The sequence below is a fragment of the Lynx rufus genome, unplaced genomic scaffold (genome assembly GCF_022079265.1).
Source record: "Lynx rufus isolate CCGP_SWC_20201006 ecotype Redwood Valley unplaced genomic scaffold, mLynRuf1.p SCAF_8, whole genome shotgun sequence".
NCBI classification, from domain to species: Eukaryota; Metazoa; Chordata; class Mammalia; order Carnivora; family Felidae; genus Lynx; species Lynx rufus.
The window spans coordinates 88,265,486-88,408,172 of NW_025814896.1; the positions used below are offsets into that span (position 1 = coordinate 88,265,486).

Genomic DNA, 142,687 nt, shown 5'->3' on the forward strand with positions numbered 1-142,687 from the left:
ATGACAACATGGGGGGTTGCCAGGGACAGGGGGTGGCAACTCTCCACTCTTCACCTTTCTCCTTACTCCCTTTGATCCTTCTCTGGGGTCAGATAGAATTATGTTTCTGAATACACTCTTCAGTGGTTTCCCAGTGTGGTCCCTGTTTCAGCGGTTCCCAGCATTGCCTGGGAACTTGCTGCAAATGCAAATTTTGGGGCCCCCTCCCAGACCTACACAATGAGAAACTTGGGGAGTATGATGGGCAGCAACCTGTGTTTTAACATAGCCTTCGGGTGATTCAGGTGCATGCTAAAGTTTGAGAGCCACTGCTTTAATAACTTCAAGTATGTCTATGTTGGATTTAGATGTGGAAATGTATAAAAGTTTTCAAACTCTTGTAGTCTCTTCCTGCTTTCTTTTCATTGCTTAGGGAGTCTGGATAAAGTACATACTGTGGGGAACTGCAGGGCTTTATCCCAGCTTTGTGGTCTCTGTGGTAGCTACAGTCAGCTGCCTGCCTTGAATGACAACTACTGATTGTAGAGGAGATGGGCGAGACAGATACTTTAGGCGATTCGAGAAGAGTCAGAGTGCGCATCGGAGGGAAAGCTAGTTTTGAGACGTAGTCAAGCAATTATTTTCATCTGGTTACTTAATGTAAGTAATCCACTAGAGTAAAAAAAAATCTGAGTATGTGACTTTGTATGTGAAATTGTGTGTTCAATTTTTTTTTTAGTAGAATGTACATAATGTGAAATTTACCATTTTAAACATTTTTAAATGTACAGTTCAGTGGCGTTAAGCACATTCACATTATTGTGCAACCATCACCTCCATCCATCCCCAGAACTTTTCCATCATCTCCAACTGAAATTCAGTACTCATTAAGCAATAACTACCCATTCCTCACTCCCCATATTTAGCCCCAGATAACCACTCTCTGACTTTCTTTCTCTATGAATTGACTATTCTAGGTTCCTCTTATAAGTGAAATCATACAATTTTTGTCCTTTTGTGTCTGGCTTATTTCACTTGGCATAATGTCTTCAAGAATCATCCATGTTGTAGCATATATCAATTTCATACTTTTGGGGGCACCTGGATGGCTCAGTCAGTTGAGCCTCCAACTTCAGCTCAGGTCATGAACTCACAGTTCATGAGTTGAAGCGCTGCATTGGACTCTTTGCTGTCAGCGCAGAGCCCGCTTCAGATCCTCTGTCCCCCTCTCTGCCCCTCCCCCACTTTCTATCAAAAAGAAATAAACATTGAAAAAAGTATTTCATACTCTTTAATATATATGTATATTTATTTATTTATTTTAGAGACAGAGCGAGAGTGGGGGTGAAAGACAGAGAGAGAGAGACAGAGAGTGAGAAAGAATCTTTAGCAGGCTCCACATTTAGCGTGGAAACTGAGGCGGGGCTTCATCAGACATCATTGGGAGCAGAACCTGAGCCCAAATCAAGAGCCGGACACTCAACAGACTGAACCACCCAGGTGCCCCAGGATTTCATAGTTTTAAAGGCTGAATAAAATTCCATTGTATGTATATCCCACATTTTGTTTATCCCTTCACCTGAGGGTAAGTGGGTTGTTTTTACCTTTTGGCTATTGTGAACACTGCTGCTATGGTTACAAATACCTGTTCAAGTCTCTGCTTTCAGTACTTTTGGGAAGTACAAGTGGGTTTGCTAGATAATATGGTAGTTCTGTTTACTTTCTTGAGGAATTGCCATATGATTTTCCAGTGACTGCATCACTCGCACTAGCAACGAACACAGGTTTTAATTTTTCCACATCCTCACCAACACCTGTTATTTTCAGGTTTTGTTTTTTTTTTTAAATAATGGCCATCCAAATGCATATGAAGTGTATCTTATTTGGTTTGTGTTTCCCTAATTATGAGTGATACTGAACATCTTTTCATGTGTTTATTGCTCATCTGTATTCCTCTTTGAAGAAATGTCTATTTAAGTCTTTTACCCATTACTTTAATTGGGTGTTTTGTTTCGGTTTTGAGTTGTAGGAGCTCTTTATGTATTCTGGATATTATTACCTTATCAGATACACGATTTGCAAATATTTTCTCCCATTCTGTGGGTTGCCTTTTTACTGTGTTGATACTGTCCTTTTGATGCACAAAAGTTTTTAATTTTGACAAAGTTCAATCTATATGTTTTCCTCTTGTTGTTTGTGTACTGAATGGGTAGATCACTTTGGGTATTACTGCCATTTTAACAATTTTAATTCTTCCAATCCATTTATTTGTTGAGTGTTTTTATCAGGAAAGGATGTTGAATTTTGTCAAGCACTTTTTCTCAATTGAGATCAACACGTATTTTATTTCCCCTCCAATTCATTTTATGAAGCTAATATTGCTCTGATACTGAAACTGGACAAATACCAAAAAAGTACAGACCAATATCTCTCGTAAATATAGATACAAAATCCTTAACAACATATTAGAAAATAGAATTAAGCAAGATATAAAAAGAATTAAATACCATAATCAAATAGGGTTTATCCTAAGGATGTAAGGCTGGTTTAACTGCAAGTTAATCAGCCTAATTCATCATATTAACAAGGTAAAGAAGAAAAATTACATGGTCTTGTTAATCAATGTAGAAAAAGCATTTGACAAAATTTAACATCCATTCATGATAAAAACTCAAAAATTAGAGCATCATCTACAAAGGCCTACAGATAAAATCATACTTAATGGTGAAAGATTGAATGCTTTCTCTTTGAGATTGGGAACAAGAACAGTGCTGGACATTATAGTAGAAAATAAAAGGCATACAAATCAGCAAAGAAGAAGAAATAAAACAGTCCCTGTTTGCATATGACATATTTGTCTTCATAGAAAATCTCAAGGAATCAACAGAATTAATACATGAGTTTGGCAAGGTTGCAGAATACAAGAAAAACATACACAAATTAATTGTATTTCTTTTTTTTTTTTTTTAATTTTTTTTTCAACGTTTATTTATTTTTGGGACAGAGAGAGACAGAGCATGAACGGGGGAGGGTCAGAGAGAGAGGGAGACACAGAATTGGAAACAGGCTCCAGGCTCTGAGCCATCAGCCCAGAGCCTGACGCGGGGCTCGAACTCACGGACCGCGAGATCGTGACCTGGCTGAAGTTGGACGCCCAACCGACTGCGCCACCCAGGCGCCCCAGATTAATTGTATTTCTAAATGCTATTAGCGAACACCAAAATTTAAAACATTACCATTTAAAGCTGCTCCAAAAATATCGAACCTTAGGTGTAATTATAACCAAAAAAAAGTACAGGACTTGTATGCTAAAAACTATACAACACTGATGAAAAAAATCAAGGATGGTCTAAATACTTCCTTGTAGAGGGGTGGCTGGGTGGCTCAATTGGTTGAGCCAACTACTTCAGCTTGGGTCATGATCTCACAGCTCATGAGTTGGAGTTGGAGCCCTGCATTGGCTCTTTGCTGTCAGTGCAGAGCCCAATCGCGATCCGCTGTCCCCATCTCTCTCTGCCCCTCCCCTGCTCGCGCTCTCTGTCTCAAAAATAAACGAAACATTAAATAAATAAATAAATACTTCTTTGTAGAGAGATAGTGTGGATTAGAAGACTCTACATAGTGAAGATATGGATTCCCCCCAAATTGAGATATAGTTTTAACGCAATTCCTACCAAAATCTTAGTAATTTTTTGTAGATATAGACAACATTACTCTAAAGTTTATATGAAAAAACAAAGTAACTAGAAGAACCTCAACAATTTTGATGAAGAATAAAATGGGAGAAGTCAGGCCATCTAATTTTAAGACTTACTATATATGGCTATAGTAATCCAGACTGTTGGTTTAGTAGAAGGATAGGGACATAGATTTTTTTTTTTTTAATTTTAGTGTTTATTTATTTTTGAGAGAGGGGAGGAGCAGAGGGAGAGGGAGACACAGAATCTGAAACAGGCTCCAGGCTCTGAGCTGTCAGCCCCCGAAGTGGGGCTCGAACCCACCAACCGTGAGATCAATGACCAAGCCCAAGTCGGACGCTCAACCGACTGAGCCACCCAAAGCACTCCTAGACACATAGATTAATAACACAGAATAGACAACCCAGATAGAGACCTACACAAATATGCCCAACTGATGTTTTTACAAAGATGCAAAAGCAATTCAATGGAAAAAAGATGCCTATTTCAACAAATGGTCCTAGAGCAATTGTATACCCACTGGCAAAAGTATGAGTTAAACAACAGTTAACAAATAGTTGATAGTTGAATAAAAACCAATCAAATTAGGAAATGGGCAAAGAGGCATTTCAACAAAGAGGATAGTACAGATGGCAAGTAAGTACATGAAAAAAATGTTCAACATCATTAGCCATTAAGGAAGTGCAAATTAAAACCACAGTGAGTTATCAATATATAATTATTAGAATGGCTAAAATTCTTTTTTTTTTAATTTTTTTTAACGTTTATTTATTTTTGAGACAGACAGACAGAGCATGAACGGGGGAGGGTCAGAGAGAGGGAGACACAGGATCTGAAACAGGCTCCAGGCTCTGAGCTGTCAGCACAGAACCCGACCGGGGCTCAAACTCACGGACTGCGAAATCACGACCTGACAGAAGTCGGCCACTTAACCAACTGAGCCACCCAGGCGCCCTGTAGAATGGCTAAAATTCTAATAATGAAAACCCCACATACTGACAAGGATGCTGAGTCACTCATACTTTGCTGGTCACTCATACTTTGCTGGTAGGAATGTAAAATGGCATAGTCATTCTGGAAAACAATTTGGCAGTTCCTTATAAAATTAACCATGCAATTACCATACAATCCAACAGCACTCTGGCAGTTATTTATCCTAGAGAATTGAAAGCTTTCGTTCGCACAAAAACCTGTATACCAATGTTCCAAAAAGCTGTATTTGTAATAACCAAAGACTGGAATTGGCCTACATGTCCTTCAAAGGGTGAATGTTTAAAGTATAGTATGTAATACTACAGGGGTGCCTGACTGGCTCAGTTGGTAGAGCACGTGACTCTTGATCTCAGGGTTGTGAGTTCAAGCCCCATGTTGGATGTAGAGATTACTTTTTAAAAACGTTAAACTGTGAACACTATTTAGCAATAAAAAGGACTGGATTATTGGTACATGTAACAATCTAGGTGGATGTCCAGACATTTATGCTAAATGAAAAAAGCCAATCCCAAAAGGTAACATACCATATGATTCCATTTATATAACATTCTTGGACTGACAAAATATAGAAATGTTGAACAAATTAGTGATTGTCCCAGGTTACGGAAGGAGGTGAGTGCAAGACAGAAATGGATGTGGGTATAAAAGTATAATAAGAGGGATCCTTGTTGTGGTGAAAATGATCTGTATCTATATTATATCAATGTCAATATCCTGGTTGGGTTATTGTACTATAGTTTCTGTAAGATGTTACCATTAGGAAAAACTATCTAAGGGACACAGAGGACCTCTCGGTACTATTTCTTACAACTACATATGAATCTACAATTATGAAAAGTCAAATTTGAAATTTTTCTGTACAAAAATACACAGAGTCAACACACAAAAATCAACCACATTTCTATATATAAACAACAAATGATCTGAAAAGGAAATTATAAAAACAATTCTATTTACAATAGCATCAAAAACAATAAAATACTTAGGAATTAACTTAACCGAAGAAATGAAAGACTTGTATAATGAAAACTACAAAATAGTACTGAAAGAAATTAAAGAAGACACAAATAAATAAATACATTTTTCATGTTCATGGATTGGAAGACTTATTATTTAAAAAATGTCATATTATCCAAAATGATCTATATATTAATGTGATCCCTATCAAAATGTCAATTATGTTTTTTGCAGAAATAGAAAAACCCATCCTCAAATTTATATGAAATCTCAAGGGACCCCAGAGCCAAAATCATCCTTAAAAAGAATAAGAAGCTGGAGGCTTCACACTTCCTGATTTCAAAATTTACTGCAAAGCTACAGTGATCAAAATGGTGCGAAATTGGCATAAACACAAACATGCAGACCAATGGAATATAATAGAGGGCCCAGAAGTAAACGCTCATATATATGGTCAAATGATATTTGACAAGTTTGCCAAGATCATTCAATGGGGCAAGGACAGACAATCTCTTCAACAAATGGTTCTGGGAAAACTGGATACCCACAATGAATGAAGTTCATTCAACAACCCAAGAATGAAGTTGGGCCCTTACTTAACACCATATACAAAAATTAACTCAAAATGGATCAAGGACCTAAATGTAAGACCTAGAGCAATAAAACTTCTAGAAGAAAACAGATGGCAAAGCTTTAAGACATTGGATTTAGCAATGATTTCCTGGATATGACACCAAAAGCACAGGTAACGAGAGGAAAATAGACAAATTGGATTTCATAAAAATTAAAAAATTTTGTGCATCCAAAGACACTATCAACAGAGTAAAAAGGCAACCTACAGAATGGGAGAAAATATATGCAAATCTTATGTCTGATAAGGAATTAATATCCAGCATATATACAAACTAAAACTCAATACTGAAAATCAAACAACCCAATTCAAAAATGGGCAAAGGACTTAGATACTTTTTCAAAGAATATATATGAGCTACCAATAAGCACATGAAAAGATGCTCAGTGTCACTAATCATTAGGGACATATAAGTCAAAACTGCATGGAGATTCTACTTCACGCCCATTAGGATGCCTATGATAAAAAAAAACAACAACAACAACAGATAACAACAAATAGTGATGAGAATATGGAGAAATTGGAACCCTTGTGCACAGTTGGTAGGAATGTAAAATGGTATGACTGCTGTGGAAAACAATATGAGAGTTAAAAAAATTTTTTTTTAATGTTTATTTATTTTTGAGACAGAGCAAGTGGGAGAGGGGTGGAGAGAAAGGGACAGAGGATTCGAAGTGGGCTCTGAGATGACAGCAGTGAGCTTGATATGGGGCTCGAAGACACAAATCCTGAGATCATGACCTGAGCCAAAGTCAGACGCTTAATTGACTGAGCCACCCAGGTGTCCCACAAAAAAATATTTTTAATTACCATATGACTGACTAATTCTACTTCTGGGTATATACCTAAATGAATTGAGAGCAAGATCTTGAAGAAATATTTGTAAACCCATGTTCATAGCAGCATTATTCATAGTAGCTAAACCGTGGAAACAACCCAAGTGTCCATTGACAGATGAAGGGATAAGCAAAATGTGATATATACATACAATGGAATATAACTCAGCCTGAAAAAGGAAAGAAATTCTGCATATGCAGTAACATGGATAAACCTTGAGGATTTTATACTGAGTGAAATAGGCCAATTACAAAGTGACAAATACTGTTTGATTCCACTTCTATGAGGTACTTAGAGTAGTCAGAATCACAAAAACAGAAAGTATAATGGGTGGTTGCCAAAGGCTAGGGGGAGGGGAGGAGGGGAATTATTATTTAATAGGTAAAGAGTTTCAGTTCTACAAGATGAAAAGAGTTACAGAGATGAATGGTGGTGATGGTTGCACACAATGTGAATGCATTGAGTACCACTGAACTGTACTCTTAAAAATGGTTACTATGGTAAAGTTTATGTTATGTGTATTTTACCACAATTAAAAAATTTTTTTTTAAATTCTGTAAAGGGGCTTTATGCCCAGATGGCTTCACTAAGGTATTCTTCCAAGCATTTAAGGAAAGAATAATACCAGTATTTTACAAACCTTCCCCCCAAATAGAAAAAAACAGGAATATATTCCAACTAATATTATGAGGCCAGCATGACCTTGATACCAAAACTTGTCAAAATATTCTGAGACGGGAAAATTACATACATGCAAAACATAGGAACAAGATGGAAACATTGGAATATGGCTGTATAATACCAAATAAAATATTAGCAAACCAGATCTGGGAATATGTAAAATATGTAAAACAAATCACAAATTGGCATTCCAGTTAACATGAAGGAACATTAAGTTGATTTAACATTCATAAATCAATTAGTGATTTATTACATGAGCAAAGTAAATGAGAACAATCATCTGACCATGTTGATAGAAAGTGTATTTGATGACACTGAAAATTTGCTGATGCAAAAATTCTTAGTTACTAAGAAATAGTACTTTTTTGATCCCAGTAAAAGAAATATACAAAAACAAACAAACCCCTGCAACAAACATTGTACTTAACATTGAAAGATGAAAGATTTCCTTTTGAGATTGGGAATAAAACAATAGTGTCCACTATCACCCATGTGTTCAGCATTGTACTTGTGATCCCAGCTTGTACAGTAAATAAGAAAAAAAAAAACAGTGAACTATACAAAGGATGGGGAAGGAAGAAATAAAACTATCATCAATCAAATGATTGTGTATGTAGAAAATATGAAAGCATCTAGGGAATTACTAAAGTTTAGCAAGGCCAGTATACAAAAATCAATTGCTTTTATATATTGCAGCAACAAACAAATTTTGAAAAAATATAGTATTTTTAAAAGCATCAGGAATAGTAAATGCATGTAACATAGTGTATATATACTATAGGAATGCAAAAAGCCATAAAATATTATTGTGAGGAAATAAAGAACTACTTTAAAAAATTTTTTTAAGTAAGCTCCACATCCAATGTGGGGCATGAACTCACAACCCTGAGATTAAGAGTTGCATCCACTACCTACTGAGCCATCCAGGTACCCTAAAATTAAAGAACTTCTGAGTAAATTGAGGGATATACCATGTTTATAAATTGGAAGTCTCAATATTGTAAAGATTTCATTTTCTTATCAAACTGATTTATTGAGGCAATGCAATCCCAACCCCCCCATTTTTTTTTTTTTTTTTGAGAACTTGACAAACTGATTCCAAGCTGGGTGGTTCAGTTGGTTGAGTATCAGGCTCTTGATTTCATCTCAGGGCATGATCTTGAGGTTATGAGATCGAGCCCCCAGTCAGGCTCCACACCAGGTGTGGAGCCTGCTTAAGATTCTCTCTCCCTCTCTCTCTCTCTGCCCCTCCCCACCTGTGAGCACATGCTGTCTCTCAAAAAATTAAAAAAAAATTTAAGTAATTAATTAATTTAAAAATAAAATGTGCCTGGAAATGCAAAGGGCCAAAAGTAACCCAAACAATCTTCAATAGAGGGAGGACTAGCCGTGTTGGCTGTCAAGACTTATATAAAACTGCAGTTATTATGAAAGTGTAATATTAATGGAAAGATAGAAAAATTAATCAATAGAATTGAATAGAGAGCCCAGAAACAGATTCCCATATATCTGGACACTCGATACACGAGAAAGTTGACTCTAAAGAAAAGGGAAAAAGGACTAATTTTTTCAGCAAATGGTGCTGAAACAATCAGATATTTTTTTTAAAGAAAGAAATAAAGATGCAAATTAAAAACCAAACCAAAACTTGACCCAAGCTCACACTATTAAAAAAAAATGTTCCAGGTGGGTTGTAGTTTTAAATGTCAAAACAAAACAATAAAGTTCCTGGATGATAATATAGGGATATCTTCATAACCTTTGTACAGTAAAAGACTTTTTTTTTTAATAGGATGCAAATAACACTAATTGTAAAGAGAAAGATAAATTGGACTATGTTAAAGTCAAAGTATTCTATTGGTCAAAAGACACCATTAAAGACAATATAAAAAGACAAGCTGCAGTGAGAAAGATATTAATATTTAGAAAAATCTAATGAATAATACTAAACAATTAACATACAGAATAGAGAAAGAATGCTTACAAGTCAAAAAAAGGTAAACAACCCAAAAGAAAAATGGATAAGAGGCACCTAGGTCTCTCAGTCCTGTTAAGCGTTTGACTTGGGCTCAGGTCATGATCTCAGGGTTCTCTAGTTCAAGCCCCGCGTTGGGCTCTCTGCCGTCAGCAAAGAGCCTGTTTAGGATCCTCTGTCTCCCTCTCTGTGCTCCTCCCCCGTTCACACTTTCTCTCTCCCTCTCCCTCTCAAAAATAAATAAACAGTAAAAAAAGAAAGAAAGAAAGAACAGTGGACAAGAGACAAACAGAACTTCATAAAAGCAGCTACCCAAATAGACAGTAAACATACAAAAAGGTGCTTTACCTGTTTAGTGAGTAGGGAAATGCAAAGTAAACCTAGCTTCCTTATTTCCTTTCTTCCTTCTTTCCCTCCCTCCCTCCCTCCCTCCTTCCTTTTTGCTTCCTTCCTCCCTCTCTCCCTCCATTCCTCCTTTCTTCCTTCCTTCCTTCCTTCCTTCCTTCCTTCCTTCCTTCCTTCCTTCCTTCTTCATTTTTTCCTTCCTTCCTTCCCAGATTTAGCTCTGCTGGGGAATTATTAGAGAGCAACAATAACAAGAAATTACTCCTCGCTAGAAATACTGTGGTAGTTAGTATCCTCTCGCTGGTATCCTCACATAAACTATTGCAAAACTTCAAGCCCTTCTCCCCAGTGAATACCTGGCAATTATCAGCCAGAATGACCTTTCCAAAAACATACATTTCATTATGATATTCTTTGGCTTAAGTCTTTGCACAAAGACTGGTTAAGTAAATTCTAGGATATCTCCATGAAATGAAGGATTGTGCAGTCATTAAAAAGAATGAGGTAGAGCTCTTTGTACTAATATAAAATAATCTCAAAGAATTATTATTAAGTCAAAAACAAGGTACAGAACAGCATGTTTAAAAATGGGTAGAGGAATACATACAGTGGAATTTCATCATATACTCACTTAAGTGACTCAAAATCAACTAATTCATACAGGTAAAAAGCAGAAAAATATATATTATTGAACAGGGGCAGGGGACTGCCATTGCCACTTTTCCCACTTTGTGAGTATGCATTCCGTCCTGTAACAGTCTATGGAAATAGTGTCCAAATAATTGTAAGGGTTGTATTGACCATTTATAAAGAATTGTGCATAATGCAGGAGGCCAGAAAAGTGAACAGTAGTGGTTTTCTTTATTGTTGTGCAGGACTATTTGTTTTAAGAGGATGTCACACACATTGCAGGATTTTTAATATATCTGGTCCTCAACCATGAAATGTCAGTAGTTCCTGAGTTGTTGAGTCAAGCAAAGAACCACCCCTATAGACTTTCAGACAGAAGTGGGTGGGGCAGGGGTTGGGAGTAACATAAGACAGAAAAAAGAAGAAATGATATAAGGTCCTAACAAAGCTGAGTGAAGAATTAGAGGGCTTTAGGATTGGTTACACAGAAGTGTGTATACTGTATTTGCTTAAAGACTTTAAGGACTTTTCAAAGATTAGTTTGACCATAAGTAAGGCCGGAAAGCAGGTAAGATCGGGGCACTCAAGTTTTCTGGCGTTTAAGTTGGGCTCTCAGTTGCCAATAGCAGGGAGCTGCCAGGAAATGGTCATGTGCCTACAGGGCTCCTCAATCTTCCTCTGTGAGCCTCACCCAGAAGCATTCCCCTGGCACCTGTACTTGCCTTATTTCCCCAGGGCCAGCCTGTCCCTCCTCCCTCCCAGAAAAGGGAAAGAAGAAGTATTTTTGAGGGGGGAGACCAGCCCTGAGGTGAAGAAATAGGATAGTGACTAATTTAAGAATTCTGATTTGATGCAATGTGTTACTTGATTAGACTAAGGAAAACCAGAATGAATTCAGCATGAAGAACTGTCTTGAGACTTTTCAACTGTGAAAAATCACACAGACTTCCCCCCCAGCAGGGGCTCAGTAGGACAGCTTTCCTTAGAAAGGTTTGAAGCACAGCCAGTCTTGGTCTAATACTTCACAAATAGACTGGATTGTGCCAAATTTTGGTTGCCACACTTTTTAAAAGATGTAGATGGGGTGCCTGGCTGGCTCAGTTGAAGAGCATGTGACTCAATCTGTGGATTGTGAGTTCGAGCCCCATTTGGATACAAATAAAATATTTTTTGCTTACAAATAAAATATTTTTGAAAATGTAGATAAATTTAGGAGCCCATAGAAGGTGGTCAAAATGATCCAAAGCAGGCAGAATATCAGCCCCAAGATTGGCACTGACTTTTTTTTTTTTTTTTTTTTGGAGCCCAACCTAGAGAAATTTGAAGTTTTCAATAGCAATACTGCAAAAGACCACAAGATGGCAAAACAGCTCTAAAATGTTGCCACTACCACCCCTCTCCACCCCTTTTTAAAGGTAGATTTGGAAGAGGCAATTTCAGATCAGATGTTCCTTGATAAAAACAAGGGAAAAAAGTTTTAAGAATGTCTATATTTCAAAGCTAATAGAATGAACAAAATACTTGTTTTGGCAAGTTTTTGCAACACTTGCTTATAAGATGAATAAGGTCTGAGGATCTAATGTAAAACATGGTGACTATAGTTGATAACACTGTATTGTATAATTGAAATTTGCTAAGAGAGTAGAACCTAAATGCTTTCATCAAAAAATGTATGTATATGTGTGTATCTAGTGTGTGTGTTTGTGTCCATGCATCACAGGTATATATAAAGCCACATGTTGAGATGTCAGTATTATAAGAATATGGACTCTCAGCCAGGGATACTGTGTAACTATTTGGGACAGAACCCCTTTACTAAGCTGCACTGAACATGCAGCACGAGCCAAAAATAAACCTTTGTTGTGTTAATCTAAAAAAAATACATGTAGGGATCCCAGGGTGTCTCAGTCAGTTAAACTTCCCACTCTTGATTTTGGCTCAGGTCATGATCTCATGATTTGTGAGATCAAGCCCCGCAAAGAGCTATGTGATAATAGTACAGAGTCTGCTTGGGATTCATTCTCTCTCTCCCTCTGTCTCTGCCCCTTCCCCACTTGTGAGTGCAAACGCTTTCTCTTTCAAAATAAACATTTAAAAATAAATGCATAAAAATAAAAAATAAAAATACACACACACACAGTGACAGATAACCAGATGGAAGAAATCCTTTCACAATTTATATGAATATCACATCATCACTATGTATACTTTAAATATCTTACAATTTTATTCATAATAGAAAAAAAGCTAAAAAAGAAGAAAAAGCAATATTGGTAAATGAGTTAGATATTTCTCAGACAGATAGGTCAGATATTTAACAAACATCAATATTTCTTTCTTAGCTTTCTGCCTTCTTTTTTTTTTTCTTTTTTCTGACCTCTGTCCTTCTGTCTCCTTCCACCAACGCATGGTATAATAAGGAAAGCAATATAATGTAGTGATTAAGGGAATGGGTTATGGAGCCCTACTGCTTGAGTTCACATAGAAGCCACTAGTTATTAACTATGGGACATTCAGCAAATTATTTAACTCTGGGCCTTTGTTCCTTTTTCTGTGAAATGGAGACAATAACATTGTCCACTTTGTTGAATTATACTCAGGACTAAATGAATTGATATGTATAAAAGCTCTTAGAACCATGTTTGGCATATAAAAATGTTAAATTTGGGGGCGCCTGGGTGGCTCAGTTGGTTGAACGTCTGACTTCGGCTCAGGTCATGATCTCGCAGTCTGTGAGTTTGAGCCCCGCGTCAGGCTCTGTGCTGACAGCTCAGATCCTGGAGCCTGCTTCGGATTCTGTTTCTCCTCTCTCTACCCCTCTCCCGCTCATGCTCTGTCTCTCTCTGTCAAAAATAAATAAACATTTAAAAATTTAAAAAAAAACAAATTTTTATGGAATTCAAGTTTCAGGTTTTTTTCTATTAATTTATAGAACTACCTTGTTTTAATTTGTTAAGCAGATGAGTGAACTGTTTGAGGATTTTTCTTGTTAAACTCCCAAATCAAATTAGTTGCTTTTGGTGGAGATGATATTTAATAAACTTTTATTTTTCTATCAATCATGTTTTCCTATTTCCCACCCTTAGATTAGTCACTGAGGAGAAGATGACAGGGATTTTGTTTATTTATATATTGGATTTTTATTAAAGGATATAGTGTCGTTATATTCCCAGAAAGCAAAACAAGAAAAAGGACAGATTCAGGCAGGATAGATTTTTATGTTTTAATTAAAAAACATATTTTTTAAGTTTATTTATTTTGAGTGAGAGAGAGTGTGAACAGACGAGGGGCAGAGAGAGAGAGAGAGAGAGAGAGAGAGAGAGAGAATCCCAAGCAGGCTCCATGCTGTCCTCACAGAGCCCAATGCAGGGCTCTAACCCCACAAACCTTGAGATCATGACCTGAGCCAAAACCAAGAGTCGGACACTTAACCGACTGAGCCACCCGGGCACCCCCTAGATTCTTATGTTTTAGATATTTGCTATCTGAATAGAAGAAAGACCTTTTCAATAATCCAGAAGCTTTTTTTTTTTTTTTAAAGGATACTGTGCTTTACTTATTTAACCATTTCAGGATCATATTAAACCTATCTGCCAAGGAAATTGACACATGTACATTCACTCTTTAGAAAACAAAACTTTTTAAGTAAAATACTTCAAGCATCCAAAAGGTATTGTATGTATTTGTATGATAAACACATATTTGTATATTTATATGATAAAATCATAAATATAAAATTAATGCCGTGTACTTACAACCCAGTCTAAGAAATAGAAATTAGAGACACCTGGGTGGCTCAGTCGGTTAAGCGTATGACTTCAGCTCAGGTCATGACCTTACATTTGTGAGTTTGAGCCCCGCGTTGGGCTCTGTGCTGACAGGTCAGAACGTGGAGCCTGCTTCGGATTCTGTGGCTTCCTCTCTCTCTGCTCCTCTCCCACTCATGCTCTGTCTCTCAAAAAAAAAATGTTAGAAATAGAAATTAATAATACTTTTGAAGCCCCACATACCCTTAGTAATCCCATGCCACTCCCTGAACTCCCCCCTTATGACTTCTTGATTTCTTAATCTCTTACATTAAAAAATATTTTCCCATTTGCAGATGTATTCATAAACAATGTATTGCCTAGATTTGCATGTTTGAAAACTTTACAGGAACAGAGTCATATTATGGGTATTCTGCACCTTGCTTGTTTTAGTCAACATTATATTCCTGACATTCATCTGTGTAGATATGTTTAGCTGGAGTTCACTCATTTTAACTGCCATATGTTATATGTGACATATTATGTGAATATACCATTTATTTTGCCTTTCTTCCGTCGATGAAAAATGGTATTAAAATCAAGAAGACGTTTGATTTTGCTTTTAAAAAATCAGTGCTTCTATGAACCTTTTGTGCTTATTTCCTGGTACACATGTTCCAGAGCTTTCTAGGCTGCATACTTGGGAGGAGGGTAGTGCTGGAAAGCTATATACAGTTTTCCAAGATGATTATTATCCATGTGCCTTCCCATTAGAGGTATCCAAGAGTTAATGTTATTCCATATTCCCACCAACATTTGACTCTTGAGGTTTTGCCTGGTGTGTACAAACTGGTCTCTGCTCCAGTCACTCTGGCCTCCTTAGGGTTTTTCAGGACCTTGCACTAACTTGTTAGTCTGCTGGGAACGTTCTTCCTCCTGATACCTGCATGGTGGTGCTTTCACCTCCTTCAGGCCTTTACTGAATTGTAAGGCTTTCCTCGTATATCCCTTTTACTTATTTTAATTTTTTTTTTCAACGTTTATTTATTTTTGGGACAGAGAGAGACAGAGCATGAATGGGGGAGGGGCAGAGAGAGAGGGAGACAGAATCGGAAACAGGCTCCAGGCTCTGAGCCATCAGCCCAGAGCCTGACGCGGGGCTCGAACTCACGGACCGCGAGATCGTGACCTGGCTGAAGTCGGACGCCCAACCGACTGCGCCACCCAGGCGCCCCTCCCTTTTACTTATTTATATTTATTTATTTTTATTTCATTTTTAAGTAATCTCTACATCCATCGTGGGGCTTGAACTTGCAACCCTGAGATCAAGAGTCACCTGCTCTACTAACTGAACCAGCCAGACGCCCCAGTCCAGCTGTTGTAAAATATGACATGCCTCTCTCCCACTCCCTACCCTGCTTCACTGCTTTGTTTTTTTCTCCAGAGCACTTATTACCACTGCCTTTCCCCACCGGAAAGGATAGGGACTTCGTATATCTTGTTCATGGTTGCATCCCTAGTCCTTAGAGTGGTAACTTGTGCACACTAGACTTTAATATGTATTTGTTGACTGAAAGGAATGAATCTCCTTGAGGTTTCATTATTATTTCCTTGATTATTAATGAGATTGAGCAGATTTCTATTGGCTATTTGTACTTCTCCATCTGTGAATATCTTTTGCTCATTTTTCTATTGTGTCATTTAACACTTCATTATAAACACTTCATTCTTTGCTAATTTCTTGCATGATATTCTTCTACTTTGTGACTTAATTTATAACTTTTAAAAAAATATTGATATCTTGGGGCGCCTAGGTGGCTCAGTCGGTTAAGCGTCCAACTTTGGCTCAGGTCATAATCTCATGGTCCGTGAGTTCGAGCCCCACGTCGGGCTCTGTGCTGACAACTCAGAGTCTGGAGCCTGCTTTGGATTCTGTCACCCTTTCTCTCTGACCCTCCCCCGTTCATGCTCTGTCTCTCTCTGTCCCAAAAATAAATAAACGTTGAAAAAATTTAAAAAAAATATTGATATCTTTTGGTAAACAGTTTTAATTCTAAATAGTGGAGTTCATTAATATTTCCCTGTATGGTTTGTGTTTGACTGTTGTGTAAGGAATTCTTTTCTAGCCTGAGGGCATACAAGTATTTACCTATGTTTTTTGTAAAAGTTTAAAAACTTTGCTTTTCACTTTCAAGTTTCTTTTTTTTTTTTTAACGTTTATTTATTTTTGAGACAGAGAGAGACAGAGCATGAACGGGGGAGGGTCAGAGAGAGGGAGACACAGAATCTGAAACAGGCTCCAGGCTCTGAGCTGTCAGCACAGTCTGACGCGGGACTCGAACTCACGGACCGCGAGATCATGACCTGAGCCAAAGTCGGTCGCTTAACCGACTGAGCCACCCAGGCGCCCCTCACTTTCAAGTTTCTAATGTACCTGGAATGGATTTGGGAGTATGTTGAGAAGTTGGAATCCACTTTTTTTTTCCATGTGCTGATCTCATGCCACTTCCGTTTTATATAAATATATATACATGCATATATATAATTTCTATCTCTATATTTCTATGCTTTCTATAAGCGCTTTGATCTTTCTTTTTTGAGCTCTTTTTTTTTGTTCTTTTAGTTTTTTGTTTATTCTGCATAATGCCACACTTCTTTTTACATATTACAACTTTTAATGCTTCCTGATCTTGGTGGGGCAAGTCTCCCCTTCTTATTCTTCTTCCATAGGAGAGTCTTAACTATTCTCAGCTCCTCATTCTTCCATATAGACTTCAGAGTTGGCTTACTAGATTGCAAAAAAATGTGCAGTTCAGGTTTTGACTGAAATTCCCTTGACTTTATACATGTCTTTAGGGGAGAATTGCTATACATATGGTATCGAATGTAACTATCTATAAACATATATAGCTCATGTTTATTTGGATGTTCTTTAATATCTCTCCATAATGTTTTAAAATTTTCTCCACATGGAATCTTGCATAGCATTTTAAAATTTTACTTAGTACCTTAATTTTTAGCACTACTATGGTTATTATTTATATATTTATTTATTTAAAAATTTTATAAGGTGCTTATTTATTTTAAGAGAGAGAGAGAGAGAGAGAGAGAGAGAGAGGCAGAGAGAGAGGGAGAGAGAGAATCCCAAGCAGGTTCCATGCTTAGCTTAGAGCGTGATGTGGGACTCAATCTCATGACTGTAAGATCATGACCTGAGCTGATGTCAACAGTCAGACGCTTAACTGACTGAGCCATTCAGGTGCCCCAATAGTTATTTTTTAAATTACATTTTTTGACTTTTTTTGTTGATGTATAGACACGCATTTGATTTTGTAATTTGATCTTATACTGTTACTCTGTTAAATCATCCTATTAATTCTAGTTATTTATCTGCAGGTTCCTTGGAGTTTTCTGTGTACATAGTCATATCATCTTCAAAGAGTGATAATTCTATTTCTTTTTAATCTTTATGCCATTTTTGGGGTCTTAACTCATTAGGTAGGAACTCCAATGTAATGCCAAGAAAAAGTTCGGAGCCTGAGCTTGCTCAGATTCTGTGTCTCCCTCTCTCTCTCTGTTCCTCCCCCACTTGTGTTCTTTTTCTCTCTCTCAAAAAAAGTAAATAAATAAACATTACAAAAAAAGAAAGTATTTTAAAATTCCTTAATAATGTTTTTGACACTTTCTGACTTTGTGATTTTTTTTTTTTTTGTAAATTGTTTCATTTCTTGGTGCTAGTATATAGTTGTGATAGGTGCCGGGGGGGGGGGGGGTGCCAGCCCAGAAAAAAATACAAATTCAGTATGCCCAAGGATTGTATTTTCAGAGAATCCTTATGTGACTTTGGCAATCTTTAGTGAAAACTTGAGGGGTCTTGATATAATCTTTGTGTAGCCCTGACTTAATAAGAAACATTTTTTTACCTTTTTTTCCCTAAGAGATGTCAATATCTTTTTTTGTAAGTGTGTGTGTGTGTGTGTGTGTGTGTGTGTGTGTGTGTGTTTGTGCAGGGGGGATAACCACTTTGCAGAATGATCTGTGGCTTTACAAAATAAAGGTATTTCTAAGCAAAAGAAAAAAAATCAATATACATTCTATGTTTCAGTCAAAGTTTTAAATCTGAAAACTGTACCCTCATGTGCACATAAATTATTAAAAATTTGCTTTGGCACAAGGAAAAAACTGTGGTCATTATAAAAAAAAAGTAGAAATGAAAATGAGCAGGAAAAAAACTCTCAATATATCCCGCTATTAACACGAGGCTTTTAATGACATCTACTTTTGGATATATGATTGCATATATTTATATTTTTCTTTTTAAAAATGGGAACATACAATAGATACTTTAAACTTTTTTAGTTAATACTACAATCTAAAAAATTAAATTGTCGAGCAATATTTCATTATGTGGATATAAAGCAATTGTGTGGTTTGTCCTCAGTGATTTCTTCTTTTTTTATATATTTTTTTAACGTTTATTTATTATTGAGAGGCAAAGAGACACAGAGTGTGAGCAGGAGAGGGCGCAGAGAGAAGGGGAGACACAGAATCCGAAGCAGGCTCCAGGCTCTGAGCTGTCAGCACAGAGCCCGACATGGGGCTTGAACTCACAAACTATGAGATCATGACCTGAGCTGGTTGATCGCCTAACCAACCGAGCCACCCAGGTGCCCCAAAGTCTTCAGTTATTTCTGCAAGCTCATCCTTTTCTTCAGAGTCATTAAATATTGCCTGTTCTCAACACTTGGCCTAGACCATCTTCTCAGTATTATCTCCCCAGGTAATCTCATCAATGGCTCACAGCTTCAATTATTAGAAACATGCCAGTGACTTCTAAATTTACATCTCATAAGCCTCTTTTGAGACCTAGCCTAGGTATATCTCATTGCCTATTTAGCATTTCTGCTTTGTCAAAGACACTCCAAACTCTACAAATCCAAGCTATGCAGAACTAATGAATCTCCTGTCCCCCAAACCTGGCAGTCTTCCAGTGAAAGGCAAGATTATCTGTCCCACTGAATAAGCCATCAACTTAGGAATCACTGTTGACACATCCTTCACTTCTTCCTCGTATCTACATATTACCAAATTGTACCAATTTTGCCTCCTAAATATGTTAAGTTTTTTCCATTTCCATTGCCAGCACCTTAGTCTGTACTGTAATTTTTGGCCAAATGAACTGGTTTCCTATACCCAATTAGGCCTCTATCTTATAAATTCTCTATACCAAGGCTTCTCAAAGTATCTGTGGTGAAGGACCAATTTTTAAAATTTCCAATCTGGGGGCACTTTGGTGGATTAGTTGGTTGAGCATCCAACTCTTGATTTTGGCTCAGGTCATGATCTCACAGAGCCCACTTAAGATTCTCTTTCTCTCTTTGCCCCTCCCCTGTTTATGCTCTCTCTCTCAAAAATTAATTAATTAAATAATTAACTAATGCCCAATCTGTCACAGAACAATATTTTTGTTAAATACAATAAAAATAAGTTACTGGAAAAAATAAAATAAAAACGCAAAGAGATACAAAATATAAGCCATGCATTTTTATTAGCTTTAAGACCTAAAAGTGCTGTGTTAAGTTGATATAAAAGTTTCTGAACATTCACTTTTGGCCCTTAATTTGACATGTACTGTTTTATCTCCATTGTGTAGCAAAATGGCTGGAGTATAGAAGACACTTAAATGAAAGACATAACTTTGGCAATTGGACATTCAAATTGTTTTCAGTGGTGGCCATTTGAATCTATCTGTAGTTAAGTCTTCATTTCTTTAGAATCGATTCCTAGATATAGAATTGTTAGATCCAGAGTATAGACTTTTTTTTTTTTAAGCTAGGCTTCTTGTCTAGCACAGAGCCCAATGTAGGGCTTGAACTCAAGACCAGAGGTGAGATCAAAGGTCGCACACTTAACTGACTGAGCCAGCCAGACACCCCCAGAGTAGAAACATTTTTTAAAAGGTTTCTGGTAAGTTAAATTGCCTTCCAGAAAGACTGTGTTCACATCAATATTGAATGTAGATGCTCATTTCTGTTCCTTAGGAATAGGTCTCTCTTTTTTTTTTAAGTTTATTTATTTATTTTGAGAGAGAGAAAGAGCACGCGCACGCGCGTGTGTGTATGTGTGTGTGTATGTGTGTGTGTGCATGTGCATGCAAGGGAAGGACAGAGAGAGAGGGAGAGAGAGAATCCCAAGCAGGCTCCACACTCAGTGCAGAGCCTGATGCGGGGCTTGATCTTAGGACCTCGAGATCATGACCTGAGCTGATATCAAGAGTCTAACACTTAAATGACTGAGCCCCCAGGTGCCCCAGGAATAGGTCTCTTTGTCTGTTAAGCTCCTTCACTCAAATTTAACTGCTTCAATCATGGCCTCTGTCTTGGGGCATTTTCAAGATGGGGAGGCACAACTTTTCTTCCCCTTGTCCCCAGTGTGCATTTCAGACTGGCTCATTATTATATGGTATTCACCTTTGTCCCACCTAGAGTGGGTTGCTGTGAGGCAAAAGGAAGCAAGAAGACATTGGTCCTTCGGGCTGTCCCAATTCTTTGGATCTTCCAGGACCCTGATGAGCTCTCCCATTGTGACTCCTTTACATTAGCTTGAGGCAGAACTTTTGGTTTTTGTAACCTAGTAAGGTTAGTGATTGTTTGACCTACACCCATTTTGGGATTACTGTCTCTGGGCAATACAGATATCTCCTTGCAAGGCTCTAGAGTGTTTCTTATTTGTTTTCAGATGGGCCATTTTGACTGAAGCTTATTCTTTCTTGCAAGAATTCAATGTCAGAAGTAGCCAATTATATGACTTAGCTTACATGACTGAGGATAGTTTTTGACTTTGATACAAAAACACTGGCTTGGGTGTATCTGGGTGGCTCAGTTGGTTAAGCATCTGATTCTTGGTTTTGGCTGAGGTCATGATTTTGCAGTTCTGGAATTCAAGCCCTGCAATAGGCTCTGCATTGACAGTGTGGAGCCTGCTTGGGATTCTCTTTCTCTCCCTCTGCCCACCCCCCCCCCCCCGCCCCACTGTCTCTTTCTCTCTCAAAATAAATAGAGTTTTAAAAAATTAAAAATAAAAAAAACACTAGACCAAGCAAATAAATTTATTGTCTTATATAACCCAAAGTGCAGTGATAGGTGGTAACTGATAAATGTCAGCAGTGGCTCACTTATGTCAGTATAGACCCAGGTTTATTCTTCTCTTCATCCTGCCATTCTCAACAGAGGCTCTATCCTAAGACTGGCTTCCTGTGGTGGCAAGGGAGCTGCCAGTAACTACAGAGGATAGAGACTTTCTTGGTGATGTCTTGGAATGGAGGCAAGGAGAGGCTGTCCACTAAAATGAAATGTCTTTTCCCTTTAGTCTGATTTGCCCAATTTAGGTCTTGTGTTCATATATAAGATACTGTATTTCTAAAAGCCTCTCAAGCGTTAGGTTTGATAGGCACAGATACAATGTTCCAAGTTATAGTAGTTTAACTGAGCATGGCTAGATATAAGGGTTCAGGTGATGTCATCCACATCTTCCTTCTCTCTTTAACAGCTTTTCTCCATTTGGTAGTTACGAAGGCCACCAGAAACCTGAGACTTACATCTTATCAGGTTAGCAACCTTAGCAGAAAGAGAGCATCTTCTCTGATAACTCTGCAGAAAAACCCCAGAGAAGATCCTGCTTGGCCATATTCTCATTCCTGAATCAATTACTGTGACCACAGGAATAGAATACTTTGGTCAGGTCTGGGTCCTGTGTCTAAGGGGGAAGCAAGCACCCCTAAGCTACTTAGAAATAGTTCTCTAGAAAAGGGCTTGGTTACTGAAAAAAGCCAGAACAGGTACTGGGAAGGCAAAAATAATAGCTGTTCACTATAATGGTATTTTAGCAATTCAAAAGAGGCCAATTTGGCAGAGTAGTAGCTCTCAAATTGTGGTCCCCACAATTTCTGACCTATTGAATCAGAAACTGTAGGGGGTGGAGCCAGAAATCTGTGTTTTAAACACCTACCTACCATGTGATTCTGATGCAGGATGAAGTTTGAGAATCAGTGATAATGAGGTTTCCCTCTGGAGCTATGGAAGTGCAATAGGTCAAGCAATTAATTCTGGGGATAGGGGAGGTTTCTTAGGGGAGGTGGAATCTAATTTGAGCTCCAAAAGATTAGGTGGACCTCACCGTGTGAAAACATTTCCATTTCTTTCTCTCCACCTTCCTACTCTTCTCTTGCATTGAAGCCTGGCTGATGCCAATTTAACATATTCATTCTGCCTCTTGAGTCACTGTGTCTCGGCTTTTCTTTCTCCTAGAATATCCTTTTTTTTTTTTTTTTCCTCTTTGCTGATTCAAATCCTAGCCATCCTTGAAGGGTCAGCTCAAACCTTCATTTCTTCCAGGAAATCTTTTTTTTTTTTTCCAATTTATTTTTATTGTTTGTTTATTTATTTATTTATTTTGAGATAGAGCGTGAACAGGGGAAGGGCAGAGAAAGAGGGAGAGAGAATCCCAAATGGGGTCTGCACAGTGTACAGAGCCCAACACAGGGTTCGAACTCACAAAGCCATGAAATCATGACCTGAGCCAAAGTCAGACGCTTAACCAACTGAGTCTGTCAGGTGCCCCCATTTCTTCCAGGAAATCTTACCTGATAATCTCAATTTTCACATGGTAATTGATTTTCTATATACCAGGTACTATGATAAGTACTGGAATTATATAAATATACTATCTGGTTTAAAGGATATATGCATTTTTTTAAGATGCCATCAGAATGCCCTCTAAAAAAGGCTCTACCAGTTTACATATTCACTAACATATGAGTCTACTAAATTCCCCACATATTCACCCCCACTAGATACTATCAGTCTTTCATTTTTGCCAATCTGGTAAGTGAACAATATCTTCTTACTGTTTTAATTTGTATTCCTTTGATTACTAATAAATTTGACTATTTGCATTTTCTCTTCTATAACTTGCTTGTTAATATCTGTCTGCTATTTTATGAGAATATCATAGAATGAGTGGCTTATAAACAACAAACACTTATGTTTCATAGTTCTGGAGCCTGGAAATCCAAGATCAGGGTGCCAGCATGATCAGGTCTGGTGAGAACCCTCTTCCCGAGTTGCAGACAGCTGTCTTCTTGTGTCCTCACATGACAGAAAGAGAGCGAGAGAGCTCTCTGGGGTCTCCTTTATAAGAGCACTAAATCCCAATTCACAAGGCCTCCATCCTCATGACCTAATCACCCCCAGAGGCCACACCTCCTAACACCACCACATTAGGGGTTAGGGTTTCAACTTATGAATGGGGGTTGAGGCGGGGGACACAAACATTCATTCCATAAGAATATTCTAAGTTCGTTAGTTTTTATTTTTAAGCTTATCGTACAGAAACTTTAATTTTTTTCTTTTGGTGTACAGTTCTTTGTATTTTAACTTACATATAGATGTGTATAACTACCACCATAATCAGAAAAAGAACAGTTTTATCATTCCAAAATGCTCCCTGGTGCTAGCCTTTTACAGTCACACTTCCACTCCAACTGTAACTCCTGGCAACTACTGATCTGCTCTCCATCACTGCTGTCTTATGGTTTTGAGAATGTTATATAAATGGAATCACATAGAAGGTAACTTCTTGAGGTTAGATTCTTTCACCCAGCATGTTTTAAGATTTATCCAAGTTGTTGTATGTATCAGTAATGTGTTCCTTTTTATTGCTGAGTAATGTTCATTGTATGGATGTACCAAAATTTGTTTATCCATTTATCCTTTGAAGGACATTTGGTTGTTTCCTGTTTGGGGCTATTATAAATAAACCTGCTATGGACATCTGTGTATAGGTTTTCGTGTTGATATAAGCTTTTATCACTTTAGGGTAGATTCTCAGGAGTGGGATTCTAGGGTTATATAGAAAATGCTTGTTTAACTTTATAAGAAAGGGCCAAGCCATTTTCTAGAATGGCTGTACTATTTTGGATTCACACTAGCAATGTATCATATTACCTACTGCCTCTTCCAGAGCTAATTAAATTAGGGATAAGTGCCTTAGCCAAAATGTATGTTCTATTAGTCAGACCAGTGACTTATGAATGGACTAGTATGAGAACGCTGCAAAAAGGGGACAAAGGGACCCAAACAAATCTGAATCTGAGATTTACAGAAAGAAGAGAAGCAGAAGCTAAGGTCAGAGGGGAAGCAGAAACCTAGAAATACTGAGTCATGTGTATGGTAGACTTATTTAAGTAGGGAACAACAGTTGCCTGTGTCAGAGGGCATGAGGAGATGACAAAGTCAGCAGAGCTGCTGTTACTGGGTCATGAATGATGAGAAGTTCATATTCTATTGCTCTTTGAGACCTGGATTTCCAGTAGCAGAGCTGGAGGCTCTGTCCTTTTGTTTGTTTGTTTGTTTTCTGTGCAGCTTTAAAATAAACTCTCATAAGTTATAGAAGGAACCTTTAATGTAAAAGCTTTACTGAGACATGATTCACATATGAATTCAATGGATATCATCCATTGAAAGTGACCATTTGGTGGTTCTTAGTATATTCATAGAGTTCTACACAGCTATCACCACAATCAACATTAGAAAGACTTCCATCACTCTAGAAAGAAATTTCAGGGGCACCTAGGTGGCTCAGTCAGTTAAGCAAACGACTCTTGATTTCAGCTCAGGTCATGATCTCACAGTTCATGCGTTCCAGCCCCATATCAGGCTCTGTGCTGATAGTGTAGAGCCTGCTTGGGATTCTCTCTCTCCCTCTCTCTCTGCTCCTCCCTCACCCACGTTTCTCTCTCTCAATCTCTCTCTCTCTCTCTCTCTCTCAAAATAAATAAACCAAAAGAAAAAAAAACTAAAGGAATTAAAAACAAAACAAAACAAAACAAAACAAATAAAATAAAATAAAAAGAAACTCCATATCCCCAGCCAAACAAACTTTTTTATCATGGGGACCATGTGCAGTTCCTGATTGTTCCTGAGTAACAGGTTTCCATTCCCTGCAAGTCCATGAAAATCTTCAAATAAGACAATCACAGCTTACTGCAGGAGCCAAGTATCAACCCACTCTATTGAAATGACAAAGCCTACCTCCGACATGTGATTGTTCATTCTGTTTCTGAGTATGACTCTCACAGGGCTCTGTGTGATGTGTGATGTTCTCTTCCCCCAGGTGGTAAGTATATGTGACAACAAATTGCTAGCAATCTCATTTTCTCAGTGTTGGGTGTCATGTGTTCAGCCATGTCAATAATCCTAGGTTGGGAATCCCACCCTTGCTAATGGGGTGACTAGGAAGAAAATAAAACAAGGTATTCGTAACATATTTGAGCAGGCAGAAGAAAGAATCAACACCCTTGAAAATATTTAATTGAGATTATCCAGTCAGAGGAGCACAAAGGAAAAAGAATGAAGAAAAATGAACAGAGCCTAAGAGATATGTGGGACACCATCACACATACCAGAGTATGTGTAATAGGAGTCCCAGAGAGAGAGAGAGAGAGAGAGAGAGAGAGAAAGGAGAGAGAAAAACAGGGAAGAAAGACTTTCTGAGGAAATAATATACAAAGACTTTCCAAATTTGGTGAAAGATGTGAAACTACACATCCAAAAAGTTCAATGAACTAAAAGTTCAATTTATCCTAGCAGGATAAATTCAAAGAGATCCACATACAGATATAGTATAGTCAACCTGTTGGAAGACAAAGAATCTTGAAAACAAGAGAGAGTGGACTTATCTTGTACAAGAGAGCCCCAGTAACAATGACAACCAATTTCTCTTTGCAAATCGTGTTGGCCAGAAGGCAATAGAATGACATATTTAAAGTGCTAAAACATGTGGTACCTGGCTGGCTCAGTCAGTAGAACATGTGATTCTTGATCTTGGGGTTGTGCGTTCAAGCCCCATGTTGGGTATAGAGATTACTTAAAAATAAAAAAACTAAAAAAGCCTTTTTAAAAAACATTTCTTATTTATTTTTGAGAGAAAGAGAGAGAGAGAGAGAGAGAGAGAGAGCAGGAGAGGGGCAGACAAAGAGGAGAGAGAATCCAGGGCAGGCTCTGCACTGTGAGCATAGAGCTCAACATGGGGCTCAGACTCTTGAACTGTGAGATCATGGCCTGAGCCAAAATTCAAGAGTCGGCCACTTAACCGACTGACTCACCCAGGTACCCCTAAAAATAAAAAATAAAAAATTAAAAAACTTTTAAAGAATACAAAGTGCTAAAGGAAAAAAGTATCAACCAAGAATTCTGTATCTGGTCAAACTATCCTTCAAAAATGAAAGAGAACCACACTCCTTTTTTTTTTTAATTTTTTTTTAACGTTTTTATTTATTTTTGAGACAGGGAGAGACAGAGCATGAACAGGGGAGGGTCAGAGAGAGGGAGACACAGAATCTGAAACAGGCTCCAGGCTCTGAGCTGTCAGCACAGAGCCCGACGCAGGGCTCGAACTCACGGACCGAGAGATCATGACCTGAGCTGAAGTCGGCCGCTTAACCGACTGAGCCACCCAGGCACCCGGAACCGCACTCCTTTGACCTCTGAAATAGCCACTGCCACCGCCTTCCAGGAAGAGAACAAGTGGGAGAGGAACTTAAGTTGCCTGTCACCCAAGTCTTCTAGTTGTGCTGCCTGCAAAGAGTATAGTATGTTCATCTGTGCCAAGCTTGCCTGCACCTCTCCTCTAATCCAAGCTGGATCCAGAATTGCATCCAGACCAATTTCTGCATCAGTGTTATCTTGAGAGAAGAGGGCTTTACAGTATTTAATGGCAGCACAGAATGGTGTTTTAGCTAATCCAGTGGGAGTTTCACACCAGTGCAATCAGAGAGACATTGATACTATTAGCAAATTTATTGGTGCAGGTGGTGCAACAATAGGAGTAGCAGTTTCTGGTGCTGGTGTTGGAATATATTTGGCAGCCTTCTCATTGGTTATGCCAGAACCCCTCACTTGAATCAGCATCTGTTCTCATATGCTCTCCTCGGACTTGCCTTGTCTGAAGCTTTTGTTTGATGGTCCTTTCTTAATTTTATTTTCCATGTATGAGAAATTACTGCTTGAAATGTTGTCCCTCATATTAATTATGGATGTAATTCTGTGTATCTTACAGTGACTCCAAAACCTATAGTGCTGGTGCCACGGAAACGTCCATTACAAGTTTCCCCCACTGTCTGAAAGTAGAGCATTCCTATGAAATATTTCTTAAGCCAAAATGGTATAAAGTGAAGAGTGTCCCCCGCTTTCTGAAAATTGTGTTACACTGCTGTTTTTTATGAAAGATCTACATTGGTACCTGTTTTAGCTGTTTCTTCTGCCAGTTCAGATCTATTCTTGAACCCTTCTAGTGAACTTGTTATTTTAGTTATTGTACTTTTTACCTCCATAATGTCCATGTGGTTCTTTGAAAAAGTTATTCCTCTATCTTTATTGACATTCTCTATTTGCTGCAACATGTCATACATTTTATTTACTTCTTTTAGCATGGCTCCCTCTAGTTCTTCTATTTCTTTTTTTTTTTCAGATTTTATTTTTTATTGCTTTTTAAAATGTTGATTTATCTTTGAGAAAGAGAGAGAGAGAGAGAGAGCAAGGGAGGGGCAGAGAGAGGGGGACACAGAATCTGAAGCAGGCTCCAGGGTCTGAGCTGTCAGCAGAGCCCAACGCAGGGCTCGAAACCACAAACCATGAGATCAAGACTTGAGCAGAAGTTGGACACTTAACTGAGCCTCCCATGCGCATCTCTACCAATACATTTCTAATAATTATTATTAAGTCTTTGTATGTTAAATCCTATATCTGAACCTTGTCACAGGCAGTTTCTGTTGTCCTATCTTATTGTGTAGGAGTCACACATTCTTGTTTCTTTGTATGTCTTGTAAATTTTTGTTGTTGAAAACTGGACATTTTAGGTACCATGTAGCAAATCTAGATCCTGATTATCTCTCTCCTGGGACTTATTTTTCTTGTTGTTTGGTTGGTTGTTTGTCTAATAACTTAAACTATTTTAGTGAAGCCTATTGCCCCTTCAATGCGCAACCTCTGTTCTTGTTCCTCAGAGAATACAGCCGTGGATAGGCACAAGTTACTCTGGGATGACAGTGTTTTAGCGGAGCTCTCTTTGATGGTCTCTTTTCCTGATCTCTCTGTTAAGCTAAGCTGTCTGCTTCTGTTAGTATTTAAAATCCCTTCCCTTTTGGGCGTCTCAGCAGGCTGTTTGCATGTTCTTATGACATGGAACCTGGCTTTTCCTGCTGTAAGTAATCCAAAAGAGAGAAGGGAAAGTCGGGTGGAAGGTATCCTCTTTATGGCTTACCCTTAGAAGTCACATAGCATCCTTTCCACCACATTTTATTTATTAGAAACAATATGATAAGTCTGACCTGGGCATTCAGTGAGTGCGGAATTAGGCTCTACCTTGTGAAGTGAATCATATCAAAGAACCGGTGGATATATTTAGGAATCACTTTTTTTTTAAGTTTATTTATTTTTGAGAGATAGAGAGCAGGGGATGGACAGAGAGAGAGGGAGAGAGAATCTGAAGTGCTGTCAGTGCAGAGCCTAACACGGGGCTCAAACTCACAAACTGCAAGATCATGACCTGAGCCAAAGTTGGACGTTCAACTGACTGAACCACCCAGGAACCCTTAGAAAGCACCTTAATAAGAAGAGGCAAACTGGGACACCTGGGTGGCTTAGTCGGTTGAGTGTCCAAGTTCGGCTCAGGTCATGTGGTTCATGGGTTTGAGCCCCACATGGGGCTTGCTGCTGTTGGTGAAGAGCACGCTTTGGATCCTCTGTCCCTGTCTCTCTGCCCCTCCCCTGCTCATGCTGTCTCTGTCTCTCAAAAGTAAACATTTAAAACACACCTTATAGTCTGGCAAAACGAGGCAAAATTCAAATATCAGTAAGACCCAACTTTTGTTGATGTTTATGTTCTTTAGCAGGGCATGATATGGCTCTGGGGTTTCTCAGACTTTCATCATGGTTCTGTGTCTATCTCAATCATTAGATTTTGATTCTAAAGATATATGGAGCGTAGAGGTGCCCTGGGTGGCTCAGTTGGTTGAGTGTCCAACTCTTGATTTTGGCTGAGGTCATGATCCCAGGGTCATCGGATTAAGCCCCATGTTGGGCTCTGTGCTGAGTATGGAGACTGCTTAAGATTCACTCTCTGTCTCTGTCTCTCTCTCTCCATCTGTACCTCTCCTCAACTCATGTGTTCTCTCTCTCTTTCTAAAATAAATATAAATAAATAAATAAATACATACATACATACATAAAGTAAAGACATATAGAGGGCAATTATTGCCCCCAAATCCCACTTTTTACAACACTTGCACTTGAGATGAGATGGTGATGAGATTCTTTATGTCATTTAGACAAAGTCCCATGCATGTTAACAAATCACAGGAAAAAGCTTGGGATGACTATTCTTTTTTCTAATCCTTTCAGTCATTGAGCTGTGACTGTGCTGAGCAGGCGGAAGGCGCACAGTGGCTAGAGCTGCTCGGTACTTGTATGGCCAATCAGAAAGCAGTGTGGGTAACAAAAGGGGTGGAGGATTGTGGACAAGAGCGATGGTCAGAAGAGGATGTGGAGTAAAACGACTTTTTTTCTGTCAGGAATGCTGACATTTTTAGATGGGAATGTGAATTTCTGCAAGTGGTCCAAGGTAGCTAAAAGGCATAAAAGCATGGAGTAGTTTGGATATAGTAGATTCTAAAATTAAAAAAAAATTTTTTTTCTTAGGAATGCCAAAAATATTCATGACCATCTTTTAGTTTACAGGAGATTTCCAGATTCACATCTTATGGGCAAGCTAATCTAGTCCCTTCCCTTACCCCTTTTTATGGTAAGGAAACCAAAATCCAGTGAGGTTAGTATCAGAGCAGGGCTAGAAAGGAAACTTTTGTGATTCCTAATCCAATAAGTATTCAGTGTTCTGTATAGCCATAAGTGGGTTATCAAGATTTGCATGATCTGATCCCTTATACTTCTCTATCCTTATCTTGTCCTTCCTCTGTATCGTTCCACCTCAGCTGTGCTGGCCTTCTAGTTATTCCTCAAACATACCCAATGTGCTCCTGTCACAGGGCCTTTGCACTTGATGTGTCCTGTTGGAAACCTCTTCTTCCAGATATCTGAATGACTTTCCCTCACTCTTCCCTTATATCTCTGCTGTCACTTTACCAGAGAGGACTTCCCTGGTGACCATATCTAAAGCATTATCCAGCCACTGCTTTATCATTTTTCCCTTACTTGCTTTATTTCCCTTACTTTATGTTATCACATTATATATTCTTTGTTTATTATTTCTTTCCACTAAAACGCTGTGAAAGCAGGTACCTGATTTTTCTTGACTACTGTATCCTCCAGTATTTAGAGTAGTGGCACAGAGTAAGTATTCAATGTAATGAAAGTCAGTTTGTCATGCCTTTGTTCAAAAGCTTCCCATCTCTTCACAGTAAAAACCAAAGGCCTTGAGATGGTCTTTGTCATGGACTGAATTGTGTCCTCCCAAATTCATATGTTGAAGTCTTAACCCCAGTATGCCTCAGAGAATATGACAGTAGTTGGAGATAGGACCTTAAAGGGTAATTACAGTTAAATGAAGTCATGTGAGTGGGCCCTAATCCAATATTACTGGTGTCCTTATAAGAGGTTAGAGACACTAGAGATGTATATGCATAGAAGAAGCCCATGTGAAGACACAGAAAGAAATTGGCCAACTGCAAACCAAGGAACGAAGCCTAAGGAGAAACCAAACTTGTCTATACCCTGATCTTAGACTTCTAGCCATCAAATATGTGAGAAAATAAATCTGTTGTTTAAGCCACCCAGCCAGTGATATTTTGGTAATGGCAACCACAGCAGACTAAAATAGCCTGGTTCCCCTCCACCTCATCTCCTGTGTCCCCTCTTACTCATGCTATTGCAACTTCCTTGGCTTTCTTGCAGTTTCTCAAGTATGCCAAGATGGCCTTCACCACAAGAATTTTTGTATTTTATGTTCACCTTTCCTAGGCTGCTCTTCCTCCCAGATTTCTCTAGTGCTTATTTATACACTTCAGTCAGTTTTCTGCTCACATGCTGCCTTCTTAGTCATGCCTTTTTTTTTTTAAGTGTATTTATTTATTTTGACAGAGAGGGAGAGAGAGAGAGAGAGCGCGTGCTTGTGCACAAGTGGAGGAGGGGCAGAGAGAGAATCCCAAGCAGGCTCCATGCTGACAGCATGGAGCCAACATGGAGCTTGAACTCACAAGCCATGAGATCATGATGACCTGAGCCAAAATCAAGAATTGGGTGCTTAACTGACTGAGCCACCCAGTGGCCCCATGCTTTTTTTTTTTTTTTAAAGAAGTTTGTTTGCTTATTTATTTTAGAAGTAATCTCTATACCTACCCAACGTGGGGCTCGAACTCATGAACCTGAGATCAATGTTGAATGTTTTATTGACTGAGCTAGCCAGCCACCCCTGGGTCATGCTTTCTTGACCATCCTATTTAAATCACAGCTTCTGTTACTTCCTTATTCCCCCTGTCCTGATCTTCCTTGGTTTTCTCCAAAGCAAGTACCAATCTGACATACCATATATATTCTTGTTTATTGTCTGTCTCCCCCATCTAGGCTGTATATGCCATGAAGGCATGAGTTAGTGTTGCCTTCTGGTTTGTCACTGACTCTTTGGTGCCAGAAGAGTTCCTGGAACAGAGGAGGACCTCAAATAATAACCTCAGTTGATGAATGTTAAAAATGGTCCTGGAATATAGGTAGACAGATAAGTAAGACAGACTAGAAGGTCCATGAATCCATTTTATATACGGGAACTTACTCCTTTGTTGTTTGTTTTTTAAAGGGAAGAGCCATTTCAGTGAAGGGGGAAGAAAGTATCATTTTTTAAAATATCTGGAAACTTCATGATTTAATATATTTGGAAGAAAATAAAGTTAGATCTTTACTTCATATCAGAAAAAGAATAAATGTTAGATAAAATATATCTAACTGCAAAAAATAAAATTATGAAATTGTAAACAAAAATTTAGCAAGTTTAGGAGAATTTTTCTATAATTCCTGGGTGTGTATGCTTCTGGGGAGTAGAGTGAGGTTTCTTAGACAGAAAGAATACTCAGAAGTCATAAGAGAAAAGATAGATTTGATTACATTTAAAATTTACAATGGCAAAAGATACTCAGAAAATATATACCTATTTGACAAAGGGTTAATGTTCCTTCTATACTAAGAATTACCTCCTAATACAAAAGAGACAATCAGCTCATTAGAAATATAAGCAAAGAATATTAGAAGGATTTTTTTTTAAGTTTATTTATTTTTGAGAGAGAGAGAGAGAGAAACAGAGCATGAACAGGGGAGGGGCAGAGAGAGAAGGAGACACAGAATCTGAAGCAGGCTCCAGGCTCTGAGCTGTCAGCACAGAGCCCAACATGGGGCTCCAGTTCACAGACCACAAGATCATGACCTGAGCTGAAGTAGGACACTTAACTGACTGAGGCACGCAGGCGCCCCCGAAGGATTTTTTTTAAAGGAGGAAACTCACATGGCCGGTAGATATGAAAGGAGGTCAATAACTTCATACACACATGAACACACACACACATACACACACATTTTTACTCATTCATTTTGTAATAAAAGTATACACTAATTTTTCTACTGTGTGTCAAGTATTATTATAGGCATTGGAGATAAAGCAGTGAAGAAAACAGGCAAAATATCGAACATCATGGAGCTTATGTTCTAGTGGACAGAGATAAAAAGCAATAAGAAATAAATTATATGGTATGTTAGGTGTAAGTGCTGTAGAAATAAGTAAAAAATGTAAGGGGACAACATAAAAGAAAAAGGAATTTACAAGATTATTTTGCCCAATTCTAGGGAAATGAATTTGGAAACCCAGATAAAATGGATGTTTTTCTAGGAGAATTAAATTGCCAAAATGATTGTGGGGGGGGAGAAATTATAATCAAATTATATATCATAAAACATCTAGATATAGATATATATAAATCTTTAATGTAGCAGTGTAACTATTGGGATTCTAGCCTATAAAAATAAAAATATCAGTGGGTAAGGCTGTTTATATACAGCAATGTTTATAGTATCCAAAAGATTGAAAACAACTTCAGTGTCAACAACACGTTGAATTATTGATAATGGAGCCATACTGTGAATATTATCTATTTAAGAAAGAGGACCTATATTGTTTATTTGGAGAAATGTCAGTAATCAGAAAAGGAAATAGCAGGCTAATGTGTAAGTTTTTGGCAAAAAAGAAAAAGAACATTTCCCGTTACATGCAAATAATATGTTTGTGTATGTTTGTATGAATATACAGAAATGTATGGAAGGAAACACTTCAAGACTCAATATTAGTTATTTGGAGTTGGCGTGTTGGCTTTTTTTTTTTTTTTTGGTTTGTTTCCTCTACCAGGATATTTAGTTTGAAATAAAAATGTGGTTAAATATAGTTTGTAAAAAAGACTTTTCTTTCATCTTTTTCTGTGCTTATTTTATTTTTATTTATTAAAAAATTTTTAATGCTTATTTTTGAGAGAGAGAGAGAGAGAGAGAGAGAGAGAGAGAGAACGCGAGCGCGCGCGAGAGCATGGTCGCGGAGGGGCAGAGAGTGAGGGAGACCCAGAATCTAAAGCAGTCTCCAAGCTCTGAGCTGTCAGCTCAGAGCCCCACGTGGGGCTGGAACGCAGCAACCACAAGATTGTGAGCCAAAGTCGGACACTTAACCGAATGAGCCGCTTAGGCCCCTCTCTATGCTTATTTTAATGTTAATAAAAGAAACGCATCTGCTGGCTGCTAGGTAAAACTGACGCATGAGACGTGGGGCAGGTGGTGTGATTTGTGTGGTATCCTAGGTGAGACTTCTGAGTTTTACCAGATTTTGCCCAACCATTGAGCTTTTATGTTGGTGTAGTAGAGTAAATTAAGTTACTCAAGTTCTCTCAACCCCAAGTTTTTTCATCAGTTAAACGAAGGTTAAAAATATCTAACACACAGGTAGGTTATTTTTATTGTGGAATGACCCATGAAAGGATTTTTCGAGCGTTAAGCTTTCAGCTTAATAAGCTTCAAATCAGTTCTAATTTCCTGATATTTTCAGTGGCTGTGATACCCATCACATCATTGCTAGGGATGCAAAAATAGATTTAAGGCAGGAACATAAAGGCAGGAAAATCTTAACCATACAAAGCACTATGATATCCAGTGCGAAATGAATATTACTGAAGCCAAAAATGGCCAGGGAAGACTTCACGGAGGCGAGACAACACAGATCTTAAAGGTTGCGCAAGATTTGGATGGGACAAGCACAGAGCGGTCAGAGGCAACGATACACTGGGTGCTTGAGAACACGGTGGACTCCTGGAACGCCACACGCGAGAGCGCCCCCTTCCGGAACCAAGCTCCGCTGGCTCCTTTCTTTTGCCTCCGGGCGAGCGCGGTGCCGGCGGTACGCAGGCGCCGGGAGCAGATGAGGGCTCGCAAAGGCTCGATAGACGCGCATGCGTGCAGCTCTCTGGAGGCGGTAGCTTCTTCGGCGTCGAGACTGGAGGCTGAGTGCTAAACTGTGTGGGGCGCAAATGGGATCCGGCTGTTAGTCGGGTAGGCATAGGTAGGACCGCTGCCTTGTGGGGAATAGGGGGCTGGAAGGCGGGAACCCATAGCGTGGGGGTCCTGAGCCTTTCCTGTGAGATCCGGGCCGACTATTGTATCTGTGTCGCAGCGGCTGCGCACAAAATGGCGGCGGGCCGGCGGCGGGGGCGGGAGGAGGTTGGGGGACCCCCGGGATGAGAAGGAAAGCTTGGCTGCCCCGCTACCGCGTCCGTTCACCTTGCTGCCCCGGAGGGCCGGGTCGGGCACCCGTGCTAGGACATTGCTTCTGGAAGAGCCGCCCGACGCCGTTGCATTGGGCCGAGGAACAAGAACAGCCCTTTGGCAGCGCTGTGGCGGCCCCTTCCCCATCGGCGCAGGGCCTGCCGAGGCCGCGCCGGGCCTGACAGCCAGAGGAAGCGGTGGTGCGGGAGCACCGACGAGGGAGTAACCTTTCCCGTCGGGCCTTGAAGAGAGGCGGTGGAGCTTGAGCTGAGCCCTGTGGCGAGCGACGTTATGCAAGGAGCGTGGAGAGAACATGTTTGTGTTTGGGGCTGGGGAAGGGGGAGTTGGGATGAAGGGAGAATGTTAGATCCAGCGGCTTTTGCTGGTTGCTGTTTCCGCCTTTCGCGGGTATGAAAGCAAAGAAAATGTCACCTCTGTGCGGGATACGGGGAACCATAAATGATTCTGATACTTATTTACAAATTTCTCAAAGGAATCGCGAATACGGATCTTTAGTGGTTTACTTGTGTGTGATTCCTAGGCTCAGTCCCCTTCTGTTAAAGGTGGGGGGAGAATGTATACCACACAGTTGGATCCTTGAGGACGTTTTGAACAGATCTTTTGTTGTTTGAGATAATTGCGAACGAGGGAGACTTGTTAGTACAAAATCTTTAATTGAACTAGACAGTGACGGCTGCCTCAAGCTAATTTTTCTTAATCTTAAACATTTACTCTAGGGTGAAGTTGGGGGCGGGGAGGGTAAAACCCTATTTTAATCTGAAGGATTTCTGAAGCAAAACTTGTTACCAGGATCTGGCAACTTAAGTTCATTCAAATTCTTTTTCTAACCGGCTTTAGAATCGTGCACGAAAAAATTGATTCGTTTCTATCCTTCATCTGTTGTAAAGGGTTGACTTACATGTCAGGGATATTTGCTGACTCAAATTTGCAGTTAGAATTGAAAAATTGGAAAAATTAATTTGTAAAAAAAGGTTAATGAAACTTATACAGAAAAATAAATGCATACTTTACATTATTCCAGCATAGCTTTAATTTTATTAGGCATTCTAGACTTTTTTAATGTTGCATTCTTTTCTTTCAATATGACAACATTTCATATACATTTTATTTTGTATCCCCATACTCTGTAATATGCACTTTTAAGTGATGTGGACTCCAACATGTTAATACGGTAAAAATATGCTGGGCCGTTCCCTGCTTGGTTATTGGAATCTAGTTCAGAAAAAGGTAAAACATTTGGAAGAAAATCACAAAATCTCATTGGTTCCTATTAACTAGTTTCAGAATGTTTTTATTAGTGTTACATATATGTTACCTTGAATATTGGTTATATTTTAGTCTTGTAATCTCTTCTTTTTGTGTCTTGGAGAGTGTGTATAGCGGATACTCTTGTTTAAAAAAAAAGCTTATTATAGTCAGTGATCAGTTTGTGTTTCAGGGCTGTCCTAAAGATTTTCTCTTGGGAGCTTTTCAGAGGTGATCTCTGGAAATTTTCTTTTTATGTAGTGAAAGAAAATAAGAGAGATAATTTAGTGAAAAGAGAATAGGCTTTGGAATCAGATCTGGATTCAAATCCCTGTTTTTTTCTTACTGTATGTGTAAGATTTTGGATAAGTTATTTTAGTCTTATTTAACTTTTGTTTTCTTATCTGTAAAATGGTGATAATACTACTTCCTGCTTGGGATTGTTGTGAGAATTGAGTGAGATCGTTAGCTGTTACTTTTATTACAAGTTTTTCAGTCTTAAGGAAGCATCTTTTGTTTGAAGATTGTTTCCTGGGGATATTCCCTTTTAGTTAAAAAGAGGCTTAAAAGAATTCAGATTAAATTGATAGAATTTTGGAGCTGAAAAATCAGCTAATCTTTCATTAAAATATTTGGTGTATCTATAAATTTTATATATGCCTTTCTTGTAACCACTTATATTGTTGATTGTTTATCTTTGTATCTGTCCCAGTGACTGGTATGTATTCAGTACTCATGTGTTGAGTGAATGAACTCAGCTGGTACTTGCTAGAGCCTGGGTAAGATCCTGAGCCTTTGGAGTCCAAATTGTGTTCTTTCTAACATGACTTGACTTAATGTGTACCAAAGTTTGAATAAATCTGTCCAAATTCTTCATAACATGCTTTAGATACTAAGAATTAGTGCTTCCAGTATGAGTACCCAGTGACATAGTTTGGGCTGTTTGGACTGTTTTGCAAGGAAAGAGCAGCTACTGAATGTTGACATGTAGTGGTTTCGACCTCCTGCACGTTGAAAGTAATTGTTTGTGGTCAAAGCCAATAAGCCCCTGCTTGTATTCAACTTTACTTTTTTATTCAACTTTGTTTACTGTAGTCTGAAATTTGTAGCTGAGAATGAAAATGGACAATAGGTATATGAAAGATATGACAGTAATGGAAAGGAAGAAGGTGAGGTGTAGAAATAAAACATAGCTATAATAATGATCAGTGAGGGTCAAGAACAAGAGTTTTGTAATGAGAAGAAAGTTCAGGGAGTACAGGAGAGTTTTAAGGTACACATGTTTTGATATTCATGATTACCTTGGGCACATACATTTTGGGTTATTTTCAACTCTTGAACTCCTTAAATATCAAAATAATTATTGTTCGAGTCTTTTAAGTTTTTACATTTTTTTTCCTACCTGATTTCCACAGTCTTCATTTTATTAAACTTTCAGCTAATATCCTTATTGTCTTGTTGTTGAGTGAATGTTGCCAACTTCATTTTCCTTTGAATTTCTTCCCTTTGTTTAGAAAACTTTTTATTGTGGAAAATTTCAAACGTGTATAAGAGAGAGTATTATGTAATGATTCACCCGTGTACCCATCTTCAATAATTGCAAGCTAATGCTCAATCATGTCTCTACCTTCCACCCTATTACTGTTTTTTTTTAAAAAATTAAAAAAATTTTTTTAATGTTTATTTTTGAGAGAGAGAGACCGACCGAGCATGAGTCGGGGAGGGGCAGAGAGAGAGGGAGACACAAACTGAAACAGGCTCCAGGCTCCGAGCCACCACCACAGAGCTTGATGTGGGGCTCAAACTCAGGAACCATGAGATCGTGACCTGAGCCGAAATCGGGCACTTAACCTACTGAACCACCCAGGCACCCCTCCACCCTATTATTTTTAAGCAAATTCCATGTCATTCATCAGTTTATAGTTCAAAGTTTTTCTTTAAAATGCTTAGAGAAAAGCATATTTATTGCTCCTAAAGTAACAATTTCTTAATGTCAGATAGTATTCAGATTTCCCCAATATTTTCATACACCATACTCGTGGTGTATATATACATATACATACACTATATACACAGTGTATAGTTTCTATTTCAACTACTATATTGAAATTTTCATAAGTTACCCAAGTCTTAATAAAAGAAACAGGGATTTACCTATTTCTTTTTGTTTTAATTTTTTTAATGTTTATTTTTGAAAGAGGGAGAGAGACAGAGCATGAGTGGGGGAAGAGCAGAGAGAGAGGGAGACATAGAATCTGAAGCAGGCACCTAGCTCTGAGCTGTCAGAGCAGAGCTGGACGTGGGGCTTGAACTCACAGACCATGAGATCATGACCTGAGCCAAAGTCAGATCCTCAACCGACTGAGCCACCCAGGCGCCCCAAGCAATCTACCGATTTCTTAAGTAAAGCATTTCATTTGCTATCTTAACATTTTTTGAGTACCTACTGTGAGTCAGAAGGTGTAATTTCGCCAGGAGGTATAAATTAATTGTCACATCACCATTCTGAAGTGGTATTGTTTTTATTCCTATTTTTCACATGATGAAATTGAGGCTTGAGTTAACCAGATTGCTGAGGGTCACATTTTTAGCACTCAACAGGACCAGAATTAATACATTGAGTTTAAGTTTTTAAAAAACACTATGTTACATTAGTGTTAAATTTTACTTATGGGAGTTAACCAATTTTGTATGAAGTAATTCACTGGAACCCCTCCTAGCAGGGTGGATATCTTCAGATTAGTTGAAATGTCCCCAAAGATGAGATTATTATGAATTGCATAATAGGCTGACTAATAGTCAATAGGGAGTGAGCATGATGCAGAAAAAGAAAAACAAAAATGTGTTTAGGGCTGATGCTCTTTTATCGTGTTACATGTTTTGCTTGTTTTCTGCTTGTTGCCTTACTTATGGGTTTTTTTCTTGGTATATGATTAAGGAGATAGTCCTTAGATAGTCTGGTGTTAGACTTAAAAGATTGGGTCATTAACTTATTGAATGAATTAAATCTCTGACAGAAATTCCTGTCTCTCCTTACTTCCCTGTCCCTTCTTTCCCTTCTGTTGGAAGGCAGCTATGCTTACCACTATACCACCAACGCTCTTTCCCTTCTATTGTACACATACACACATGGTGATTTTTTTTCCTGAACTGTTTGAGAGTAAGTTGCATATATTGTACTCCTTTACCTTAGTTTATTTCCTAAGAACAGGTTGTTTTCTTTTGCTATTGCTATTTCCTCTACTGTTTCTTTTGAACTATTAGTCATAGTAATCAACCTCAATTTAACATTGATAAAATTCTTTAGTCTACCATCTTCTGATTTTGTCAGTTGGCCCAATAGTGTTCTTGATAGCAGTTTTTTTTTCCCCCTCTCCAATACAGGACCAGTCTAGAATCAGATGATTGCATTTAATTGTCATGTCCTTTAGTCTTTTTTACTCTGGAACATTTCCATAGCCTTTCTTTGTATTCTGTGAAGTTGACATTTCTGAAAAATATAGCTTGCTTGGTTTCTTTTTCTGTTCTTTTTACTTTAAAAAAAAAAATTTTTTTTTAATGTTTATGACAGAGAGACCGAGCATGAGCAGGGAAGGGGCAGAGAGAGAGGGAGACACAGAATCCAAAGCAGGCTCCAGGCTCTGAGCTGTCAGCACAGAGCCTGACGCTGGGCTTGAACTCACCGCGAGATCATGACCTGAGCTGAAGTTGGACACTCAACCAACTGAGCCACCCAGGCGCCCCTTTTTTTTCTTTTTAATAGAACATTTCTCATTTTGGATTTGTCTGATGTTTCCTCTTGATTAGATTGAGATTATGTGTCCCTGGCCAGAAAAATCGCCTAAGTGATGCTGTGTCCCCATGGTATCAAATCTGGAGGTACATGATGTCCATCTGTCTGCCATGGATGATAATATTGTTTGATCATATATTCAGTCAAAATGTTTGACTCCTCCCCGCCTTGAACTAATTAATTTGTAAAGACGCATTTTAAGAATATGTAAATGTCCTACTTAGCAGAATTTCCCTCTGGATTTAACATGCGTAGGTGATTCTTGTCTGAACCAATCTTTACCAATATAGTTATAAAATGAATTTTCAAGTCAGCAGTCCCTCTACATTTGCATTGATTGGTATGGAGTTATGGATTCTTGTTTTTTTTCAGTGGTTTATAATTTATTGTCCAGTTTTTTTCTTGTTTTTCCTCATTTCATATTTATGTATCTTGTCTTGCACAGTGAAAGCCCTGGTTCTCAGCACTATCAAAACATTTACTTTTTTGTTTCATCCTATGATATATCTAAAGTAATTGAAGAATTACTTCACTGATGTCACTACCAAAGAAAAATCCCAAAACAAACTACTAAAAAGAGTAAGAATTTGTTTGTAGTTCTATCTTTCTCTTAGCTACTCTCAAACCGACGATATATATATTTAATAGTGGGTTCATAAATTACTTGAGTTAATTTTTATTCGACAGTGGCTTACGGTATTCATTTGAAAAATGTATTAGTTCGCTTTCAGTTTTAGATTTTTTCCCTTCTTCCATCCTTGTTTTAATTTTTTTTTTAAATGTTGACTGTTAACATGCTTAGGCATTTGACCAAATAGTTTAGGTATGCTTAATTGAAGATTTTGGAAACCCTATTAGACAGAGATGTACCCTTTGGCTAGTATACTTCATGAAAACGAACAGCGTAGTGGCAGGGAGGGCAGGTTATGCCTCAGAACAATTGCATCTGGGTAGTGAATGTCTTCAATATTGTATTTACCTCTTGGTCCTGCTGGCCTCTGTTATATGGGCTTTATTTTGTTTCAGTGTTGTGCTTTCTCACTAAAGCAGTAATATATGCATTTGAGTTAAAAAAAAATGTTTATTCATTTATTTTGAGAGAGGGAGAGAGAAAGAGCACGTGCAGGGGAGGGGAAGAGAGAGGGAGGGAGAGAGAGAAAATCACAGGCAGGCACTGCGCTCAGTCTCACAACTGTGAGATCATGACCTGAGCTGAAATCAAGAGCTGGATGCTTAGCCCAATGAGTCACCCAGGTGCCCGTAGTAGCATTTGTTTTTTGTTTTTAATTTTTTTTAACGTTTATTTATTTTTGAGACAGAGAGAGACAGAGCATGAATGGGGGAGGGGCAGAGAGAGAGAGGGAGACATAGAATCTGAAACAGGCTCCTGGCTCTGAGCAGTCAGCACAGAGCCCGACGCGGGCTCGAACTCACAGACCACGAGATCCTGACCTGAGCCGAAGTCGGACGCTTAACCGACTGAGCCACCCAGGCGCCCCCGTAGTAGCATTTGAAATTTATCAACATCCACTACTTTCCTCATTTCTAGTTTTGTTTTATTTTATTGTATTGTATTTTACATTTATTTATTTATTTATTTATTTATTTATTTATTTATTTATTTATTTATTTATTTATTTATTTATTTATTTATTTATTTATTTATTTATTTGCGAGAGTGGGGGAGAGGGGCAGAGGGAGAGAGAATCTTAAGCAGGCTCCACACTCCGCACAGAGCCTGATGCAGGGTTCCATCCCACCACCCTAGGATCATGATCTGAGCTGAAATCAAGAGTCAGACTCTCAATTGACTGAGCCACCCAGGTGCCCCTCATTCTAGTTCTAAAAACAGTTCCAGGAAAGATTTCTTGATTCCAGCTTGGGTCAGGAGGTTTCTCTTGGGCTAATGAATTACATTTGTTGATGCTAGCTAGCAAGGTAAGCAGGCCCACCAATGCACATGTCAGGGAGGCATCATTTACTGTGAATGCAGTGTTGTCTTCACCCATTTATGTATGCAGTGCTTCAAAAAGTATATCTAATTATATTCATCCTGTTTAGCAAAAAGTCATTTTCCTGGAAATAGTAACTATTGAATCATTGCTATATGAGGTGATTAATACTTGGTTCTTGTGGTGATCTGTTCCTAGCATTGTACGTTAGCAAGTTGAGCTTCCATTTTTTTTCAAATATGGAATCATGAGGTTTATCACTCCTTTCAAGTGGCAGTGAAGTTTGTGATGCCCTCCATGATACCAAATAATGTTTCTAATTGTCTACTCATTCTGTTTCTTTGACAGTTTCCTTGAGGTACCTCATTGTGGCATTTTAATTTCGAGGGATACTCTCTTTTCACACTTGTGGCACCTTTGGAGTTATGACTTGCATATCTTTTGTGAGACAGGAAGGGACAGAAAATGGTAGAAAAGAGGCTGAGTGGATCCATATGTATGCCAGAAGAGATTAGCTGATTGACATTTAAACTGAGGAAAGCATAGAATGACACGTACTCCCTGTTGTGTTAACTGACCAGTGTAATACCTGTATTCTCAGGTGTGAAAGTGGATTTATATGTTGTGAGACCATCACTCTAACAATAATACCAAATGAGGTGTGTGGGTATATATAGGAAAATAATGGTAGTTTATATAAACTTTATGTAAAGATTATAGAATACTAAAACGAACAAAAAGAGATTGTAGAAAACTTTTTTCTGAATGTAATGAGGGTGATTTTTCTTTATTGGGGGGTGATAATGAACACTTACTACTTTTGTATAGTTAGAAAAAGCAAAGCTATAAAATTTACATTTTACATAGAAAGATACTGAGAGGAATTATAGGTTCTAGTTATGATCTTGCAACTTAATTCTGAGGCTTTACTTAATCTGTAAAAACTGGTATCCCCTTGCTCACAGGGTTTTTGTGAGGCTCCAGTGAGATAATGAATATTAAAAGTGTTTTGTAAACTGAAGTAGTATAAAGTTCAAGTTTGGGGTTTGATGTGCATTTTTCATTATGAATCTAGTGTAATCATTATGATGTGGCTGACTAATTTTTTTTTAACGTTTATTTATTTTAAGAGGCGCAGAGAGAAGGGGAGAGAGAATCCCAAGCAGGCTCTGCACTATCAGCCCAGAGCCAGATGTGGAGCTCAATTTCATGAACCTCGATATCATGATCCGAGCCAAAATCAAAAGTCAGACTCTTAACCAGCCACCCAGGTGCCCCCTGACTAATTTTTGATGATGCTTTTAAATTTCTGGATTTCTGATTTCTTTACCGGTATCCATAAAGAAAATAAAGGATTCCCTTTCTTATGAAAGATTACATTAGAATAATAGGTAGTTCTTGATTGTCCTTGGTAATGGACATCTCAGACCTTATGGGATCTAGTGGCAATATCTTTTTAATCCATCAAGCCATTTCTTCATGCCTGCCTCGAGAACTCAGTTCCTATTAAATGTTTCTTTTCTTTTTTTTTTAATATGAAATTTATTGTCAAAATTGGTTTCCATACAACATCCAGTGCTCATCCCAACAGGTGCCCTCTTCAGTGTCCATCACCCACCCTCCACTCCACCCCCCATCAACCCTCAGTTTGTTCTCAGTTTTTAAGAGTCTCTTATGTTTTGGCTCCCTCCCTCTCTAACCTTTTTTTTCCTTCCCCTCCCTCATGGTCTTCTGTTAAGTTTCTAAGGATCCACATAAGAGTGAAAACATGGTATCTGTGTTTCTCTGTATGACGTATTTCACTTAGCATAACACTCTCCAGTTCCATCCATGTTGCTACAACAGGCCATATTTCATTCTTTCTCATTGCCACGTAGTATTCCATTGTGTATATAAACCACAATTTCTTTATCCATTCATCAGTTGATGGACATTTAGGCTCAAATGTTTCTAAAAGAATTTTTATGTTTGACATTTAGTTGAATATTTGTTGTGTCAGAGTGGCAGGTTTCAGTTCTTAAAAGGGCATAGAAAAGAGTTACCTGCTACTTGTCACAATAGAATTTTTCGGGAGTTCATAATGTTTTGTGACCAATAAATATCCTGGTTTTGAAAAAATATTAAATATAGGAAAATAAAAGTTAATTGAAAATAGTATAGTTCTAGTTTCATACAGTAAAGTTTGGTGTACTTTCCTCCCCTTCTTATCCATGCTTGTATTTACATACACAAACTTGAAAGAAATTATATCAAAATACGAATTCATTCTACATGATGGTCTTATTGGTAAGGATTTAATTTGCTACTTTTTGTTTTCTATAAACATGTTACTTATATAATCAGGAATAAAACTTACTTTAAAGAATTTATATTTAATTGCAATTTTTTCAAAGGAGTGTTAATAATTAAGAACTCAGATCTTTAAAAAAAAATTTTTTTTAATGTGTATTCATTTTTGAGAGAGACAGAGCACAAGGAGGAGAGGGAGACACAGAATCAGAAGCAGGCTCCAGGCTCTGAGCTGTCAGCACAGAGTCCAACGCGGGGCTTAAACTCACAAATTGCAAGATCATGACTTGAGCCAAAGTCATTTAACCACCTGAGCCACCTGGGCACCCCAAGAACTCAGATCTTAACTCAAGTTCTTCTAAGTTAGTTTAATGATTTCATAAATTGACTATCCATAAATTACAGTAGGTGAACAAACCTGTTTATGGCTAGAGTTCAGTTATCCAGAAAATGGCATATTCTCTAATAGTTATGGTTAATAGAGATTATATTTACTATGTCAGGCATTTGTTCTGAGTTTTGGGGTATCACTTGTTACTTTGTATAAATTCTATGGTAGTCCCAAAACTTACAAAGTACTGTCAAATCAGTGAATTCCATTGTTGGTGAAACCACTTGAGTTTCTTTACTTCTGATAGCAGATTTGGAGAACAAGGATTCTCTTACATTTCCTGTTTTTGGGTTACAGACCAGTTTGACTTCAGACAGATGTGATGGTGATACTACATATTTATATATGTAATACTATTATACAAGTGTTTTACTTTTAACATTTTATGTTTTGTCCATATACCAATTTAAAAAATGAAAACGGGTGTGTGGGTGGCTCAGTGGGTTAAGTGTCAGACTTCAGCTCAGGTCATGATCTCGCGGTTTGTGAGTTTGAGCCCTGCAGCTGGGAGTCTGGAACCTACCTCAGATTCTGTCTCCCTCTCTCTGCCTCTCCCCCCACCCCCGTCTCTCTGTCTCTGTCTCTCTCAAAAATATTAAAAAAAAAAAAAAAAAGAAAACATCTTGAAGGGTTTTGTATCTACTAGTTCATGTCTGTAGGGTATGCCCTACCAAGGATGTTTAATATCATTCCTTTTTACAGCTGCAAAATATGAATATACCATAGTTTATTCAACCAGTTTCCAGTCTCTGCAAACCCTTTTAACTGCAGAGGTGTGAAAAGGGAAACTTCCAGATTTTTAACTGTATTTTTTAATGTTTTTTAAAAAAATGTTTTAATGTTTATCTTAGAGCACGTGAGGGAAGGGCAGAGAGAGAGAGGGAGACACAGAATCCAAAGCAGGCTCCAGGCTCTGAGCTGGTCAGCACAGAGCCTGATGCGGGGCTTAAATCCATGAAATCATGACCTGAGCCACCTAGGCGCCCCTAACTATATTTTATCATTTTGGTTTCTCTAATTCTTAGGAAATGTTAACTCCATCTTAAAAACTGAGTGTTAGCTTTATGAAGAAAGGGATCGTTTCTGGCTTAATAGCCTTGCTACTTCCTTACCTAGACCAGCATTGTCAAAGTATTGGTCAAGTGGATGAGTAACAGTTGGATTTGGAGTTACTCTGATGTATTTATTGCTAAGAAGACAGTTTCTCTAAGTTTTTTAGGAGTACCTAGCTTTTTTTTTTTTTTTTTTTTTAGATATCTCAAATGGTCTGATAGTTGATTTTGGAATTTTATCCTCCTGAATCTGTTGAAGATGGTAAATTCCTGTGCTTCATTTTGTTGTTAGCATTTGCCTTAAGTAGTTGTACCTTGAGGCATCATTGGTAGGGCTGAAGTTTAAACAAAATGAAGGGGAGAAAGTTAAGCAGCAAAGAAAAGGATGCTGATTGGTAGAGCTTGCCTGTCCTTAAATTAGAGTTGAAGAAATGAGGCTTGAGAATTCTATAATTGCCAAAAGGAAGTTTATAATACCTTATAAGTAGAAAGCTTAAACTATAAATACAAGAGCCTTTTTGGTCATAACATTTTATTTGCAGTGAATGTGAATGATAGTTTTAAGAGAAGATTAAACAATAACTTTCCTAAATGATTAAAAATGCACTTATATTTATAAAAAATTAAGCAAATGAAATACAAATATACTCCTTAAATTTCATTTACAGAGAAAATAAAAGGTTACTTAAAATTTTTTTTAACTATTGAAGATATGTGGGGCACCTGGGTGGCTCAGTTGGTTAATGGTAGCCTAAGGTGTTTGATGATTTTACATTAGTGGATTACTGTCTGAAAATGTTACTAAATGCAAACTAAGATGAAAACACACTAGATTTAGACCAGGTCTGAAATTCAGAAGGAGTCTTGGGATAAAAGAAGTATTGGCTTCAAGTTCAGAAGGATTAAATTTGTTCTTAGGAAGGAGGTTAGTTGAAGAGACCTATTGAAAGAGTGACATTTGCTTATAATGACGGATTTTCTGGGATATGCATACAGGAGAGAAACTTTCTTACCTCAAGCCATCAGCAACTCCAGGAATCAGAATGCAAAATAAATAACTATGACTAAACAAGACCCTCATTTGTCTTATCAAGAGAGAAGGGAGAACAGTCTCTTTGGGAGAACCAGGGCTGTTAATTTATTACTATATCTTATATTAGATTTCACATTGGGATTAACTGTGTATAGGAGGTCTAGTGTGTGTGTGTGTGTGTGTGTGTGTGTGTGTGTGTGTGTGTGTGTTTTAAGGCTCCTAAATGGAAACAAGCCAAACCTCTGCTTACTGAGAATTTAAATTTAAATTAGGAAAAGGCCTTTTTATTTTTATCTTCGTGTATATTGCACATTGTTTTGTGAATATTGAATATTGAATGTTTCCGGACTGATATTCATGACTACTACACTGATGCAGATATGCCAGTTGTTTAAACACGGAAATAATTCTACCAGTAAGTAGCTGCTATCCCAAGGGTGGACCTCCATTTCCCCCACTCTTTTAGTTCCTCCCTGAGGACTGCCCCCCTCTCTCAAACCCCCCTCCCCCCGCCCCGCTTTGTGCTACAGCAACTAAAAGCTTAAGGAGGGTGGAGGAAGGGGAGGGGCACAGGAACCTGGCTGCATACTATAAGTCACAATTTACTGTACTTGTTACTCATTGCTTGTTAGCAATTACTAAATATTTCAATTTTAGTATATGTGCTGCCGAAGCGAGCACTTACTAAATATTTCAAATATCACTTCTGGGTATATGCATGAAGAAAACTCAAATTGAGGAAGCACAAAATGAAAAAAGGTTTTTGATAAACAACAGGGCATCTCAGAGCCTTTTAATTCAATATATAGTAGGCATCATGTCCCTCTAGGAAGAGTAACTAGTGCATGCATTTCGGACTTTCTTGACCAGGGACTTTGTTTGGAACTTGTTTGCGAAGTCCTACAATCTTACGGGATAGTAATTTCTGCAGAATACAGTTTGTGAAGGTCTGCTGTCTTGCATTCTGTAAATGTATACATGTATCAGTGTAAGGCAGTGCTAGGCACTTAGGAAATAGGTAAGTTTTTAATAGATACCTCTAAATCATGAGATGATTAGATGACTGATTGAAATGTGTTCCTTTTTGGTTTTCTTATGGGGGAGAAACAATATTTGGGATAATTTGTGTTCCTAAAGTTGTGAGAGGAGTCTTAACTGGTTAATAAGGAAAATGGTGCTGAAAGAGTTTGAGTAACTAGATGACAAACTGCTTATGTAAGAGAACATTGTTCTTGGAAATATTTCTATTTTGTAGAAAGTAGACACAGTTTAATATGATTTGTTTAAAAAGACCTGGAGTTTGTTATAAATGAACATTATTCACAGAGAATTGGGTATCATTGTTTTAGTAAACTTCTGTCTGCTGCTTGTATCTGTTGAATTAGAAGCCTGTGTAATTTTTGTTGTAGTGTTGTGTTTCATCCTAATTTGAAAATTAATAATCTATGTCTGTTAATAATGAGGACTTTGGATGTGATCATTCAAACAGCTTAACAAATAGTTGATGGTATTTTAAGTAGGAGTAGGGTTATATGCTTGGAAAATAAACATGCTTTAAAAAGTTTTTTAATGTTTATTTGAGAGAGAGAGAACGTGCGTGAGCATTTGCAAGGCAGAGGAAGGGCAGAGAGAGGAAGACAGGCTTGAAGCTGGCTCTGTACTGACAGCAGAGTGCCGATGCAGGGCTCCAACTCACAAACTGCGAGATCACGACCTGAGTGAAGTCAGATGCTTAACTGACAGAGCCACTCAGGTGCCTCAATAAATATATACTTTTAATTAATGGTTGATAGTTGAAAAAGACAACACAGACAAACGCAAAAGCACAGTAAAATGGAGGAGTCCCAAATGGTACAAGCAACAAACAAGAGTTTGTTGGAATACTCTGGGTCTTGGTGATCAAGAAAGGTTTAATGGAGGCTGACCTTGAAGGATGAGTAAAATCAAGTAAGTCAGGTCTCGGGCAGAGTTTTGTTTGTTTTGATTGGAAGAGATGGTTGGAAGGGAGTGTGTTAACCGGATAAAGCCCATTTCTTAGCTTAATTGACATTTCACTAACATGTATAAATGAAAGGGTATAGTGGAATTATTGATGAAGTTGTAGCTTGAACCAGAAAGTGATGATCTTCATAACATCTTTTATTTTATTAATTTTAAAAGGTTTTTTAAATTTATTTTTGAGAGAGAGAGGGATACGCAGAATCCAAAGCAGGCTCCAGGCTCTGAGCTGTCAGCACAGAGCCCAACGCAGGACTCGAACTCACATACTGCAAGATCATGACCTGAGCTGTCAGAGGCTTAATAACCAAGTGAGCCACCCAGGTGTCCCTAGAAAGTGGTGATCTTCAAATAGGATCTATAGTGTGGATTTTCATTGTAGGTGTAGATGCCTGGAGACCTCATGTTTCCCACCTTGCATTTCTATCAGGTATAAAAGTAGGGACCTAATGGAAAACAGACAATCTGTTTTGTTTTTTTTTTAAACTGGCAGAGGAAAGTCAAGCTCGGTGGCTGCTGACCTTGGTCCTGAATTATAGCTAAAGTGTTTCTATGAGAATCAGCTTGGAATGCGTTGTGCTGTGCTCTGATGGCTGGACAGCAATCAGTTTAATAGAGTGCCTGGGAACTGCAAGATATTTTGCTCACATCTCTTATTGGTTAGGAGCATGCATTATGGGGCTCATATGCACCTTGAGTGCAAATCTGAGGCTGGTTGCTTATTACCTGTGCAAGTTACTTAACTTCTATGTGCTTTAGTATCATTGTCTGTGAAACTACATATTTCAAGGGGCTGTTGTGAGAATTAAATGAATCAATCCATGTGAAGCACTTCGAACAGTTACTGGCATATGAACAGTATAAAGTTAGCCATTGCTATTATCTGTGTATATTTGCCTCTATGCTTCACGTTGTGGAGGGAATCTGAGAGAAATATAACGTGGTCGTGCTACCTGTTATATTGTCTGTTATAATCAATTCCACACTACTGCACTCTTGTCAGACTCTAGTTGAGTTATTGGTGACAAGTTTTCATCTTAAAAGAAACACCTATTTAACGACAGAACTTAAGCATAGTCTAATTGCTATATGAAATTTGTAAGATGTTATTCCAGGGAAGACTGTGTCTTAGAGAAATGGGTCTTGTAAAATTTTAGGCTTACAGTTTCTGTTTTCCTGGTTTCTACATAACATACATATAAAGTGTATGTGTATTTCCAGTATTTTAATGCCTTTATCTTTTTTCTCCAGTAACAAAGTGTGAAATAAATCCCCAATATTTTTCAAGATTATTTAAAAGGAGGTGTAATTACTGCTCAGCACCTAGGACAGCACCCAGTGCAACACTTTATACATGAACTCTGGCTTGAGTTTTGGGGTTTGTGTTCTGGATTCGGGAAAGAAAAGAAGAGAATCTTTTTGGGAAAGTTAACAATTCTCATAAACACTCTAAAAGTATATGAAATGGAGAATGGTTTCATGGCTTTGTTTCAAAATGTTTTACACTGGCTGTAGAACCCACTTCATGAAGTAGTTTGAGTTAAAATGATCTAATATTTGTGTTTTAACTTTCAGCTTTGTGTTATTCTTGGAAAATTTCGCACCACTTGTGAATTCCTTGAACCTGGGCATTGCAAACCCACTTCTGTTGGGCCCATCTCCTTTGCACTTTGCTCAGATTAAGACTCAATTGGCGCTTCAGCAGCTGAATGCCGTTGCCTCACATAGTTCAACACCACCTTATACTTTATTAAATCAGGCTTTCTTGAAAATAGCCATGTCGAGACCCAGGTTTAATCCTCGAGGAAACTTTCCACTTCAGAGGCCACGAGCACCTAACCCTTCTGGGATGAGGCCTCCAGGACCATTTATGAGGCCTGGATCCATGGGTCTTCCAAGATTTTACCCAGCAGGGAGAGCTCGTGGAATTCCACACAGATTTGCTGGCCATGAATCTTATCAGAACATGGGACCACAGAGAATGAATGTTCAGGTAACTCAGCATCGAACTGATCCAAGATTGACCAAAGAAAAATTGGATTTTCACGAAGCACAACAAAAGAAGGGGAAGCCTCATGGTAGCCGGTGGGATGATGAGCCTCATATATCTGCATCAGTGGGAGTGAAACAGAGTTCTATAACACAGGTTACAGAACAGAGTCCTCAAGTACAGAGCCGCTATACAAAAGAGAGTGCCTCAAGTATCTTAGCAAGTTTTGGATTATCTAATGAAGACTTAGAAGAACTCAGTCGCTATCCTGATGAACAGCTAACTCCTGAAAATATGCCATTAATCTTGAGGGATATAAGGATGCGTAAAATGGGGCGCCGATTACCTAATTTACCTTCTCAGAGCAGAAGTAAAGAAACACTTGGTAATGAGGCAGTTTCGAGTAATGTGATTGATTATGGGCATGCAAGCAAATATGGCTACACAGAAGATCCACTTGAAGTACGTATTTATGATCCTGAAATTCCAACAGATGAGGTCAAGAATGAATTTCGGTCACAGCAGAGCATTTCTGCATCTGTTCCCACTCCAAATGTGATATGTAATTCTATGTTTCCTGTTGAAGATGTGTTTCGACAGATGGACTTCCCCAGTGAGTCCTCTAATAATCAGTCCTTTTTCCCAGTTGAGAGTGGAACTAAGATGTCAGGCTTACACATTTCAGGACAGTCAGTCCTTGAACCTGTAAAATCCGTCAGTCAATCCATTAGCCAAACAGTTAACCAGACAATGAATCAGTCTCTTATTCCTCCATCAATGAGCCAGCAACCTTTTTCGTCAGAATTAATTTCAGCTGTAAGCCAACAAGAGCGGATCCCACATGAACCTGTGATTAATTCATCTAACGTACATGGATCAGGAGGAAGTAAAAAGAATTACCAGTCAGAGGCTGACATTCCCATTCAGTCTCCCTTTGGGATTGTGAAAGCATCATGGTTACCAAAGTTTTCACATGCTGATGCCCAGAAGATGAAGAGACTTCCAACTCCCTCTATGATGAATGATTATTATGCAGCGTCTCCAAGAATATTTCCACATTTGTGTTCTCTGTGTAACGTAGAATGTAGTCATTTGAAGGTGAGTGTTTTTAAAGATCACTGTATAATGATACTCAGCGCCCAAATTTCCTCTGAATTTTCATATTTATGCTGGTGTTAACTAGGCATTGAGGAAATGGCAGAAATAATTGATTGCAACATCACCGCTTAGTTGTAATCTAAGTAGCCCTGGCCTAAGTACTGAATTGAGTGTTAGACCTTCTGTATTCCTGTGTCTGGGCATACCACATAGTTTGTCATTTACTTTGAACTTTTGATTAGTTCTCCTAGAAAATCCATTCAACATAAAATTTATATAACATAAATTGTATACTTATAAAACAATTCCACATGAGTGAACTTTGTCTAAATAGAATCTGTTACTATAAAAATATTTTAAAAATGGAATAAAAAACTTGTACTGCATACTTTTAAGAGATAGTATATTGTAGCCTTGCATGTGTCTACCTGTCTTGGGCTAAAAGACAGTTAATGCTGATTTAAATATTTTCTGACTCTAGCTAGACAAGGACTTGTAATGTTTCATGAGGAGCTTTCTAAAATGACTCAATCCATAGCAAAATTGAGTCAAGAGGAATTGTTTGGGGAAAAAAAGAGTATTTATTTGGGGACCAGCTGTGGGCTAGAGAATAGTGTAAAATGGTAGACATTTAGAGAGAAAAAAATCTTTAAAAAGGCCTTAGGTACCTTCATGGGAAGTATAGTTAGAAGGAAGTATTTTATAGAGGTGCTGAAGAGTAATGTAGAATGTACTGTTTGATAGTACAGTTGACTCTTGAACAACTTGGGGTTTGGAGATGCCAACTCCTGTGCAGTTGAAAGTCTAGGTATAACTTTTGACTCCCTAAACTACAGCCTACTGTTGACTAGAAGAAGCCTTACTGACAAACAAATAGTTGGTTAATACGTTTTGTGTGTTAAATGTATTATATACTGTATTCTTACAATAATAAGTAATAATGCTAGAGAATAAATGGTATTAAGAAAACCATAAGAGAAAATATATCTGTACTGTAAAAATCCATGTGGACCTGTGCACTTTAAACCTGTGTCTGTTCAAGGGTCAACTGTAATTGTTGGATTTGTATAGGAATTTCCCAGTATGTTTTATTTACTGATACATGTTTGGAAATCAGTGTTTCTTCTGTTTACTAATGTGATTTATAGATTTATATTACAAATGGTCAGGAAGGAATTGTACTTCCCACAGGAGTAAAGTTTGATTCAAGGGCATATAATTGGTAGTATACTATGAATAGGCTTAAAAACCTATAGGTGTTAATTGTCTTGTTTTTTTCTCCTTCCAGTGCTGCCCTTTTACTGTCTTTGTAATACCCATTTACCAGATTTCAGCTGATGATTTTGTTAACTCCAGCAAAGGAAAGCAGCATTTTCCCGCATTTTAGTCAGATTTGCTGAGTTCTAAATAAATAATAGTTGCCTTCTCTATCAAGGGAGATAGCCAAGTCTTAAAAAATTTCAGAATAATTCATCGTTCTTACAGTTTTTAAGCAGTCCTAAGCCCTGAATTGAGTAATAAATAGGCTTTCTGTATTCCATTTGAACTTTTAATTAGTCATGATGAATCCAAGAAAGGTATCTTTAAAATAAAGAACTTAAGGTTTTAATTTTTTTTAATGTTTATTTTTGAGGGAGTGTGAGCTGGGGAGGGGCAGAGAAAGAGGGAGACACAGAATCCAAAGTAGGCTTCAGGCTCTGAGCTGTCAGCACAGAGCCTGACATGGGGCTTGAACTCATGAGCCATAAAGTCATGACTTGAGCCAAAGTCAGACACTCAACCGACTGAGCCACCCAGGTGCCCCTTAAAGTTTTAATATTTATTTTGTAGAATGGAAAAGGTGTATGTTTATTCAGTAGGTGTTTACTGATTATCAGTTTTGTACATGACTATATTAGATGCTGGGCAGAAATGAGAACCATATAAAATGAAGATGTTGGTCTTAAGCAGTTTAAACAGTCTCGTTGAAGAGAAAAATAACATATCTAAGGAATTTAAAAAATTAGAGGTCAACAAATGGTTCGGTGATTGTATTTGACTTGTTTGGGTATGCTGTAGGGGTGAGAGATTTAATATTTCTGTATGGAATTTAGGCTTATATCCATTCAGGCCAGTGTTAAAAATTTATCAATACCTTTTGTGTATTTAACAGCATATAATTAAAAAGAAGTATAAATAGTGCTCACTTGGGCAACACATATACTAAAATTGGAATGATACAGAGATTAGCGTTGCCCCTGTGCAAGGATGACATGCAAATTCATGATATGTTCCATATTTCTTAGAGTAAGTTTAGTTACCATCTCTTATATAGATAAAGAGAAAACAAAAGAAAAAAAAGTATAAATGTACTTTCTGACATCAAAAGACTTCTGTAGTCTAGTTGGAGGAGATTGAGTGACAGTGACTAACTGCATTGAGTCTGTCTGGACTAGAAGTATCGGGGAGGGAAGACTTCATGGAGTAGATTAAATATGGGTCTTGAATGATGAGTAGGCTTCAAATATACCTAGGGGAAGATGGATGACATTTCAGACATCAGCAACAACAGTAAGTACCAAGAGCCTTCAAAAACTTAGCTTAAGGTGTTTAGACTTGAGGTGAGAGGCACTAAGAAGCTATTTAAGGTTCTTGATATGAAAAGTGACATGTTCAAAGTGTATTTTAGAGAGATAAATCTGGCAGATGTATGTAGGGTATACAGGAATGAGAAGACATAAGATAGGGCACTGAATATGAGGCTTCCCTAGTTCCTCAAGTGTAAGATGGTGAAAGTCTGGGTGAATATGATAAAAGTAAAACTTAGGAAAAGAAATCATTTAGTGATGCTTTAGAGTTCACAGAGATTACCATTTAAAACAAAACAAAAAACACATACATTTTTAACAGAACAGCATAATGGATCTAACTAATGAATTCTTCACTACTGGATGATCAAATGATAGGGATTTGTGAACATGGACTTAGATGGTATAAACTACCTCTCGTTTCTGTGTGATATATCTTTCTGCCTTGTAAATGACCTTGTAAATAATGTAGCCAATAAATGTAAATTACCAATTGCAATTTTTTTCTTGCAAAGTAACGTTTGACAAATATGTTCCCCATGCTGAATCTTTAAAACTATAGCCTGAAAAAGGCAACAGTGGAATGTGAAATGTATTTTTCTAAATTGGTTTTCAGATGTTAGAGGAGGAGCTGTCCTTGGTTTAGAAGTTACGTCTTTTGGGCTATCCTTGGTTTAGAAGCTGTCTTTCAGACTGAAATAATTCAGTTTGAGAAAATACTAATTGACATAAAAGATTTTTGAGGTAGTTGGAGGATAGAGTGAGCTCTTACGTGGGTAGGTATTTTCACAGTTTGATTCTGGACCCACTCAAGTCTACAGTGCTTGCGATATTTCCTGCTTAGTAGATGATACCACTTTTTCTCTGGAGAGGTAGTACTGCTTTGGACCCTTAATCTAATCTGGATACCCTTACTAGAGAGTCTAGAAATTTGGGTGGCATAGGTATATTTACTGAGCTTAAAGCAAGTAATGTCAGTGAGTGAAGTGAGCCTGTTAAACAGAAGAGAGAGAGGGAGAGTGTGTGTATATACATATACGTATATATGTGTATATATATATATACATATATACGTATATGTATATGCATATGTATATGTATCGATACACGTATATATGAATGTATATGTAAAACTGGAGAGTGTGCCTTAAATAGGGCAGCCATCAGCATTAGCTGATAGTTGCTGTACAGAATACATATTTAGTATTTTTTCAAGAAAAGCTGTAAGTCTGGATTTGGGGATAAAATCTCTGGATTGTTAAATGATGGCAACTTATTCAAACAAAACACTTTGTGGTCTGAATAAATCATGCCCAACCCACTACTTGCCAGTGTGTCTGTTTGATGTAAACAATGTCCAGTTAATGTCAAAGACATGGGTTTAGGAGTACTAGAGACTCTTGTGGTTTCTGTTTTGTCACATTGAGCAGGATATGCAGACATTTCTTTTTTGCAATCCACAATGAGTTCCATGGCTTAATGAAATAGTTTAGGGTTTTTCATAATCTGTTGCTATGTATTGCAGATAGCATGCACTTGTGTTCATACAGTTTTTGACAAGGCAGATTCCAAAATTAGCGTCAACTGTGGTTTTAACTGTGGAAACGTCTAGTTTGTAGCAATGACATACTAAAATGTTTTTGAAATGGATACGAATAACATTTTCCTCAAGGAACATTTTAAAATATAAAACTGTTTACTAAGTTTTTTGCTTGTCCAAATGCTAGAGAAACAATAAATCATTCGGTAATAATGTTGCTTTTAACTTTCACTTGGGGGACTGTGTCTTTGAAAAGTGTATTGTCTTTTGTTTTTTTTTTTAATCGGATGTATCTTCCAGGAACTATTTATGGGTATAGAATGTAATTTTAGGGCAGATTTGTAAATTAAGTAATGTATTAAGAGAGAATTTTGTTCATTGTAAAGCTCTATATGTAAGGGATATTGTGTCTTTGAAATAGTGTTATTTTCCCTTAAGTCCTGAAAATAAATTAGATTTAATCAGCAGTTTTTCATATTTTTACTAATCTTATCCTTTGTCAATATAGTGGGTACCTTGTTTGGAATGGTACTGGCCTAAGAGGTAGGAGTTTTTGTTGTTGATGTTGTTAGCTTGAATTTAGAGATACAAGTTGTGTACACTATGTTTTGAAGATGCCATTTCAGATACTGTTTTATTATAGAGTTTTTGGTGTTCTCTGGAGTATTTTTATATTTGAGATGAATTATTTCTGACCAATGCTTTTTTTCCCCAAGTTTAAGTATATATTTGATTTCAAAATGAGTGTCCATGGGTATGATTTTTTAAATGTGTTCTATACTAAAATGTTTCAAAATGGCATCAATGAGGTCTGGTATTGAGTGCCTTTATTTAGAGGCCTTTTATTTTTGTGAAATACTAATGAGTAGTCAAATGTTATTTATAATTAGATTTGTTAATTTTTGAAAAAACAGAAGTATCCTGTGTCATTTTTAAAAGCCTAATTTCATTAGTCAGTGTGAGGAATATTCTAATTTCAGCACTTTTCTCCTTTTACAATAGGATTGGATTCAGCATCAAAATACATCTACTCATATTGAGAGCTGCCGCCAGCTACGTCAACAGTAAGAACAAGTTTTTCTTTTTTATAGGTAGCAGATTTACAAAATAGTTCAAGTGTGACTGTTTAATACCATTTGTGTGGTACTTTAGAGAAAAATATTTTTAGAAAATTATTGCCTGTTTGAAATACTTTATACAGTATATTTAATCTTTTCCCAAAAGGAGAGAATTAAATATGATCTTTTCTTCTGAATCCCTCCTAATGTAATCCCAGTAGGTAGACTTTAACAGGAACCTCTTATAACCCTGGAGTAACAAAATTAAATTGTATTCCTCCTACCGTCATTAAACGTGCTAATATAGTTGTGTGTCAAGTTACTGGTCACTAAAACTGACATACTAAACATGAGAGTAACATTTTGGGTGAAATGATTTTTGTGCAGCTGGTTTGGGATTTGGTTTTGTTCTTTATGAAAACATCACCAAATTTTTTTGAGATTATTCAGGACACTTCTGGTCATAAATGATAAACAACTCAAAGTAGTTTTTTTTTCTTAAGTTTATTTATTTTAAGAGAGAGCACATGCGCGTTGGGGAGGGGCAGAGAAGGGGGGGAAAGAGAATCCCAAGTAGGCTCTGCCCTGTTAGGGCAGAGCCTGACAATGTGGGGCTCAATCTCGCGAACCTCACAAACCATGAGATCATGACCAAAATCAAGAGTTGGACACTTAACTGACTGAGCTCCCGAGGTGCCCCTCAAAGTAGTTTCTAAAGTAAGGAAATGTATTAGCGTATACAACTGGGAAATTTAAGAAGTGGTTCTAGTTTCAGGAACAGCTGAATTTGGATACTGAAACAAAAATCAAAGCAGTCAAATGTTTTTGTTCTTTGGCTGTTCTCCTCTGCTTTGGCCTTGTGAGATCCCAGGTACACTTCCTCTACAAAGCAAAATGACCCCCATAGTTTCAGACTTAAGGGAACTGTATAGTTAATAATTCCAGGAGTTAAAACCAAAATAGAAACACACAATAACCCTCAAAAAAACATCTTTCCTCATAAGTCCTTGGTTTGACTCTTTTGGTCTACTTTGAATTAGTTGTCCATCTTGAAATCAGGTATAATGGTTGTAAGAATTGGGTACTCTACCTGTGTTGGTGTCATGTCCTTGCTCCTGCTGTTGAGTGTGATAATAAGCCCTACCTGAATCATACAGACTGTGTATGAGTAGAGATAGTAGTTGCTTCCCTATATAGATGCTGTGCAAGCATAAGTTAACTTATGGAGATAATTTGTCATCTGAATTAGATAGGCTTAGCTAGCACTGTAAATGGAAGATCTCTCTTAAACCATAAATTTTCTCAGATCAGTAGGATGTCTAATTCTTATGAAGGTGAGGGATTTAAGTGGGAGTGAGTTATTTGTTATAGGTAGGCATTAATGCTAATAAGGGGATTCTAGCTACGTATACTGCCATCAGTTTACTAGAGGAAATGACATGTATGCCTATTAAAGCCTTCTGGGTTTTTTTGTTGTTGTTGTTGTTTCTTGTACTTAGGACCTGATTTTAAAGTGCTTTCTGTGCCTGCCACTTAATTACTCCAGCCTACATTTTTACCTTTTTCAGGTTATGTGCTCTTGAATAATACCTTCTTGACTTTTTCTACACTGCAAAAAAATAATGACCAAAAAAATGGATTTGATTAGGTGCTTGGGATCATTCCATGGGAAAATATATGCTACTATATTCTTTGTTTTTTTTAAGTTACATTGTGTTCCTTTTGTTTCTGTACCTTAATCTATATAGACATTCCTCTGCTGATGTATATTTAGGTTCTTAGTTCTTAAGGTTTATTACCTCTTTCCTCTCTTTGTTGGATCTTCCTGGAATATACCACAAGAGTAGTTGGTTAACCTGAGAAAAGGTACATTACATCAGAATTTTAGTATTAATAATGAAGAATAATAGCTATATTCTTATTATTGTATGCTGGACCTAATTCTAAGTCCTTTACACAATTTAATCTTCACAGTAACCTTTTGAAATGTATATATAATGATTATTTGTGATTTTACCATGAAGGAAACTAAGGCACAGAGAGTCGTTTTCCCTGCTATCTCACAGCAAATCATCGGCACAACTAGTCTGTCTAGCCATGGATCTTTCCTCCTTCCCCCCCCCTTTTACACTCAACATATTATTCTGAAAGGTTTCTAAGCTGCAAAAGTTGAAAGGATAGTAAACATTCATGTATTCATCTTTATTCACCAATTATTATCATTTGCCACATTTATTTTATTTTTATATAAACTTTTTTGAACTATTTGAAAATAAATTACAAACGTTATGGTAACATCACTCCTCAATTCAACATCTGTCTCCTCTAAGAGCAAGGAAATTTTTCTACAGTGGTTATCTGTTATAACCACAATGAATCCCTGCCTATCCCCCAACCACACTCCCAATCTGAGATTCAGTCAAGATTCATGCATGACAGTCTCTTAAGCTAGAACAGCCTACTCTGCCTGTTTTGTTTCGTTTCATTTCATTTCATTCATTTATTTTTTTGAGAGGAATGCTTTCACAGCGTTGACTTCTTTTGAAACATCCAGGAAAGTTGTCTTGTAGAATGTTCCAAAAGTACATTTTGTATTTTCTGTTTGTTTCCTTATAATTAAATTGAGATTGAACTTTTTGTCACAAAAACTATTGGTGATGTGTACACTGATCACATTGGGACATAGGTAATGTCTCTTAGGTTCTTGTTCTTAGGAATTATGCTGTACTGCCTTTGTGAGGAGTACCATGCTTCTGAAACACATTTTAAACTAGTTAGACAATATATAGATAGTCCAAACTCTACTTGAAGAATAGTATATATGTTTTATCTTCCTGCCCTGGCAGCAGAGACAAGAACATGTATTTTAGCAGTCAGCCTAATGAGGATCCAAAACATTACTACTAACTCTTGAAAGGTGGCCCTCAAGATCTTGTGAATCCATAAACTGGAGAGCTCAAGGAACTTAATAACCTCTGTGTTGACAAGCAGCTATATTTCTAGCATTGTACATGTGAGAAAGCTAAAGCTTACTCACATTAAGTAACTGGGTTTCAGATGCATGGTCATTAAATGTCAGCATGTATACTTAGACCTAGCATTGTTTGATTCCAGAGGGCTTGCCTTTTTTTTTTTAAGATTTTATTTTTAAGTAATCTCCACACCCAACATGGGGCTCGAACTCACAGCCCTGAGATCAAGAGTCACATGTTCTACTGACTGAGCTAGCTAAGCGCTTCCAGAGGTCTTGCTTTTATTGATTGATTTGTTTATTTGTAAAGTTTATTTATTTATTTTGAGAGATTGAGTGAAAGAGCGCGTGTGCAGGCAGGGGAGGGACAGAGAGAGGATCCCAAGCAGCTCTGTGCTATTGGCACAGAGCCGGATGTGGGGCTCGAACCTGTGAACTGTGAGATCATGACCTGAGCCGAAACTGAGTCAGATGCTTAACCAACTGAGCCACTCAGGTGCCCTAGAGGTCTTATTGTTAAATGTTATATCATAGACCAGAAATTTACCTTCTTAGATGGTAATAAAGTAAAGGGTAAGTGTAAATGAAACAGTTATTCATGTTTTGACAATTGTTGATGCTGGGTGATGGATATGCTGGGTTAAAGTTAACTTTTTTTTTGTCTTCATAGTTTGTCACCTTATAGTTACAAGATGCTTTAGGCATCATGTTTCTCAAAGCAGGAAGAAGGGGGCAAGAAGCAGGAAGAATTTTGCCAGTGGTTTTGCACCTATGTCTCATTCGTTTGAACCTATCACTGGCTATGTTCTAAGGAGGCTAGGAAAGCAAATATTTAGCTTTTTTTAGCCTTTGTAGTAGAGGCAGGCAAGTGAAAAGGAAGTTGAGAATTGCTGTTGAGTTAACCTGCTAACATTGTCTGAGACAAATAGTAACAAATAAAAGCCATTTTACCTTACTGTGGTTTTGACCTGACTTTATTTTCCTGCCAGGTGACTTGCTGTAAGAGTCGGCTGCTTCCATTTCCTTACCTGGCGCTCCTCTTGGTTATTGAAATTGTGTTTTTGAATATTAATTGGCTTAATGATTTAATTTCCAATTTAAAATTTTTTCCAAAATTTCCAATTAACCTTCCAAGTTCAGATTCTCTAGAAAAGTTGCGGATGAAGATGTCTTTTTCTTAGACTTCTATGATGTTACTGTTCCTTCTACTTTTTTTTTCCTGTGGTTTCTTAATCTCTTTTATTGGTTTGTCTTTGCGTTACTCTTGAGTGTTGGTGTCCTCAGCCCCTTTTTTCCTATAAACTGTATTCTCTGTTAGTCTCACACAGTCTTTGTGCTATATGTGACTTCTGCATGCCTGATTTTTCAGTATCTTAGTCCTCATCTTTCCCCATAATTCCAGATATTTATTTCTAGTCGTTGTGAAAAATTCTTGTGTTCTCTTGCATTTCAGAAATGTTTATTGGTCCCCTATTGCCTTTTACTTAATGTGCACCCTCCTTACCTTTAGGACCTTCACCGTTTGTAATTCTGAGCCACCGTTGCAGGTTTTTCCCCTCATAATTGCTTTTCATCATTTCCATGCTGCAGCCAGACCAGTTCCTGGAATAGAATACTTATTTTGCCTCTAAATTCTTTTATGTATCGCCACTTAATGAAACCTACCTTGATCCATGCCTATTGGTAGACCTTAAAGGGCTACCTGGAAAACAGCCTTTTCTGCAAATTCTCCCGAATCTTCCCACCAGATGTGTCTTTTCGAGAACCACTAGGTACAGTGTAAAGGGCTCCATACATGTTGTATTCTATAGAATTGTGTCCCCTGGAGTTCTGCAAAGTGCATGAACTGTCTTTGTCTTTTAACCTCTACCTAAACTTGTGTCATGTACCTATTCTGTACCTCTTTACACACTTTTATGTGTATTCCCTATTTTACTTAAGTAAACTTTGAAGTCTTCAAAATTGAGAATGTGTTTCTTTTCCTTGAAATGCCTACTAGAGTAATGCTTTGATTATTTCTTGAATTAGACACTCAAATATTTTACTTCCAAGAAAATTTTCATATATTAATCTACTAATAAATTATGTAAACTTAGGTTTTGAATAGTCCTGATACATTGCAGGGAAAGATTAATTGAAACTTATAGTCTCATTTCAACTGTTCATTAATACTGTTTATTCTCAAAATAGGTATCCTGATTGGAATCCTGAGATCCTCCCATCAAGAAGGTAATTCTTTTTTGAATAGTGGTGTTGTTGAGACTTAATTTTTCTCTTAAAAGTAAACAGGTATTTTTTTTTAAAGGTATTCTTTTTGAGTTCCTGTTTTGATTGTTTTCACTTTGAAACATCAGACAAATGCAGCAATCTCTATGAATCTTTAATTACCCAGCTTAAGTATGATAGCTCACCTCTGTGAACTTCTGGTTTTTATTTTTTTTAGTCTTTCCTGAAGATACTTTATGCGTTTGTTATTTTATGTTTCGGGGATCTTATGTTATAAATGCCTTGAAGGCTAGGAGTGGTTTCATTAAACTTTATATTCCCTAGGAGGTACCTATTTAATGTATGTATATGCAAGTACAGCAGTCAAAGACTTTAATATTTGTAGCTGGTATAATCTCTCAGGAAAAATTGTTGAAAAGCATTTGTTCATGTAAGTCGTTTCTTAAATTCTTTATATAACTTAATACTTTCAATACATAATTGTCTATATTGTGATATAGGAAAAGCTCAGGAAAATGATGAAGGGTATTGTCTGTGTATTAGCAAAACTGGGATCCAAGCAATTAGAGGGATAAACATTTGTTTGTTTCTTATTTATCTACAAGGCTGAATTGCACCATAACATAGGTTTTTTGTTTTAAATAAATATATGGTATCAGAGTTTGGTATTGTTAATAACCTGTTGTTAAGAAGGGACTTCGGGGGATGCCTGGATGGCTCAGTTGGTTAAGCATCCGACTCTTGGTTTTGGCTCAGGTCATGATCTCACTGTGGGTTTGAGCCCTGCACTGGGCTCTGCGCTGACAGCACGGAGCCTCCTTGGAATTCTCTCTCTCCCTCTCTCATTGCCCTCTCCCCACTGGCGCTTTCTCTCTCTAAATAAAAATAAACATTAAAAAAAAGTGACTTTTGTTATTTAATATAACCTAAATTTACATTAAATTGCTGAATCTTTTGATCCCCCCTCACCCATTCTTTGTAGAAATGAAGGCAATAGAAAAGAAAATGAAACTCCAAGAAGACGTTCTCATTCCCCCAGTCCTAGACATTCTAGGAGATCAAGCTCAAGTCACAGATTCCGTCGATCTCGAAGCCCAATACGCTATATATACAGACCGAGAAGTCGAAGTCCAAGAATTTGCCATCGTTTCATTTCTAGATACAGATCCAGATCCCGTTCACCATATCGAATGAGAAATCCATTTAGAGGTAGTCCAAAATGCTATCGATCAGTTAGCCCTGAAAGGACATCACGGAGATCAGTGAAATCATCAGGTACACTTATGGATGTGAATAATAGATCTACTTATTTTGACTGAATTTTTCAGTTGGTTTTTTTTGAATTTTTTATTTCTATATTTTTAATAAGTTTGAAATGGTGACGTGTATGCTACTGTCAAGATTTAACCAAAGTTGACATTTTGCGCTATTTGCCTTAGCCCTTCTAATAAAATGGAATATTTCATTTCTGTGTTTAGAATTTCTATGTGAAATTGACCCACATCCCAACCTAGTCTGATCTTCTTTTATTAACTATCAGAAGAAATTTGGGAGAGTTTATCTGTCTACCCAGAATCAAATTTAAAAACCATGGCTAGGCAAACATCTTAGTTTGTTTGGCCATGAGTTAATTTAAAATTTTTTTGGTATTTTTCATATTTTCAATCTGTGTCTTAATATTGGTTTAGTGACCTTTCTAGAAATATCTCAATATGTTTCCTCTGAGATCTTTTTAGAGGTCTCCAGCATCTTCCCTTTTCCAACTACATGTCTGTGAAGCTGGATTTTCTTTATACATTTCAACCAAAATAATGTATCTATCAGACTGATGCAGAAGCAGGTTTTAAGTGCAACATGAATATCTTTGGGAAAATACACAGTGGTGCTACTCCTCCACCTAATTTTTTGTTTGAGAATTAAGGTTGTTTTTCATAAAAATGTTATTTATGCTAACACAGGAGATTATTATTGTTAAATGAATTAGTAAATATTTTAAAATTTTGATTTCAATTTCTTATATGGTAAATACTGATAAATTTAACACAGAAACTCTTTGGAGTCCTCAGTTTTTAAGAGTGAAGGGGGATTCTGAAATCAGAAGTTTGAGGACCACTCAAGCTCATGAGTGAAGAATTGAAAACTCAGAATTTTTTTGTGTGTATTTGCTTCCTGTTTGGTTTGACAGTGGCTCTATGTGATAAGTATTTGGGCATTTGAGTTCTTCCTTTTTCTTTACTAATGTGATGAGATAGTTTCCATCTTAAGTTCTTTTCAGTTGAAGTTTCATTTATGTCCTTTTTACTAGATAGAAAAAAAGCATTAGAAGATGTAGTACAACGATCCGGGCATGGGTCAGAATTCAGTAAACAGAAGCATCTTGAAGCAGTTGATAAAGGACACTCACCAGCACAAAAGCCTAAAACTGGCAGTGGATCAAAGCCATCAGTAAAATCTACAAACTCTACAAAGAGTGATTCAAATTTAGGGGGACATTCTACTCGTTACAAAGTCAAGAATATCGAAGATGACACATTACCAGAATGTAAACAAGTGTCTGATAAAGCTGTTTCTCTCCAGCGTAAGGTCAGTAGTTCTTGAATTGTTAGTGCAATTGTGTATATACATGTCTTATTATGACAGAAAAAGTTGCTTGAATTTTTTATTTTCATATTTTAAAGGTTTGAAATTGTGACTTGTTGAAGTATGTTGATATGGAATATTTTATTGGTTGGTTTTATGAATTTAGTAAAAGCCCAATAATTCAAAATCTCATAGCTTACAAATAAATCCTGGAGGTTTGGCATTTGATGTAACAAAAGTGAGAACATTTCGGTGGTTTGGTGGTTTTTGGCTAGCCACACAAACAGGTTGTTGTGATGAGTTTTGCTCTTTGGTGGGTAAGGTGAATGTAATCACCAGCAATATAAATGAGTTTTTGTAAGCTGTACAAGTCTCTAGTGAGAATTGATCATTTTTAATCAGTTTTTTTACTTTTTTGAAGTATAGTTCAGAAGTCAAATACTCTTGTCCAGTGTAGAACAGCTTATTTTCTGGTACTGATTTATTGGTGTATTTTGACTGTATTTTGACTGTTAGTTATAATCCTGAGGTATTATTTTTATTACATATGTTAATTACTATCATAGTAAATAGTATATGAATCATCTGGAAAACATTAGGGTAATTGCTAATTTTAGGCCAAATTATCAGATGTTTAGTGTGTTGTAGTATTAACAAATCTTCAGGTATTTAGGTGCATATTACTCTTAACTTGTCTAAATATTTTCAACAGTTCTAATTCCTTGCCTTCAAAGAGCTTATATTTAGAAGGATACACTTAAAATGATCTACCTGTAATTACACAATTTTGAAGTGTTGGGAAGAAATTTTTAATATGGGGAATAGGCTAAATTAATGTTTAATGTTCTTTTCATTTTTTCCCAGGACTTGTAGATGGTGGCAGTGGAACTTTTTCAATGTTTGTTTATTTTTGAGAGAGGGAGAGAGAGAGGGAGACAGTTTTTGACATAGGTGAAAAATTTCATATTGCAGGGTATTCAGATTTTATACATATTTTATATGAATCTTTTTAAATGTTATACTTACCTAGGTATCATTTCTTTAACGTTTTAAAATTTATTTTTGAGAGACAGAGACAGAGCATGAGCTGGGGAGGGGCAGAGAGAGAGGGAGACACAGAATCCAAAGCAGGCTCCAGGCTCTGACCTGTCAGCATAGAGCCCAACACAGGGCTTGAACCCACAAACTGTGAGATCATAACCGGAGCTGAAGTCGGATACTTAACTGACTGAGCCACCCAGGTGCCCCTACATATCATTTCAATTATTATTATTATTTTTTAGAAATCTTAGTTTTTTTGTTTATTTTTGAGAGATAGAGTGCGAGGTGGGGGGCAGGGGGGGACGACAGAGGATCCAAAGTGGGCTCTGTGCTAACAGCAGACAGCTCCATGTGGGGCTTGAACTCATGAACTATGAGATCATGGTGTGAGCCGAAGCTGAATGCTTAACTGACTGAGCTACCCAGGCGCCCCGATATCATTTCAATTATTAAAACACAGAGTTAACAAAGCTGTAATTTCAGCTTCATTAGTGATAGGCCTTGTAGATTCATATAGAAAACTATTCTTCAGTAGTTTTAGATTATTCCATAGGTCTTGTTTATTATAAAATGCTTCTAAACAGAAAAGAGCATTTGTGATTGTGTATGTATAAACTCTGACCACTGTTAGGGTTGAGTGGTAAAATATAAAACAGTTTTTACTACTTCAGCATTTAAAATTTTTTTTAATTGTGCTAAAATATTTAGAAGAGTCTGCTTAAAGGACTAAGGTTAATGGTAGCAGAAATTATATTGGGAATTATTATTGTACTTCACAGCTTAATTCAGTTTTTTAAAAATTTTCTTTCATTCAAATATAGCTTCGGAAAGACCAGTCTTCGCATTATGGTTCAGTTCTTCTTATATCTGAATTACCAGAGGATGGCTGTACTGAAGAAGAGATTAGGAAAATGTTTCAACCATTTGGAAAAGTTAATGATGTCCTCATTGTTCCTTATAGAAAAGAAGTGAGTCTCTGTTCTCAAAATGCATACAAAGTTATTACTTGATAAAGACTGATGTTGGATCTTTTAGTAGCTTTTACTACATATATAATTAATAATTGAGAGTTAATGTAAATGATTAGATTCCAGTGAACAAGGTCCCAGCATACTGTTTTATATCCTTTACAACAGGGATTGGTTAACTTTTTCTGTAAAGGGCCTGATAGTAAATATTTTAGGCTTTGCTGTAAGATTGAAGATACTCAACACTGCCATTGTAATACAAAAGTAGCCATAAATAATATACAAATGAATGGGCATGGGTTTGTTCAGAAAAACTACTTGTGAAAACAGGTGACGGGTTATAGTTCGCTTTCCATTGCTTTACACACTGGTAAGATTATAGCAAAAAATGACTTTGGTGTACCATACTTTTTACATGTGTATTGTATTCCTATGCCTCACACAGTAAAGTTCATTAAAATTATGAACAACCCCAGACTAAGTAGAACATAAAATCGTGAGACAAGGGGCGCCTGGGTGGCTCAGTTGGATAGGTGTCCGACTTCAGCTCAGGTTATGATCTCACGGTTTGTGGGTTTGTGGGTTTATGGGTTTGAGCCCCGCATCAGGCTCTGTGTTGACAGCTCAGAGCCTGGAGCCTGCTTCAGATTCTGTGTCTCCCTCTCTCTCTGCCCCTCTCCTGCTTGCACTTTATCTCTCTTTCTCAAAAATAAATAAACACTACAAAAAAATTTAAAAAAAATTGTGAGACAAAACAGGAGAACATAGTTGGTAGTGTTCATTGTTGCAAGAAACTTAAAAATGTCAGACTTAAAGCCGCTAGACCAGATCTTGCCTTCTCTGGTTACTCAGCCAAGCCTCCTATGTCTCATGGTTCCACAAGCCTGCCACGGACCCCTGTTTTCCCCGTCCTTTCTTGGTAATAGTGTAGAAATTCTATAAGGTTAAATGTCCCATTTCATGTGCGAAAACACCATAGAGATCAAATGACACTTGAGCAAAACAAAAAGAGGTAAAAGGAACCAGGAGTTGAGGTAATTTCATAGTTTTATGTTCCACAAAAAGTACCAAGTCATACAGAGAATTTTGAGTTCGATTTTTGACTAACAGTATAATACATTTTATTTAGGCTTACTTGGAAATGGAATTTAAAGAGGCAGTTACAGCAGTCATGAAGTATATTGAAACAACACCTCTTCTGATAAAAGGGAAAAATGTGAAAATATGTGTTCCAGGAAAGAAAAAATCACAGGTAAACTGGATTTAGATCACACATGTTTCATTGTTGTTGATTAATTTGATGATACGAACAGGGGCTCCTGGGTGGTTCAGTTGGTTAAGCATGGCTCAGGTCATAACCCCCGGATTGTGGGATCAAGCCCTGCATCGGGCTGTGCACTGAGCCTAGACCCTGCTTGGGATTTTCTGTCTCTGTCTCTCTCTGCCTCTTCCTCCCCTGCTTGTACGTGGAGTCTCTCTCTCTCTCTCTCTCTCTCCCTCCCTCTCTCTCTCTCTCTCTCTCTCAGTAAAAATAAAATAAAGTATGATACATACATAAAAGGCATAAAACATAAATGTTCACTCAGCAGATTGTATGTTCACTCAGCAGATTTAATATAGATTAAAATATATTGAAATTAACAACTTTATATAAATAGCACTATAAACAGTATTAAATGGCAAGCAGTAGAGCAGGAGAAAATACTTAACAAAGTTAGCAAACATCTGTGAAACCTCTACCTAGGTCACAAACTAACATTGACTACATCCTGGAAGCCCCTTGCATACATCTTCTGAATTCTTACACCGTCCTTTCTGCCTAAAAGTAATCCTTAACTTGATTTCTAATACTATAGTTGAGTTTTGCCTATTTTGAACTTTAAATAAACAATTATAGAGTGTATATAGTCTTTTGGGACTTGTGTTTCCTTAGAAGTATTAATATTTATGAGTTTAGTCTTTCTAGACATTTTTTATGCTTTAGTTTAACCATTGGTAATGTCTGTGAAAGTACTTAGAAATATTCAGTAAGCTTTGCTTTGTTCACGAGTATTCTTTTCATGTAATTATTATATTTGCTGAAGAATGCCTACTTTATAGGGGCCTTGTAGCACTTTTCAATCAGTGATTTGGAGCTCTAACCATGTTAGTATATGTAGATTAATTATAGCTATTATAATTATTAGCTATTAATTACTATTTTAATGAGCTATGAATATCTGTTCCCATCTGTCTTTTAGGTTGTATTTTTTAAAAGACTTTTTAAAAAACTATTAAAAAGTTTTGTTTGGGGGCATCTTGGTGGCTCAGTTGGTTAAGTGTCTGCCTTGATTTCGGCTCAGTTTATGATCTCATAGTTTGTGAGTTCGAGCCCTGTGTTGGGCTCTGCACTGACAGCGAGGAACCTTCTTAGGTTCCTTTCTCTCTCCCTCTCTCTCTGCCCCTCCCCCTTGCACGCCATCTTTTTCTCTGTCTCTTAAAATAAATAAACTTTAAAAATTTCATTTGGGGGTGTTAATGATTTTAGATACTAATTTTGTACTATGTATTTTCTTCCTCTGTGTTGTTTGTATGTATATCCATATATGAAGTTTTTAGTTTCAGTGTACTCAACGTTGATTTTATTCCCTCTTAATGGCTTTTGCTTTTTTGCTTTCCTCTTGTTTTAGAAGACCTTCTCTATACCAATGCCAAGAAGATATGCTTCCATTATTATTTTAATGTATAAATTGTGGTATAATGTGTTATTGGGATCAACATTATTTCGAAAATGGAGACCCAATTAGCCGAACACCATTTGTACCTAATTGGTTCTTCATTGATTTCAAAAGCTATCTTTATGTGTATAAATTGCCCTGCATATATAGATCTGTTTCAGACTATTGTTAGCTCAGTCTGTTTATTTCTGTTCCAATAATACATGATTTCAGTTATTATTACAGTTATTATAATTTTATATAATTGCCTGTCTTTCTGATAGAATCTTTTTTCTTTGTTCCTTATTTAAATTTAGTTAATCTTGAACATTTACTCCTGCGTATTGGTTTTAGAATCAGTTTAAGTTCTCTGAAAACTCTTTTTGGCAGTTTAACTGATACTGTATTGTGTATTGAAATTTTTATAATACTAACTCTTTCTGTTTAGAAAGATGGCTTGTCTCTGTTTATTTAGACCTCATTTAGTTTCTTTTCCTAATGTTCTTTTGTAAAGTTTCCATAATGTACATTTTGGAGGGGGTGTTAAGTTTATTTCTTACATTTATTTGTATATATCATAAATACTAGTTAAATTGCTTTTTGATAAAGCATCTATATTTTTTAATTTTATGTTTTCTGATTACTTACTAAGTAACCCATGATCCTGGTTTACATCTGTGACATGCCATCTCTTTATTTCCATTGTCCTATCTTGAATAATGAATTTTATGATAACCTTAATTATTACCAATTTTATTACTTAGAATTTCTTATATTTTCCGCTAACAGAAAATTTCACCAGTAGTTTATGAAATAAATGAGAGGTTTATTTATCTCCTAACAGAAAGTCTGAAGGTAGGTGGTACACGGTTGGTACAGGAGCTCCGTGTCATCAGGAACCCAACTTTTTTGTTTTTCTGATCCACCACCTTTAGCATGTACTTTTCATCCTCCGTTGATGAAGATGGTTGCCATACCTTCTGGCACCATTTTTATCTTCCAAGCAGAAAGAAAGGGATAAAAATCAAAAGCAATATGGGTTTTGATTTTTTTTTTTTTGAAAGAATAAGTTCCTGAGCAACTTTTATCTACAATTGATTTACCAGAACAGTGACATATAACTTCCTCTAGTTGCAGAGGTGGAGTGAGAAGCAAGAATTGCATGCATAATTTAAGAACATAAACTTTATCCTGAAGACAGTTAAATGTTATTCCAGGTTTTGAACAGGGCTGTGACACAAAATGGATTAGATTCATTTGGGAGTGATCTGCAGAATGAACTAGGCAAATGACTGAAGAAGGGAAAGAAAGAAAGCTTAGCAGATTGACTAAAGGGAAGAAGAGAAAAAAATCAATGAGGTCCAGTTAAAATACTTATTTAGTCCATCAGGCTACTATAATAATAGTAATGGTTTTGGGTACATATGCAAACTTGAGAATAGGAAGGAGAAATGGCTCTTACTCTCAAACGAGACCTGACCGATCATTCAATTGTGAAAACTGGGGAGATCAGTCTTATTTAATACTGAAAAATTTAATCTGGGGAAATGGGCGAATAAGGATACATCTAGGTTATTAGAATATTTCAGTAAGATTAAAATAATTCTCTTGGATAGCTTTTTGATAAGTTTGGTAAGGTAACAACAGAGGTCCAAGAAAAGCCCATCCATATTTACCATTCTGATTTTCATAGTAATGAATAGGGGAAACTATCAGCACTAGAAACTAGAAAATATGCACTCTACATGTCAAAAATATTGTTTTTCTTCAACTAAATATAGTTTGGGTGGTGCTGAATTGAAGGAGCCTTACAAAGCTAACTCCTGATTCTTCTGTCCTAATCTAGCATCATTCCTAGGGATTGACTGGAGGAAAATCCCATGCAGGATTCCAGCTATGGCTTTTTCAGATTGGAAGTGTATAGATAACCTTCTTGGCCTTTTACCACAGGGGGAGAATCAAACTTTCTTGCCAGAGCAAGCCAAAAACAGGCTGGGAACCCAAACTAGGAAAAAGAAGGGCAGTGCTACTGCTTTCTTGGTCCAGATCTTACTTTTGGCATGAATAGTCAAACCAAGACAAGTTTTCTGTCCACATTTGACGTTTCAGGTTAAGACTGCCTTTGATTCTGGGCCGCCTGGGTGGCTCAGTCGGTTGAGTGACCAACTTCGGCTCAGGTCATGATCTCACGGTTTGTGAGTTCGAGCCCCGTGTCGGGCTCTGTGCTGACAGCTTGGAGCCTGGAGCCTGCTTCCGATTCTGTGTCTCCCTCTCTCTCTGCCCCTCCCCCTCTCATGCTCTGTCTCTCTCTGTCTCAGAAATAAATAAACATGAAAAAAAATATTTAAAGACTGCCTTTGATTCTGGCTGTGATTCAAAGAATATTCTCTCCATTTTGCTACTTTGAATCAATAAATGATACAGAAAAGATGAAAATTTCCCACATCCCTATATTTAAACCTGAAGGATTAAAATGAGTCTGCACAACTCTAACAAACTTAATTACCTTTAGTTATAAGTCAGTGTAATCTTTAATACTGATTCTTAAAACATTTTTGAGCTGCTTTCTCCACCGCCACTACCAAGAATCTGATGAAAGCAAGCATTGTTTTTTTTCCCCAGAGAAATGGACCATTGTGGTCCATACTCCTAGAATTTTCTTTAAAGAAGCAGGAGCACTTGATCTAGAAAAAAGTATCAGGTTTTCCATTGCAACTACGAAATAGTGCTGCAGCTCAACTCTGCAAAAACAAAACAAAAACAACAAGACTTAAAAAATTTTAATTTAGTATGTTTTGGCAAAATTCATGGAGACGTGACTTCTAAAACCTAGAGCAAGCAGTCAGCTAAGATCCAAGAAGATTGCACGGAAATGAAAAGCAATGCTGGGAAACAGTGATCAGTCGTTTGAGCATTATAGAAAATTCTAATGAGTAACAAGGAGATGAAACCAAAGATACAATCAGAATTCAGATGAGAATTTGATTTCATTTTAATTGAAAAACTATTTCTTAAAAATCTGTTATGTGTCAGGCATTGTGGTATCTGCAGAAGATATAGTGGTGACAAGACAGAGGTGCTTTCTTTTAAAAAAAAAAAAAATGTTTACTTTAAGAGAGAGTATGAGCAGGGAAGGGAAAGAGAGAGAGGGAGAGACAGAATCCAAGCAGCCTTCATGTTGTTAGCATGGAGCCCCATGCAGGGTTCAAACTCAGGAACTGTGAGATCATTGCCTAAGCCGAAATCAAGAGTCAGGCGCTTAGCCGACTGAGCCACCCAGGCGCCCCAAGGCAGATGTGCTTTCACCCTTCTTGGAACTTAAAGTCTATTCGTGAATATTAAAGAGTTTAAAATGGTGAAGACGAAAGACATGGTGGATACATTCAGGAAACCCAACCTGCATATAACTAAAATTATCCTCTACTTCCAACCCCAAGCATCCTTTATACTCCTTAAGCTAATAGGCATGGATCTCAAAAGTCTTTTACAGTTGCTGTTCCTTCTGTCTGGAATGCTTTCAATACAAGGATTCGCTTCCACTCTTATCTCCTTTAGGTGTTTGCTCGTATATCACCTTTTCAGTGCGACTTGCATAACTTATTGAAAGTTGCACAGCTTCTCATTCCTCAACAAGAGCTTCTGTTTCCCTCTTCTGTTATTTTTCTCCATAGCACTTGTTGCTAACAGATATATACATATTTTTAATTTCCTTATGGTCTTTCTTTCCTTACCCTTTGAAGTTAAACTCGTTTGAGAGCAGGGTCTTTGTTTTATTCACTACTCTCCAGTGCCTAAAATTGTGCTTGGCAATTAGTGAGAATTCAATAAATATATGTTAAATTGATCTGAATTTCATAATAATGTTTTTTGTTAAATTTCTTGTACTCTTGTGTACTTTCTAAATTGCCTTTTGTATTTGGGGGAAAAAACTAATTTTTTCTTTTTCAAAATCTTTTTCATAGAACAAAGAGGTGAAGAAAAAAGCATCAGATTCAAAGAAAACAGCTGCATCTACTTTAAAGTAAGTAATTCCATGACTTTATAATGCTAGAATGAATGGGCATATGAATTAAAATTTTAAAATTTTTATACAACTGCATTTTTAATATATTTTATTACCCTGACTCCAGTTTAAATGGGACATTGTTCAAAATGAATACATTAAACTTTAAATTTTAAAATATTTACGTATATAGGTATGTAAGTAAATAAGTTCTGTGACCAGTGTGGGGCTTGAACTCCCATCCCTGAGATTAGGAGTCTCGTGCTCTACCTGCTGAGCCATCCAGGCATCCCTGAACTTTTTTAGATCTAAGTTTTGCATCTTTAAAAGTTTTAGAACTTAAAATTTCAATCTTTGCCTAATTTTTTTCTTTTCAATAGAAAAGATCTAGATGCTTCCAAAGCTGTTGATACTGTGACTTCAGGTGCTGCTGGTAAGTTACTTTTAATACTCCTCCAAATGAGTATATTTTGTCAGTTTACTAAAAACTTCTTGCAAGATGATAGTAGAAAAACATTGTTTATTGTGCTTTAGTGAAAGGGATCCATATTGGTCTCTGTATTAAGCTAGTGGTTAATATTTAGTACATAAAGATTCAGTGAGGTAGTGTATGTAAAATACCTACCATAGTACCTCCTTCCATCTCCTACCAATAAGACAAAACATAAAAATACGTTAAGATTGCTTGATTGGTCTCCTTTGATTTTGAAAGTTTGCTGAGAGTGCAAAAGTAAATAAAACAGACCAAACAAATTGATGTCACTACACTTCTGTGTTGAAGTTGTTTCTTTGTACTCAGGAAAACATTGCAGATATTTATTATGTATCTAGCTAAGTGAATTTTGCATATAGTTTCAATAAACTGCATTTTCTCAGTCTGTTTAGGTTTGGAAAGAAGTTATTGCCGAAACAAACAGTCTTGACTTTAGTAAGAATAGATAGCTTGATAGTGAAGGATGAGACAGAAAAACTAAAATAAATAGACATAAAATACATTTAGAAAGTTAAATTCTTTTGTGTGTTATCTCTTAGAAAAGCCAGTGTACAGTGTATTCTGGATTTCTATTCAGAAATTCATATGTAATATGTATGGGGAAGGAGGGATAGAGAGGTGCAGAAGATTACTTCAATTAGGGAGATGATAAAACAAAAGTAACAATTGGGGAATCACTTTGTTATAGAAAGCCTTGAAAAGTCATGTTGGGAAGTTTTTAAGTTTGACCCTGTTAATAGCATTTCTCAGAATATGGTGTGTTAGAGACTAAGTCCTGGAAGATACTTTGGATCAAGTTTGTATTATAGCTTTTTCTTTTTTTTTTCCCCCTTTAAAAAAATTTCATAGACTACGTTCCCATTATTAAATCCTGCAGGGCAGGAAAGAAACCTGTTTAGCTTTGTTTAACCCACTGTTGATGAAGCTTGGCTAAGGTACTCCCCGTTTTTTCTGTGTAAGACCTAGTGATAATTAGTATAGACTCTGGGAAATTGCCATAGAGAATAAACCACTAGATTGTTACATAGATTGGATAAATGGAAAGATTGAAAAATCCTGTTGAGAAAACACAGTTGGGATTCCCTTTAAGGTAATAGGGACTGGATGTAATAATGTTAATTAAAATGGTGTGGGGTGGTAAAATCTGAATTTTTATTATATAGAATTTTTTAGTGGATAAAATTTAAAATTAAAATAATTTAAAATGTTCAAGGTTTTAGGCTAGGTGGTTTTTACCAGAAGATGTGGCAATATTGATTATAATAGGAAAATTTAGATGCAGTGGTCTCTTTGAATTTGAGGAAAACCATGAACTCACATTTCAACGTTGATAAATTTCATCTGTCAAAGACTATCGGACATATTGTCTAGGTCAGCCAGTCACATGGTGTTAAAAGTGGGATACCTGAGAAATTATTTGTCAAGATTGAGGTCTAAATTTTAGGAGTGGTCCTAACACATAAAAGCAATGAGTAGAGGGAGAAGTGCTTCAAACCAAGTATTTCCTCCCTTCTAATATAACTATAGAAAGACAGGAGCCTGTAAGTAGGACTGAGAAAATGTCAGGTGAGAAAGGTGAGGGTGTATGGTACCTTTTTTTGAGATCAGCAATGTCAGATTGGACAGTGACAAGTTAATAATGGGAGTTTTAAAGAGAACTTTGATCACAAGCACAAATCAGGATGAAGAGAAGTCAGGAAGCAAAAGTATAATTTGATCAGAATGATAAACTTCAGAACTGTTACCCATCACTAATTAAAAAGAAGTAAGAATACTGAGCACCTACTGTATGCTTATAATAGGAGGCACTTTTTAAAGTGTTAGGATATGTCAGTGAACCAAATAGGCAAGATCTCTATTTCCAAGTAGCTTACATATTACTTGAAGTGACAGATAATAAATACTAAATAACGTGCTTTATAAAGTGAGAAGAGCTGTGATAGGTGATCCAGGGTTAGTTTGATTTGGAGTTAGAATTTACTGTTTAGAATTTGGTAATTATTTGTTAATTAGAAGAATCTTCCAAGGGGCATAATCTGTGCCAGAAGACAGAAAACAAGAAAAAGAAACTTACCATTGGTTATGATAATTAATACCAGGCAATTTATGTCACTTAATCTTTCAAATCACCCTTCTCATTTTATACATGAGAAAACAGATTAAGAGAGTAAATAATTTAAGTTTAAATGACTTATTCAGGGTTACATGGAAGAGTTAGGATTCAGATCTAAAACTGTATGATTTCAAAGTTTCTCACCTATATTAAACTGCCTCTCTGAGAATAAAAACTTGTTTTTCATTTCCTTTGATTGCTCTTTTATCGTCCCTTAATTGTTTCCCTAAATGTCTGTTCCTCTTATGTCATACTTGTCTTCCTGGTTTTTTTTCTTCTCATGTAGGTTTAAGGACCAGTGACATTTTGCATATGTACAGAAACCTCTCTATCCCCTTAAGTTTACTCCTCTCATTTTCTTGTGTCATCTAACAGTCACCACTAATCCTCCAGTGTGGAAACTGTTAGTAATCCTATCCCTGTCCTTTTTTCTTCTACCCAACCCTGTTCAAACTTAAATACCATTCTTCCTCTTTTCATCCAATCCGTGGCTGATTCAAACTAGTTCTCTCACAAATCTGCCTCAAACTATGTCTTTCACTATTGCTGCATCACACCTGTAACTGTTTTAATTGCTTCACATTTGAATTTTGAAGGTAGCCTCCTGACTGGTGTTTATATTCCACTCTCTACTTCATTATTCACACTGATGCCCAGAAGTCTCTTGAAGGCAGATCTGATCATTCCACTTCTAGTGACCCACAGGGGAAAGCCCAAATTCTTCAGCGTTGAATAAATGATCCTTTACGCTTGTCCCAGATTACTTTTTCAGTGTCTTGTCACCTGTATGCTGTCCATTTGTTTGGAATTGTCTGAATTCCACTTTACTTACTAAGCACTTGTTATATACCTGCTTAAGTAGGTGCCAGGCCTTGTGCAAGGTACTAAAGATAGAAAGTTAGTTACGACTCCTTTTTTAGGGTGGAGGTGGAGGAAATTCTAATTTATTTTTTAAGGCCCATCTCAGATATAACTTCTTTGTGATACCTTCTCTGACTCACCTAGGCAGTTAGAAGCTCCCAATTCCCTTCTAGTAATACTGGATACATTGAGTGACGTGGTATTAGTAGTTTGTTAAGTCTGTCTCTTTTACTTGGCTGAGTAAGGGAATATTTGTAGGAGGAAGAATACAGGGACACTGAAATTGAGTTTATATTGTTGCGGCTGAACCTGTGGGCAAACATAGCCATAATTTTCTAGTTTGTCATCCTTGATTTAATGATGTTTTTTGTGTAAGATTTTATTGGTTTAGTTGTTTGTTTGTTTGTTTTTAGTAAACGTATCTTATTCTTTATGCTTTTCAATTCCTAGATGAAAATGACTTTTCTTTTAGGAAATAAAACATGAACAAATGAAAAAAAGAGGCAAACCAAAAAACAAACTCTTAACTATAGAGAATAAGCAGATGGTTACCAGAGGAGAGGTGTATGGAGGGAGGGGTGAAATAGGTGAAAAGGATTAAGAGTACACTTATCTTGGTGAACAGTGAATAATATATGGAACTCCTTTTTTTTTCCTAAGCCTGTTTTCTTCTTTTTTAATGTTTATTTTTGAGAGAGAGAGAGAGAGAGACAGACAGAGCACAAGTGGGGAGAGGCAGAGAGAGAGGGTCACAGAATCCGAAGCAGGCTCCAGGCCCTGAGCTGTGAATACAGCCCCACACGGGGCTCGAACCCACGAATCATGAGATCATGATCTGAGCTGAAGTCAGACGCCTAACCAACTGAGCCACCCAGGCATGAATATTATATGGAACTTCTATATTGTATTCCTGAAACTAATACAACACTTGATGTTAACTACACTGGAATTAAAATTAAAAAAAAAAAAAAAAGAGTGACTTTCAATCCTTTATTTCCCCAATAAAAGCACTCGATTCAAATAGTTCCCACATCGGAGTTCCACAAACCTTTAAGGAAGCAGTAAATCTAGTTTGATTTCAGCTATCCTGTGGCATTCAGAGGAAAGGAAAACTATCTTTAAAACTGGAGATGGAGAGAAGGGAAACAAGAAAAAGCAGGCTAATATGGACATCAGTGCTGACAGAGACACTATATGCCTATCAGAAGGGTTAGACAAAATCGTAACACCAAATGCTATTAAGGATGTAGAGAAAGTTGTAAGTTGCTATTGGGAATTTAAAATGGTACAGAAAAGAGTATTGCAGTTTTTTTTAAGTTAATGAATTTAAGTAATCTCTGTACTCAACATGGGGATTGTACTCATGACCCCAAGATCAAGAGCCGCACTCCCTGCTGACTGAACCAGTTAGGTGCCCAAGTATTGCAGGTTCTTAACAAAACTAAGCATATGCTTACGATAGCACCCAGTGGTTATGCTCTTTGGGCATTTATACCACATGGATGAATTACATTTACAAAAGACCTCTTCACACAAAACCCTGTGCGTGAATATTTTTAGCATCTTTTAAAAAAAAAATTTTTTTTTAATGTTTATTTATTTTTGAGAGAGAGTGAGAGAGCGTGAGCAGGGGAGGGGCAACGAGAGAGGGAGACACAGAATCCAAAGTAGGCTCCAGGCTCCAAGCTGTCAGCACAGAGCCAGATGGGGGGCTGAAACTCATAAACTGCGTTTAATTAACATACAGTGCAATATTGGTTTTAGGAGTAGAATTCAGTGATTTATCACTTACCATACAACACCCAGTACTTCTCACAACAGGTGCCCTCCTTAGTATCCATCACCCTTCTAGCCCATCTACCCACCATGCTCCATCACCCCTTAATTTGCTCTCTAGCATTTAGAGTCTCTTGTGGCTTGTTTCCCTCTCTTCTCTTTTTGACCCCCTTCCCATATGTTCATCTGTTTTGATTCTTAAATTCCACATATGAATGAAATTATATGTTATTTATCTTTCTCTGATTCTAGCTCCATCCGGGTCATTGCAAATGGCAAGATTTCATTCTTTTTGATGGCTGAGTATTATTCCAGTATTATTCCACGCCACATCTTTATCTTTTTATCAGTGGATGGACATTTGTGCTCTCTTCATAGTTTGGGTATTGTTGATAATGCTGCTATAAATGTTGGGGTGCATGTGCTCCTTTGAATCTGTATTTTTGTATCCTTTGGGTAAATACCTAATAGAAAAATTGCTGGGTCATAGGGTAGTTCTATTTTTAGTTTCTTGAGGAACCTCCATACTGTTCTCCAGAGTGGCTGCACCAGTTTGCATTCCCACCAACTGTGTAAAAGGGTTCCCCTTTCTCCACATCTTTGCCAACATTTGTTTCTTGTGTTGTTACTTTTAGCCATTGTGACAGGTGTGAGGTGGTATCTCATTGTTAGGTTTTGATTTGTGTTTTCGCTGGTGATGAGTGATGTTGAGCATCTTTTCATGTGTCTATTAGCCATCTGGATGTCTTCTCTGGGAAAGTGTCTATTCTAATGTCTTCTGCCCATTTCTTAACTGTGTATTGCTTTTTGAGTGTCGAGTTTATAAGTTCTTTATAGATTTTGGATACTAACCCTTTATCAGATAGGTCATTTGTAAGTATCTTCTCCCATTCCGTAGGCTGCCTTTTAGTTTTGATTGTTTCCTTCCCTGTGCAGAAGCCTTTTATCTTGATGAAGTCCCAGTAGTTCATGTTTGCTTTTGTTTCCCTTGCCTTCGGCAATATGACTCTTTGCTCTGGCCAAGTTCAAAGAGGTTGCTACCTGTTTTCTCCTCTAGGATTTTGATGGTTCTCTGTCTCACAGGTCTTTCATCCATTTTGAATTTATTTTTGTGTATGGTATAAGAAAGTGGTCCAGTTTCATTCCTCTGCACGTTGCTGTCCATTTTTTCCAACACCATTTGTTGAAGAGACTGGATTTTGTTTTGTTTTGTTTTTAATTGTTTAATGTTTATTTTTTTGAGAGAGATGAAAGAGAGACAGACTGTGAGCAGGGGAGGGGCAGAGAGAGAGGGAGACACAGAATCTGAAGCAGGCTCCAGGCTCTGAGCTGTCAGTACAGAGCCTGATGTGGGGCTTGAACTCAAGAACCGTGAGATCAAGAGCTGAGCCTAAGTCAGACGTTTAACCGACTGAGCCACCCAGGTGCCCCTGAGACTTTTTTTTCCCACTGGATATTCTTCCCGGCTTTGTCAAAAATGAGTTGACCATATAGTTGTGGGTCCATTTCTGGGTTTTCTATTCTGTTACATTGATCTGTGTTTGTTTTTGTGCAAGTACCATACTGTCTTGATGATTACAGCTTTATAATATAGCTTGAAATCTGGAATCATGATGCTTCCAGTTTTGTTTCTCTTTTGCAGAATTGCTTTGGCTATTTGGGGTCTTTTGTGGTTCCATACAAATTTTAGGATTGTTTGTTCTAGCTCTGCAAAAAATACGGTGGTATTGTATAGGGATTGCAATAAATGTGTAGATTGCTTTGGGTAGTATAGACATTTTAACAATGTTTGTTCTTCCAGTCCATGAGCATTCATGGAATGCTTTTCCATTTCTTTGTGTCCCCTTCAGTTTCTCTCATAAGTATTCTATAGTTTTCAAAGTATAGATCTTTTACCTCTTTAGTTAGGTTTATTACTAAGTATCTTGCTATTTTTGGTACAGTTGCAAATGGGGTCGATTCCTTGATTTCCTTTCCTGTTGCTTCGTTATTGGTGTATAGAAACACAACAGATTTCTGCACATTGATTTTGTATCTTGCAACTTTGCTGAGTTCATGTATTATTTCTAGCAATTTTTGGTGGAGTCTTTCAGGTTTTCTAGAGTATCATGTCAGCTGCAAATAGTGAAAGTTTGACTTCTTCCTTGTGGGTTTGGATGCCTTTTATTTCTTTTGGTTGTCTTGATTGCTGAGGCTAAAACTTCCAGTACTATGTTAAATAGCAGTGGTGAGCATGGACATCCTTGTCTTGTTCCTGACTGTAGGGGAAAGTTTCTCAGTTTTTCCCCATTGAGGATGACATTACTTGTGGATCTTTGTATATGGCCTTTATGATGTTGAGGTATGTTTCATCTATCCCTACTTTGTTGAGGGTTTTAGTCAAGAATGGAGGCTGAATTTTGTCAGAAGCATCTTTATTTGTAATAGCCAAAAACTGGAAGTAAGTCAAAAGTCCTTCAGTGGGTGAATGGTTAAATTGTGAGGTATCTGTAGCATGGAATACTACTCAGCAATAAAAAGGAACAAACTATTGATACGTGCAGCACTCGGATGGATTGCAGGGGAATTACACTGAATGATGAAAAAAATGGGTCTCATAGAGAATAGATTTGTGGTTGTCAGATTGAGGAGTGAGGCAGGTGGCTATTTCTATAAGTGGGTGGTAAGAAAGATCCTTGTGATGGAGCTTTCTGTATCTTAACTCATGGTCACAGTAATCTACGTGTATATGACAGAATTTCATAGCACTAAATACACATTAATGAATGTGTAGAACTGGGAAAATGTTGGTAATTGTATTAATGTCCGTTTACTGTTTGTGATATAGCATATAGTTTTATGCCAGATATTACCATCAGGGGAAACTGGGTGAAGGGTGTATGGGATCTTTCTGTATTATTTCTTACAACTGCTTGTGAATTTACAGTTGTCTTCAAATAAAAAGTAAAATTTTTTTTTAATTTCTTTTTTTAATGTTTTATTTATTTTTGAGAGAGAGAGAGAGAGAGAGAGAGTTCAAGCAGGGGAGGGGCAGAGAAAGGGAGACACAGAATCTGAAGCAGGCTCCAGGCCCCAGGCTGTCAGCACAGAGCCCAACGTGGGTCTCGAACCCACAAACCATGAAATCATGGCCTGAGCCGAAGTCAGATGCTTAACCGACTGAGCCACCCAGGCGCCCCTCAAAATTAAATGTTTTTAAATGCTGTGATAAAGCTATCATAATAAATTAAAACTACAGAACAATTTCATTTAAGAGTATTGATGTAAAAATTTAAATAAAATTTTAGCATACAGAGGCTGTTAGCACATTAAGTGAATAATATGCTATGCCCAAGAAGGTACCGCATCAGAAATTTAAAAGTGTTTCAAAATTAAGAGATCTGTTAAAATAGCTCACCAAATTAAATAGAGAAAGATAAATGCTGAGATCGATATTGGTAGAATTCAACATCCACTCCTAAGCATCAAAAAACAAAAAAATTTTGGGGCGCCTGGGTGGCTCAGTCGGTTAAGCATCCGACTTGGGCTCAGGTCACGATCTCACTGTCCGTGAGTTTGAGCCCCGCGTCGGGCTCTGTGCTGACTGCTCAGAACGTGGAGCCTGTTTCAGATTCTGTGTCTCCCTCTCTCTGACCCTCCCCCGTTCATGCTCTGTCTCTCCCTGTCTCAAAAATAAATAAAACGTTTAAAAAAACAAGAACAAAAACAAAAACAAAAAAACAAAATTTCTTAAAGTAGGCAACTGCTTTCTTAATATGATAGTGTTTTGTGTGTATATACTTTTGCTCATATTCATATGAACATACACATACATCAAGTCAAAAGGCAGCATATGTTTAATAGTGAGGCTAGTAGAAATGTCTCCATTAAGGGAACAAAGGAAGGGATACTCATCATCAGTTCTATCAGTTAACATAAATATTGTTTTAACCCTAATAGTCACTAGCCAGTGCAAAGTCAAGAGGCGTAAAAATTTGAGAGTATGTTACAACATTATTATTTGCAAATACGCATGTATTATGGAAAACCTAAGAGAGTCTACTGAAATGCTGTTAAATCTAAAAAGCAAAAAATAAAAAGGGGGCATCTGGGTGGCTCAGTTAGTGAAGTGTCCAACTCTTGATTTTGGCTCTAGTCATGATCTCCTGGTTCTCAAGATCAAGCCTGATGTCGGGCTGTGAGCTGAGCATGGAGTTGGCTTGGGATTCTCCCCCTCTCTTTCTGCCTCTCCTCTGCTCATGCTCTGTCTCTCACTAATTAGCCACCTTATTAATATAAGGTTTCAATTGTTTTATTATGTAGAAAGAATAACCACTTACATGTAATCTAATAAAACGTTCCATTTACAATAATAAAAAGTACAAAAGATACGAAAGTAAAATTTTAAAATACTACTGAATGGCATAAAATAATGATTAAGTGAGAAAACCGTTTATTCTTTGATAGAAAGCCTTTCAGCATTATAATGTGCCTGTTTTCTTATATTAGAACATAAATGTTATGGGGCGCCTGGATGGCTCAGTCTGTTGAGTGTCCTACTTTTGATTTCTGCTCAGGTCATGATCCCATGATTCGTGGGTTGAGCCCTACATTGGACTCTACGCTGACAATGTGGAGCCTGCTTGAGATTCTCTGTCTCCCTGGCCCTCCCCCACTTGTGCTCTCTCCCCCTCTCAAAACAAATAAACCTAAAAGAAAATAAATGTTACGAACCCAGTAAAAATGCCAGTAAGATTTTTTTAAATTCAAGTATAGGTGTCACACAACCATTAAGATTTTTATTTTCTTTTAAAGTTTACTATGTTGTTGGGGGGGGAGAGGGGAGGGGAGAGAGAATACCAAGCAGGCTCTGTGCTCTCTGTGCTCTCTGTGCTCCCAGCCTGATGCTGGTCTTGATCTCACAAACTGTGAGATCACGACCTGAGCCGAAATTGAGTTGGATGCTTAACTGAGTGATCCAGGTGCGCCCAGCCATTAAGATTTTTAAACCTGATGAACTAATTGTTTATATATAAATAATACAGAGTGGACGAGAAAATTCTGCAAAGGAAGAGTGATTAGGACAGACTAGCACTAATGTATTAATATATATTACAAAGGAAAGAAAAACTGAAAAGAAAATCATTGTTAAAAGTTACAGATAAAATACCTTACAAAGGTAAAGTTTCAAAATAGTTTCATGTAGTTGCACAAATAGACAAAAGGTCAGTAGTACAGAAAGAATCTAGAAATAGTCCCCAGATCAGATGGAGCATCAGTAAATCATTATGATAATATTTTTAATTAGCAAGGAATTATTCATTAGTTATTCATTAAGTTAACTAGCCACTTTGTAAAAGTAAAGTACTTTAATGGAAAATGTAGATGGATCAAAGATTTAGTGTGATACATAAGGTGGTAATTAAAATATTGAAAGAAAATGTGGAGTTTTTTTGTTTTTTTTTTTTTTAATTTCAGAGTGAGGACTTCCTTCCCTATCAGGAAAACATTTGATTACATAAATAGTATTTTTACCTAAGTATTTTGCATAACTTTTAAAAAATTGTTACCTGTATGATACAGGTGAATTTTCTTCTTCTTTTTTTTAATGTTTATTTATTCATTTTTGAGAGAGAGAGAGAGCATGTGCTTGCGAGTATGAGCAGGAGAGGGGCAGAGAGAGCGGGAGACAGATGATCTGAAGCAGGTTCCGTGCTGACAGCAGAGAGCCTGATGTCAGGGCCCAAACTGCTGAACCATGAGATTATGACCTGAGCTGAAGTCTGATGCTTAACCGATTGAGCCACCCAGACGCCCCCAGATGAATTTTCTTAATATATAAAGATCTCTTAACAAATAATGAGAAAAACCTCAACAACCCAAAAGATAAGTTGGCGAATATTATGAATAGCAGATCACAGAGAAAAATATAGTGTTGAATTCAACATGTGAAAATTAACACAACTTGACTCCTATTTAAAAAAATAAAAATTAAACCATACCAGTTTCCATTTCAGTTTTGAGTGATTAATAACTTATCTACTATGTATGGTAATGGAAGCTCCACTGTCATGGGCTATTGATGGGAATATCAGTTGGTACAGACTTCATGGAGGGCAATTTAATATAGTTAAAATTGAAATCTTTGCCTTTTTTCTCATCACCTCCATATCTCACAATTTATCTGTATAGTTCCACAAGTATACAAAGATGAGTATAAGGATGTTTCTTACAGTGTTTTTTCAGTCATTGCCAGGTTAGGTCTTTCCTAAATCTATGTGATATTGTTTGTAATGTGTCTTTGATATATTTTTCTTACTAGCCAAAACTGGACAAGTTAAGACATCTGGAACCAAAGTAAATAAATCTTCAGGTATGTTTTTTACTAGAATTCTAGACATATTAGTTAACTTTAAATTACTTATCTTGGATTTCATATGACATAATATTTGCTGGGTGTGTACTAATTTTTTTAAATTTATAGTCGCCTAGAAATTCTGAGAAAGAGATTTAGTAGATATGCTCCTTCTTTGTAGTAATTAGTAAAATAAGATAATTGGGAAACTTTCTCATGATGAATATTAGAGATAATTCCCCTCTTTTTTATTGAAGTCTTCTTTCTGGTTTACTTTCTTTTGTAAAATAACTCTGATAACAGCAAATTATGTTTTCAGTTTTTATGGACTATAGTGGGTTTTAATTATTTTTTTCTCTTCTATTATTATCCTCTCTAGTTCTCCTTTCTATTAAATGTTGGTTAGTTTAGGGTCATCTTTTTAAATGGATAGAGATCAGTGTATTAAATTATCTTCTCTATAATGGTAGAAAGGAAGCAGGTTGTAGTTGGGAAATACCATTGTTAGTGGCAGAGCCAGAATTTTCATAGAATAGTTTCTTCAAAGCAATAATCTGAGTGGGTCAGGAAGCTGGAAGTCTTGTTTTGAGGATGCATTTATTTACTCAACAGTTCGATATTGCTTTGAGAGTGAGTTTATGGGAGTTTTGGTGGAGACTTGGGGGGAATGGGTGTTAAAGCTGCTTAGCCACTCCTTAACTGTTGGAAATTAATTCTACATTTTTTCTCCCTTAAGTTCTTATAACCCAGCCAGAAGTAATAAAGTGGATTGACCTGTTATAATATAGGGATAGTGAAAGAAATACGTAAGGGCTCTTTGGGGCTCAGTGTGTCAGAATTTGAGATTGACTAAGAAATGACTAGTTAGGTGATACTTTATAAGTATTGGTATTAATCTTTTTGAGCAATGGTTAGGGTCTGTATTTGGATATAAAGGGTGAATTTGTAAACTATTTCAGTTGATTTTTGTGCATATCTATAATTGTTTTATTTGTATGGTAACTTCTCAAAAGCACGATCATGTTCTCACAAGGGTTCTGTAAAGTAATCATGGCATTTGCCACCCTTGTTTATAAATGGGCAGATGTGCACAGAAATTGATTCATGCCCTAAGACTTAACAGTTTTTTTAAGTCCATTTATTTATTTGGCGGGGGTCAGAGAGAGAGAGAGAGAGGGAGGGAGGGAGGGAGAGAGAGAGAGAGAGAAAGAGAAAGAATCCTAAGCAGGCTCCACACAAGCAGCTGGAGCCTGCCACCGGCCTGAAACTCATGAAACACGAGATCATGACCTGAGCCAAAACGAAGAGTCGGACACTTATCCTGCTGAGCCACCCAGGCCCCCTAAGACTTCACAATTTAATTTGGAAGTCAACTTGATCTACTGACTTTTTTTTTTTCCTAAAAAAAAAATATTTTTTTTTTTTAATGTTTATTTTTGACAGAGAGACAGAGCATGAGCAGGGGGGCGCAGAGAGAGAGGGAGACACAGAATCTGAAGCAGCGTCTAGGCTCTGAGCTGTCAGCACAGAGCCCGACCTGCAGCTCGAACTCACAGACCGCAAGACATGACCTGAGCTGAAGTCGGATGCTCAACCGACTGAGCCACCCAGGCGCCCCATGACTTTTTTTTTTTTTTTTCTAACGTTTATTTATTTTTGATAGAGACAGAACGTGAGCAGGGGAGGGACAGAGAGCGAGGGAGACAGAATCCAAAGCAGGGTCCAGGCTCTGAGCTATCAGCACAGAGCCTGATACAGGGCTCGACTCATGAACTGTGAGATCATGACCTGAGCTGAAGTCAGATGCTTAACTGAGTGAACCATCCAGATGCCCCTTAATCTACTGACTTTTGATTCTGGGCTTTTTCCTCATAATGCAACCTTGGTAGTTAATGGATCCTAGTTTTCAGAGCTAAACCTCCTGTTGCTCTCTGAATGGAAAGGGATTTGTTCTCCGGTGATCTTTTCAGTGCCGCTTTGATGATCACAGTCTTTACACATCATCCTTGAAGAAAAGCAACAGTAATGTGTATGTATAAAAGGTCAGAATAATTTAAATAGTCCTGTTCACAAAGAGCGCACTAGGTATGAGTCATAGCAATCTTAATGTAGCCTAGCCATGATTGTAGGTATTCTTCAATGCTTTTCAATCAACTGGAATCCAAGTAAGCTTGAGCTGGGAGACCCTAATTATAACTGCTTGTGGAACCATTAAAAGCATTATGGGATTTTTTTTTTTTTTTTAATATTTGTTTATTTTGTGAGAGAGAGTGGGTGCAAGGTTGGGGAGAGGGGAAGAGGCAGAGGGATAGAGAGAGAGAGAGAATGAATGAATTCCAAACAGACTTCCTGCTGTCAGAACAGACCCTGATGTGGGACTCTATCCCATGAACCTTGAGATTATGACCTAAGCTGAAACCAAGAGTCAGACACTTAACCAACTGAGCTACGCAGGCACTTGGGATTGTTTCTGTATCCTTGGCAGTTAGTTGATCCACACGTTGAGAGATTTATTTAACTTGCCTGAATGCTATTTTTAAGTACCTCACTGGAGAGATGAATTCTAATTTTATTGATTTTTTTTTTTTTCACCTGAAGGAATTAATCATCCTTGCTAGATTTAGAAAATGACCTGTGCCCCAAAGATGATACCATTATGTGTTTGGGATAAAATGTTCTGTCACTCATATTCTTTATGAAGTTCTTTGGGGATCGTTGATACCAATTAAATCAATTTTGACTATAACTTTTGTTATTTAGGGAAATCAGCTGGTTCTGTAAAATCTGTGGTAACAGTAGCTGCTAAAGGTAATAAAGCTTCAGTCAAAACAGGTAAGACTATTGGGAAGGAGAGGTTTTATTAAGTTCTTCTTGCCTTAGAGAATATAACAAACATAATATCAAAAGCAAGCTTTATACTCCTATAATTTGTAGTATCTAATAACATCTTGAAAAGTTTAGTAGATACTTATTTAATATTTAAAACCTGACATGTAATGGGACTTTGAGTTTTTGGTATATTGATCCTTGGCAGTGTGTGCCATTGCAGATACATTTTTGTGTAAGAAACTTTTTTTTTTTTAAGTTTATTTGTCTATTTTGAGAGCGAGAGAGAGAGAGCGTGCGTGCAGACAGGAGGGGAAGAGAGAGGGGGAGAGAGGGAATCCCAAGCAGTCTCTGCACCATCAGCACAGAGCCCAATGCAGGGCTTGAACCCACGCCTGATGCTCAACCGATTGAACCACCCAGGTGCCTCTGTATTGGAAGCATTTTTTTTTTTAATTTTTTTTTTTTAACGTTTATTTATTTTTGAGACAGAGAGAGACACAGCATGAACGGGGGAGGGGCAGAGAGAGAGGGAGACACAGAATCGGAAGCAGGCTCCAGGCTCTGAGCCATCAGCCCAGAGCCTGACGCGGGGCTCGAACTCGCGGACTGCGAGATCGTGACCTGAGCTGAAGTCGGACGCTCAACCGACTGAGCCACCCAGGCGCCCCTATTGGAAGCATTTTTAACAGCTCTGTGATTACAGGTTGCTCTGTCACTTCCCCCTACAAATTGTTTAATCTTTATTCTCTCAGTTTTTAGAGCTGTCACTTCATATTACCTTCCCTACCTTATATATTTTTCTATTTGTTACTCCAGAAAAGATTTTTCTTACCCTGTAAAAAGAATGTGTTCCCTCCATAAAGAAAGGAATGTAACATGTTGAAACTAATATGACCTGTTTATTAATATATAGAATTATTTTATTTTATTTTAAAAAAGTGGTTTTTTATTTATTTTTGAGAGAGAGAGAGACAGTGTGAGTGGGCAAGGGGGGAGAGGGAGACACAGAATCCAAAGCAGGCTTCAGGCTCTGAGCTGTCAGCACAGAGAGATGTGGGGTCTCAAACTCATGAACTGCGAGATCATGTCCTGAGCTGAAGTTGGACACTTAACCGACTAAACTACCCAGGCACCCCATATAGACTAATGTTAGAGAACCTTTGTACAGATTACGAAATACGATTTTTTTATGTGTGATCATGGTGTGCTTCTACCACTGGGGGGATAAATCTGTGGCTCATTACTGACCATCAGTAAGAACTGTATCTCATTTTAAATTTGCTTTTAATCTTACTGGTAAACAGATATAAGTGGGAATAATAAATACATGGAAAAGAACTGCTTTTATAATGTTGGACTAAATTACTTCTACGTGTTAGTATGAAACATGCTAAGTGATTGAACAGGTCCCTAGAATAATAGTTCACTTCTACTTTTAAAAGCAAAATCTAGTGGAAAGAAGTCTCTAGAAGTCAAAAAGGCTGGCATTGTCAAAAACAAAGACACCAACAAACCTGTCATCGTACCAGGTAAGCTTGAAATGCTTTCTTTTAGTGCTTTCTTTACATCTAGGTGTACGTTTAGAGTGTATTTTGAAATTATTGCTTTAAAATCTTGAAAGGGATTGTTTTGTTGTTTTTCACAGAAAAACCTATCTTAGCTCTGACCTAAATCAGGTCAGCCTAAGGAAACTTACGTGACAATTTAAGCTCCTGTTTAGATTCATTAGTTTAATTATATTAGTATGCTTTTCTAGACTATTAAAGCAGACTATTTCATGCAGAAAACTCTGAAATAAAGACCAGTGTGGAAGTCAAAGCCACTGAAAATAGTGCTAAAGAAACAGTTTCAGGTAGGTCAATAAAAATTTTATTTTGTTCTCTTATGTTTAAAGATGGAAGATTAAATTTGAATAAAATAGGGTATTTAATTTTGTGTCAGATATAGTTAATATATTTTTTTAAATACGAGGTTCGTACCTAAGTGAAATTTAAAATATTGTGATTCAGATCTACACCCTGTCTCTTGATTATTCTGAAGTTTTGCTCTTAGAGGGAATAAAATGAAACATACTAATTTAAAAACCATTGTTCATTCTGTAGCTGCTTCCTTAAATTTTCTAGTATTTTGTTAGTTGTGTACACTTCCATGCAGTTACTATTTAATCCAATGTGGAAAAAGTGAGAGCTTGATAAAATATATTTGCATGAATTCTTACTTTATTTTGTATCTTAAGCTGCTGTGGAGGCCACAGAAAATGAACAAGTCAACAAGGTCAGTTTTTATATTTTACTTATTATTTAAAAGCTTAGGAAATTTTGACACAATATGTTTTTCTTATTGTAAACCCAGTAAAAAATGTACAGGATTTGGCGTGGTGAAAAATCTATCATTTGTGACTTTTTAGATAGGGTTTGAGTTGCAAAATAAGTCATAAAAATTTAGGTGCAGGTTATTAATAAAGGTACATGTTTTTGAGGTTTACTTTTCACTGAGAAAAAAAAAAGTTAGGCCAAAATGGGCTTTTGAGTAGAAAAACCAGTGGTGTAATTAGAACCAGTAGAATTTTTTGAAGTCTGTTTTTTTAGAAGCAAATAGGAGATAAGTTAATATTTAGAATACCAGTTCTTTGTGTTTTCAGAATAGCGAGTGGAATTTGAGATTTTATTTGAGGGCATAAAGTTTGCTTTATTGTTTTCCTGTGGTTAACATTTGTCATTATGAATGTATTAAAATCCTGTTAATGTAGATTTTACTGGTTAAGGTCTTGAGATCATTCAGGTGCTAAGCATTAAGTTTATTTTTGACTGGTAGATTCATTCTTCAAGTAGTAACTAAGTAGTATGTATCTTACTGTTGTTTCAGGAAGTTTTTTTTTTTTTTTCTTTTTTTGAGAGGGAACACAAGGTGGGGAGAGGGGCAGAGAGAGAAAGCATCCTAGGCAGAGCTGGACACAGGGCCCAATCCCACTACGCTGGGAAATCAAGAGTCAAGATGCTCAACCAACTGAGCCACACAGGCACCCATGTTTCAGGAAGGATATTTTAAAGCACAAATAGATTGACTTAAAGACTTCAAAAGGAACATTTATGAACACAATTGATGTGCTAGTTCAAAATCATTCTCAACTTACTTATAAAAAGTATAACTTCCTGACACCCCTCCTCCTTTTATTTTTCAAAAGAAAAGTTACAGATTGTCCAGTTTACTATAGTATACCTTTGGGGATTTTCTCAACATTCACTAAAGGAAAAATTGGCATTGATGAGAGTCATTTGAAGAATAAAATAGATCCGAGAGAAGAGAAGGCAGAAATGAAAGTATTTATTTACTTTGTAATGGGAATTGGGCTATAGGGAAAGATTCCTAAGAGACGAGGTAAGCTTTTTAATATTGCCTAAAAGATCATTTTATTTGGCGAGATAAAAGGATATGCTCTGACTTGGAGGTTGGAGATGTTAGCAAAACATGGCACAGGAATGGCAGAGCATGGAGGTGTTGTCGGAGACAAACTGGTGTTTTAAAGTTGTATTTTTATTTTTGTTATTTTTTTTAATGTTTATTTTTGAGAGAGAGAGCGTGAGCAGGGAGTGGCAGAGAGGGGGGAGGGCAGAGGATCCTAAGTGGGCTGTGCACTAAAGGCAACGAACCGCATGTGGGCTGTAACTGATGTGGGTTGGAACTCATGAACCCATGAGATCATGACCTGAGCCGAAGTCGGATGCTCAATCAACTGAGCCACCCAGGTGCCCCACTTGTATTTTTATTTTTTAATTATTTTTAGCTTTTTTAAAAGCTTTTGTTTACATATTTTTTAAAGTTTATTTTGAGAGAGAGTGTGTGTGAGCAGGGGTGGGGAAGGGAGAAAGAATCCCAAGCAGAGTTTGATACTCAGTGCGGAGCCCAATGTGGGGTGCAAACTCATGAACTCTGAGATCATGACCTCAGCCAAAACCAAGAATCAGATGCTCAACCCACTGAGCCACTCAGGTGCCTCCCAAGATTTAATTTTTTTCTTTTTTAATGTTTTTATTTATTTTTGAGAGAAAGAGAGACAGAGCATGAGCAGGGGAGGGGCAAAGAGAGGGGGACACAGAATCTGAAGCAGGCTCCAGGCTCTGAGCTGTCGGCACAGAGTCCGACGCGGGCCTCTAACTCATGGACTGTGAGATCATGAGCTGAGCCGAAGTCGGACGCTTAACCAACTGAGCCACCCAGGCGCCCCCAAGATTTAATTTTTTTAAAGTAATCTCTATACCCAGTGTGGGGCTCAAACTTAACAACCCCAAGATCAATAGTTGCATGCTCCACAGACTAAGCCAGCCCGGCTCCCCTTAAACTTGTATTTTTAAACAGTGGTTGAAAAAGAGAACTAAAGGCTTTGACTCGATGACACATGGTATGAATGAAATTATGCTATGTACTTAAAGAGAGGAAATTTGCATTTTGTTTTGTTTTTGAGGTTCGGACCAGCCTTCTTAAATGATAAGATTTAGTATTAAATGCAGTCAGTTTAAATACCATAACAAATGATCTGCAGCATAAACTTAAGTAAATATAGAAGCAGTTAAAGAAATTTGAATGTCAACTCTTAAATTTGTTTTGAAGGAAACAGAGGAAATGTGTGTGGTACTTATTTCTAATTTGCCTAATAAAGGATATTCTATAGAAGAAGTTTACAACCTAGTAAAACCATTTGGTGGTTTAAAGGATATTTTGATTTTATCATCTCATAAAAAGGTAAGCGTTGATAATAGCTGTTCATGTTGTCTGAAGCACATTTTGAAAATAAGCTCACAAAATGAAAAGAAAAGGGTTTAAAGGCAGCACCTCAAAATAATTAAGCCATCTCAACCTAAGGGATTTTTAAAATATAAAACATATCCCGTATTTTAGTGTTATTGTAATCTGACGTAGTTTTTATGATGGGGAGGATGGCTTAATAAATGTGTCAAAATTTTGCCTAAAATTTTAGTCTAAATATTTTATCTTCGATATGTTAATGCAGTTTTATAATGACTTACAAACTTGCATAGCACTTTTTTTTACTAGTATTCCTGGTATTTTACCAATTGTACTCAAATGGGAAGTAACCATTCTCAGACAAAAATGTCATCAATACTTAGAATAACCTAGGTTATATTTGTGTTTCAAGTTTTCAGGAATTAGTACATACTACTTTTGTAATTTCAAAACAAAATGTATTATTAATAACTTGTGGAATGTACTTTACAAGAGGTGAGATTTTAGGAAAGTTTAATGGAAACACCACTCAGGTGATTAGAAGTGGTGTTCTTACATTAGAAAGGAGTTTGTGATCACTAGAGATCTTTGGAAGGTTATATATGTTTGATGGTAGTTGGAGCCAGTTTGCTTAAGAAAACGGAAGAGGAGAGTGAATGCAAGTTACATGCAATTTCACATTATATTAAAAGTAGATTATTTGAATGTCTGCACACCTTTATAAATTACTGAAAACCAATGAATTCTGCACTTATAAACAGGTGAACTTTATAATGTATAAATTATATTTCAGTAAAACATTTTATTTAGAAACAAGAATAAAAGGAAGGAGGTTTTTTTTTTTTTTTTTTGAGAGAGAGTATGTGTGAGCGAGGGAGGGGAAGAGGGACAGGTAGAGAATTTTAAGCAGTCTCCACGCCCAACACAGAGCCCAGTGTGGGACTCGATCTCACATCCGTGAGATCATGATCTGAGCTGAAATCAAGAGTCGGATGCTTAACTGATTGAGCCACCCAGGCGTCCCAGGAATGATTTTTTAATAAAAGAATTTTTTAATGTAAGTACATTAAAATCGGGGGAAATTGTGGGCATCTGGAAATGAATAATTCAGATTCACACTTTGCATCATATACCAGAGTATGAGTAGATACTTTAAATATAAACTCAAATACAGAAAATCTAGACTTTTATCTGCCCAATTTTGATTAGAGTTGACTAGAGTTATTAACTATTGGGAGATTTAATACTTTTCTAGATATTATGTAGAAAAATACCAGTTTCAGTCATATAAACATTTCAAACATTTGTGGTTTAAAATGAACATAAAGCAAGATGTAAATTAAAAACTAAAAATATTCTAATTATTGTAATAGGGAAACAAAGATTCATACCCACATTATGCTGTAAAATATTAAAAGTTCAATAAATAAAATGGCAAATGACCGAAAGAGATAATTCTTTAAAAAAAGAATTATAGGGGCGCCTGGGTGGCTCAGTCGGTTAAGCGTCTGACTTTGGCTTAGGCCATGATCTCACAGTTCGTGAGTTCGAGCCCCGCGTGGGGCTCTGTGCTGACAGCTCAGAGCCTGGAGCCTGCTTCAGATTCTCTGTCTCCCTCTCTCTCTGCCCCTCCCCCACTCACGCTCTCTCTCTCTCTCTCAAGAATAAATAAACATTAAAAAAAAAAAAGAATTACAGCTGTGAACAAATATATGGAAGATTTCTATCTCATTAACTCCAAGACATGTAGAAGAATGTTCAGCTTATTCATTTAGCCAGGGATGAAAATTAAAACCAAAATGTGTGAAACTACGAATTTCACAATTAGGAAAACTGCAAAATCAAAAATAACATGGTAATTTGGTTCTTTCAATTCTCATATTTCTCATATTTTACCAACCATTAAATTTATTTACTTAACAAATATTTATTAAATGTCTGCTATATGCCAGATACTACTCTAGGTACTAAGGATACAGTAATGAATAAGATAAATAAGATTTTCCTTAATGTCATTTACTAGAATGTCCACTCTTATTTCTCTCTTTACTATTGCCTTATAAATGCAGTCATCCATTCCTTATGGTTGTAATATTGTGAGTCTGTTGGCCTCGCTTTTGAGGAATGCCTTTTTTTTTCTTTAAAACATTTACTAAGTTATTCAATTTATTTGACTCTTAAGTATTAAATCTTTTCAAGAAAAAGTAACTTAAATTTATTTTTTTGTTCTTGTAATTTCTATTTTTAACAGGTATTTATGGAAGTAAATAGAAAATGTGCAGATTCTATGGTAAAATTTTATACCTGTTTTCCAATATCAATGGATGGAAATCAGCTCTCAATAAGTATGGTTCCTGAAAACATGAATATAAAAGATGAGGTAAATAATAGACTTCCCATCAGTTTTTCTACAAAATTATAAAATTTTTAAATTGGATTTATTGTAGTCTGTTAAGTGTTTCCTGGCTTGCTTCTTCAGGTTAATGTTTTTTTTTGAGCCATTGAGAAAGCTTCCTTTTCCTTCATAATCTCCCATTCCATTGTTTGAGAGTTACTTCCATATTGAGGGAATCCAACCCCTCATATATTTTAGAATCGAAAAAGAGTTGAAAACTATCTGTAGACAATATTCTTTTTTTTATGTTCGTTTATTTTGAGAGAGAGAGCACATGTGAGCATGGGTGGGGTCAGGGCAGAGAGAGAGAGGGAGAGAGAATCCCAAGCAGGCTCCATGCTGTCAGTGAAGAGCCCGACTTAGGGCTTGATCTCAGGAGCCATGAGATCATGACCTGAGCTGAAATCAAGAACAGGATGCCCAACCAAGAGCCACCCAGGTGCCTCGACAACTCTCTGTTCTCGTGTTACTGCTGTTATCAGCCCTCCAGACTAGAATCCCAGATGTTATTTTTGAGTTTTCTCTGGTTTCGCATAATCTGTTTTGTATATTTTAAGTCATAAATATTTCTGGGGTTTATTCTGTCTTCATCCCATCCATCATTGCTTTGTTTCTTAAAAACTCCAACTAGGGGTGCCTCAGTGGCTCAGTTGGTTGATCGTTTGATTGTGATTGTGGCTCAGGTCATGGTTTGTGCGTTCGGGCCCTGGATTGGGCTCTGTGCTACCAGCATGGAACCTGCTTGGGATTTTCTCTCTCTTCCTCCTTCTGCCCCTCCCCACTTGTGCTGTCTCTCAAAATAAATAAACTTAAAAAAAAATTAAAAAACAAAAAACTCCAGGGGTGCTTGAGTGGCTCAGTTGGTTGAGTGACCGACTCTTGGTTTTGGCTCAAGTCATGATCTCATGGTTTGGGAGTTCAAGTCCCGAGTTTGGCTCTGTGTTAGCAGTGCGGAGCCTGCTTGGAATTCTCTCTCTCTCCCTCTCTCTGTCACTCTCTCTCTTTCTTGGTAAATAAGGAAAAACAACAGACCCAACAAAAGTAGTTCTTTATGTCTTCTAACTTTAGTTTTGTGTCTTAAAACCACAAAGTCATGAGACTGACATAAAATTTGAATCTGTCCAAATTCAACTGATGTAGAAACCCTTCACTGTTTCTCTGTGGCTTATAAACATTTATTATCAACTGCTAAGAGATAATATCAGTTATCTATTAGGAAACACAGTTATTAGAATCCCTGGAGGAAAGTGGAAATGGCATATAATTTGAGAGAGCCTTCTGTTGAAAATCACTCTGATGTAATTGGTGGTATTGTTTTATATGTGTCAGTATTCTTTTGAAAAGAAAAAACAAAGTTAAGAACCAGAGGCTCTGAAGATAAAGTTCCATTAGCTTTCCTTTCCCAGCTTTGACATTTTTGTCTTATACCAGTCTTAGCCTTCTTTATAATTCAACAGCACTAAATAACTGTGCATTTAATACTCTTCACTGTTTGTTTTTACTAGCCTAAATTTCTTTTTTTTTCTTTCTTTCTTTCTTTCCTTTTTTTTTTTTTTTTTTTTTGGGCATTTTTTCTTTTTGAGAGTAAGTGTGTGAGTTGCATGTGGGGTGGGGGCAAAGGGCAAAAGAATCCCAATCAGATTTCACGCCCATGATGGAGCCAGAAGTGGGGCTTGATCCCACCACTATGAGATCATGACCTTAGCCAAAATCCGACACTTAACCAACTGAGCCACCCCGGTACCCCTACTAGCCTATATTTCTGTTCTTCCTTATCCCCTACTTTGCTTATACACTTTTCACTTTGTAATTTGAATTCTCTTACTGTCTGCTAAAGTAATTCTCTTATTCCTTGTATGTGAAGTTGAATGTCCTCCCTGACACCACCTTATTAACCTTTGATGTACTTATGGGAATAGGAAGAATTGAAATGTATTAAGGTGGGACTTGACTAATTTGCTTAGGAAGAAGGAAAAATTTTTAGAAGGAAAAAATTTAGAAAAATTTTTAGAAGGAAAATTTTTAAAAAAACTTTTGCTGACTTCTTATTTTATGAAATAATTCTTAATGTTTATTCATATAGGTTATTTTATTATAAATCTTGACTAAATATATGAATGAGGAAGACTTATACTTTCCCTCTATTTTGCCTTTTCTAGGAAGCTATATTTACAACCTTGATTAAAGAAAATGACCCAGAGGTAATATTTGCTTTTAAATACCTTATTACACTTGTTTAATTGGTAGAAATATTGGTTATTCACCTGTAATAAATAAAACCTTAGTACTTATTTTAAAATATTGAGGTGATGGAAGTATACAATGGATTTTATCTTGGTTCAAATAAAAAGTAAAGGGTCATGGTAGTCCGTAATGTGAAATACTTTCCAGATACTGGAGCCATATTAAGTGGGTTAGGTATATTAAGTGTTGGGTAAATATTATGTTGATAAAAGAAAGATTATACTTCGTGTTTCAGTATATTGTTTCATTGATTACTGAAATCTAAAACTAAGATCTCACTGTCTTCACTCACATAGTCATTTTCTTACCTTTGGGAGAGAACATCATCTGACCTCGGAAAAATTAAATTTACTGTTAATCTGTGTTTTACAGTTTAATAATTCATACTTTTTCTTTTTCTGTGTTCTCTCTTAAAAAACTACAGGCAAATATAGATAAAATTTACAATCGATTTGTACATCTTGATAACTTACCAGAAGATGGACTTCAGTGTGTACTTTGTGTTGGACTTCAGTTTGGAAAAGTAGATCACCACGTATTCATGAGTAACAAAAACAAGGTAAGGAGGTTCCTTCTGTTTTAGCTGTGTGTTCTGTAGAGAATATATGACTAAACCCTGTATTCTTAAGGATTTGCTGTTTGTTTGTTTGTTTGTTTGTTTTGAGAGATTTGGAGTGTGACCCGGGGAGGAGCAGAGAGAGAGAGAGAGAGAGAGAGAGAGAGAGAGAGAGTGGGGAAAGAGAATCCTGAGCAGGCTCCACACTGTCACTGCAGAGCCCAACACAGGGCTCAAACTCATGAACTGTGAGATCATGACCTAGGCTGAAATTAAGAGTCAGATACTTAACCAACTGAGCCACCCATGTGCCACATGGGTTTGCAACTTATAATTCATCTTCTGAACTGAAGCGCCTATAAACATTATTTAATTTCTTAGCAGCACTATGATAGATCAGCATATTTTTTCCTATGCTGTGATAAGAAGCAAGAGATGATCACTTTCTCCTCAGAACTCCTAGCTTTTTGTTTCTGTTTTTGTTCTTTAATGTTTATTTATTTTTGAGAGAGAGCGAGAGAGGGAGAGGCAGAGAGAGAGGGAGACACAAAATCCAAAGCAGGTTCCAGGCTCTGAGCTGTCAGATTTGAGTTCATCTAAGCTTAATTACTTTTGTGACCTTGGCTGAGTTGGCTTACACTTTTAGTTGTCATCTAAGTTGAAAAAAGGTGTTGCCAGATAGTTCCTAAAGTCCCTTCCAGCCATAAAACACATAGAGAGTTGTTTGGTCTCTTTGTTTAGTTATATGGGAAGAAGTATAAAATGATCAGCCCTTTACTTCATGGTTTGGCTTCCTTCCTTAAAAGAAATTGTTAACCTCTTTACATTTGCTGTGCCCTCTGTGTTTAATATTTAATTCAGATACTTAAAATTAGATTTTTAATAGAAAAATGTTTATTTTTTTTAAATATTTTTTTTTTCAACGTTTATTTATTTTTGGGACAGAGAGAGACAGAGCATGAACGGGGGAGGGGCAGAGAGAGAGGGAGACACAGAATCGGAAACAGGCTCCAGGCTCTGAGCCATCAGCCCAGAGCCCGACGCGGGGCTCGAACTCACGGACCGCGAGATCGTGACCTGGCTGAAGTCGGACGCTTAACCGACTGCGCCACCCAGGCGCCCCAGAAAAATGTTTATTTTTGCAAGAGAGAGAGAGAGTGCGTGCCTGCGCCTAAGAGGAGGAGGGGGCAGAGAGAGAAAGGGAGATAGAGAATCTGAAGCAGGCTCCAGGCTCAGAGTTGTCAGTGCAGAGCCTGATGCAGGACTCAAACTTTTGAACTGTGAGATCATGACCTGAGCTGAAGTTAGATACTTAACTGACTGAGCCATCCAGGTACCCCTAAAACTAGATTTTGGTGAAGCATGTATTACCTAGAAAAGTAGCATTTCATATCAGAGTTGAGAATGTTTGCTTCTGAAAAAGCACCTAATTCATCAAAAGTAGATGACTAATTTTGACATGCTTCTGATACATAGAGCATGTTAGATTGTTAAATACTTTAGAAATAGTGTGACATAGGGAAGGGAGATGACAGATGGCATAAGGAATTTTGATAAGTTTAATTTTTTGGTAGGTATTCTTTAAATTTCTTAAAAATACCTATCATACTTTGCCATTTTGCCTTGATTTTGCAACATTTTAAGGATTGTTTTCTCTTGTTTCCTTTGAAATGAAGATTTACCTCACCTTTGAAATCACATTTGAAGTCTGGAAGAAAAATATATCCATTCTTTATAAAAATTAGAAAGTGTTTTTGTTGAACTTTTTGTTTTAACCCTGTTTAAGTTTCCATTCAGTGGCATTAAGTATATTCATGTTGTTAAACAACCATTACCACTATCCATCTCCAGAACTTTTTTTATCTTCCCAAACTGAAACCCTCTGTCCATTAAACAGTAATTCCTCCTTCCCCCTCTTCCTAGCCGCTGACAACCACCATTCTACCATTTTACTTTCTATCTCTATGAATTTGACTACTCCAGCTACCTCACATAAGTGGAATCATACAATATTTGATCTTTTGCGATTGGCTTATTTCACTTAGTCTAAAGTCTTCAGAATATATTGTAACATGTCAGAATTACCTTCCTTTTTAAAGCTGAATAATAGGGGCACTTGGATGGTTTAGTTGGTTAAGCTTCTGACTCTCTTGGTTTCAGCTCAGTCATGATCTCACGGTTCTGTGGGTGTGAGCACTGCATCCAGCTCCAGGCTGATGGTGCAGAGACTGCTTGGAATTTCCCTCTCCCTCTCTCTCTGCCTCTCTGCCTGCCTCTCTCTCTCTCTCTCTCTGTCTCTCAAAATAAGTAAATAAAAATAAATAAAGCTGAATAATAATCCATTGTTTGCATATATCACATTTTCATTTATCTACTCATCCGTTGATAGATACTAGGTTGCTTCCACCTTTTGACTATTGTGAATAACACTGATATGAACATGGGCATACAGATGTCCATTAGAGTCCCTGCTTACAATTATTTTGGGTGGAATTCCTGGATCATATGGCAATTGTACTTTAGGTCTTTTTTGTTTTGTTTTGTTTTGTTTTGTTTTGTTTTGTTTTGTTTTGTTTTTAGGAGCTACTTAATATTTTTTTTTTATCTTCTCCAAAGGCAATTCTTCAGTTAGATAGCCCTGAATCTGCTCAGTCAATGTATAGCTTTCTGAAACAAAATCCACAGAACATAGGTGACCATGTATTGACCTGCACATTATCTCCAAAGATGGATTCATCAGAGGTAAGATTATTTTGTATAAACTTCTGTGCTTTTAGAAAATGAAAAAAAACTGTAAAGGTCATTCTTCCAAAACTAGAAAGAGGTACTCTGAAGGAAATTTTTTAAGAATTATTCTTGGAGAGTAGTCAAATTGGTACTAAGTTTAGACATTCTTTTAAAAATTTGTGTTGCAATCACTACTCCAGTTGTCATGGTTTATGGCACAGTATAAATTTGTTTAAATTACAGTCATGTGAAGTAATTTTGAAAAATGTAACATGTTCATTCTGATACTTATTACAGACATATGTGTAGAATGATTCTATATATGTAACATGGTCATAATTATCTCCAGAATGCAGAGTCTACTTTTGGTCCATTTTGGCCTTTTGCTGATAGAAATTTGTTTATTTCTTTCTTTAATTTATTTTAAACTCTTGTATAAGACATAAGAGTTACAGATTATTGGCTTACACAGTAATAATACATGTATGAAAATGATAAGTAAACCACCTTCGAAAGAATTAACACGTTTTCTGTAATAGTTTCATTGTATCTCCATAATAGGAGGTAAATAATAGGGTCTATATTTGGTGTCTGCATGGTTTTTTTTTTGTTTATTAATGTGCCAAAAATCATATGCTAGCTCAAGAAAAAATACAATTCCACCATCTGAAGCCAAATTAAATAGAGCATCTATAAGTAAATGTATCATGTGGTAGGTACTGATTTCAGACATATATGAGTGACTTGTTTAAGCTGATAATTTCAGAAACAATTTTAAAAGTTTTTAGCATCTCAACAGAATATTGTATTTTTAAAATTTTGTGTTTTTGATATTTTTGTTATGACATTGTTCAGAATTATAGTAAACATTGATGATATAGAAATTATTTTTCTAAAAATACAGTCCCACATCTTTAGACCTAAAGAAAATGAAGTGAAAATTATCAAAAACCTCTGCCTGAATTGATACTTTACTTCCCAAGCTTTTATTCAGAACCTTATTGTTATGGCTTATTAAATTGAAGAACATAAGAACAAAGACTTAGCTCCACCACTGATAAGACAGCCTCGTAGTCTTGAGCATGTCACATAGTGTCCATTATATTGATTCAAAAAATGGTAAATTGATGGTTGAAGCAGGTAGACTAATTTCAAGGTATTGTAATAGTCTCTATGAGAAGTAATGAAAGCTAGACTAGGAAATGGAAATAAATCATGTCCCCAAATGTTTTAAATGACAGGTTTTAATTTACTGTGTTTATAATGAGTTAATTAAGTAATTAGCATCCTTGTATTACCTTCTTCAACACCCTCCCCCTTTTATTTTTGTTACCTGTAATGTTACTTACACAGGTGCTCGTTACAACCTTTAGTTATGTAACTATAGTTACCCCTGCATATGAAGCATGAAGGCTTAATTCTAAGTACTAAAAACTAATATCTGTATTTTTGATATCTTGATTAAGAAGATACTACAGGGGTGCCTGGGTGGCTCAGTTGGTTAAGCGTCCGACTTCGGCTCAGGTCATGGTCTCAAAGTTTGTGGGTTCGAGCCCCGCATCGGGCTCTGTGCTGACAGCTCAGAGCCCGGAGCCTGTTTCAGATTCTGTGTCTCCCTCTCTCTATGCCCCTCCCCCACTCAGCTTTGTCTCCCTCTGTCTCAAAAATAAACATTAAAAAAAAATTAAAAAAAAAAGATACTAACTACAGAATTCAGTAGTATCAGGGTGGTTGTGTAAAGAAGGAAATACAGTATCTTGTACAGTTGGAGGTGACTTTCTTATATTCCCATTCGTTTTTCAAAATGATGCTGTGTTTTTGTTTTCTTCAGTATTTGGATTATTTCCTGTAGTTTGGGGTAGGGGTTGTTATTGAGAGGAAAAAGGATGATTGTCTTCATGTTCTTCAGGTTATATAACTTAATTACTATTTGTTGAATAGAATCTACTCTTGTTAGAGCGATTCTTCTGACTTTTCTAAATTTATGGCCATTTGTTTTGTAAAGCAACTGTATATGTTTATTTATTTTTATTGCTCTTCTGAGTTACTTCAGTTATTTCTTGGATTCTGTATCTCCTCCTCTCTTGGATTGCTTTTCTGTTTGCTAGATTACATCATCAAATAATTTTCCGCAGAAATTGTGTATGGACAGTAAACACTCTGAATCCCTGCATATTTGAAATTGACTTTATTTTGCTTTTACATATTTCATTGATAGGTTTTCTAGATGGAGAATTCTGTGCTCCTCATCTGTACTGGTTTTGTTTTTTTTTAAGTATTCTCTACAATTAGCATGGGACTTGAACTCACAACCCCAAGATCAAGAGTCGCATGCTCTACTGACGGAGCCAGCCAGGTGCCCCTTAACCTGTATTGTTAAGGAGAAAGCTGATTCTAATCATATCTCATGTATTTTTTTCTTTTGAAGGCTTTCAGCTTTTATTCATTTATTCATTAAGCAGATATTTATCTAATGCCTTATCTATATGCCAGCATTATTTTAGGTGTTGGAATACATGGATAAACAGAGGAGTTGATGTCCCAAGTCCTCAAGGAGCTTATATTTTAATAGAGAAGACAGACTATAAATCTATAAATCTCTGTATGTGTGTATGTGTCTGTCTGTCTCTCTCACTCACGCACGCGCGCACACACACACACACACACACACACACACACACACACACGTCAAGTGGTAAAAAATGCTATGAAGTGCTATGGAGACCAATCAAGATAAAAAGGTAGAGAGAGTAATAGATGGGGGCGAATGTGTATTTTAGGGTTGTCAAGGATAGCCCCTCTGAGGAATAGTTATTTGAGACCTGAACAAAGTAAGAGAGCAAGCTCTACAAATAAAAACGAAGGGAGGTTTTTTAAGAAGAAGAGCAAGTGCTAAGTCCTTAAGGACAGAGTTGATGATTCATGAACTCCAAGGAGGATCAGTATGGCTAGCTAGCACAGTGAAGAAGGTTTTATCTTGGTTTGGGACTTCATATATCCTGCTTAGAGCACTCAGTGAATTTATAAAGATTGGTGTGTTCCTTTTCCCAAAGAAAGTCTTCCTCTTTAGTGTTCTGTCTTTCTGGAAGTAACACCTGTAACTGATTTTGTGGATTTCAGTTGGAACTGATTGCAGTTCTCTGAAATATCTTCAGTCTGTTTTGTATGCTTATCTTGCTTTCTGTTGTGCATTTGTTTTTCCCATTTATGAATAAAGAAGCAAGCTAGCTAATAAGGGTATCTGGTATAGATTTCCTCTACTATCATACAGCTCCCCTCCCCCCCCCCATAAGTTTCTCCTGTGAATGGGAAGATTGATTGTAAATACTGTGATTGGCGCTTATCAACTCTCATCTTTATGTATCATTACACTGTAGACTGCCCAGCAAGATGCCCCAGTAACAAAGGCCTGGGACTCCCATCACCCACACCAGGAATCCTCTCTAGGCACATTGTTCAATTTCTTTAAAGTATAATTTTCACTTTTTAATCTGACAAAATACAGAGAAAGATAATTCCCCACTCAGAATACACATGATTCCCACAGAAAAAGCATATAGCTAGTATGTATAAGCTCTAAAGAGCAGACAGTTTTTGCTATTTTGTTCACTGATGTGTCCAGTGCCTGGACCAGTGTTGGTTACATAGGCGTCGAATGTTATCTATCTGTTTATAAACTTCCTTCATTTTTGAGAGAGAGAGAGCGCATGCGTGGGAGGTGGAGGGAAGGGACAGAGAGAGAGGAGGACAGGATCTGAAGTGGGCTTTGCCCAGACAGCAGAGATCCCAGTGCGGGGCTCAAACTCACAAACCATGAGATCATGCATGACCTGAGCCACCCAAGTGCCCCCATACGCATTGAATTTTAATTTCCATTTTGGGCCCTAGGACATTATTTTTTAGTGGTTTAGATACATGTTTAAAAGGATTATTGTTAAATTTTGCTCAGCACTTCTAGGTGTTTTGAATAGAAAGCCCTTTTTTTTTTTTTTAAGATTGTTTTTACTATTATTTAAATCCAAGTTAGTTAACATGTAGTGTAATAATGATTTCAGGAATAGAATTTAGTGATTCACCACTTATAGCAACACAGTGTGCATCCCAACAAGTGCCCTCCTTTTTATTATTATTATTATTATTATTGTTATTGTTATTGTTATTATTTAGTGCTTATTTTTGAGAGAGAGAGAGAGAGCACCAGCAGGGGAGGGACAGAGAGAGAGGGAGACAGAGAATCTGAAGCAGGTTCCAGGCTCTGAGCTGTCAGTGCAGAGCCAGATGCGGGGCTCAAACCCATGAACAGTGAGATCATGACCTGAGCTGAAGTTGGACACTCTCTCAACTGAGCCACCCAGGCACCCCTCAACAAATGCCCTCCTTAATGCCCGTTGCCCATTTAGCCCTTCACCCCACCCAACACCCTTCCAGCCATCCTCAGTAGTCTTTCTTATAAGTAGTTTTTTTAAATAATAATTGCACAATGAAGATGTTGATGGTTTTTATTCTTTTTTTTTTTTTTTAATTTTTTTTTCAACGTTTATTTATTTTTGGGACAGAGAGAGACAGAGCATGAACGGGGGAGGAGCAGAGAGAGAGGGAGACACAGAATCGGAAACAGGCTCCAGGCTCTGAGCCATCAGCCCAGAGCCCGACGCGGGGCTCGAACTCACGGACCGTGAGATCGTGACCTGGCTGAAGTCGGACGCTTAACCGACTGCGCCACCCAGGCGCCCCTGATGGTTTTTATTCTTTTAAAAAAGGCAGTAATTCTAAGCTTTTAAAGTTAAAAAAGTTTCTTGTTTGTATCAACATTGAGACTTTCTGTGATTAATTTCTGTGTGTCACTTATTCTCTATAAACTACCTTAGGGCTTTTTAATGAGAAGAAAATTCTAGAATCTGAAATTTAAAGTGGACACTGAAAACTGTTTTATTTTTAAGATGTGGTCTTGCTTCTTTAGCTTAGATTTTAAGAACTGAAAACATTGCACTGATGGGTTAAATATTTAAAATCCGGTAGAATAGCCTCTAATGAAATGTGGAATTGTGTTACAGGCTCAAGCTGACAAAGACCCAGAACTAGGAAAAGAAAGGTATGTTGCTTTAAGTTTGCTGTCATTTTTGCATAGTATTTAATTACTGAATTTTGTTTCTGCCTTTTATAGTAATTGTTCACTTGTAGCAAAAAGTTTGTATCTTCCATGTCCATTTTGTGTTATATATATGAAGTGTGGGGCAGTTTGTATGTCTTTGGTTTGTTTTTTGTTTTTTGTTTTTTTTCTGACTGTTTGAGGGAGCATTGTTTTGTTTTTTAGTCTCTGTAAGGTATTTACTGATACTTTAGAAAAACCAAATATGTAAACTCAGTTTGAATTAAATACACAAATATGACTTCTTTATGAAATGTTTCGCGAGGACTCTTGAACAACTCAATTTCTGTTATCAGTATTCTTGTTAGATTTTTCTATCCCAGAAAAGTTAAACACAGTAATAAAATTTCATTGACTTAAAACCAAAAAAGAAAGTATTCAGTATGTATTTTGATACTTTTTGAAAACAACTGGGGGAAGGATATTTATTATAAAACAAAATAATGTTTGAAAACTTGGATAAAAGATGAAAACTTGTTCTTATGTGTTTATACAAACTAGTGACTCCCAGTCTTATTTAGACTATATATAATACACCCTCTTCTTAGGAACTTTCTCACCCTTACAACCACTTTTGCCTCAACCAGTTAATTACCTTCTTTTTACTGCTTTTCATTGAGAATCACTGATTTAGAATTCTTTTCCCTTTTTAATACTAAGTGATTTGCCCTTGTTAGAGTCTTTATAGTAAGAGCTTATCAGTTTGAAAGAGCATTTTGAAAGTGTTTAAATATGGATATTTTGTTTTATTTGATGCACTAATTTTAAGATCATGACCTGAGCTGAAGTGGGATGCTCACCTGACTGAGCCACTAGTTGCTTCAGTTTGTCTTAGTAATTCTTTCATGAGGCTTTTAAATGATAAAGGTAATTAAGAGTACTTCAAAATATGTTGGTAACTTTAAGCAATTAGGTTTGCTGTACATGTCAGTACAGACTTTTTTAAATTGTACATTATTAATACCAATTATGTTCACATGTCTAAGACGTAATGCCAACAGCACTGTTGAATATAGAAGCCCACAAAGGGCTTATTGAGTGGTAATGCCACATGTAATATAGGTAGACCTACAGTTTGGCCACACTAACTCCGGCTGATTAAGTGAGTAGGCTCTTCCAAAAATTCATCTTATGTATTTCATTTGACATAGTTTCAGGTCTGCACAAACAGCTATTGTCTGTGTTCTGGTCATTTTTTCCTCTCATTATTTGACTCACCTTTTAAAATCTAAGATCTTTTTTTTTTTTTAATTTTTTTTAATGTTTATTTTATTTTTGAGAGAGAGAGAGAGAGATTGAGAGAGTGTAAAACAGTAGAGGGGCAGAGAGGGAGGGAGACACAATCGGAAGCACGCTTCAGGCTCTGAGCTGTCAGCACAGAGCCGGACACAGGGCTCGAATGCACACAGACTGTAAGATCATGACCTGAGCCGAAGTCGGATGCTCAACCCACTGAACCACCCAGGCACCCCTATCCTTTCTTTTTTTTAAGTTTGTTTATTTTTGAGAGAAAGAGAGAGTGAGCCTGTGTGCGTGTGAGCAGGGGAGGGGCAGAGAGAGGGGGATAGAGAGAGAATCCCATGTGGTCTCTTTGTCAGCCAGAGCCTGGTGTGGGGCTCAAACCCACCAACCATGAGATCATAACCTGAGCTGAAATAGAGTCAGACGCTCAACCAGCTGAGCTACCCAGGCACCCCAAAGATACTTCTTCATGAATTTACAGATAGTTGTTTAACCTTACAAAATTCACTTTTAAAATTCTAGTACTAATAACTTAATTTCCGTTTTGCAGTTTTTTCTGACTTACATACATTAGAGAAAAAGACGTGGGATGGGGCCTGAATACTTCACATTTCTTTATCGGAGTAAAGTGATCCTGGGAAAATACTGGTGCTTGTGTTGTTTTTGTTTTTGAGGCACTTTTGAGTGCTAATTCATCTTGATGTGATTATTTTGTTTATAATTAGTTTAATGTATTTAAATGTATTTCCTGTTTTTAAAGGAAATCTATGGATGTATTAATAATATTCTACATTTTGCCTGTTCTCATTCCCTCCCATGTAAACATTATTTACTTACCATGTGATTAAGGATGCAAGGTGCAGTTTTCACCAACTCGTTAATAATGTTGGGAACTTCCCAGTGGCCCTCTGAAATGTAAATACTAATCTTCAGTATTGTTAAATTGTAGTCTAAAGTTTCTCGCAAAGTGTAGGGTATGGTATTAACCTTTGTTCTCATGTCCAGCTTTTTTTGAGTTTTGAAACCCTGGTATTTATGGGGAGGTGGAAGTGGGACAGGGTTGGAAATTAGATACCTATATCCTGGATGTCTTTCCTATTTCTTTTTTGTGCCATTTCCCAAAACTTGACTGTGTATTCCTTTGATCTTTAAAAGACTTTTTTTTTTTTTTATACTTCGGTGTTAATAATTCATTTATTTGACATCTCAAATTGACTCTCCAGGCTAACTTGATGAACACGGAGGCTTTTTCCCATATTAGCCAGAAAACTAGATGTTAGTTTTTGGTAAATGAAATCTATGAAGAAAGCACTATAATTTTAAAAGACAAATGCATACAAACGTCGTATTAAGCCATTTATCTAAGTAGGTCCATGCTCTCTGAAGTATGGAACTGCATAGTGATTTGTATAAAAGATAATAGCTTTTTTTTGACAAACCTTAAATATGGTAAAGTGGAAGGACTTACTATGTCCTAGAGCCAGGAATCAACATCTCCATTGTTTTCCTTTAGCTCAGTAGATTTGGTGTTTTTGTATAGCTCTAATTTATAAAGCCTTTAGTGTTAATGGTTTAGTTCTATAATGAGGCAGGAGTTTGAATTTAATCTTCTTTATTGAAAATGAGTCTTGTAAATTTAAAAATGAAAGCTTACATTTTGAGAAGCAATTATTTACATAACTGCTATAACTAAATGTCACAAGTTTTTCTTATCTTTGTCATATTTGTACTTGGCCACAAGTTTTATTTTGGCTAGTTCGAAGGATTTGGAACCCTTAAAATCAGCCATTGGTATTTTTGAATATAAGGGATGTGAATTATTTCAAATAAAAAGTTTTAAACCCTTTCAGCATATAAAGGAAGGTTATATAAATGAATAGAATACATACGGATTAAAGTCTGTCGTTACTGACTTTTGAACTTAAATTTCTCAAATTCTGCCTTTATAACTTTTCATCAAGAGATGTTTCTCCAATCTCTTAGAACATTTTTTTTCCTTTGGAAGTTTAAACTTAACCATCTTTGGAGGGGAAAACCAGTTTATTGTCTCAAATGATTAGACCCTGATACAGTAGCACTTACTTTTTCCAAAGTTTTGAAATGTTAACATCTCAGGACACTGATATGCCTCATCTTGCATCAACTAAAAGATATATAGCCATCCTCTGAGAATCATATCGAGCGGATGTCTCATCCCCTCCTTCCTTGAAAACTAGGAGGAAAAAAACCAATATTCTTTACTATGAGGTATTGAAATGGCATTCTGATGTCTTCCTCTAATGTACTGCTTCTAGTGTAATTAAGTGGATGTATTTGTTACATTTGATTTGTTTTGATAGCATTGCTTCGGAAGCTCAGATTTTCCTTGTCATTCTTCAAGATAACCTCTGATCTATGGAACATTAATATAAAAAGTTATTCTGTCTCTGTCTCAGTGAAAGAAGTTGAATTACAGAATCACATACACTTTTGTATACTTTGGATTTAGGAAGACCACAGTGAAAAAAGATCAATTATATATACTTGCCATGCATTTTCTCCATTTCTTCTGAACAATTTTACTTAAGACTTCAGAATTCTAAATTATTCTTCTGTAACTGGAAAGATTTCTTATAATATATACTTTCTCACTCAGGTAGCCAAAGGCACATACTTTATGTTAAGGTGATTCTATTAGTTTTACCTCTAACTTTGAATCCAATAGAGTATTTAAAAGATACTTCCAAAGAAAGATTTCTTTTACGTATTACTATTAGTAATAAATACAGTTCTTGGGAAAAACAAATCTGTCTCACATCCAAAAAAAAAAAAAAAAAGAGTTGACATGGTTAAGAGTATAGCCTTTCTCCCTACCAGTTTCTTTTTCTGTTCATTTTAGGTAAGATTCACTTAAAATTTTAAATTTCAATGCATGGATTATTAGTTTCATTGTAGAACTATACATATATTTTATTATTTTAGTTAGCACTCTTGGGAAGATCTTAATAATTTGAGATGTCTCACATTCAGCCTTCTCATGTCTAGTGCAAACGTGACCCAGAAGGAAAAAAATTGGTTAGAAGAATTTTATCAGTGATCATAGTTTTGTTGTTATTTCCTTTGAACTAAGAAGAAATCTTCAATGCAATGGAGGATCTTTTTAAAAATTTTATATTGTTTACATATTTATGTCAAAACATCTTTACCATTTTAATGCCTATTGGCTGGATTTCCCAGTGCTTATTACTAATGCATCAGGAAGTCTTAACAATTGGCATCAACAGGATTATTTATAATGGTTGAATTCTCATCATAGTTTGATTTTTGTTTGTGTTTTTGTTTGTGTTCTTTTTTGTTTGTTTTTAAATACTTTTAGCCCTGACTTGAAAAACAGTCCAGTTGATGAAAGTGAGGTGCAAACAGCAGCTGATAGTCCCTCTGTTAAACCTAGTGAGGTTGAAGAAGAAACTGTTCCCAACATTGAAACAGAAACTTCTGTACAGCTGGAAGAACCTTGTGTGGAAGAACCTGAAAAAGCACTATGTGGCTCTGACTTTGCTATTGAAACGTTGGAAGTTGAAACTCAAGGAGAAGAGGTCAAAGTGGAAATTCCTCTTGTAGCATCCACTCCAATCAGTATTGAATTATTTACTGAAAATGTAGAGGAGTGTGTTTTAAATCAGCAGGTGTATACCAGTGACTTTGAGAAGGAAGAGGCAGAAATTATTAACCCTGAAACAGAATTATCTACATCGGACAGTGCATTTATAGAAGAAAGGAACATTAAAGGAATTCTAGAAGAATCTCCAGCTGAAGCAGAAGATTTCTTTTCTGGGATTACACAGTCTATGATAGAAGCTGTAGCTGAAGTGGACAAACACGAAACTGTTTCAGAAATAGTACCATCTCCTTGTGTTGTGGCCTTAGTACCTGGAATTGCCATTGGGGATGAGAAAGCAGTGAACAAAAAGGGAATTCCTGAGAAAAGTAACATGGATGAAAAGGAGAAGAATGAAATTAATAGTAAGGAAACCAGAATGGATCTGCAGATAGGAACAGAAAAGGCTGAAAGGAATGATGCTAGGATGGTTGCAGAGAAGTTGGAAAAGATTATGGCAGCAGTGAAAGAAAAGCCTGCAGAAAATGCTGTGATCAAGGCATACCCAAATAAAGGAATGGGTCAGGCCAACAAGCCTGATGAAACTAGTAAAACTAGTATGTTGGCTGTATCAAATACATCTAGCACTAAATCAAGCATCAAGGCTGGTATGGTCTCCTCTCCAAAGGCAAAAGCTACAGCTTCAAAATCTGAAAACCAGAAAAGTTTTCTAAAATCTGTACTCAGAGATCAAATAAATGCTGAAAAGAAACTTTCAGCCAAGGAATTGGGTCTCCTTAAACCTCCAAGTGCCAGGTCAGGCTTGGCTGAAAACAGCAATAAATTCAGACCCACTCATTGCGGTGTTACCAGAGGAGGCAGTGGAAGGATCTCAGCCCTGCAAGGCAAGGATTCTAAACTGGATTACAGGGATATTACAAAACAATCTCAGGAAACAGAGGCTAGACCTTCCATCATGAAACGGGATGACAGCAACAATAAGGTGAGGAGGGTAGGAAGAATGGCTCAGTGTATCTTTGAAATAGCTCTGCTGTGGTAGCTTTGGAGTAGGAGATGTAATCTTGTTTTGTACTTTCATCTCCTCACTCCACTCCCAAACTCAGTTTCTCTTAATGATTCCATCGAGTTAAGCCAATAGACATTTAAATAATAAGCTCAAGTTAGTAATTTATTAACAGGTTTGAAAAACGTTATTTGGATAAAATGTGGTCAGAAATATAACTGGTTTAAAAAAAATTCTGCAGTGAATGTCCTGAGGTGACTTAGCACTCTGCTTCTGAATGGGAAACGGTTTTCTTTCTTAAAGTGAAGCTTCCTTTATCAGCTTACTGATTGCCCAACTTAGACATTGTGGCTATAGGGAAGAAAAGATCAATAAAACAATTTAACTACAGCTTACAGAGATGATGCCTGTACTGTTAAATGATTGTTGACTTAGTGTGCTATACCTGTTAACTGTTTGCATAATTAAATGTGTTTGGATATTGTTTGGTGTTTGGATTCTTTTTTTTTTTTAAGGACATTAATAACATAGTTGTAAATTCTGTTTTTCTATATTTTTTTACTTAATGTTTCAGACTTTGGCTGGGCAAAACACTAAGAATCCTAAAGGCACCACTGGTAGAAGTTCCAAATCTAAAGAGGTAAGAAACAAGTCACTAACATTAAGCCTTCTATTCTGTCCTTCAACAGAAGAGTTCATCTGTGGTGTAACTTGTGTCTCTCCTGTAATAGTCAATTTGATACAGAGCAAGGGACAGGAATGAGATAACCTTTTTTTTGACCCTACCACCAATTTGTTTTTTGACCTTGAGCTAGGCTAAATGGTTTGTGTTCATGGTGCAGGGCAAAAAATTAGGCAGGGGTAGGAAGGGAATTAAAATAGGAAAATCCCTCCAATCTTCTATTGATGGCAATAGGTTATAAACAGAATAAAAGCACATGTGTAAAGAAGACCGGTGTTTGGCTGGGGTCCTTGCCATTCTGTGGAACTTGCAAACAGGTCTTCCTTTTGAGATGCTCAATTTAACCTAACTGGATGGGCTCTTAAGATTTACTTTCCTGGTACTAAGTTCTACTGCCAAATAAATGTCTTCTTTTTGTTGTTGTTGTTGTTTGATATTTTAGGTTTCCTACCATGCATAAAATATTTTTTTAGTCATTTTATTTTTTTCCCCTGGTAAGGGATGATTTGGGGCCTATTTTATTCAGGGCAAGGAGAAATGGTAGTAGTTTAAGAAGCAGAAGTAAGGATAACAGTTATTTCTGTTGTCTTAATAAGTGGGTATTACAAATGCTTACATGTCTGTTCCCTCCCCCACCCCCTTACTGAGTGTATGTTCTAATGTCATTATATATACTAGTAATTGATTGTTGATAGCATACTAAGTTTGTAGGAGGCCTGTTGGGGATTATTTTCTTTAGTATTAACACCATTTTTCAAATTACAGATACTGTTTTCTCTCTCTCTCTCTCTCTCTCTCTCTCTCTCTCTCTCTCTCTGTCTCTTTTAGAATTAAATTTTGAGAGAGAGAAAGTGTGTGCAAGTGAGGGAGGGTCAGAGGGAGAGACGGACAGGATCCCAAGCAGGCTCCATGCTCAGTGTGGAGCCAACATGGGGCTTGATCTCACAATTATAAGATCATGACTTGAGCTGAAATCAAGAGTTGAACGCCTAATCGGCTGAACCACCCAGGCGTCTCACATACTGTTGTTTTTTTGTTTTGTTTTGTTTTGTTTTCCAAATGCAGTTGTATTTGACATTAAGTCTTACTTAGTAAGAATAAACTTCATATTAATGCTGTATATCTTAATTGGTTAATGGAGCAATCTACTTAGCTATTTACTTTCCGGCTACATTTGAGGTACTTTTAATAGTCTGATAAGTCTCCTAGAACACTTGTTAGGTAACATTTAACAGGGAACAGTAAATTCTTTACATTGTTGTAATTGGTAAGTGCTTTTAAGTGTAGTATTTTTGTGTTTCATATTTTAAAACTCGTATATCACTTAGGAAATAATTGTAATCTTATTGAAATTAAGTAAAGGTGAAAGTAGGTTGATCTTGTTAAGATTTTACCTTTGGTGTTGTTTATTATGAATTAGAGCTGATTCATTTGTGGAGCTTTAAAAACTAGCTTCTCTCAGCCTATAGGAAATTTCTTTGCCCTGAAATTCTCACAGATGATCCTTCATGCACATTTACTGAGATTATTTGGAACCTGACCAGTTGTTGGTATCTGATTCTGTTCACAGTTCTGTGATTTTTTTTTTTAATCTTTTCAACAGGAATCATCATTTCCATTTAATTTGGATGAATTTGTCACAGTAGATGAGGTTATAGAAGAAGTAAATCCTTTTCAAGCCAAGCAGAACCCACTAAAGGGAAAAAGAAAAGAAGCTCTGAAAAATACCCCTTCCTCTGAACTTAACTTAAAGAAGAAGAAGGGGAAAACTTCTGCCCCTCGTGTTGTTGAGGGGGAATTATCTTTTGTAACATTGGATGAGATTGGGGAAGAGGAGGATGGAGCTGCACATCTAGCACAAGCTCTAGTCACTGTGGATGAAGTAATTGATGAAGAAGAAATAAATATGGAAGAAATGGTAAAAAATTCAAATTCACTTCTTACATTAGATGAGTTAATTGATCAAGATGATTGCATTTCCCATAGTGAACCTAAAGATGTTACTGTACTGTCAGTGGCTGAAGAGCAAGATCTCCTCAAACAGGAACGCTTGGTAACTGTGGATGAAATTGGAGAAGTTGAGGAGCTACCTTTAAATGAATCGGCAGACTTAAGTTTTACCACTTTAAATACTAAAGGAGATGAGGGAAATACTGGAAGGGATCCCATTGGGTTCATTTCTTCCCAGATGCCTGAAGACCCTTCTACCTTAGTTACTGTAGATGAGATACAGGATGACAGCAGTGATTTGCATTTAGTGACTTTGGATGAAGTAACTGAAGAGGATGAAGACTCCCTGGCAGATTTTAACAACCTTAAAGAAGAGCTTAATTTTGTTACTGTTGATGAAGTTGGAGAGGAGGAAGATGGAGACAATGATTTAAAAGTTGAATTAGCACACAGCAAAAATGACCATCCCACAGATAAAAGGGGGGATAGAAAGAAGAGAGCTGTGGACACAAAGAAGATGAAGCTTGAAGCCTTGTCCCACGTTGGTCCAATAAATGAGAATGTTATGGAAGAAGATCTGAAAACCATGATTGAAAGACATTTAGCAGGTAGATATTTAGAAGTGGTAGTTTTTCTGCTTTATGAGGGGATTTCATTTACAATTTTTAAAATAGATGTTGCAGCATTACTAATAATTTTTCCTGTGTTAATATAAGAAGTCAACAAGCAGTTATATGGCCAGTGATACTATCCAAAGAAATGTGTGCAAGTTCACAGATTTCTTTTAACTATAGAGCAGACTTTGTCCCAAGTTATCATACCTCAAGAAAAGATGACAAAGCTGGAAAGCAAACTAAAGTGCCCAAATTAGAATTGGAATGAAAATGGTATATTTGTGTTACTGGAAAACACAGCTTTTGATGAATAGAAGGATGTTATTATACCAGACTGCTTCCCAGTTTTTCCTTAGATTTAGGATTTAGAAAAATTTGTAAAGGTACCATTTCACTGTCAAGTAATATTTTGATGGTATAGAGTAATAGGTTTAGCTCACTTTAGGAAGATCAAAATAATTTCTGAACTAAGAATGGCATGCTATTACTATAGCAATAAATTAGACTTTCTCTTTAAAGCTAAAACGCCAACCAAGAGAGTTAGAATTGGGAAAACACCACCATCGGAAAGAGCTGTTGCGACAGAACCAGTGAAAGGTGAAGAGGCCTTCCAAATTAGTGAAGGTAAAGCAGGATTGATGGAAGTGGGGAGGAGTGTAGAAAGTAACACAACACAAGGTGGTCATTGAAATTCCAAAGGTCTACCATCTAAGAAGAAAAGTAGAAAAGCAGTGAAATAGAGTGGGGGGGGGTGGTGAGGCAGAGAAGGCAGCCTTACCTGGATAAAGATTTTTGTCTTTGTAACTTGAAGATAATGGAATGTAATAGAATGGGATAACAGAATAGGAGGCAGTCCTTTTATGATAGAATATGACAATAAAACATGACAATTTTGTGGAAATGATACACAAAAGATTATTCTGACCATGTTGCAGCCTCAAGTAGAAATCATTGCTTAATTCTTATTTGTGGGCCCAGATCCCTTGCTTTGTGGAGGCTGCCAAGCAGCTAGCCAATGGATTAAACAAGGTGTCTAAACATTGATAAAATTTATGTTGAAACAAATAAGGACCAGTGTCTAGTGAGAGTGAATACTCTAGTCACTCAACAAATATTTGTCACTGTGTCTATTATATTCAGAGCAAAATTATAAAAAGGGTAAGAAAAAACACACAGTTCCATGTCTCAAGTTAACTGATTCAGAGAGTTAAAGCAAAAAATCAACTACTAGGATGACTTTAAACAGCACTACAAGGTATTCTTTGTACCATTCTCATTGATGTACCCTCCTTGCCCTCTTGCTTTTCTGTCCTGTCTTCTTTAAGGAAAAACTACCAACTGTGATCCAGTCCAAGTTCATTGAATCTGATATAAGCTGTGCCCTCAGTGCTGCTTCACAGTCTGTTCTAGGCCTCCTTTCTTCCTCATTTCCTAACCAGATGTAATAGGGGTCTTTTCCCCACTCTGTATCACCTACTGCATTACCCAGCTCATTCCTCCCTGGATAACCTTGCTTTCATTTCCATTTACCAGAGCAAATAGAGTATCTCCCCTGTCTACCAACTTGTATTTGATCTACCATGGCACCTCACATATAAAATATGGCCAAGTCTTTCCCATTAAAAAAAAAAAACATGCCCTTAACTTGGGAATCCTTCTGGTTCCCACCCCTTCTCTTTGCTTTCAGTGCAAAGTATCTGGAAGGAATCACCTGTTTTCACTTCTTCTCATTAAACTGAATGTATTTTGACTTCTTTCTAATTCACCTTCCTGAAATTGATGTTGACAGAGAACCCTGCCAGCTTGATTTATTGTTTTCTTTTCTTCCTAATTTGGTTTTATTTGACCTCTCTGCATTATTCGTTACTATTGTTCATGTCTTTCTTGAAGCTCTCTCCCATGGCTAAGTGGGTACTCTTCCTTCTTTGTGTGTTCTTCTCCATAACTTCTCCTTGATACAAAGCTATAGTTAGTAGTTTGGTAATCTGACAAATAGCTCCTAGCATGATTTCATAAGAGTGTTTTTCTCCCAGGATTTCTGTTTGCAACTACCAGCTTGTCTGGAACTGCCTCATCTCAGCTGAAGAATAAAGATGACTTATATACTGTTTATATAACAATTTATTTCTGTTAATGGACAATACATTTGACAAAAGGACCTAGCAGAAGCAAAAGTAATTTTCTAAATAATTTTAAACCTAAAATAATTGTTCTAATCTATTTAAATAATTATATATAACATATATTTTTAATATTACAAGATAAATGTAGCTGGAGCAAATATGTTTGAGAAAGTTTATTATTACTCTGGTGAGGGAATAAACTTTTGTAGGAAGAGACTACAGGCTATTTTAATCAAGTCAAGAAAAGGGAGAGCCTTTTTTAATTGACTCTTTAGGACTTGATGACTTGTAAGACACCAGGAATAATGATTTCATAGTTCCTGTCCATCTCCTCATATTTGTTGAAGAGTGGCCCAGTTGCATGGAGAGACACTGAACTTGAAGTCACAAGCTTTGGTTCTAGCCTCTGTCCAAGCCTTGCGACCTTGGGCATGCCTATAGTTTCTTGTGTCTTGGTTTTGCTTTCTCCGTCTCTGAAGACATAGGGATAATGATGATTTGACCTGCCTATCTCACACAAGATAAATGCTAAGTAGATGGTGTATATGTGAAGGAGATTTGTCAACTACCACAGTAACAGTAAGGTATTACAGCTACTGAGGGTAACCAGGATTGCTTGGAACCAGTTCCCATTTTTGTTTTCCCCCAAGATCATATTATGCAGAGTCTGCTAACATTGAATGTTTCTCACATATTACTTTGCGGGGCTTTAACATTTGTAATTTCACTTACGATTCTGTCTGACAAGGGTCTTGTCTGTCAGTTTAGGCTCAGTTTTTCCTGATTGGAAGAGCCTCAGTACAGGGCATCAGAATTATTTTCTGCCCATGTCTTTTCCTCCTTAATCCACACTCTTTCCCAGCCCAACCCAGCCCAACCCAGCCCAACCCAGCCCTTTAACATACTCTAGTTAACTCTTGACAGTAATTATAGAACTTGGGCTTCTTCCATTACCATTTAAGTTCTTTTGAGAGCAATATATAAACAAAATATGCTGTTAGCTTTTGTCCATTTATTCCTAACATTGAAGAATCTTGGAAGAGTGGTCAAGTGGGATTAACCAAGGAAGGTTTACTTAGAGAGATGAACCATAAGTTAATCTTTGAAGGCAGGGACTATCTGATGTTAGGTTTATAGGCTGTAAGTCTATTTTGAATAACTTTTTCCTTGAAAATTTAATGATTTTAGTTGATGAAGAATCTGCATTGAAGGATTCAGAACCAGAACGAAAACGTAAGAAGATTGAGGATTCTTTAGGGAAATCAGTGGTACCTGATGTTCCCGAAGGTAAAAATAAACATGACATTTTTCCTTCTCCATATGAAATAAAAGTTCAGTACCGTAGTAAGCGTTCTGTTGTTTAGATAACTAATGCAGTAACCTTGCTTGGATGATTATTTAGAGTAGAAATTCACATTGGCATTTCTGAAGACAGTTTATTAGGCCTAGCAAGGTTTTTTTTGCATTCTGGGAAATGTCTCTTCTTGTATTCCTGTACTTCATTTGCTGCTATGGAAAGAATTGAGTTATACTTGCCCAGGCAGAAATTTCAGTTAAATAGAACATGCTGAAAAGCTTGGCTGGCAAACTGTTTTGTGGCCAGCTAAAATGAGCTAAGGAGCACCATATTTGTTTACCCAGCATATTCCTCAAGCAGTTACCCATCGTTCTGCCTCTTTTTTTCTTGATTCATTTTAATAGGATTCCAAAAAGGTTTATTTCGAAGGCTTTTAGATTATTTTCCAGTAAATTGCTATTCTGAAGGAATGTCATGGTATCCTGGAGGCTCTGGAATATTATAGAATCCATTCAAAGATAGAGACATTGGTTTTGTGATTAAAAGCTTAATTGCTCTTGATCCCTAGGTACATAGCCGTGTATATTATGTTTATATGTAAATATATATTGTGATTAGCATGTTTGTTGTGTTTAGATAAATTAACACAGCTATAGATAAATTATTGTCCTCCACTCTCTTCCCCCCTCTTTCTTCCATCCTCTAGATTTGGACTTTCTTGTACCGAAGGCTGGATTCTTCTGTCCAATTTGTTCCCTCTTCTACTCAGGTGAAAAAGCAATGACAAATCACTGCAAGAGTACACGTCATAAGCAAAATACAGAGGTAACTCTTTTTTTTTCTTAACATCTCATGAAATTCTTCAGGGGGTAGTATTATAATCAAACTACTTAAGTGTCCACCCAAAATGTACATTCTTTCCCTTTGGGAGAACTTTTGAAGGTTTGTACCTGTTCATTCCTCTTCAGTTCAAAAGTACAGTCTTCAGTGTACCTTGCCAGGAACTCCGAGTCTTTATTCCTTTTCCTCTGGCAGCATTCCCCAGAGTAGATTCTGCAGGTCATTAGTCCCATGTGACGCTCCATTGAAGTGTGGGAAACCATGTATTCTGATGGCCTCTTGCAGAATCATGGACACATAGCTTTTTAAATTTTGTGAATTGTCTAGTCAGAATCTGCTAAACTTTATTTAACACATTCCCTAAATGGATTTAATCACAACCCCTCTCCCCTGTTTGAAATTGTACTCATCTTTAGGAAGCACTACTTTAGAGAATCATCATTAACCATAGTTGAAGCAGTGTTTCTGATTCCTCCGGAATCTTTGAGAGTTGTTTTATATATCCTCTACCGTGAATCTGTGGCATCAACACTGCTCTAACATTTATTGAGTTGTTATTTGCTGGAAGCATATTTACTCCCCTTGTCAATTCTAGGAGGTGGATGGTGTCATTCAAAATGTACTTTAAAAATTTTTTTTTAAATTTTTATTGTTCCAGTTATAAAGATCAGGAAAACAGGCTTAAAGAGTATCTAAACCCAAGTATCTAGTCCCAAGTTCACATAGCTAGTTCATGGCAGACCTAGGATTTGAAGCTAGCTCTGTTCTATTCTGGCCTCAAACCCTTAACTGTTACGCTGTACTACCTGTGCTCTTAACTTTATCATGTCATTTTTCCATTTAAAATTTCCACTGGCATTGTATTACATTTGGAATAATATCCAGACTTCTTCTTGTAGGGCTATGAAGATCTGATTCCTGTTTCTCTGATCTCACTGTTATTGCTCACTACCTTTCAGTTTTCCTAGCTCTCTTGGCTTTCCTTTTCATACATGAAAGGCCCCTTTGCTGCTTTTGTACCTTTGTATCACTGTTCCTTTGCTGTCTCCCAATGCCACTTGTATAGCCACCTCTTCCCCATCATTTAGCTAAATCTGAATTCCAATATCAACTTCCCAGAAAGGGCTGTGCTTAAGAAAGACCTAGCTGAAGTACAAAACTCCCTCCCACTTCCAAAAAGAGTCATCCTCGATCACTTACCTTATTGTATTTCTTTCCTTTATAGTGCTTACCAGCACCCAAAATTGTCTTGTTTATTTATTCTTTTATTATTTCTCTTCCCCCACTAGAATGTAAGCTCCATGAAATAAAGGGCCTTACCTATCTTGTTGACCACTGAATCCCCAAGCACCAAGCATAATGCCTGGTATATCATAAATATCAGATGACTGGTGAATGGAAAGAAAGAATGTTAATGTAAGGCAATGTGTTTCTAATCTTTGTTTTGTAGGATCAGGCTCTTTTAAATTGTAAATTCAGTGAAATATATTAGATACGTTTGTATACAGAGCAAAGCTACATCTAATAAACATTTTATATTGCAAATTGCTTTTAACAGAAGTTCATGGCCAAGCAAAGAAAGGAAAAGGAGCAGAATGAGGCTGAAGAAAGAAGCTCTAGGTGATTGGGGGAAAGGGGAAGGACTTCATTAGAAATTCGTTTAGGGTCCAGTTGATTTGTGTATTTTTGTTATCATTAATTTGTAATTTTTGTTTCAGAAGCAAATATTCATGTTGTACAAATTTCTGATTGCCCTTGATGTGGAGAGACTGATGGGGAAAGTATGATGGGTTTGATTTTTATATCAAATCATCAGGCATGGAGAAATATCTTTTAGAAGTGTTAAAATAAATGTTCCTACTGTATATTTAAAATATCATCTTGTGTTTGTGGCTGATTTTATTAAAGACTTGGTTGCCTCTGATTTCAGACAGGAGACCGCTGTGACTTAGGATGTTTGGGGATTCTTCATGTATTACTGGAAGTCATAGCATAGCAGGGGTTCACTTTGCTTCAACCATTCATATATAGGTCAAAGATTTCTTAAAACTCCCATTTTTTCTGGATAAAATAACATTACAGCAAGTTTGACCCAGGTAAGTTTAAGTAAAATTGCAGCTTTTAATGTGTTAGGAAGATACTTTTTTTTTTTTTTTTTTTTTTTTAATTTTTTTTAACATTTATTTATTTTTGGGACAGAGAGAGACAGAGCATGAATGGGGGAGGGGCAGAGAGAGAGGGAGACACAGAATTGGAAACAGGCTCCAGGCTCTGAGCCATCAGCCCAGAGCCTGACGCGGGGCTCGAACTCACGGACCGCGAGATCGTGACCTGGCTGAAGTCGGACGCTTAACCGACTGCGCCACCCAGGCGCCCCAAGGAAGATACTTTTTTCTGCTTGAAGTAACATCTGTTTCTGCCAGGACCTATTTAAGATAGCTTCTAGCAAGTCATTTAGTATTAGCTTGAAACTACAAAGACCAAGCAGCCTGTACTTCTGTGGACCATAAAACAGTTGCTTTTTAAACCATTTGAATTTGTATTTAATATGTTTGTAAGAGTTGCAAAGGTGCAAAAAGATAATTCAGTGGATTATTAGGTGCTGGACATAGCCCTGTACTGTAAATTTTTAGATTAGGCATGCTTCAAACATAGGCCCACTGACTTTGAATTGCTTTAATACCAGATTTTGTAACTTTTCCAAGATTAGAGTACACCAGTTAATAAGAGAGAATGAATGGAAGGAAATGAAAAACTACTACTTTTTTGGGTTTTTTTGTTTTTTTTAATTTTTTTTAATTTGAGAGAGCACCAGAGTAGGGGAGAGGGAGAGAAGAGAGACTGGATCTTAAGCAGACTCCACGCTCAGTGTAGAGCCCAATGCAGGGCTCAGTCCACCGACCCTGTGATCATGACCTGAGCCGAAATCAAGACTCAGACGCTCAACTGACTAAGCCACCCAAGCGCCTGAAAACTACTACTATTTTAGATCTCTTACTCCCATCACAGCACATTACCTCACAGTGAGCGAGAATGAGGAACAAAAAGCAGCAACTTTTTGTTGCCCACTAAATTCACTGCACACTCAGTTCAGGCTTAGCCACAGCTTGAGCAAAATGACAAACTGTTACTACATGCCATAGACTAATGAATGGGGTGGGGAGAGGGATAGCTTATGAATGCCATCTGTCTATTGTAATTAAAACCTGATTGGTGAGTGATGTAGTAAGATGGAGAAGAGCTATTAAAAGGTTGGAGAATAAGGTGCCAGTGAGCTAAAGCAGTATAGTCAGAATCTTTTCCTTAGGCCGCTCTGAAGCTTTAATAGTAAGTAGATAGTAAGAGCTTTAATCTTGTCTGAATCAACTTTGGAATTAAAAAAATTTCTTTATTAGCGTTTTTATTTATTTTTTGAGAGAGAGCATGAGCAGGGGAGGGGCAGAAGAGAGAGGGAAACACAGACTCCAAAGCAGGCTCCAGGCTCTGAGCTGTCATCACAGAGCCCAACTCGGGACTTGAAGTCATGGAAGCCACAAGATTATGACCTGAGCCGAAATCAGACGCCTAACCAGCTGAGCCACCCAGACACCCCTCAACTTTGGAATTTAATCTTAAAATTTTAAGTGTGAAACTCTTCTGTCAAATTAGTTACATGGAAATTGGGATTCTAAATTAGAATAAAAGGAACTCCTAAAGCATAAAAGTGATAGGGATGATTTTTGTTTCATCCTAGTGACAGGTGTTGATGGTTAGTAAACCATATATAAACCATGCTATACTTAGTAAATCATGTTCCTGTCTGCTGCTTATTGTTCTTAAGACTGGCAATTTTTAGGGTTCCAAATACAAAAGAGTTTTGTGTTTTTCTAAAAATAAAGACTCTTTGCATATAATTTTAGAATTGTTGTATACTTTTTTCAGAAAACCTTGCAATACCTCCATCCTTTATTCACACTATACTTCATCATATATGTAGCAGCTTTTGCTTACTAGTTGGTTGGGGGATATAATTGATTGCAGTGTACTTTTTAAAATTTCTATCATTTCAAAAAAAAAAAAAATTCTATCATTTCATCATCTAGACACCAAAGCAATAAACGATTGCATTCAACACCACTTCTAATAAAAATTTCTAGGTTTTATTACCCTTTCTGGCACAGAATGCTATGGAAATTTTCTGCCTCTCCAAAACTATTCCTTTTGAATTCTTGAAAAAAAAATGAGAGCCAAGTTTTTAAGATTTAAAATTTTTGTTTTAATATGATTTGGTTGTGGAAAATACCAGGCATATTGAAGAAAATAGGATAATTTACACATATATACTAATTATGTAGTTTCAATAATTATGAACTCAAAGCTGAATATATGTATCTCCACTCGTACCTCTATTTTAAAGTAAATCTCAAGGGGCGCCTGGGTGGCGCAGTCGGTTAAGTGTCCGACTTCAGCCAGGTCACGATCTCGCGGTCCGTGAGTTCGAGCCCCGCGTCGGGCTCTGGGCTGATAGCTCAGAGCCTGGAGCCTGTTTCCGACTCTGTGTCTCCCTCTCTCTCTGCCCGTTCATGCTCTGTCTCTCTCTGTCCCAAAAAATAAACGTTGAAAAAAAAAATTAAAAAAAAAATAAATAAATTTGGAGTGTTGCATGTTCTAACCAACAACAGAGTAACTATTTAAAAAAAAAAAAAAGTAAATCTCAGCATGTCAGTTTACCCATACATATTTCATTATGTGCTTTTTAAAAATAAGGAGTATTTTCATGTAACCAATAACATCATTAATGATATCCCTTATTTAAATCCAGTTCAAATTTTCTAATGTTTCATAAATGATTTTTATTTTATTACATACTGTGTTTGAATCAAGGTCCAAATAAAGTCCATACCTTGTGACTGTTTTGATAGGTCTTTTTTCTTTAATGTATGTTTGTTTATTTTTGAGAGCGAGTGAGCCCAAGCGGGGGAGGAGCGCAGAGATAGGGAGGGAAGGAGGGAGGGAGACAGGGAGACAGGGAGACACAGATTCCGAAGCAGGCTCTAGGCTCCTAGCTGTCAGCACGGAGCCTGAAGCAGGGCTTGAACTCAGGAACTGTGAGATCATGAGCTGAAGTCAGATACTCAACCAACGGAGCTACCCAGGCACCTCTAATAATTTTAAAATGGGCTTTGTATGTTTCTGCATTTCTTAATTTCCTAATTTATTTGTTTGGTATTATAAAGAATAATAATCTGATGGATTGGAAATGGGGGGTGGGGGAAGGAAAGAAAAATTAAGCTGATCCCTCACATAATTTGAGAAACACTGCTGAAGTGTTCCTCACAGTTTAGATTTTGTTGATTGCAGCCTTGTAGTGCAATTTTAGTATATTCCTCTATCCTATGATATCCTTTGAATTTGTGGTTGAATATGGAAACATCAGAATTTGGTTCTTTTTCTTTTTGTCAAGACTGCTTCTAGTGGTGATGTGATCTTCCTGATCAGGAGGCACAAAGTATCTGATTGTTTTCTTTAGGATTTTAGTAGCAGTTGATGCTTAAAGTTTAGATGTATATTTTATTCATTGAGGGTTGCAAAATGGTGATATTTTAATGTATATTCCTTGTATAAGCTGGAATACTCTTCTGAAAAAAGAAACTTGTCTCATCTGCTTTTTAGTTACTTAGTGGTGTCGTTTGTTTAAGAAAGGCATGATGCAGGGGGTGCCTAGGTGGCTCATTCTGGTAAGCCTCCACCTCTTGATTTCGGCTCAGGTCATAATCTCATGGTTCATAGGTTCGAGCCCTGTGTCGGCTCGGTATTCTTTCCCTCTCTCTCTGTGCCCCTCCTCTTCTATCTCTCTCTCTCTCAAAATAAGGAAAGGCATGACAGGGGTGGGTGGCTCAGTTGGTTAAGCGTCCAACTCTTGATCTCAGCTCAGGTCATGATTTCAAGCATGGTAAATACTGATGCTTTTCATTTTTTTAAGATGAGTTGCTGGCACCCACCAACTATGGTAAGTTCTTTTATTTAAGTATTGAACTCCTGAATTTTAACATACTTGATGTTGCATACCTTTGCAGTAGTAGTCTTATTGATGGTCAAATGGTCGTAGTTTGGGCCTTTTTGATAGGACTCCTCATTCCTTTTAACAGGACACTACTAATTTTCAAAGATTCCTTGTTCTCCATGTATAGATACATTGCAGGCTCACCTTGTACACTTTCTGCCCCAGACCTGAAGTTAGCCATTTCTTTAAGGAATAGTGGCTCCTTAGGATGCTTATTGCTTCTGTTGTGGTTGTTGCTTTTCAGTGGACAGAGCTTGGAAATATGTGTTTTGTTTTTATGATAAAATTCGTCATTATACTCTTCTGGCTCAAATACAGGACTTTCAGGTTTCTATTTATCTTTTTTTTTTTTTTTTCTTTTTTGAGAGAGCACACACATAAGCAGGGGAGGGTCAGAGGGAGAGAGAATCTTAATGCAGGCTCCATGCCCAGCACAGAGCCTGATGCAGGCCTGAATGGATGTATAGCGATCGTTGGATGGATGGATGGATGGATGGATGGATGGATGGATGGATGGATAATGGGAAAACTCAAAGACATCTATCTAACACCCTAACTGCAGTGATTTCTTCCCCCTATGGGAGTGATAGAATGCCTTTTCTTTCTTCCTTTTTTTTTTTTTTTAATTTTAGTGAGAGAGCGAGAGAGAGGAGCATAAGGGTGGAGGGAAGGGGCAGAATCTTAAGCAGGCTCCACGCTCAGTGCAGAGCCTGATGCAGGGCTCAATCCCATAGCCTTGAGATGACCTGAACCAAAATCAAGAGTCAGATGCTCAACTGACTGAACCACCCAGGTGCCCCATCTCTTCCATCTTAAATCTAGATTTATTTGTCTTAATGTCAGGTATTGTAAGTCGCAAGGACCTCCGATTGATGGAATTAAACTATCAAAATTGCTTATCTGTATCATACATCAGAAAAACAATATTGAGACCACAACCAACAATGTGATTATTAAAAAGTTTAAAATACTTTTTCAGTTTTGTTTTTGTCCTTAGGGTATATCCTAAGAAGAATATATATTTAAATTGCAGAGCTTTCTAGTCACCTGGATAGTTCTTTAGTAGCTCTGCTACCTTGTAGATTACCATTGAGGTTCATTTCTTTATTTTATTTTTTATATTTAGGGGTTACATTTTAAAATTTAATTTTATGTTACGTGAAGCATTTCATGGTTCTGAAGTCACAATTTTTTTTTAATGGAGAATGAGCAAGAGAGGGAAGAACCCCAGAACAGACCCTGCTGCAGGGCCTGATCCCACAAACCTTGAGATCATGACCTGAACTGAAGAGTCGGGCACTCAATCAGTTAAACCACCCAAGCGCCCCTAAAACCAAACTTCTAAAACAAGGTACAGTCAAAGAATTGTAGCTTCTCTCATTCTATCTTCTTGCCTTCCTCCCTAATATAAATAACTTCCTTGCTGTTCATTTTGCAATATGTTTTTTATATATGTAAGCAGATTCATATCTATGGGATAATCAGTTTTTAATAGCTATGTCTTTATAATGATTGTTAATCTATAAGGGGAACCAATGAAAACAACAACAATAGAGGTTGAAGGGAGAGGAGAGCTAGGAAATATCTGAATCCTCTATAAACCTAGGAGAAGGAAATTTGCCAGATGCTGAACTATATATAGGTCACAAAATGAGATAAATTACAGTAAGCTCCATGAGCTAAGGGAAATTCACCTTCTGATAAAACTTTAGGATTTTTTTTTTATAAGGGGTAGTTTTTATAAGAAGACCTAAAAATTTAAAATGAAAGGTGGGGAAAAGGGTAACTTCTTCTTTGCCACAGAGTTCATAAAAAAAGAGGAGTAAGGTGCTATGACTCCCTACTACTTTACTCTGACATCTATAAACCATCAGCAAAACATTACAGGCTTATGAGGTAGGTGGTGAACTTAAGTGTATATGCAGTGCATGTATGTATATAAACCATGTTCTTGTTCAAGGCTTACATGAGAACATGAACATAGAAAGTAACTTGACAACATTACTTGTGCTAAATACTGAGTGGTATAGATCTCAGGAGTTAACATATGGAGAAGTAAAAGAAATGGTAACAAAGGAGGGGATTAGAGACTAAGATGGAATTATACTGTTACAAGTTTACATTATTTCTAAAGTGGTATAATAAGATAGACTGTAATTAGTCAAGGATCTCTACCATTTAAAAATGCAAATTGAGGGGTGCCTGACTGGCTTAGTCGGTGGAACATGCAACTCTTGATCTCAGGGTGGTGAGATCAAGCCCCACACTGGGTGTGGATCCTACTTAAAATAAAATTTTTCAATGCAAATTGATAATGGTTAAAAAGTCAAGAGAGGAGCTAAAATGGATTACTAAGAAACAGTCTAACCCAAAAAAGACAGGAAAGGGAGAATAAAGGATTGAAGAGACAAATAGGAAACTTACAGAAAGATGGTAGACTTATGCCCAACCATATCAGTAAATTTATTAAATGTCAGTAGACTATACATTCCAATTAAATTGAAGTGTTAGGCATGAACTGGAATTAATTGGTTAGCACATCCTCTCTCTGCCAGCATCTTCGCATTCTACATGGGCCCTAAACCTTGGAGATGAAGGATTTGCTTTTGTTAAACTGAAGTTTCTTACCAAAAAGTTATATATATAACCTGTGAGGAAACAACTCCAGTTACTGTAGGTATGTAAAAAACTTGTGTGAAGTAAAGAATTTTCACTTATGTAAGGTGAGCTCATTTCTCAAACTAGACATTGGAACTGGAGTCAGGGTTGAAAAAAAGTACACAGTACAGTGTGGCTGGTAGTTTTTTCTCATAACCTAGGAGTAGGTGAAAATATGAATCCTATTCATGTGCTGGACAGTGTCCTTCATGATTTTGTAGCATTCTCACTTAATCCTCAAAATAATTCTAGGAAATAGATGCTGTGGTAATTTGCATTTTATTTATGAGGAAGCAAGCTCAAAGAGATGGTCACTTGGTCAGGACCACACAGCTAGTAAGTGATAGAACTGGGACTGGAAACCAGTGAATCTTACTCCAGACCCATGTTCATTCTACCTCCCCCACCACCCAATCCCCACCCCCAGCATTCTGCTCATCATGTCACGCCTCTTGGGGTCACAGGGAAGAGAAGTTCATAAATAAACAGCAATGTAGCTGAATTGGCAGGACTTGGGGATCAGAGAGGGAGGAAAGATGGTTTTCCTTGAATGAGTGTGGAATACTTTGTTTCAGTTACCTGCAAAAGCATTAATGGATAAGGTAAGAAAACCCTGGTAGCTCACTGGTGGAAGTGGTCTCCAGTCTCCAGTAGGGTGGGATATTTTATCACTAATACTGTTTAGAATTGCCGGTAGCAAATGGCAATGATAACAAGATGTAGTCAGTTCTGCTATTTTTAAGTTCTCTACAGACTGTATCCTTTATTTGCTTTTATGGAATAGACTGTATCTATTGATCTGCCTTTAGTACAGCACTATAGAGCAGTGGAACCTTCTGAGCCTATCCTGACTTAACCAGGGAAGGCTTCTGGGTGGCCAGGAAAGGGCACTTGGGGTTTGCTTGTGCCTTTTTGTAAATACTGGCCAGAGGCTTGGGTGGAAATGTGACTAAGGCAGTACCTCTCATAAGGCAGCGAACATAGTCCCATGGCCCTGTGGCCCCAGGTTTGTGTAAGCCCCTAAGTTGATCTTAGTCTATATTAAGGATCAGAGAAATGACGCCTAGTCTCATACAGTTACCCACAGGGACTAGCTGGAAGCTGCACTCAAGTGTTACCTGCACTGTGATGGCCCTGGAGTCTGGGACGTCTTCATTTTCAGTCCTCCCAACTCTTTAGACCTGTTGGCTACCACCTCCTTGAGGCAACCCTTCATGTTGAGCTGCCCCGGCCAAGGAAGGATAGGATCAAGGGACTTCAGGGAGGTTGCAAAGGTGAGGTTCTAACTTTGGCACTGAGGTACAGTTACAGAAATGGCCCCATGTTTTGCTCTGAGCTGTTGAGTCTTGTTAAGTGATACCTAGCCAGGTTTTCCTCTCAAGAATAAGCCTAGCTACCTTGCCAGGGTGATTTTCTAGTTTGAGCCAGGAGAAATTTGCCCAGCACTCTTGAGAAAGGAGAGTCCTCCTTTGTAGAAACACAGAAGCAGCCCTATTTCTAATATTTGGTAGCCCTAAGCACTGGCTGCCATCCTGCCACCATATGGGTCTCCAGGCTTTAGGAGAAATATATGCCATGGCCAATGAAGCAGAGAAACAGGACATACCTAGGCCCAGGATGGCATCCTTATGTTACTAGATCAGTGAACACAGAAGCCACTCTACCTTGAGATTTCCTGTCCTTAAGAGCTAATCTCTTTCTTTAATGTTTTTAAGTCTATTTTGTCAGGGTTTCTCTTGAATTTATATGGCTTTTGGTGTTGAGTTAGGGAATTTAAACTTTAATCCATGGTCAGAAAATTTGCAGAGGTTTTTGAGATGAAATCCCCTGTTTAAGTGAAGTCCCATTTATACATGCCATCTACTTCAGTGCTGATGGAACAGAACCGTTTAATTTCCATTTTTTGTATAATGTGATACTGCTGCTTTTCTTACTCATTTGTGGCCAGTGTCCAGTAGGCTCGTGCCCTTGTTCATCTTTCCACCATGCCCCAAACATCCTCACAGTGCCTCTGTCGTGCCCCAGGGACAGCCCTAATCTGTTTCCTCTGCACTCCCATCTGATTTCTTAGGACTTCCACACTAACTAGGGTTTTTAGTCTACTTTGTTGTGGCTTTCTCAGCAGCAGAAGCTTGGTGCTGAGGGGAACTTCAGAGGTTCCCAAGGCCAGTCCTTAAATGTTTGTAGTTTCTTCATGATATTCCCACCACTGGCTATCCACTGAAGGAGTATTTCCAGGTTCTGGGTGCTTCCACTATGGCCAGTTCCATTTTTAGATGATTTTAGTTACTATAGTTCTCTCCCTAAAATTTAGATCTTAAAAACCTAGAGGTGTAATCCAAGAGAAAAGTTAATCAGTTCAGAGTCCTTTAGGTTAGAAACCGTTAGATATTTTCTGTTTGCCAAACCAGATTCACTCTCCACTCTTTTCCATCCTGCTCCCTGCCCCAAGAGGCTAACCCGTGTGGACCCCATGCTCCTCACTTCTAACTGGATTTGAACAATTGAGCAGAGCAGGAGATTGAACAGAGGAAGTGAGGTCAAGGTATTTCTCCTGGTTCCCTGAAGGATCACCTCATTCTGGCTTTGTTCTTCAACCGAAGATTAATGTTTACATCCAGGTCACATTCTTTATAGGACTCTCCGTCTGGTTCTAGTAACTAATAACTGGTGTTTCTAGTCCTTGTGTGCTGAAGTACCAGTTGTGGTTCTCCTACAGCTTGTCCATACCTTTATAAATAGTCCTTTATTAAATGTCCCTCAGGTTACCTATCAGTGTGCCATCTATTTCTTTTTTTTTTTTTTTTTTTTTAATTTTTTTTTTCAACGTTTATTTATTTTTGGGACAGAGAGAGACAGAGCATGAACGGGGGAGGGGCAGAGAGAGAGGGAGACACAGAATGGGAAACAGGCTCCAGGCTCTGAGCCATCAGCCCAGAGCCTGACGCGGGGCTCGAACTCACAGACCGCGAGATCGTGACCTGGCTGAAGTCGGACGCTTAACCGACTGCGCCACCCAGGCGCCCCGTGCCATCTATTTCTTATTGGGACCCTGTTAGAATAATTGGTACTGACCTTTAAAACTGAGCTAACATTAATTTAAAAAAAAAAAAAAGGACTGACTATATTAATATCAGGTAAATTAGACTTCAAAGCAAAGTGTATTACTAGAGACAATAAGGAACAATACATGGTGATAAAAGGATCAATCCACCAAGAAGATACAGCAATTTTAAATGTGTATGCATCAAACCACAAAGATTCAAAATACATGAAGCAAAAACTGATTAGAGCTAAAAGGAGAAATAGACAAATTCAGTTATAATTGGGAGCTTCTAACTCCCAGTTGTCTAACAGACAACTTCTGTCACCAACTGATAGAGCTGCCAGAGGAAAACAGCAAGGATATAGAAGAGCTAAACACTATTGAATCAACAGGATCAGGCTCACATTTACAGAATATCGAGCAATAGTAGAATGCACATTCTTTTCAAGTACACACTGGAACATACATGAACATAGGCTATAATCTGGGGTATAAAATATTGACACATTTAAAAGAATTTCAATCATACAGAATACATTCTATGACGATAATGGAATCGAGCTGGAAATCAATAATAGAATGATAACAAGAAAATCACAAAACACTTGGAAAGTAAACACATTTATAAATAATCCACGAGTAAAAGAAGTCTCAAAAAATGTGCAGAAATGAATGAAAATGAAAACATTAAAATTTTTAGAATACAGCTAATAAATTCCTGGGGAAATTTATAGCAGTGAGTGCTTACATTCTAAAGAAAGATCAAAATAAGTTCATAGCTCAAGAAACAGAGCAAAATAAACCCAAAGCAATCAATGAAATAACAGAAATCAATGAAGTTGAAAAGAGGAAAATGAGGGGAAAATTATACATAATTAGTTTCTCAAAAACAAAATATTGATAAACCTCTAACAAGATTAACAAAAATAAGACAAACTACTAATACCAGGAATGAATATCACCACAGATCCTGCAACCATTAAAAGAATACTATGAACAACAGTGCTCAAATTCAACAGCTTTGATAAATGGACAAATTTCTTGAAAATCACAAACCATTTAAACTAAGCCAAGATGAAGTGGAGTATCTGAATAATTCTAAAATTGAATTTGTAACAAAAACACAATCTCTTCCAGAAAATTGAAGAGTGAATATTTCCCAATTCATTTTCTGAGTGATTATTCCAGATATGCAAGGCTGGTTCAGTATTGGAAAATTAATCAGTGTCATCCACCATATCAACAGGCCTAAAGAAGGAAAAAACTGTATGATATCAATTGATTCAACACTTAATCATGGTAAATGTGTGTACATTAAAATAGAGGGCAACTTCCTCAATCTCATAACGAGGATTTACAAAAAACAAAACAAAACAAAAAACTATAGCTAGCATCATACTTAATGTTGAAAGGCCAAATGCTTTCCCCTCTGAGGATGTCCATTCTCACCACTGCTGTTCAACATAGTACTGCAAATTCTTTCCAGCCTCCAAGAGAAAAAGAAGGCACACAGATTGGAAAGGAGAAATAAAACTGTTCTGTGGAGTTGACATGATTGTCTACTTAGAAAACTCCAAGAAATCTATAATAAAAAGGCTCCTAGAACTAACAAATGAGTTTAAGATCTAAGATCAACATAAGAGTTAATTATATTTTGGGGCACCTGGGTGGCTCAGCCGATTAAGCATCTGACTTCGGCTCAGGTTATGATCTCGCTGTTCCCAAGTTTGAGCCCCTTGTGGGGGCTCTGTACTGACAGCTCAGAGCCTGGAGCCTGCCTCAGATTCTGTGTCTTCCTCTCTGTCTGTCCCTCCCCTACTCGCACTCTGTCTCTCTCTCAAAAATAAATAAACATTAAAAAAAATTTTTAAGTTAGTTATGTTTTCTATATACTGACAACGAATAATCAAAAGCCAAACAATTTTTAAATGCAATACCATTTACAATTGCTGCAAAGAATATTACTTAGGTATTAATGTGCCAAAACATGTATAGGATTTGGGTAATGAAAATTATAAAATGATGAAAGAAATTAAGGGAGACCTAAATAAGTGGATTTATTATGTTCATAGATTGAAAAATTCAACATAGTAAAGATATTAATTCTCTGGGATGCCTAGGTGGCTCAGTCGGTTAATGTCCAACTCTTGATTTCCAACACACCAGTCGTGAGATCCAGCCCTGCATAGGGCTCTGGGCTCTGCACTGGGCATGGAGCCTGCTTAAGATTTTCTCTCTTCCTCTCCCTCTGACCCTCCCCCACTCACACTCGCTCTTTCTCTCAAAAAATTTAATTAAAAAAAGATACTAATTCTCCACTAATTTGTTCTATAGATTTTATGCAGTCCTGTCAAAATTTCAGCAATGTTTTTGTAGACCTAGACAAGCTTTTCCTAAAGTTTACATTGGATAGGAAAAGCCCTAGAATAGCCAAAACAACTTTGTAAAAGAAGAATGAAGCGAGAGGAATCAGTTTCCAACGTTAGGACTGAGTTAATAACATGTAGTGATCAAGAAAGTATGGTACTAGCAGGGAGGAAGACACAGAGATGAATGGAACAAACCTGGAAATAGATCCACACAAATACACCCAATTAATTGTTTACAAAGAAGCAAAGGCAATTCAATGCAGGAGGAGTAGCCTTTTCAGAGCACCATCAACACATTCATAAGCAGAAAAAATGACCCTCAATGTAAACTTCACACCTTATATTAAAAATTCAAAAGGGATTGTGGATTTAAATGTAAAACTTACATAAAATGTAAAATAAAACTTTTAGAAAGGAGCATAAGGAAGGAACAATCTAAAATCTAGCACTTGGCAAGAAGTTCTTGGGCTTGACACAAAGTGGAATCCACAAGAGAAAAAAATGGATAAAATGCATTTTATCAAAGTGAAAACTTGTTCTGCCAAAGTTTAAAAGGATGGGATTCTAGACTAGCAGAAAATATTTACAAATCACATATCCAAAAAAGGCCTAATACTTAGAATGTATAAAGAAGTCTCAAAAACCTTAAAAATCCAGTTAGAAAAGCAGAAGACAAGACTTTATACTAAAGGGGACATCTAGATTACAAACACATGAAAAGATGATTAACATCATTAGCTGCTGGAGAAATGTAAATTAAAATCACAATGAGATATTTATTATTACACAACTATCAGAATGGCTAAAATGAAAAATAGTGATAATACCAAATGCAAGGGCTCAAAGAAACTGAAACATTCATGGGAATGTAAAATGACACAGCAACTCTGGAAAACTGACAGATTCTTCAAAACTAAAAATGGACTTACCATATGACACAGCACTTGCACTCTTGGGCATTTATCCCAGAGACACGAAGACTTATTTTTACACAAGAACTTGTACATGAATATTCACAACTTTATAATAGTCCCAAACTGGAAACTACCCAAATTTCCTTCAATGGGTGAATGGTTAAACAAACTGTGGTACATCCATACTATGAAATACCATTCAACAATAAACTATTGATACACACAATAACTTGCATGAACCTTGAAGAAATTATGCTAAATGAAAAAAGCCAATCTCAAGATATGTATACCACATGGTTCCATTTATGTAACATTCATTAAATAAAAATTACAATGATGGAGAACAGATTAGTTATTGACAGATTGAGAATAGGAGAGACTATAAAGGAGTTATTAACAGGAAGGAATCTTGTGATAGCACGACTGAGTATTGCAATCACGGTGTTTATGCAAGGCTACACATAACAAAACTGCATAGTGCATATACATATATAAATGCAGTTATAACTGGTGAAACTTTAAAAGCTTTATGGGTTGTACCAATGCCATTTGTTGATTTTGTTATAGTTCTATAGTTGTTTATTAACATGGGAGAATTAGGGGAAAGGTACACAGGACTTCCCTGTACACTTCTTTGCAACTTCCTGTGGATCCATAACTATTTCAAAATTAATAGTTTTAAAAAATTGGATTCTGGGGTTGCATTGATCATATATTCAAGGAGTATATGGGTAACCTTTTTGCCACGGGTGAATAGGACACAGTGATCTATGGTGTGCACTGTCACCACAGTTATTCAAATTATCACCAGTGGCATCAGGGGAAGTACAAAGTGTAGGTAGAGCGCAGGCATTGGAAGACCAAGTATCTGTGGCACTTAAGTGACAACAATAGTGATTTATTAAGACTGTAGAATCATTTGGTTCTTATGGCCCCAGTGAACATATTTAGGGAAAAAGAAAGTTATGAACGTATGATTAGAACCAGAAAGCCTCTAAGACAGCTTTGAAGGAGTTCCTCATCTGGTATCACAGGGCAGGTAAGGGTGAGAAGTCCCTGACATGACACATTCCCTTTGGGTACCTGCTAACCATTCGGTAGCTGATTGACTGTATTCAACTCCTCCCATCATGGAGGGAACAGTGCTTTGTCCTCACTAGGAATATACACATGTTTCAGGTATGGATTTGTCTTCCCTAAACTCAGGGGTTCTAGCAGTACCACTGTTTGTGGACTTATGGGTAGACTTTATCATCATGGAATAACACCCAACATAACTTTGACAAGGAGATACACTTTTTGGTAAATGAACATATGGACCATGGGCTCATGCCTACACACTTTACAAGTTTTACCATGTGCTCTACCACCCAGAAGCAGCTGGCTTGATAGTTAGAATGACCTAAAGACTAGTTATGACACAAGTTGCAGATAACACCTTGGGATGTGTGGGTGTTGTCCTACAAATGCTTTATTTACCTTAGACAGAAGCCAGTATGTAGAACCATCTCACCCATGGTTGAAATGTATGGGTTTGGGAACTAAGGAGTAGAAGTGGGAGTGCTGCCCCTCACTATTAAACCAACTAACCCACTTGAAGGATTTCTACCTACCAGTAAAATCCAGGATTGTTATTTCTCCATGACCTTGGCCTCAATCTTTTTGGAAGCCCAAGTATCCAAAAAAAAGAATGCATACACAAGACATAGGCATGATTCTAATGAATTGGAAGCTGAGGCCACCCTTTCACCTTTTGGGTTTACTCATGCCACTAGACCACGGGAAGGAAAAGAATTTATTGTACCTGATAGAATGATTGGTCTTGTTTACCAGAGGGAAATTGAGTTGCTACTACACAGTGAGAGCAAGAAGGACTTTGTTTGGAACCTAGCAGATCCATGGGTGTGCCCCCTTATGACTCTGGCCCAATAGTCCTGCTCAAAGGAAAACTGCAGCAATCTGGTAATGACAAGACCAGGAAAGACTCAAATTTGACCAGCCTTCATGCTGGCAGAGGTTAAGAGGAAAACTGAATGAGTAGTGGAAACGTTCAACTGTAATGATCAACATAGGTCTTGTTATCAAATACAAAGGTGGAGACTATAGCAACCATGTTATATGATAATTTTTTTTTCCAAATCTTTTCCCCCACCATTATCTTATATGCTGGGTGTAACAAACTAAGGATGCTCTAACAAATACCCAAAATCACTAAGAGGCTTGAATATGAGTAGAGACTGACCTCAGAGCCTAGGCTTGATGGGGATCATCTTGGAGTTGATAGTGTTCTCAGATGTTAGGGGTGTCAATAGTATCTGATTTCTGGACCAGTCACTGGACAATGGGCAGGAGAGAAGAGCAACTATGAAGTATTGTGATTGGGTAGAAAATACCGTAGCATGCTTTGTCCTGTTGTCTCCCAGGACCTTTGGCTCAGTCCTGTTTTTCTCAAGCCAAATATGTGAAAAACCTCAAGAGGTCTTCCTCAGCTCTTGCTTACCAAGAAAGCTCTTGGTAATGGTGACTATTTGCCAGGGCCAAAGAATTAAGTGAGTGCCCTGGGTTTGGGGGAGCTTGATTAATACAGCATGTTGTAGAAAGGCAGAGCCCTACAGAATTGACAGGGTTTGGGCCTTGAAAACCGGCCATCGCCCTGGTCAGCCTCAATCATCAAGCATACCTTCTGCATCTGCTTCTCCAATCAGTTCTTTTCTTGTTGGTCAGGATTAGGTTTCTTGTAGCAGGTCCCTTCTTTTTCAGTTCATCTGAGAGATGGAATTGTCCCTAAGAGAAGTCAGAACATTACCAGATACATATCTTTGAGTTAGTGTAACTTCCCTAAATGTTCAGAGTGGATATCTCTCCTTACCACCTCAGCTTGTACCTACACAAGAGTCATCATTTCCATTAATCTCCCCTTTCCTTTACTTCCATCTAGAGCCTTTCTTGCTTGTGTCTTGCTGAGGATTTCCATGCAGGGGGTGTGTCTTCTTGATCTGCAGGACTCTCTCACCTGGTATTTATGCTTCTTTGAACAAAGAGTATCTTATATCACTCTGTTGGGTTTATGTACATACCTCTACTGTTACAACTTCAACTGTTTCTGCTATGGTCTGAATGTTTGTGTTCCCCCAAATTCATATGTTGAAATCCTAACCCCTAAAGGTAATAGGGATTAGTAGGTGGGACCTTTTGGGAGGTAGTTAAATCATGGGTGTGAAACCCTTGTGAATGGGATTAGTGCCTAAAAAAGAGGCCCCAGGGAGATTCCTAGCCCTCTTTCTCCACGTGAAGATATACAATGAGAAGTCTGCAACCTGAAAGAGAGTACTCTGCTGCCCTCATCTCTACTTCCAGACTCCAGGGCTGTGAGAAATAAATTTCTGTTGTTTATAAGCCATCCAGTTTATACGATTTTGTTATAGCAGCCTGAATGGACTAGGGCAGCTTACAACATTTTTATAGATATCAGAGATCATAAATATGGTGGCTTCATATCTGAAGTTTTGTTATATTTTTTAAAAAGTTTATGTAATCTCTACACCCAATGCAGGGTTCGAATTTATAACCCTGAGATTAAGAGTCATGTGCTCTACTGACTGAGTTAGCCAGGTGCCCCACATTTCTGAAGTTTTAATCCTATGTTGGGCATTGAGGAGGTACTTGCTGGGATGAGCACTGGGCGTTGTATGTAAGCCAATTTGACAATAAATTGTATTAGAAAAAAAGTTTTAATCCTATGAAATACTAGTTACACATTCCAATAATAATAACAACTAATATTTATTGAATGCTCACTATTCACCAGGCACATATAATATATGCACAGCACTGTATTAGAATTCTCCAGAGAAAGAGCCAATGTTAATATATAAAGAGATTTATTATGAGGAATTGGCTCTTATGATTATGGAGGCTGAGAAGTCCCATCATCTACTGTCTGTAAGCTGGAGGCTCGCTCAGAAAAGCCAATGGTGTAGTAACTGTCCCAACCCAAAGGCCTGAGAACTAAAGGAGTCAATAGTGTAAGTCCCAGACCAAGTCCAAAGGCCAGAGAACCAGGAGGGCGATGCCTGAGGACAGGAGAAGATGAATGTCTCGTGCAAATTGCTTTGCCTTTTTTTGGTCTATTCGGTCTATTCAGGCCCTCAATGGATTGGATGATGTCCCCCCAAGATGGTGGGGATGATCTTTACTCAGTCTACTGATTCAAATGCTAAATAATAATAATAATAATAATAATAATAATAATAATGTTTTACCAGCTATCTGGGCATCCCCCAGCCCAGTCAAACTGACACATAAAGTTAACCATCACAAGCATTTATCCAATGAGGCAGATATTCTTATAGATAAGGAAACCAAGCCTCAGGAAGTAAGGTAACTTGCTGAAGACCCATCAACTAGTACCTAAAGAGAGCTAAGATTTGAATCCAGGTAGTCTGACTCTAGAGTCATCCTTTTACACTGCTGCCATTGTTCTTTTCCTGTCCTACTGGTTTTACAGTTTTTAGCTGAATATTATCTCCCTCACCTTCTCCCTCTTCTTCCCAATGCTCTCTTTTTTCCACTTAAAGCCAGTCTCCAAACATAATCTTTTCAGTGCTTGTGAAACGTACTCCATCTGGATTCAAGAATGCATTCATCTGGTATATTAGGTTGTGATCCAAAGAGCCAAAGCCTTTTCTTTGATACTACCCAGGTCAGTGGTTCCTGGTCTTTGGTCTGCAAAAGAATAACTGGGGAGCTTTTAAAAGTCAGAATCCTGGGCCATTTGCAGAGATTTTGACTCAATAGATGTAGGAGTGCAGAGGGACCCAGGTATCTCCACTTTTTACAAGAAGATTCTGATACAGGGGACCTTCAGATTGACCACACTTGAAACATCGACATGTCAGATACTCACTTCTCATGGTATCCTTTCTTTCTCTAAAGTCCTACCCTTCAGCCAAGGAGGAAACACTGAAAATGCTACCAGTTTGTTGCCCTCTTAACTCCTGGAAATGTTCTTTAGGCCTTGTGGTGATATCTTCCCATGATTCAACAGGAATTTTAGGGTATGGAGCATCAGAAAGCTCCCTGGCCAATCTCTTCCTCCAGACACACAGCAGGGACCCCCTCACACTTGCTCCCCCTCATCTGCATCAGCTCTGCTGGTGCCCTTATTCTGCATCTTAGCAGGGAACCATTCATCACCAAGACCTGAGTCTCCCCCCTGCTGGGGCCTGCAGTAGGTTTCTTCACATTTGCTAATATTGGTTCGTAGTGGGATGTTGTAGCCTCTTTTACAAGGTGAGATTACCTCACTTCAGAAAAAGTTTAGGGGCGCCTGGGTGGCTCAGTCAGTTAAGCTCATGCTATCAGCGTGGGATTCTCTCTCTGTCCCTCTCTCTCTGCCCTTACCCCACTTGCTCTCTCTCAATAAATAAATAAACTTTAAAAATTTAATAACAACTAAAACCTTTTTAAAAAAGTTTAATTCCTAGTCTGTCCCATACCCCATCTTTTTCCTCAGAAACTCTGTCTCACTCTCCCTTACTCCTTCCCTCCCTCTCTCCGTGTGTGTGTGTGTGTGTGTGTGTGTGTGTGTGTGTGTGTTTAGGCTTTCTTTCATCCAATCTAGAGACTCCTCACCCTCTGAAATAAAGTTAAAAGGAGGGCTGTGCACACCAGTGGACCCACTTACATGGGCCCAGAGCTGTGTTCTATGCACTTCAGCAGACAAGCTGCTCTCCACTCCCTGCTTAAAGGGAGGGCTTTCAGGGAGGAATTTCAGACCAGAGGAATCTGACCATCCATTCTGAACACTCCTTTCCCTTGTACCAGCAGCCATTCCTGAACGGATAATAATAGTTTCTATTTATCAAGTGTTTACTAAGTATTTATTATGGTAGATTCTCAGAAAGGCCCCTTTCATGGGAAATTGAAGCCCTCTGAAACTACCATGAGTTTTTCTTCTCAGGGGAAACATAAGATGACTGAAGTGTGACCAAGGTTTGTGGTTCTCAGGAAGCTTTGCCAAGATATGTATGGTAGAGAACATAGAAATCATGTACGTTTTCCAAATTACCTCTTTCGCTAAAAATCTGCTGTTTTTTTTCTTTCTTTTTTCTACTGGGAAATAATATAAAACTTGCTCCTTGATTTCGCAGTCAGGTTGGAGAGTTGACCTTCCTTTTCTGCCCCAAAACAATAAGCAGTAAAAACGTTCTGAATGCCTGCTCTTTTCAACAATGGTCTGATTGCATTGTCAGAGGCTTGGTGTATTAGTTTCCTGTGGCTGCTCTTAACCAATTGTCACAACTGTGGTAGTTACAACAACAAATTTATTCTTTCACAGTTCTGGAGGCCAGAAGTCCAAGATCAAGGTGTCTCTTTTTTTTTTTCCCAAATTTTTCCACTTTTCCATGCATGTGGTTCCTCTGAGCCTCCAGTTTTATTCAGTTCAGCTCCAGCCACACATAGAGGCTAGCATCCCTCAGTCTCAATTCCAAATTCTTGGAAAGAGAGCAGCAGATTGGTTCAGTGTTGAATCTTGAATTGGGTCTCTTTCCCTTTGCCAGGGGGTGGTCTCAAAGAACGTAGTTCTTTGAAATACAGAAGACACCCCAAACATATCCTACACATTGAGGAATAAAGTTGAGGTGCATTCTTACTAACCATTTATTTCTGTACAGAATGCCCTGTGGATAACAGGTTTGAAGAGAGTGGAGCCTGGCTGGCTTGGTCAGTAGAGCATGCAACTCTTGATCTCTGGGTCATGAGTGTGAGCTCCATGTTGTGGGGAGAGTTTACTTAAAAAGTTTGAAGAGAACCTGCTGCATGAATAAATAATGTAGAGAAGTTGCAAGGGGATGGGTGCTTAACCGATAAAGAAAACTGGTTCTGGTCAAATCACTTTAGTCACACCACATTTGCAAGCAGCTAGGTGCTTCTGAGATCCAATTTTAGTTCTGCCTTAGAGCAGGTTCGTGTTACTTTATACTTCTGAACAGAGCCAAACTGTACTTCTTTAAAAATAGATCTTAATTTGGGCTTTCCTTGTATCAACAGGGCCTCTTGCCTTCTTCCCAATGAAATTAAAGTTTACCCCCTACTTGGTACCCTTCTCTAAAACTTGAATCTGGCCAATTCCTGCCACATACAGGCATCCTATAAATGTTGGCTAAGTGAATGAATGAATGAGTCAATTACTTCATCCAAGCCAAAGTTTTTTTGTCCAGCAACATATAATGGCCAAGGTTAGCAGCAAGAAACCTGATCTACTCATACACTTGCTCTGCAGAACGTCCCTCCCACTTCCTCCCAGCTTTGCTCTACTTCCTTCCAACCCACTCTCAGTACCTTGGGTCACCATCCCTCTGCTGGAGCTTCTAACTGATCTCTTTGCCTTCAGTCTGGCGCCTTGCACTTCATTCTTCAAAAAGCAACCAGAGGGAGCATTTGAAAAGTAAATTAGATCCTGTCATTCCTCTGGACTACCTCAGGTCCTGTGTGGTTCTCTCAGCCTCACCTCCTCCACACCTCCACACCCCCTACACCCAGCCTGCTCTCCAGTCACAGTGGTCTTTCCCAGGCTCTCCCCAGAGCCTTGACCCAGAGCATTCTCTTACTGCTCTCTAGAACACCCTTTTTCTCTGCCGCAACCTCAGTCTTGCCCGATGAACTCCTAACTGGCCTTCACATCTCATCTCAGATACCTCTCATTGTTCCTAGGATACACGAGGGCCGCCATTTTCTGTCCTTTTTTGCTTTTACAGATTTGCACTGGTATATGATTGGCTTGATTATTTCATTAAATGTCAGTTTCCTCCACTGAAGTGTATACTCCTTGAAATCAGAGACTATATTAGTTTCCTCAAACTACCATAACAATATACAGCAGACTGGGTGACTTAATAGCAATTTATTTTCTCACAGTTCTGGGAGCTAGAAATCCAAAATCCAGTTATTGGTTAGCAAATTTGATTTCTTCTGAAACCTTTTTCCTTGGCTTTGAGAGCCACCTTCTCACTGTATCCTCACATGGTCTTTCCTCTGTGTGCATGCATCCCTGGTGTCTCCATTCCAAATTTCCTCTTATAAGAACACTTGTTGGGGGCGCCTGGGTGGCTCAGTCAGTTAAGCGTCTGATTTCGGCTAAGGTCATGATCTCGTGGTTCGTGAGTTGGAGCCCCACGTTGGGCTCTGCTGACAGCTCAGCCTGCTTCATATTCTGGGTCTCCTTCTCTCTCTGTCCCTCTCCTGCTCAT

The 142,687-nt window shown here is 37.3% G+C and overlaps 1 protein-coding gene, 1 non-coding gene and 1 pseudogene across 7 annotated transcripts; all 3 read left to right on the forward strand.

The window, feature by feature from the left end:
• The first annotated feature begins 27,123 nt into the window (after nt 1-27,123).
• LOC124503930 (ATP synthase F(0) complex subunit C3, mitochondrial-like) lies at nt 27,124-27,491 on the forward strand (annotated as a pseudogene).
• A 23,184-nt stretch (nt 27,492-50,675) lies between these two features.
• On the forward strand, nt 50,676-121,282 carry ZNF638 (zinc finger protein 638). Of its 6 annotated transcripts, none has more exons than XM_047067617.1 (27): nt 50,676-52,186; nt 57,296-57,357; nt 62,513-62,551; nt 63,531-63,823; nt 64,854-65,131; nt 66,991-67,137; nt 68,267-68,389; nt 73,796-73,854; nt 74,217-74,269; nt 85,381-85,431; nt 88,174-88,245; nt 89,685-89,771; nt 90,026-90,094; nt 90,479-90,516; nt 92,851-92,982; nt 95,237-95,365; nt 97,540-97,581; nt 98,049-98,183; nt 100,797-100,922; nt 105,962-105,999; nt 110,654-111,878; nt 112,474-112,539; nt 114,185-115,139; nt 115,650-115,769; nt 118,457-118,555; nt 119,272-119,390; nt 120,964-121,282. In XM_047067617.1, exons 1-27 carry the CDS (start codon nt 50,876-50,878, stop codon nt 121,027-121,029), a joined length of 5,934 nt encoding a protein of 1,977 aa, XP_046923573.1. In that variant the 5' UTR covers nt 50,676-50,875; the 3' UTR covers nt 121,030-121,282. The 6 variants fall into 6 exon arrangements, with proteins under 6 accessions (XP_046923573.1, XP_046923566.1, XP_046923568.1 ...); XM_047067610.1 differs by having other exon boundaries at nt 50,780-52,186; nt 115,665-115,769; XM_047067612.1 differs by lacking the exon at nt 115,650-115,769 and having other exon boundaries at nt 50,780-52,186.
• LOC124504422 (U6 spliceosomal RNA) lies at nt 54,365-54,468 on the forward strand. The gene has a single exon (XR_006960404.1). It is a non-coding gene; the product is annotated as a U6 spliceosomal RNA (small nuclear RNA).
• Nucleotides 121,283-142,687: the final 21,405 nt, after the last annotated feature.

Bases quoted from the DNA above. Each gene is read 5' to 3' on its own strand.
- ZNF638 (XM_047067617.1), top strand. From the start codon at position 50,876: ATGTCGAGACCCAGGTTTAATCCTCGAGGAAACTTTCCACTTCAGAGG. The intron at 65,132-66,990 runs GTCAGTAGTTCT...ATTCAAATATAG, and splicing joins CTGTTTCTCTCCAGCGTAAG to CTTCGGAAAGACCAGTCTTC. The intron at 67,138-68,266 runs GTGAGTCTCTGT...CATTTTATTTAG, and splicing joins TTGTTCCTTATAGAAAAGAA to GCTTACTTGGAAATGGAATT.